Source organism: Mus musculus, chromosome 2 (assembly GCF_000001635.26).
Source record: "Mus musculus strain C57BL/6J chromosome 2, GRCm38.p6 C57BL/6J".
Taxonomy (NCBI): domain Eukaryota; kingdom Metazoa; phylum Chordata; class Mammalia; order Rodentia; family Muridae; genus Mus; species Mus musculus.
Window position 1 is genome coordinate 165,783,385 of NC_000068.7, and position 133,465 is coordinate 165,916,849.

Below are 133,465 nucleotides of genomic sequence, written 5' to 3' on the forward strand. Positions count from 1 at the left end.
ATCAAACTCTGGGCCTAGTACAGGCCAGGTAAGCACTCTTCAAACTGAGTCATATTCCCAGGCTAAAATTCACAGTTTTAAAAAACCCACCATTTTCCCTACCTATGAGTGGACAACCCAGTTCTTCAAGTCTCTGCCTTTGTGGAGAGCTTGGGGGATGGGGGCTCAGGACAGGATGGCCCAGGGGTGGCTTTCTGAGGGCGGCCCCTTAGTAACCCCTTTAACTCCTGAGGACACAGAAGGGGACAGGTCAACCCTTCCCATCACAACTAACACCCAACTGGGACCCACACCTCAGCATTTGCCCACACGGGTACCACCTATGCAGGCCTGAGCCCCAGACCAGAGATATGGGCATCTCTACCCAGAAGGCCACGGGAAACTTCAGCCTTTGAAGATGAACTTTCTGACCTAGAGCCAAAGATCGATGTACCAGTCACTTCAGGTGGCATTAGCACAGGTGAAGCGCTCATGAAGCCTGGCCTCAGAAGACTGCAGCTACCATGGGAGGTAAGAAAGTCCCAGTCCAGCCCACGTCCCGGGAGGGTGCCCGGGACCTCAGGAGACCTGTCTCTTGTGGCCATTCAAACCTGACACAGCCACACCCTGACCCACGGGAGATTGGCATGACCAAACCCTTTTGCCAAAACGGTTTAGTTTTTTTTTAAAAAGGGTTAAGAACCTGAAAAACTTGGGATGTCAAAGGGGGGAGAACCCAAAAGCTCATAACCGCGAGAGGACGCTGTTCAGCCATGAAGAAACGCCATCATCAAAAAAGATATTTAAGTTTAATACAAATTTTATACAAAGAAAATGTGAAAAAATACTCCCATATGCTAAAAGCAGTTACGCTTCCCAAATAAGGCCAGCTAGGCTAGATTGTTTTTTTTTGTTTGTTTTGTTTTGTTTTGACGACCGCAATTCACAAATTTTCTCTCTCTCCTGTTTTCTTCTAGCGTTTCTTCCTTTCTTCTCTAGTAGGGGTAAACTGCCTGAACAACGCGCAGCTTGGCATTCTCTTATCAACAATGAAGAGAAAGTAAACGGAGACTAAAATGTACAACGGAATGTACTGGAATGATATACAGTTAATTTCTTTTTTCTGATATACACACATCACCTTTTGCTTCGATCGATGCTCGCTTTACACAACATACAAAATGGAACTACAGCAGACGTAGCGTTAACGGACAGCATGTCGGGTCCTGGCTTTCTCTCACACTGCCTGTGTTTCATGCTTACATAAAAACGTAGAACTCCAGCAGATAAATAATACATACATGCTCCATCCCCGGGCTGGCGTGGGCTTCGTGGCCTCGCCGTGCACCTTTGCTTTTTGAGTCCTTGCTTCTGAGAAGCACGTCTTCACAAATCCATGTGGGTGTTATGGGAAAAAACTTGGCCGAGAGAAGGGGTCTCCTCGCACGCACAGATGCCCGCTGGCTGCGTTCGTTCCCGACACCCCTGCACAAACGCCGGGCGCTGGCTGCATTCGTAACGCCACGGGGATAGCTCGCGTGGACCTTCTGTAAACAGGAGGCTGCTTTGCCCCTTCGGGAGCCAGAGCTGGAAACACACCACACACACATACTTCTCTCTGTGTCCTTCAAGGCCAGCAAGCATGTGTTTCCTAACATCGTCTTGTAGGGTCTGTGAGGGGCGGATGGCTTGGTGTGGCGGGTCTAGGGCAGCACAGCCTGAGAGCCCCAATCCTGGTGTGCTGCGGCGACAGTGGCTCCCTCCCCTGGGTATCCAAGGACAAGGGCCTACGTGAAAATAGCAATCCCTGGGCCCAGCCCTGACACCCCAGTGAGGCCAGCGGGCTCACTAACCAGCCCCTGGATTATCAAAACATTCTTTTAATTGTAGATCTTTATATATATATGTATATATATAAAACTTGCTTTTCTTTTCTGTTTTTTTTATAAGTTAAGGTCAGTGTAGATATGAAAAGGAAAGGTACGCTAGGTCAGTGACGTCACAAGTGTACCTACTTACACCTAAAGTGTTTGGCTCACAGGGTAGTGCCATCCCAGCCAAGACCAGAGCTGGGATGGAGTCAAGTCTCTGTCCTGCAGCCAAGCCGACGGGCAGAGCCTGAGTGTTGGAAATTCTAAAGGTGGCGGTTCTCCAGTTTCTGTTGCTTCCTGTGGTTTGGGCTGTTTCTCCCGCCTATAGGGAGGTGTTCTGGCTCACAATGCACCCCTAGTCCCAGAAGGCATCTAGCCGAGACTCCCGGGACTCTTTGGGCATGAGGTTCTTCGTGCTGGTCCCTCCACTGTGCTCAGAGCGGGATGACGCTCGCTTCTCCTCGCTGCTGCTCCACAAACCTGCCTTGCTGCTCCGGGAATGGTCTGTGAAGGAAAGGCAGTGTGTTCAACTCCCCTCCCCACCTTCCTCAACTCATCTCCCAGCTGGAAGTTACCTTCCCTCCCTCCAGCCAGACCACGCCCACTCCAACCGGACCACGCCCACAGCTGCCCCTGAGATCCCAGGGCTGTGGCTGTAGAACACAGAGTGAGGGCAGCTGGCTTTGGGCTATAGCTAACTGAAAGGTCAAAAGGTGTCACACTAGCAGAGAGTGAGGTTAGCGAGTGATGGTGTCCAGTCGACGGGGAACCCCTGCCCTGTTAAGAGTCTGGACTATACCACGGGGGGCCCATGCACCTTGCCTCTGACCTCGGCTCTTAGAGAAAGACCCGCAGAATCTGACATCTGTGGTGACCTCACAGAACTCCTGATTCATTTATAAGACTCATATCCAAACCAGGAAGATATTGTAAGAGAAGAAATGAGGACCAGATGAGATGGCTAAGCCCACCTGGACACTGACTCCGTGGACTCCCAGTAAGGACCATGTTAGGGGTCAGTGACGGATACAGACCCCAACGGACACCTGGGATGGCTTTGAGGTCACACGGGCAGCAAGTTAGGTAGTGGCTGAGGAAGCAAAGAGGAAGCTAACAGAAGAGCCACAGACGCTATCACAGAAGAGGACAATGGCCCTACACTAAGGCCCTACACTTAATGGCTGGCCACTAAGACCCCTTTGCTGCTCCCAGATTCTCTAACTTTCCTGAGCTGTGGAGCATCAAGCTTAAGATGGAGCAGGGCTAGTGAGAAGGGACCACTGCTGCCCTTGGGGGACTGTCTTTCTTACTTCTTACTGCCTGTTCACAAAGCACATGCAAAAAAATAAAATAAAATAAAATAAAATAAAATAAAATAAAATAAAATAAAATAAAAATTTAAAAGTTCAGGCTGCTTTTATATTCAGCCAGAAGGGGGCAGTGTTCTAAAAGGACAATCAGAGTTCCAAATGGTCCTTTGAGAGCTCACATTCCTGGCAGTTAGGCTATATAATCTTCTAGAAGGTCTTTGAGGGGTGGCATGGATATAGTCGCACATCACCAAGTCCTTCCAGCTGTGGGGAAGAGCCAAGATCAGTGGGGATATGAAAGAAACAGAACTTGAGATTCCAAAGCCTGAGCCTCTAAAGGACTGGGCCCAGGATGCTGGCTAACATGGCAGACCACGGCAGGGGAGATGCAGTACCCAGCTAAGACAAAACAAAGGCTCTGAATGGCCCAACCTACAGCAGTTTGCAAAGGCAGCAATGGGGAACAAACAAGAAGACGACGGCGACGGCAAAGCAGAGGGAGACCAACACTCAAAGCACAGGACACGCCCACACGGACACACACAGACACACAAAACATGGCTTCTGCATGCCAGGAGTGACTCTCCCAGCAGCTCCCCTGAGACAGGGTCATACTTACACTTCTGGGCTGGGTAGTTGGGGTGCGGCTGGTGGTCTGTAGTGGTTGGGGTATAGGCAGGCTGCTTGTCACACCTCTTGCTAACTGAAGAGAGCACAGGTAGCCTTAGAATCCATCACAGCTGAAATTGCACACAACCCCAGGGGCCGACACCCATGGCTAGCTGTTCCTTCATGTAGGCCACTCGACTGGATGTGCTTACAGGTGACTGGGGCCTTTAAAAACTTGTGTAAACCACAAACAGGGTCGTTGGACACGGCGCCACATCACAGGGAGGAAGGTGAACATAGAAGGACACGCGGGGACATAAAAGCAGCCCCATACTTGGCAAGCCACAAATGCTCAGGATTTTGAAAGCAAAATGTTCCAAACCACAAGCTCTGCCAAAGCCTGGTTCTAGCAGGGAAACTGAGGCTGGGCTGAGGTGCACTAGGGTGTCAGGCACCACACAGCAGACGCACTGCGAGGAAGAGGAAGGCTAGCAAAGGGGCCACACTGAGGACGACAAGGGACAGCAACTGGGAGAGACCAGCTGACTAAACCCTAGGCCGCAATAAAGGGCCATCCACAAACTATATTCAAATCCTCAGAAAAGCCAAGTGTGCTCACCACCTGTCACCCCAGCCCTCGGGAGGCTGAGGCAGGAGGACCATGACTCTGAAGCCAGCCTTGGCTACGGAGCAAAAGTGCCTAAAACCCTAAAAATGTGAAGCGGAAGGAGTGCTTACGTTGAATATCCTGAAGAGTTTGGGGCTTGGGGGGGGACAGGATCAAGAGGAGGAAGAAAAGGAGACGGAAGTGTCACCTCAGTGGCCATGTGCCTAGGTGCTGAGTGGCATTACAGTTAGTGCAAATGAACCTTGGAATTACAACTTAGAAGAGACAGCGGACCACGCATGTCCTCAGTCTGGATGCCAGCAGGCCACAAGCAGAGACGGAGAACGAGGGCAAGCTGCCAAGACTCTTGACAGGCTGGGAGGGGGCAGGCTCACTCAGCCAAGTGTGGCCAGACCACAGAAAGCAATCAGAAACCAGGGAGGCGAAGGTCACTGATGCATTCTAAAGACGGGTCAGGAAGCAGGCCTGTGGAAGTCCCCGGAGGGCCACCATGGCAGTGGAGACAGGCGGAGGACAGACACCTTGCCGGCTATAGTCTAGCCTCTGTGCTTGTATGCAGAGACATCCTGTTTAAAGCCCTTAAAGGGCCGGGAGGTGGTGGCGCACACCTTTAATCCCAGCACTTGGGAGGCAGAGACAGGAGGATTTCTGAGTTCGAGGCCAGCCTGGTCTACAGAGTGAGTTCCAGGACAGCCAGGGCTACACAGAGAAACCCTGTCTTGAAAAACAAAAAACAGCAAAAAAAACCCAAAAACCCTTAAAGGACAAATTGATGCTAGTGACATGACTCCATCCGTGGGGAGCCCTTGCCCAGTGGGCATGTAGCCCCGAGATCAATCCTCAATACACAAAAGGCCTGGGGAAGTGTATGTGAGGGGTGTGTGTTTGTGTGTACATGTAATATGTGAGTGTGTGGGGTGTGTACACATGTAAGTGTGAGTGGGTGCACATGTAACATGTGTGAGGGTGTACCTGTCTGTGTACATGTAACATGTAAGTGTGAGTGTGTGGAGTCGGGAGGTCAATGAATGCTTTCCTCAATTATTTCTACTTTTTTTTGTTGGAGTCTGGGTCTCTTAAACCCGTGTCTCCTGGGATCACGGATGCACGCTGCCTCACCACGCTTCTTACACGGGCCTACATTCTAGGCCTTCCTGTTTGTCCCTCTGAGCCACCTTCTCTATCACCCTGGCCTCATTCTTTACCCCAGATTCAAGACAAGGCATGTTCTGAAAAATCCACCTGCCTGGGCACTGTCTGAGATAACATGTCAGAACATGTTGGAACATGTCGGCTGGACTGGGGCTCAGACTAAAGAACAGCACCCTAGCATATGCAAGGCTTCGGGTCTGTCCTGAGCATTGCACCCGTGCCCAGCACTCTAAGAAAAAAAAAATTATAGCAATAATAAACCTCACAACATTTAGACTTCTCTATGCCCTTGTCAATGGCTTCATCTCTCTCAAACTCTTTGTTGTTGTGTTTTGGTTTGGTTTTGTTTTGTTTTTGAGATGGGTCTCACTATGTAGCTCTAGATAGTCTGCAACTTACCACGTAGACCAGACTGACCTCAAATTCACAGAGATCCACCTGCCTCTGCCTCTGGAATTAAAGGTTACAGGTGTGCGTCACTACGCCCCATGGACGGCTCCATCTCTTAAGACATGGGTGACATGCCAACGCAGTAGCCAGATGGATGGGGAGAGCGAGGAGAGAGATGGAGGCAGGATGGGATGCCACAGAGGCTCTAACTGGGATGGGGAAGCGGAGTGGACAAGTGTCAGGTTGGGCTGCTCAATCCGGTAACCACAAACCAAAGTCACAATCTAAATGACCTGAAGGGAAAGGTCCAATCCCATCCCTCAGCTCTTAGTCACATGAGCCCAATGGTTTGACATCCACTTCCAGGACAACACAGACCTGACTGTCACTCTTGTCTATCAGTGATGAGAGGCATGGCATGGAGATGCAGGTGAATTTATCACCTCTCCTCAGAAAGATGGGGGTGGGGGGCAGCTTAGCAGCCAAGGACAGAACAGAGAGGCAGGCCAGGTGTGGAATGGCCTGGCTGAACAAGACAGATTGTTGGCACAGCACCCGCACCAGATGCTCACAGGGATGTGGGGACAGGGAGAGCCAGGGAGGTGCTCTGATAGGAACAGAGAATCTGAGATGCTGCTGTTATAGAGTAGAAAAGCAGAGGCCCATGGCAGGGACTTGGTAAGGTGACCGAGCAGGTGAGAAACTGTGCCCAGGGTGATCAAGACTTGTGTGTGTCGCCATGGGAGGAGTCTGTCCCCCTGGGTGATGTCCTCCCACTGAACTCTGGGGCTCAGGTGCAGCTTGAGGAAAACCTGGGAAGGGGAACCCAGGAGACTCCATTATCAGAGCTTCCGATGGGAAGAGTACCAGGGAGACACAGCTAGAGAAAGTGGCTAAGAAGAAGTTAAAGGCCACACGGTGCAGCCTGGACAACCATCTCTGGCTTCCACTGACAGCAACTTTGTGGAGCTCCGCACTGCGCCTGGCACACAAGGAAGGGACACCTGCACAGACACCCTGGCTCCGATGCCATCAGCTAAGCCACTGATTCCTTGGAACTCACGGCTTTCTCCCCCACACCCAGCCACTTCCTCCTGGACCTAAGGTCTCCTTCTACTCTTGCCTGTGACCCAAGATTCTCTAGGTCAGAGGGCAGCAAATGGAACCCATAGGCCCAAGCCGCACCGCCTCTTCTGCAGGCCAGGGTTTGCTGGGACATGGCCAGCTATGCGTCTGGCGGTTTGCTCTGTGACCCGAAATGGCCACCAGGTCAACCTGGACCTGCTAGGGGACACCTCAAGGTCATTCCTCAATATCACTCCTCAGCTTCACCTTCTCTGCAGCTCCCCAGAGTCCCAAACGGTATTTCCTAAGTTGGATACTGCCAGCTCCACTCTCTGAATTAAGACATCCCTAAGGTCAGAGCTCTTCTCCTAACTCAGTTCGGGGGCTTCTTTGCTTTTTGAGACTGAGTTTCACTCTGTAGACTAGGCTGCCCTAGAACTTGCCAGCCTCTGACTCCTGAGTGCTGGGGTTAAAAGCATGCACCACCATGCCTGTTTGTATTTTAAACTTATTTTTATCATCATCATCACTAAAAACTGGGAAATCCATTAAGGCATCTCTACAAACATGATTTCAAAAAAAAAAAAGTATTGTTCCATGCTAAGTGTATGAAACTGGTAGAATCCAGTCCACTCTGTCTTTGCGAAGAGCAGAATTCAAGCCAGGAGAGGTGGCACAGGCCCGTTACTCCAGTACTCAGGAGTCAGAGGAAGGAGGAGGAGGAGATCAAAGACCACAATTCAATCAAGAAAAGCCAAGATGCTAACAATGTCATGGAAAGACAGAGCACCCGGAGCCTAGCAACACACTGGAACTGCCAAGGACGTGGGGGAGGGGCTGAACGGCTGAGCACAGAGGGGGAGGGGCTGCTCTCTTCACCTGCAGTCTCCAATCATTACAATCTGAGTCTGTGAGGTTATCTCCTCCCTACCACTAGCCCCCTCCACTCCTGCGGACCATTCCTGTCTTCCTTCAGACAGTGGCAGTCCTCTGTGCACCCACTGTACACAAGAAAAGCCGTAGCTTTCAGTTTTCAGCCACAGTAAATCAAGGAGCAAAAAAGATCCTGGAGCTAAGAGAGAACGTCAAATTGGCCAAGGAAGCCATGGCTCTGAATTCTGGGAAAAAGTTCAGAAGAATGTAGGAAAAGACACCCAAGGCTCCCAGGACGGGAGAGGGAGGCTCAAATTCCACAGCACCTAGTACTGGACCCCAGAGAAGGCTCAACATAGAAGTTCTATTCATCACTAAAGGCTTTGAGGGTCTTCATCAATCAAATATGCCCTGAGGACCTCGGAGACCTGAGCGGATCACCCTGTGTCCCCGTGAAGGGTGCACTCATTAAACATGACACACGTGGGTGACCAATACAAGGAGGCACCTGTGTAACACCTCGCCTAGCCACACCTCCACCCAAATCCATCCAAGGTACGCCAAAAAATCCCAAACCTTTGACTTCCCCCAACATGACCAAGTGAAATACAAAACCCCATGTGGCCACCAGGGGGCGACATACCAGAGCTTTGATTGGAGCCTAAGAGCATAGAGGAGGGCGTCTCTCTGGAGCCGGAAAGATCCAGGGTCTAGAAATATAAACAAAAAGATGAAACCATAGAACCCCAGGGAATCACAGGATGGCTCACCACTCCTCCCACCCTTAGAGGTCTCTACCTGGTGATCAGACCAGAGCCAGGGCAGGTGGACGGCCACACACTGTATACCAGATCCGAAAGGCCAGAACAAAGCATTGGAATGGTCCCCCACTCATCCCTGTCGCCTTGGCTTCCCCTACATCCACTACATCCCCAGACCTACCCAGTACCCTGCTTTGCAAAGAAGGTATATACTGCTCAAAAATCTCTTTTTACTTCATGTTAAGTCTCTTCCGAGGCAATAGTATTTTACCGACCATCTAATGATTTGGGCTCTTGAGATACACAGCTACAAGTGCAGGCAAAGAGCAGTAACCATGACCCTTAAAATGGCCCAGGCATTCAACTGTTATCACATACCCCACAGGAAGCAAGCAGCTGCTCGAGCCCTATGGTCCATCGAAACAGCACTGGCCACACGTGGCCACTTCAATCCCAAGTTACTTTAAAATAAGCAGGTCCTTGGTCACATCAGCCACACTTCTAGTCAGTGACGTGTGGCTGGTGGCTTCCAGGGCCCCAGAAGAGACATTGTTTTACCTCCGCAGGGGGGCGCCCTTCTGAACTTTGAGGAACCCCACAGAACAACTGAAGGTCCCACATACACACCAGCCCGGCTCTCCGTGTTCTCGCATGGGGGGCACACTGGCCATAAAGAACCATTCCCCACCCAGATAAACCGGAACAGTGAAGGGCATCCAGTGGTGGCAGATACAGGAAAGGGTCCTTGGTACAAGGCGACTGTCAGCTTGGGGATTCTCACCGAGTTACTACTGTCCTTGCTCTTCTCCGCTGGCGCCTCTTTCTCTTTGGGGGCGCTGGCCGGTTCTGAAGGTGCTGACTGTGTGTTGGAGGAGTTGCCCTGCGATGACTTATTTCCTGTTTCTGTGCTTGCCTCGGCATCTGCTTCCTGCTGAGGGGCAGTCGCTGGGGACCAAAGAGAACGAGAAAGTCATGAGATGCTTCAAGCCGTGTGTGAACATCCAGGAGCCCAGCTTTCAAATGGCTACCCCTCGAGGCCCCCACAGCTCAGTCCCAATTCAACCTCGCCAGGCTCCATCTCTCCCAAACCCACTTAGAGATCTCGCATGGGCCTTCGACTCTGAAACCCAGAGCTCCAAACTTTATTTGCAAATAGACCTTTTCATACTTAGCAATTCAATTTTTACATCATTTTGCTGAGAACATGTTCTCCAATCAAAGGAAACTTGTGGGGAGCCAGGATGTGACCACCGTTCAAGGAAGCCTGCAACCTCCTCCACTAGGCCTAGATCCACCTCAGCCCAGCTGAGGCAGAGTGAGAGACTAGCATCCTTTGAGAGGGGCACAGAGCTTCTGGGTGAAGAAGAGTTAGAGACAGAGACGTCACCATACCACAAAGAAAGTCCAGCTTGTAATGTCAGAGACTAACCACAGCAGGTGTTTCCTGCTAGCATCTAAAAGGAGACAACCCCTGGATGTTCCTTGCTGTCTGGGGTTATCTGGGTGGGGAGTGGTTCCTTATGGTCTTGATAACCAACCAGTTAGTCTCCGGCAAACACACACCACCTGGGTGGTGTGGGGAATGTCTTTATGGTCAGTGTGCCCCACATTCGAGAATGTGGAGAGCCCGGGTGGTGTGTGTTTGCCGGAGACTAACTGGTTGGTTATCAAGACTGACTGGACAATCGTTGTTTGGTGATGTTCATTTGGGAGAGGCCTCCGTGTAGGTACTTCTGCAATATGGTTAGTCTCTGACATTACACATTCTCGAATGTGGGGCACACTGACCATAAAGAACCACTCCCCACCCAGATAACCCCAGACAGCAAGGAACATCCAGGGGTGGTCTCTTCCTTAACCTAAGGACTGGGATAGCATCCTGTTTGAGGCAGTGGACCATTATCATCTCAAAGAGGTTCTAGGGGCTGAGAGATGGCTCAGAGGTTAAGAGCGCTACACTGGCTGCTCTTTCAGAGGTCCTGAGTTCAATTCCCAGCTCACAACCATCTGTAATGAGATCTGGTGGCCTCTTCTGGCCTCCATGCAGACAAAACAGTGTAGACATGAGAGAGAGAGAGAGAGAGAGAGAGAGAGAGAGAGAGAGAGAGAGAGAGAGAGAGAGAGAGAGAGAGAACACGAACCACAGAACCACTCTCAGCACTAGATCAACCACTCAAAAGCTCCACTAATCTGGCTGCTGAAGGCTGTAGACACTGCCAGGTTTTGAGATTTAACTTCACATCTGCGTCTCTTGTATATCAGAGCAACAGTTGTTTATGAACAGAAGTGGCAAGAGCCTGGGCAAGTGTTTTTTAGCACCCTGGCTGGGAAGCCCCACCACGCAGCCCCTGAGGTGTGCGACCAGACATTACCCGACTGGGTACAGGACTTCATGTGCTCGGGCCAGTGGGCCTGCTGACAGGGGTAGTCACAGTAGCTGGTGTTCCAGCAGCAGTAGAAAATGGCCTCCTTCTTGCAGTTGGCACACCACTGCTTCTTCTTGGTCTCGTCCACCGCCTGCTGCTTCTCCAGCTCCAGTTGCTTTTTCACCTCGGCAATGAGCCGATCCCGCTCCTGTTCCAGGCTCTGCCGCATCTCGGCCATGGTCAACTCTGGTGGAGAAGGAGGACACTAGCTGCATCACAGACCCAGCACAGGACGCCGGGCATCAGACCCCTAGCTTCACACAGACCCAACCTAAGTCTTGACTTGGAAATGGCTCCCCTAGCTCGGTGGCCCTGGGACAGTAAGTAACCCAGCTGGGACATTCATCACTCGAGTCCCATAGCCAGCTGTGGTGTCAGTGACATGTCTAGCATATAGGTGACAGGAGACCCCAGTGACGTCATCCTGAGTAATCCCAAGTTGTAGGAATCCCACAAACCCTCCAAACGATTCCAACCAATACTCAGTCACTTTTGACTTTTTTTTCTGTCAAATACATACACAGCACCTACCGGGTGCGAACTTGGTCCTAAGCACTTTGTACCGACCATAAGCCCTGTTGTACTCTCAAGGGTAAGAGCTACCATCCTGTTTCACAGATGAGGGAACTGAAGCACACAGATACTAAAGGCACTCAGACAATTTTCTCAGAATCCTGTCTGGAGGGATAGGATAGGGGGTTTTCGGAGGAGAAACCAGGAAAGGGGATAACATTTGAAATGTAAATAAAGAAAAATATCTAATGAAAAATATATTAGAAAGAAAGAAAGAAAGAAAGAAAGAAAGAAAGAAAGAAAGAGGAAGGAAAGGAAAGGAAAGGAAAGGAAAGGAAAGGAAAGGAAAGGAAAGGAAAGGAAAGGAAAGGAAAGGAAAGGAAAGGAAAGGAAAGGAAAGGGCAAAAAGCTGGGGGGAAAAAATCCTGTCTTTTTTTTTTTTTTTTTTTTTTTGGTTTTTTCGAGACAGGGTTTCCCTGTGTAGCCCTGACTGTCCTGGAACTCACTTTGTAGACCAGGCTGGCCATGAACTCAGAAATCTGCCTGCCTCTGCCTCCTGAGTACTGGGATTAAAGGCGTGTGCCACCACTGCCCGGCAAGAATCCTGTCTTGAGACACTGAATGAAACATGAGGGGATGCTGTGGCCGGTTGTTATGGTAACGAGGGAACAATCAAACCACTGATTCCTAAAAAAATTCCAGGCAGTTTACACATTTACAAGTGAGCCTTACATTGAAACTAAATGTTTCCTGCAATCCTCACAAGCTCTTCTTGAATTAAAAAGACCAGCAAAAAGTCGGGCAGTGGTGGTGCAGAAACCTGTCTCAGAAAAAAAAAAAAAAAAGGCCAGCAAAGGGCTACAATGTGGCTCAGCAGGTAAAGGGACTTGTGGCCAAGCCTTAGATCCTGAGTTCAATCCCCAGGTCCCCCGTAAAGGTGGCAAGTGAGAACACAGTTATCTTGAGAGGGGAAAGAGGGTTTGCACCCCAAGCTCAGCTTCTCCAGGCTGGACCCTTGAGGACTGTGATTTCCCTGACTTCAGGTACAGCCTGGTTTCCACCTGGTCACCTCTGGGCCCAGCCTCAGAGCAGCCAGAGGCTCTCCCCGCCCTGAGCCTTACCCAGGTTGTGCTTCATCTCAGCGAGCTCCTGCTGGTGCAGCCACTGCAGTTTCTCAATCTCAATCCTCAGCCTTCGAATCTGCGGGGAGAGCACAGGAGCCTGAGACCCAGCGGACACAGGGGCCCGAGACACAGCGGACACAGGAGCCTGATACAGCGGACACAGGGGCCCGAGACACAGCGGACACAGGGGCCCGAGACACAGCGGACACAGGAGCCTGATACAGCGGACACAGGGGCCCGAGACACAGCGGACACAGGAGCCCGAGACACAGCGGACACAGGGGCCCGAGACACAGCGGACACAGGGGCCCGAGACACAGCGGACACAGGGGCCCGAGACACAGCGGACACAGGAGCCTGAGACCCAGCGGACACAGGGGCCCGAGACACAGCGGACACAGGGGCCTGAGACCCAGCGGACACAGGGGCCCGAGACAGCGGACACAGGGGCCTGATACAGCGGACACAGGGGCCCGAGACACAGCGGACACAGGGGCCTGTGACACAGCAGACACAGGGGCCCGAGACCCAGCGGACACAGGGGCCCGAGACACAGCGGACACAGGGGCCTGAGACGCCACCAGGGGTTCCCAGCAGAGCATCCGCCCACCCATAGCAGTGATAACACCTGCTGTCATTCTGTACAGCCCTGACTCCAGGGGTACAGACAACCCTCAGCCTGCACAGGATGCCCTGGAGCCAAGGGTCACCCGTGTCACAAGCCTGAGCAAATGAATGCCTACCTAAACACAGTGGAGTTTTACAGTGAGATCAGGGACCAGGGAAGCGGTGTAGGCAACCTAGCAAGGGCTGACCCAAGGTTTCCGCGGAGACGCAGAAACCAGAACTTCACCAAAAAAGCTTAAAATGAGCAAACGGGCTGAGTGTAGTGGTGCACGCCTTTTATTCACCCCCCCCCCCCCCCCCGGCAAGGAAAGAGGCAAGTTTCAAAAAAAAAAAAAAAAACCACACACACACACAAACACACACACAAAACCAGTCCAAGTGGGACAGAGAGATTTCTACTTGTTGACTGACACAGCGAGTGTAATCACAGAGGGGCACGTTTATAAAGCACACGGGGCACACACCCTCACAATGCTTGTGGGTTCTTAAATCTCCATTGATTTCTCCAGGGCCTCTCAGAAGCCTTTATCTTCACGCTGTCCTCTCTTTGTTGCCTTAAGAAAACCCTGTCTCAAAGACCAGGGATTCTCCTTGGGATTTATTGCCAGCCTGAGAGAAATCCTGCTCCCTGGGTGGTATTGCCTGGTGACTGACTGCAGGCCACCGCCAGCACCATATGATTCACACAGACACCAGCGTGTAGGTGGTCACTCTCTGAGTGGCCTCAGAGGGAAGTACAGGGGAGGAAGTGTGTGTGTATGTGTGTATCTGTCTGTCTGTCTGTCTTTGAATAAAAGAAAGCTTCATACCTTACTTACAAGAGGCAACTTTGTAAATAAATTGTTCCGTATTTTAACCACTGTCTTTACTCATAAAGCCATGGCGCCTCCGGTATACAAATTCTTACACCAGAAGTGCTTGTGTAAAAAGGCCAGGGGGATGGAGAAGACTATGGCTCTGACCACACCTAAATCAAAGGTATCCTGTCTCACTGTGATCTACCAGGATAGAAGCAGGCAGCAGGGCCAGTCTCCCCAGCCACCTACTTAATGAAACCCCACCCACTTGAAACTCTACCTAGGACCACAGCCTGAATCAGCCAGATGCCTGGAGCCAGGGCCCCCAGGGGCTTCCAGCCCAGCTTCCCACACCCCCCCTCCCCACCCCACAACCCCCCCCTCTCGAGCCCTGGACTTCTGGGGATTCCCCGGATCTGCTGACCTCAGCTATTGTGCTCCCAGTGGTGTTCTTGGAGAGGTCATTGTAGATTTCTGTCATCGTCCCCTTTATGGCATCCATCATCTGGAAAGATAAAAACACTTCAGTAGGTGATACAAACGATGCAAACATAACCAAACACAGCAAAGTGACAAACGGTGTTGGCGTCACTCTCAGACCCTGGGTGCTTCAGGCTGTGAGAAGGGGGACAGAGCAGGGAGGACCTGCTCCTAGTAACCAAGGGTAGAAGCCAGGGAGGCCAGGAAAGGATCTACCATGTACAGCCCAGCCCTCGATGAGCTGAGAAATCTGAGACCAAACTCTACCCACACGGGTCCTGTTGAGCCAACACAGCAGGTTTAAGGTAGGGATTATTTTGTCCTTGTGGCTTTTTGTTTTTTGGTTTTTTTTCAAGACAGGGTTTCTCTGTGTAGCCCTGGCTGTCCTGGAACTCACTCTGTAGACCAGGCTGGCCTCGAACTCAGAAATCTGCCTCTGCCTCCCGAGTGCTGGGATTAAAGACATGCGCCACCACTGCCCGGCCTGTGGCTTTCTTTTGAAAAAAACAAAACAAAACAAAACAAAACAAAACAAAACAACCAGGTGGTGGCGCACACCTTTAATCCCAGAACTCTGGAAGCAGAGGCAGGCGGATCTCTGAGTTCAAAGCCAGCCTGGTCTACAGAGCAAGTTCCAGGAAAGACGGGCTACAGAGAGAACCCCTGTCTCAAAACAAACAAACAAAACAAAAAGAAATAGTTTTGTTCATTTGTTGGATTTTTTGTTTTTGTTAAGTCCGGGCCTTGTGTCTCTACCTGGTTCTACCTCACCATGTAGCTGGTGACTGAGCTCCTAACCCCTGACCCCTGACCCCACCCAGGTGTTTTTTTGTTTGTTTTTGTGTTTGTTTTTCGAGACAGGGTTTCTCTGTGTAGCCCTGGCTGTCCTGGAACTCACTTTGTAGACCAGGCTGGCTTCGAACTCAGAAATCTGCCTGCCTCTGCCTCCCAAGTGCTGGGATTAAAGGCGTGCGCCACCACTGCCCGGCCCTCACCCAGGTTTTAAGTTCAGTGGCAGGGCTGGAGTCCAGACAGTCATTTGTGCTAAGCAAGCACTGTACCAACTAAGCTGCATCCCAGGCCATCAAAATAAATTGGGGGGGGGGTGCACATTTAGAGACAGGGTTTCTCCATGTAGCCTTGGCTATCCTGAAACTGCATCTGTAGATCAGGCTGGCCTTGAACTCAGAGAGCCTTCTGCCTCTGCCTCCGAAGCGCTGGAATTAAAGGCCTGTTAGGAATCATATATATGTAGGTATGCAAATGCCTTGTAGCTTGAGTGGAGGTCAGAGGACAACGCTATGGTGATGGCTTCCACCATTACATGTGTCCCAGGGAACAAACTTGGGTCCCTAGATTTGGTGTTTATGCTTGGCCCAGGGGGTGGCCTAGCTGGAGTTAGGTGTGGCCTTCTTAGAGGAAGTCTGTCACTGTGGAGTGGGCTTTGAGATCCTCCTCCTAGCCGCATAGAAAGAGAGTCTCCTGCTGCTGCCTTCGATCAAGATGTAGAACTCTCGGCTCCTTCTCCAGCATCAAGTCTTTCTGCATGCTGCCATGCTTCCCGCCATGATACTAGACTGACTAAACCTCTGAAACTGTAAGCCAGCCCCAATGAAATGTTGGCCTTGGTCACAAGTGTCTCGTCACAGCAGTAAAACCCTAATTAAGACACCAGATATGCACAACCTTTATCAACTGAGCCATCTTGCTGACCCAAAAGTGCATTTCAGTGAGAAAGAATGAGTGCATTACCCACTTCACCAGGTACAGTGCACACCCTGCTGGCTTCTGGGTGCTACACCTCAACAGCCGTGTGCTGACTGGCAAGCACACACATTCAGTGGATTTTAGCATGTCTGGAGTTACCCAGACAACAACAGCACAAGCAATTCTGGAACATTTTTTATCACACACACAACACACCCAAAACCAGGACCCACTTCCCCTGTCTTTACAGTCTTGGGATTTCTACTGTGATGAAACACCATGATCAAAGCAACTCGGGAGGAAAGGGTTTATTTGGCTTACACTTCCCACAGCATCATCAAAGGAAGTCAAGGCAAGAACTCAACCAGAGGAGGAACCTGGAGGCAGGAGCTGATGCAGAGGCCATGGAGGGCTGCTGCTTACTGGCTTGCTCTGCATTTCAGCCTGCTTTCTTTTTTTTTTTTTTTTAAGACAGGGTTTCTCTGTGCAGTCCTGGCTGTCCTGGACCTCACTCTGTAGACCAGGCTGGCCTGGAACTCAGAAATCCGCCTGCCTCTGCCTCCCAAATCCTGGGATTAAAGGCAAGCGCCACCACAGCCCAGCTCAGCCTGCTTTCTGATAGGACTCAGCATCACCAACCTAGGGAAGGCACCACCCACAATGGGCTGGGCCCTTTCCCAATCTGTTGAGAGTAGATCTGGTGCTGCTGTGCATTCAGATGCTAAATACAGATCTTCAGAAACACCAAGTGATGCTATGTAAACCTTGCCCCCCCTCCAATTTAAAATTATTGGCAGGGGCTGGTGAGATAGCTCAGTGGGTAAGAGCACCCAACTGCTCTTCCAAAGGTCGGAAGTTCAAATCCCAGCAACCACATGGTGGCTCACAACCATCTGTAACAAGATCTGACTCCCTCTTCTGGAGTGTCTGAGGACAGCTACAGTGTACTTAAATATAAATAAATCTTTAAAAAAATAAAAATAAAAAAATAAAATTATTGGCTAAATAAAACTGTCAACAGCCAACTACTGGGGGACAATAGAGGGAGGTGGAGTTCGAGTTACCGGGCTGGAAGTGTCTGGTAGGCACCATGAGGGAGGGAGGAGAGAAGGCAGACAGAACGGAGGTCTCTATTAGTCATGATGGGCCAGCAACACGGGCCAGAGTGAAATGCCTCCCCAGAACCCCATAAGCAGACATATCCCAGAAAATTCCCAACAGCAAGTATTTGGGGAGTACAGCTGAGGTAGTAGTCAGACCAGCGTTAGAGAATTAGACTAGGGGTAACCCTCCCCACCCCCATAACTGACAGAGCCTAACAAATAAATCATAGTTTGAGTCTCATTCATTTGAAGCTAAGCACAATTCGTATTAACTCACATTAAAATGCCATAGAGATTAATATACATTAAAATGCCTTAGAGGCTTGCCTACTACAGCCCAGTGTTAGTTATGGAGGAACTTTCCAAGTTGAGGTTGCTTCCTTTCAGACAACTTTAGCTTATATCAGGTTGACGTAAAACCAGCCAGCACAACCCCCAATAACCCCCTTACCCCCTACTACACCCCAAGTTCCTAAAAACCATCTATTCCCTCCCTTTCTGTTTCTATGAATTTGAATGCTCTGGAAGTGCATAGAAATGTCCATCACTCCACACTGGGGGCCTTAGGGGGCGTGGCCAAGGTTTCCTCGGTTCTACAGCGCATTCCAAACACTGCACCCTACCTTGCCCTAGCCCATCATGTACCTTCTAGGTTCCATGAAGCAGCCAAACTCAGACAGTTACCAACTGATGTATCTGCAAGTCCCTTCTGCCTCCTAGCTGAGGGCTGGCCGCCTCCCCAGCCACAGCCCCAAGACTAGAGGAAGGAGAACTGAGAACCCGTGGCCATTGGCTCTCTCCTGTGTTTCCCAAACACACAAAGTCACCTCAGAGACAGGCTGGTTCATCAGCTCCCTCAAATGTCACCGTGTTCAGTTTTTCAACGGGAAAGAAAATGTCTCCAAGAGGCCATTCTTCATTTTGGCTGTTAGGAGGGCACTGTGGAGTGACGGGATTTAAAGGGTCTCAGGAGCTGTGGCAGATTCACTCTGCAGACCTCAGTTTGCCCATTTGTGTATAAATTGCCTCCCCTTCTGTAGATAAACAGCTCAGTCCAATCAGGGGAGGGTGGAGATGGAGGGGGCGGGCAGTTTCGAGTCCAGAGCTACGGGCTCTGACACCTTCACCACAATCTCCCCTTTTCCAACTCTCATCTTTACCTGCAGTGCCATCTCCCTGCCCCCACGAGCATGTGTGTTGTGTGCATGTGTGACTGTGTGTGCTTGTGTGACTGTGTGTGCTTGGTGACTGTTGTGTGCATGTGTGACTGTGTGTGCATGTGTGACTGTTGTGTGCATGTGTGACTGTGTGTGCATGTGCGACTGTGTGTTCTTGTGTGACTGTGTGTGCTTGGTGACTGTGTGTGCTTGTGTGACTGTGTGTGCATGTGCAACTATGTGTGCTTGTCTGACTGTGTGTGCATGTGTGACTGTGTGTGCTTGTGTGACTGTGTGTGCCTGTGTGACTGTGTGTGCTTATGCGACTGTGTGTGCTTGTGTGACTGTGTGTGCATGTGTGACTGTGTGTGCTTGTGTGACTGTGTGTGCATGTGTGATTGTGTGTGCATGTGCGACTGTGTGTGCTTGTGTGACTGTGTGTGCTTGTGTGACTGTGTGTGCTTGTGTGACTGTGTGTACATTTGTGGATGCCAAGGCTTCACTTCCTCAGTCCCTCTCCAGCTTCTCCACTGAGGCCAGCATCTCTCTTCCAACTGAATTCACATCCGGCTGAGCCAGCTTGTTCAGGGATTCCACCTCTGGTCTAGGGTGCCAGGCTTAGAGACAGGGTCATGAGCCAGATCTTATGCTTGCATAGCAAGTACTTCATCCTGTGAGCCATCTCCCCTGGCCCTACAGTCCCTTCTTCTAAAGGACCTGGGTTCCATTCCCAGCACCCACATGGCAACTCACTATAACTCCAGTTTTAGAGATTCCCTCACCCTTATACATACAGGCAAAACACTAATGCACATGAAATAAAAGTAAATTAGGGGCTGGCGAGATGGCTCAGCGGGTAAGAGCACTGGTTGCTCTTCCAAAGGTCCTGAGTTCAAATCCCAGCAACCACATGGTGGCTCACAACCACCCGAAATGAGATCTGGCATTCTCTTCTAGTGTGTCAGATGACAGCTACAGTGTACTTATGTATAATAATAAATAAAGATTTGGGCCAGAACAAGCGGGGCTGACGGCGGAGAGCAGAAGTCCTAAAAATTCAATTCTCAGCAACCACATGAAGGCTCACAACCATCTGTACAGCTACAGTGTACTCACATACATAAAATGAATAAATAAGTTTAAAAAAAAAGTAAATTAAAAGAAAATTTTTAGTTTAAAAAAAGGTATTGATTCCAATCAGGAGGGCTAAGAAATGGCTCAGTGGTTAGAGCACTAGCTGCTTTTCCAGAGGTCCTGGGTTCAGTCCTGTGCACTGGCACAGTGGCTCACAACCATCCATAACTCAAATTACAGATCTGTCTCTGTCATATGGTATGATATGCTGGACCCTGACCCCGACTCTGTCTAACCCCAACTTTGTCTAAGCCCAACCCTGTCTAACCCCAACATTGACCCCATCTCCATCTAACCCCAACCCTGATCCTAACTCTGTCTAACCTGCACCCTGACCCAGACACTAACACTGACCCTGCATGCAGGAAAAATACCCATATTACCCATACATATAAAAATAAAGAGTGCCGGGCATGGTGGCGCATGCCTTTAATCCCAGCACTTGGGAGGCAGAGGCAGGTGGATTTCTGAGTTCGAGGCCAGCCTGGTCTACAAAGTGAGTTCCAGGATAGCCAGGGCTAAACAGAGAAACCCTGTCTCAAAAAAACAAACAAACAAACAAAAAAAAATAATAATAAAAATAAAAAATAAAGAGGAAATTCCAAAGCTGGGCGGAATGACTCACACCTATAACCCAGCACTCAGGAGAGGCCAGGGCGGGAGGATTAAAGACCAGGCTCAGGTACACAGCACTTTTTGACACAGAGTTAAGTAAACCAAAAAAGAAAAGGGGAGAAGGGGAGGGGGCAGGGGGGAGGGGGGGTAGGGGGGAGGGGAGAGAGAGAGAGAGAGAGAGAGAGAGAGAGAGAGGAAGGAAGGAAGGAAGGAAGGAAGGAAGGAAGGAAGGGAGAGAGAGAGAGAGAGAGAGAGAGAGAAAGAGAGAGAGAGAAAGAGAGAGAGAGAAAGAAAGAAAGAAAGAAAGAAAGAAAGAAAGAAAGAAAGAAAGAAAGAAAACAGAGCAGAGCAACCCTCTTCTTCACCCCTCTCTCGCCTGCACCCTCATAGCTTGAACTGCTGGTCTCTAATGAGTAAACACTCCTGATTGGCTCATTAGTAAAAGACAAATTGCTCTTGTTCACACAACCATTTACTAAATAGGAAAGTGTTTCTCATTAGCTATTAAATTACTGGCAGTGATAAACCCGATAAGCAGGCGACTAGCTGACCCACGCAAAGCTCACAGTGATGGACTCAGTACCTCCACCCAGCACCAAGCACCTACTACCCAGGCATCAGCCCCATCCTTAGGGACAAGCCAACAGCCAAAGGAGCCCCAGGGGTCACCACCATACCTCGACTACCACCGACTACCACCCTCAGGACACAGCAGCGGCCTCCACAACACCAAGGTGCGTGTTTTAGTCAACCGCGCTCATTCAAGGACTTGCCCAACTGAGAGAGTCTGCCAAGTTTACACATAGCAGGCCATCCTACATGCCAGGCCACCAGCAGGGACTGAACCCTGAGCCCGAGAGAGTGGATGACTTAAGGAGGGGACCCAGGAGCCCCTCTTAAGTCCCTGGCATGTCATCGTGCTGGTGTGACAATGGAGTCTCTCACTCTGGTTCAGCGTCCCTTCTCTGGGCAAGCCAAACAGACCAGTGTTCACCTCCCCAAGAGAAATCGGCGCACCACCAGTCCACAGTTTTCTATTAACTAACCTGCTGGGTGGCAGTGGCACAGGCCTTTAGTCCCCTCGCTCAGGAGGCAGAGGGGGGCGGATCTCTGTGAGTTCAAAGCCAGCTCTAGTCTACAGAGCCAAGTTCCAAGACAGCCAAGCCAGGTGGGGGATGGTAGCCACACACCTGCAATCTCAGATACTTAGGAGCTCTTCAAGGCCAGCCTAGACTCCAGAGGCAGACCCTGCCTCAAAATAAAACAGAATGGCGCTGGAGACACAATGCAGGGTTACAGCACTTGTGTAGCAGTATCCCAAACCCTGGTTTAGCCATGATAGATGAAACTATCTAACTCAAGACTCAAATGTAAATTGTCCTTGGAGACCCTTTGTTAAAGCCTGCAACTTAGCCTTTTTTACAAACTACCAAGCCAGGGCCCCAACAACCCCACCCCAGCCGCAGCACCAACCCACTTACTTTGCTGGTGTACTTGGCAATGTCTGCGGCCACGTCGGCCGAGGCGGTGGCAATGGGAAGGTCGGCATTGATTGCAGACGCCAGGGTGCTTGCTGAGCCCGAACTGCTGACCAGGGCTGCCGGCTGTGTGCTGGTCACCAGCGTGATGGTGGACGTGGATGGGCTCTGGGTGACCTCCTTCTGCTGGACAGCTAAGAAAGCAAAGGGTCGGGTCACTCCACCCATACAGAAAAGCACATCCCAGCAAACAGCCGGGGCGAGGGAGGGAAGTCTTCTTATAGCTTCCCCTAGCCAGCGTTTGAACTACGAATGCCAGTGTCTCACCTTGCCCAAGCTCGAGCCTGGCTCCTCTGAGCTCTCTTCTCCACTAGGCGCCAACCTTGCACTACAAAGACCTAAGCAATCATCTTCAGGAGCTAACTCAAGGCTGTTCAGTTTAGGGGACTTAATCGAGCCTTGAAGCACCAGGCTACCAGAAGGACTTAACAGCTGGATGCAGCCAACATCTGAAGACGTGAAACCTCTGTCTTTCCATCTCTATGAGAAGGTAAGAACTTTGGCCATTCATTGGCAAACCCGGACAGCTTCACAAACAGACCCTCTGGCTTTCATTACAAGGCCTGAGCCCTTTCTACCTTTGAAAGTGCCAGCCACCCCTGCACCAGTCACCCTGGACCCCTTCCTCAGGTATGACAGACCCAGTGTCCTACTAATTAAAATCACTTCCTGCCTGAAGGGAGTAAGAGTCTGTCACTCATTAAAATCTCAGCCCTTGACATCTTTGGTGTTTGCAGTGTTGGGAACTTAACCCGGAGCTCTGTGCATGCTGGGTGAGCATTCTACGCAACTATACCCGTGACCCAATAACTTTACCGATCCGTCAGCACAGCGCTCATTAAAATCAACGCCTTTCGTTTTAATTGGTGGCAAAACAGTACCACGCTCATTGAAGTCAGTCCTTGCCACAGCGGCTAAAAAGGCAATGTGGTATGAAGAGAGTAAAGCCACTACTTGGCCATTTTAATCACTGGTGGTTACAGGAGCCTCTGCTGATCAAAGTCTGACCCAGCAGGCTATATATAAGGCGTGTTGAGGGAGTAACCACTGCGTCAAGTCTGTCTCCGCTGCTTTACTGATTAAAACTGGCCCTTCCCAGTTGCAATAAGCCTTACAACCTGACACAGGACTATCTGGAAGCTGAGGACCCTACTGCCACCAGGTCCTGGCATTGCAGCCACCTACCCTATCTGCAGGAGACAGCCTTAGATAGAAACAGAATCCAACAAGGGGTTGCCCTAATCCCATGTCCACTGCAGTACTTGAGAGCTCACTCTAGACCTGTCCAGCTTTTCAGGCCTTCTCCAGCCACCTGGCCTTGAGTCCCTGAAAGTGTCCCTGTGACTGACCTGTTACCTCACTGGGATGAGCTCTGGGAGCATGGGGGAAGGACAGAGCGAGTGTGAAGGAAGCTCCTTTGCCCCAAGAAACCAGACCCACATTAGTGCTCCTGAAGCTGGGTTCAGACAATTGAGCGGAGCCATCAGCTGCAGGACAGAGACTGGCCTCCAGCACTGAGTTCTCAGAGGCCGGCTCACCTTGGCAGGGGTTTGGAAGGAAACTGTCCCCCCTACCGATTCCTCACACTCTAAAGACTTTCCCACAAAACGCCTGGAGATTCCCAGATGCTCACAAGACATAGTCATTGCAGCATATCTTACAATGGGAAAAACTAAAAGCATCCTCAATGCCCACCAGCAGGTGAACACCTTAAATGAACTAGGGAATACTATGCAGCAGTCCAAAAGGATAAGACACAGACAGACCTCTAAAACATGCTGATGGGTGGGAGGGAAGGGGGAAAAAAAAAATCAAGAATGGTACCATTTTTGCTTTAAAAAAAAAGAAAGAAAGAAAGAAAAAAGACAATATTTTATGGTATAATATTATATGGTATAAAAACAAACGTATAGGCATGCACTGGGAGAGGCATAAGGACAACAAATGATTGTCACAGAAGGGTGGACAATGACAGGGACAGCGAATGGGCCCACATTGAGCATTCTGAATTCTACACACATATCCTGTCCCCTCTGTAAAGAGGAAACACGTATCACTTATAAAACAGAATAAAAAAAAATCTTTAAAAAAAAAAATCAGGCAAATAGTGCTAGCAAGCCAGTTTTTAAAAAAATAATTCCATATGGGATGATAAGGCCTGCGGTGACCATGACACATAGGGATGTAGGGGAAAAATTCAACAAGGGTGGCCTTTCTCCTGTTAGTGTGGCAAAAAGGGGGTGGGCGCCACAGAGAACAGAAGGGGGCGCGGTACCTTTCACAGCCTGTCTGGTCTGATATCTCGTCCCCTGGGAAGACTGAGGCTGCTGCTGCTGGCTCTGCTGTTGGCTCTGCTGTTGTTGTTGCTGCTGCTGCTGCTGGCGCTGTATCTTCTGCATGTGCCACTTTTGGGAGGACGTTTGAAACTTACTTGATGCGTTCCACACGACCCGCTGCACAGCTGGGACAGTCTCCTTCGGTAAGAGCGGCCTCTGCTTCTTCACCGGGCTTCCCGTGACGGCGGTGGCCGGTGCCGTGACTGTGACGGTAGACATCGTGCTGGTGGTGGCGGCGGCCACGGTGACCCCAGCCGCGGGTGCTTGGGTGGCTGAGCGGGTGAGTACCGGTGTCTCTGGGGGAGACTGGTTGCCCGCCGAAGTGGACGACGGTGGCGGTTTACCTATAGCTACAGCCAGGCAGGGTGGAAACAAGCAGAAACTGGATTGGCTTCCTGAGCTGGGACTTCACATGGCAGGCCAAGTTCTAGGTCAAACCCAGCAGAGGCAGACTGCCTGAAGGAATTTAGAGGGCCCCTGGAGCCCCAAGGACAAGCATGGTCTCTGCAACAGCTATGAATTATGCCTTACTGAGCACAAACTAATATCCCAGATGGAGAAGTCACAAGCCTTCTGGGGGAAGAAGAGAGCAAGACCCAGCCCCCATGCTGAGCAGTAATTAACTAGTGGCCCAGGCTGTGGGTAATGGAGACTGCCTAACTGCAGCCCTTCTTCCCCAGGAGGAGCTCTTGGCAAAAGCAACTGGCTGTCAAAAGGTGTGCACACCAAATCTACTTTCCCCTTTGACAAAGCCACTGGGAGGGGCGACCTAGACATTTAACAAAGGAATTCAGCCCCAGGCCAGAGAACCTTCTGTTAACACCTTCGGCCCAGCCTAGCCTGCATTCTGGATGTGTCTGCGCAGCCCTTCATGGATAGCAAACAATGCTGAATTTCCTATCCTACAATGGTCAAGTCTAAGCCCCCTTTTTCCCTAGACAGGCTTTCTCTGTGTAGCCCTGGCTGTCCTGGAACTTGCTCTGTAGACCAGGCTGGCCTTGAACTCAGAGATCCGCCTGCCTCTGCCTCCCATGTGCTGGGATTAAAGGCATGCGCCACCATACCTGGCTTTTTAAAGTTTTCTTAAAAGCGTTAAGTTGGGGGCTGGGGATGTAGCTCAGGGGCACTATTCGACTGCAATGACCTGGGCTTAAGTTTGGAGGGCTGTGGGCGGGACGGGAAGTCAGTGGAGAAGCTGCACAGTATACTGAACTTACTTATAAAGAGGAGATTGGGGGTGTGGGGGGAGCCTGGAGAGATGGCTCAGTACTTAAGAGCACACTGACTGTTCTTCCGAAGGTCCCGAGTTCAAATCCCAGCAAACACGTGGTGGCTCACAACCATCATCATGATCAGATCATGAGATCTGATGCCCTCTTCTGGTGCATTAGTGTACTTAGATTAAATAAATCTTTAAAAAATAAAATGAAAAAGGGAAGATGGTAGCAGCTGCAGAGGTGCCAGCTTGTACTATACCCCATTCAGGGTACTTAGAAAACACACACCAAACATGGTGGGGGGGGGGTGGCTTTGCCACCAATGGCCACATTCCTTGGTATCCTCTTAGATCCAGATCACCCAGAGAAACACCTGGAAATTCCAGATCTTGAGCAAGCTTCGGGTTACAAGAAGCCAAGGAGAATGAAGAGAAGAGTTGCCATCTCCTCTGAGGCGAAGGTCTACAGCTTAGTGAGCACCTCGCTCCTCTGAAGACTAGAGCTCCAGAGTGAGAGAGCTACAGGGAAGCGGGGCTGGCTAGTCCCTTGGCTGGCCTGACTGACATACATCAGACCCTGGCTGCCCTGGGTATAGAAGCAACTCTGAACTTGTCCATGCTAGGCAGATGTGCCTAGCAGGGTTCTAACAGGAAGCAGCTGCAGGGTGGCTTGTGCTGCTGCCGGTGACACAAATGTCATCAGGGCCTCAAGAAGGTCAGTTCCCGCCGGGCAGTGGTGGTGCATGCCTTTAATCCCAGCACTTGGGAGGCAGAGGCAGGAGGATTTCTGAGTTTGAGGCCAGCCTGGTCTACAAAGTGAGTTCCAGGACAGCCAGGGCTACACAGAGAAACCCTGTCTCGAAAAAAAGGTCGGTTCCGCTCTACTCTCCTTACTAGCTTTGTGAGGTATGCCTACTTGTTGGTGATTTTTTTGTTGTTTTTGTTTTTTTGAGACAGGGTTTCTCTGTGTAGCCCTGGCTGTCCTGGAACTTACTCTGTAGACCAGGCTGGCCTCGAACTCAGAAATCCGCCTGCCTCTGCCTCCCAAGTGCTGGGATTAAAGGCGTGCGCCACCACTGCCCGGCTGTAGATCTTTTTCCAATAGACAACAGTATCAGAAACAAGCTCTCCAGTTGTGCCAGGTAGGGCTTGTTAACCACAAGAATATGGAAATTTCTTCAGTAGGGTGAATTCCAGAAATTTCTTCGCTGATTTCTTCAATGGGGAGAATTCTGGGGTTTGGGGCGGGGTGAGTAGAAAGCTCTGGGCAGTTCAATTGTCTTAGAAAACTCTGAGGGTGTAACCAATCACTCTAAAGAAATGCAGATTACCTACCAGCCCCAGTAAATTGCTAAACTGGCCTGCAGAACTTTGCATTTGTAAAACCTAACAAACAGCCCCCCCCTCCATGGGAACACCCACAGTGAAGGGCAGTCATAAGGCTTTGTCTACATCTGCTCCTGAGCTGGGTAGCTGCACTCCACAACCCTCTTCACTTCAGGATGGACCAGAGGGAGCATGGCTGTAGAGAAGCTAGGAGCATCGCCTAGCCACCTCGGAGAAAGACCATCCACCCACCACCAAGGAGCTTCACAGGGACACCGGTTTACAGAAGTAAGTTTTGCCTCAGACCTTGGGAAATTGCTCTCTGATTGTGTTTAGTTCTAGAATCATCTTTCACTCAACCTACCACCAACTCGGGGTTTGCGGGAGATCCTGGCTGTTTCCTTCAGACATCACATCCAGAAACAGCTCTGCCAGAATGCTAACACTTCTTAAAATCATAACCTCCAATTTCCGTGGATCTTTCTGCTCTCACTGATAGGAAGCTCACGACCAAAGTGAAAGCTCCTGCTCACGATCCCCCGAAGTTGGGAGGGCACGCTTTGCTTGGTCTGTTTTGTTTGAGACAGGGTCTGATGTAGCCGAAGCTGGCCTTGAATTCTCTACTCCTCTACCTCCAAATGCTGGGGTTAGAAGTTTGGGTTACCACACCTACCTATGCTAGTACCTATCTGTAATATAAAAAATTTCCCCTAAGCCAGGGCAGAAGGCAAATCAATCGAAAGGTTCGTTTCAAGGCTGGCAAGGTCCCTCGGTGGCAGAGAATCTTGTCACTGAGGAAGCTGCCCTAAGTTTAATTCTCAGGATGCATGTGGTGGAGAGACCTGACTCGTGAGTAGTCCTTTGACCTACACACACACATAGACACACATACACACAAACCATTTAAAAAAAAAAAAAGCTTGTTTCGGAAAGAATAGGAGGTTCTGAGTGTCATGGGAGAAGGGGAGTCCCACAGTCCTGCATGGAGGAAAGGTCAGGCCTAACAAGCAGGCTCTCTACCCTAGGCAGATTTCCGAGGCCTTCAACAGGCCTTGGTGGAAGCTCAGGCGCCCTTACCCCCCCCACCACCACAGCACCACAGGGATCCCGTTCCTTTTTCTCTGCCACAGGGTAAGAACTGAGATTCTTGACCACCCGCTTAGGCATCTCACAGGGAGAAAGGTTCTCAAAGCCCAGCAAGGGCTTGCTGTAAGTCTCCCTACAGCAATGCAGGCGCCAATTCCCACCTTATTCCTGGTTACGATGAGAGATTAGCTCCTATCAGAAACAAGACACTCAAACAAAACAAAACAAAAAAACCTGGCTATCCATCACCAAACACACGCCGCACCTAAGTGATGCCGCCCCTCCACCCTCAATGGACCACTCAGGATCTTGGATGTTGTTGGATGTTACTGGCATCCTCCAGCCACCCATTTTCCCAGCCAAAATCTTGCTATGACTCTGTTAGGGGAAGGACACTCTTCACCCAGCCCTTTCAGCCTAGTTTCCAGAATGCTCACTGCTGCACATAGTCACCTCCTCCTAATAGGCACCAAGCCTCCAGCAATTCAGGCTGTGGTCCTCAGCCTGGTAGGTTCTGCCCACTAGGAGGAGACATGTTTGGTGGACGGATGCTCTCACCATCTAGTGGCTAGAGGCCAGAGTTGCACCTACACCACCTCCACTGTAAGGAGCAAAGAAATCCAGGGAATCCCAGGGCTCAGATACCTCAACGCACATAGGACAGACAGACAGACAGTCATGTCCGGTAGGTACTCAATGAGGTCTCTTACGTTTTCAGCGGTAGGGCAATTCCTAAGGGATGGTGCTTGCCTGGTTGTGAGGCCATGGGTTCAATCACCAGCACTTTTAAATCTGGTATGATGGTAAATACCTCTAATCCTATCACACTGGAGGTAGAGGCAGGGGGAATCTGAGCTCAAGGATTTGTAATTCGAGGCCAAACGGAACCATGTGAAACCTTAAGCAAGCAGACTTAAGGCTAAAGTGAACTCACAGGAAACAGGTTCAAGTCCCGTGGGATATATTTTTCTGGTTCACTGTGTTGAGGATAAGGTAGGGTCATATGCAGATCATGGCCGTCTGTACCAATCTGGGACCCTGAGACATTCCCTGTCATAGTGGGTTGGTGGTAGGGTGCAGGGCCTGACTCGTGCCAACATCAAACAACAGTCAGAGCCCGTGTGACTTCTGTGTGACTTACCGTCTTGCTTAGGCGACGGCACCTTGGGATCTTTCTTGTTTTTTCGACCCTCCCTCCCAGAAGGATCCTCTCCTAAGTCTATGACAAGTTCGCTCTCCGAGTCCGAATCCAAGCCCAAGTGCACTGTGGGAGAATCCGTTTCATCCTTTCCTTTCAGTTTGTCCTTTGTGGGATGAGGTGATGGCTTTGCTTTCTCTACAAAGTCCTTCTCAGGCTCTGGGCTGGCCTTGTCCTTGGCGGGTGTGGGGTCCGGCTTCTCGCTGACAGGAGAGTTGCTCTTCGCTTCCTCTTTGACCTCTACCTGGTTTGTGGGTTTGGGCTTCCTTTTGATGGCAGGGGCCTCTTTGTCCACCCGACTCCCCTCTTTGTCCTCGGGGTCCTCGGGCTCATTCTTGGGCTTCTGTTCCTCATCGCTGACGTACTCGCTGTCGCTGCTCTCCGACTTTTCGGAGTCCTCGGAATCGCTGTGCTCCACGGCTGTATAAACATCCTCTGAGATCTCATTTATGCCTGAGGTCAAAGAGGAAAAAACATCAGCACAGCTCAGCCACGCACACCGTCTCCGGTGGGAACAGCAAGGCAGAGGACTTTAGGGTCCAAAGAAGGCAGAAGACCTGCAGACTGTCGGGTTTTACACAGAGCTAACTCTGAGGCTGATGATGGATGGGGGTTGGGAGATGGGGCGGTTAAAACAGAGGCCCGGAGAAGCCAAGTATCTAGGCAGAAACCAGATGGGACCCAAACAAGAAGGCTGGGGCTTCCCCAAGTGTAAAGAGGCAAGTCCAGAAGGCCAGAGCCTTGGGGAGTGCACACGTTTGGGGGTGGGGGGTGCGGCTCAGCCCTAATTGCATCTGCATCTTCATCCTTCCTGGGCAATGCTGGCAGCTTTACCTGAACACATTGTCTTTTTGCCCTTTTTTTAAAACTAATTTATTTTAAAGATTTATTTATTATTATTATTCATTAGTACACTGTAGCTGTCTTCAGATGCACCAGAAGAGGGTGTCAGATCTCATTTTGGGTGGTTGTGAGCCACCATTGTGGTTGCTGGGATTTGAACTCAGGACCTTTGGAAGAGCAGTCAGTGCTCTTAACCACTGAGCCATCTTGCCAGTGCCCCCCCCCCCCTTTAAAAAAAAAAAAAGCTGAGAATTCTCTACTGAATTCACAAGTGAAGAACTTCAACCTAGGAATCAAGGCAGGGGCGTCTATTCAAAGAACAGAGGAGATGGCCAAACTGGGGTGCTAGTCTCTAAGTAGCAAACAGCGGTTGGGTAATGGGGGGAACTGCCAGACCCCCTTTAGTGGAGGCAGGTCTCTAAGTAACCTGGTACAAAGCTGAATCCCCCGTGCTGCTCAAGTGCTCATGGGAATGCACTGTCCTTCTCACGAAGGGGACAAGATGAAGCCACATCTGTATACGTCCCTTAAAGGATGCAGGCATAGGATAGCAGATGTCACGCACACATATAAGCCATTCCCCCAAAAGAATGGTAAAGAACCAAATGGCCAAGTCTCAGCCATGATCAGAGGGAAACTCCTGGAGGACAAGAGCCAGGCAGAGCCAAGGCACAAGCAGTTGTCAGCACGGTTGCTAGGGAACTGCATCTGCCTCCCCCAGGGCCCCACAAACATGAGGTCTTTAATGATGGCCCAGTCAGAGCTTCGTCCTACTGGAAGGTGAGCATGAGGACAGAGGCAAGAACTGTTATCTAGGGGACATTGGGCAAGTGGCCGGCTCAGCAAGCTTCATAGTTTTAATCTGTAAAGATGGAGCTAGGGTTATTCTATGACACCCTGAATAACACAGACACAGGGCTCGGCAGAACGTGGTGGGTCCAGGAGGGGGCAAACAAAGAAAGAAAATTTTAATGAGCAATGGAAAGACCCAAGAGAGACCCCAGAATAGCCCTGCAATCCCTGCCTCTCAATGTCCTGGTGGGACAGGGGCCCTATCAAGGACACCCTTGTATCATCTCAGGATTGAAACAAAGGTCCCCATTCCTCTAAGAATATCATGAAGGCTGATGCCTGGTACCAACCTGGGGACCTTGTCTGTGGGGAAGGCATGTCGTGCAAGAGAGACAGACCTGAAGCAATGGTGGGCCACTGACAGACAGGACAGGACCACATCTTGATCAGGATGGCTTAGCTATGCAACCTCCACCCTCTCTAAATTCCACTGAACACACTTTCCTCCTCTGCTTGTCACTAGTGCCCATTTCTTTAATTGGCCTGTGGGAGACAGCTGGCTATGGCTGTCAGAGCCTGAGCTTTGACCCTAGAAATCTATCTTAGAATCCAATGAGACCCCACTGGTCTCACACACACACACACCCATCCCCAGAAAACCCCTAATTATAACTCCCTTCTCACTTAAGGATCCAGGGTACCGACCAACACCAGAGACCTCTCAGGATGACCCTCACTCCTGGATCCCTTACTGTTCAGACCCCCTGAGTTAATTAACTCCCCAACCCAGTATTCCAGAACATTAGCTATATGCATTAGAGCAGCTGCCATGGAGGAGGCGAAGCCCTGTGAGGTCGGCTCCCTATTTGTAAAGATCCCTTAGAGGGCAGGGCCCACCACCCAAGGACCCCTCATGCTTTGGGGCAAGAAAGGAATACAGGATGACAGCCAACAGAAAATTAAAGAGACTTCCAGAAGGTGAAGTATGTGTGGGGTGTGGGTGGGTGGGCACACCTGTAGGGTTGGTCTTTATAAAACCCACTCAAGAGCAATGCTACGACCCCTGAGTTTGGAGGTCGTAGCACTCCCACGCCTGATGTTCTCGGGCTAGGAAAAACCCGAAACAGCAAATGTGAAATAACTCTGGCTGCAGCACATTCTAACTATCCACAGAGATGGAGGTCCCGGCAGCTGGTGAGGTCCCAGCGAGCCACGCCTTCTCTCCAGGTGCATCTCCAGAGACTAGCACCCCCCAGTGCCAGCAGCCGGGACGCACCTAGCTGTGCTTTGCAACTCTCTATGGTCTTGTCCAGGTTGAGCTGGAACCGGCTTCGAATCTGCCGCTTGGGAGAGATGAGAGGGACGGGGGCTGACTGCTGCTGGACCGACTCGCTCAGCTCCTTCAGGTCCATCTCGGCCTTGCTTCGATCTGGAAGACACCAGTATAGCCTCAATCAGACCAGGTTCTCACACTCCACCACCCACCACTCAGGTGAGCAGGGTGCTAATTACGTTTTTATATTCAGCCACAGCAGCATCCAGCTGCCCAGAGAAAACAGCATGCCCGCTGTGGCGTGGCGGAGAGCAACAGGAAACACGTGGCGGGCAGGCTAACTCCCCCCCCCCCCCCCCCCCCCCGGCCCCGGCCCCGAAAGGATTGAGTATAGAAAATGCTTATCCCAGCTGCTGGTAACATTCGCGGGCTCAGCTGCATTGAGAGAGCTGCCAATAATCTATCCAACCTCAATTAACAGGAGGGAAACACCTGCCTGGCTGGGGTCTAAAGACAGCTTCCTTCTGGCATGAGACATGGTACCCCCAAGAGGACAGACACCCTGAGCATGTCCCTGCAGTCTCCAGAGCTTAACTTCCATTTCCCTGTCTGTCCTGGCTAAGGACTTAACAACAAAGATAGGAATTAGGGAACCTGTCCTTTCTAGCTTGGGCGTCAGCACCCAAGGCAGGTTGGGAGAGAGGCAGGGGACAACTCCTGTGGTACTGACCTGGGCTGAAAAGTCTTCTCAGGCGAGCCAGGTCAGCCTGACACTCAGGTCTCCGGTTCCCTGGCTACCTCTGGCAAGATGCTGGCTGCCAGACCAGCTAGACCAGATTTCCAAAGACTAGTGAGTTCCCTGAATTGTATGTAGCTCAGTGCCCAAAGAGGAGAGGAGGCGGTGGTGCAGAAGGGAGCTTTGCTGGGGCTTTGAAAGCCCTTTGGTTGATCTGTTCTCCGCAACATCACCTCCAAACCACCCCAGCTGACCCCAGATTCTATCAGTGACAGAAACACCCCTTCCAAGCCCATTCCCTCTGGATCTGAGCTGCCTTTCTGTTACCACAAACCCTGGGCCTCCCTCCACTGCTGTCAGAGAGGCCACTCAGCAATCTGAGAGCCGGACAGGAGGAGCTGTTCCTGATTTTGATCCCAGCCAGGCCCCTTCCCGTGACACAGCATCCCCCAACATCATTCAGCTCCTGGCAGCCCCTGCCAGCCCACACATACACAGTCAGACAGAAAGCCCCAAAGAGCTGTGACCCATTCGTTACCACAATGATGGCCCCCACTGGGAGAGAATCCGCCCCCAACACGAGACCACGGACACACAAATGTATGTAGCAAATGTTCACAGCAAGTGGAGACACGACACGTGAACACATGCACACATATGTGTTCTTGTGTGCATCTAGGATCCGCTGGAATAGTATGTCTGTGATCCAGAGGGAAGCAAGTCCCACCTGCAGGTCTGCTCTTGCTTTCTGGACCTAACACCCATCTTGATGGCCTCCACTCCATGTGTTCCGTGAGCACACTCAAGCATGCTTCCGGGGGCTTTCAGAGATGAGGAGAGAGCATTAAGTCTTCCAGAGAAAGAGATGGAAGCTATTCTCCTTCGTCCACCTTTGTCCCCAAGCACCTGAAGCCCATACCTCAGCCGGTCTGGAGGACCCGGGTTGGGAAATCAGGACCAGGGGACAGTTTGCCTTAACCACTATAAGCCCACATCACAGGAAGACAGCTGGACCTGGCCTGCCGATGGGGCTGTGGACAGGTGTGTAAGAGCACACACTCTCCTTAGCATTCCCTTAAGGTGGGCGGGTGATTGCCAGGAGTTCAAGGACAGCTTGACCTACACAGCAAACAGGGAGCCTCTGCCTCTGCCTACTGTGTGTGCCTATGTCTCAAAGGCTAAACTCTTAATAGGAGAATCCAAAGTACCCATTTTACAAAGCAAGGCATCCCTTGGCCAGTAAGCTATTTTATCCTGTAAGAAGAAAGCGACCAAGGCATGAGGGCTGGGATCAAGACTAAGGCCAAGGCTTTTGGAGACGTAATGACCCATCCTGGAGTGCTGGCTGGGGCATGCCTCTCCTCCTGCAGGAGAGAGCATCAGCTCTTCTCACACTGTCCTTCTAGGCTGGGGTGGGCTCCAGCTCCCCTAGGCTACCAGCATTTTGAATGCTTCAGCTCCTGCTATAAATGGAAGCCAGAGAGAACAAATAGCCATGCTAGATAAAGGCTCCTCCATTTCTGTGAGGGAGAACAGAGCTGAACAGCGACATCACGGGGGCAACTTGGCAGCATCTCTAAATGCGCACGAAGCCCGTGAGGCCTCCTGCCCTCCCTTCCCCTTCTATGGATTTGCCTCCTATGTGGGCAGAAATGCCTACACTGTAGCTATGTCGGAATGGACAACTACGTCATGCCCATAGGGATGAAGGCTCCAGATTACCCTCAAATGGCACCGGGATAAACAGGAGTGCCGAAAACACAGCGGGGGAAAGATTCCTAGGTTGGCATCAAACGGCAACCCATTCTAGGAAAAGGAAACCAGGGGCATAGCCAAGGTTGGGGTGGGCAGAAAGAGACAGGACGGGAATATGATTACAGGTGTTCCTGAGGTGCTCAGCATCAGTGCTGACGGCAGGGGACATGGGGACATGGGGCTAAGGCCGTCTTAGTCCTAGTGGTGGGGAGTGCTGTCCCACCGGTGCAGTGGTGTAAAACCCCACTGTCTGCTCGCTCCAGCCAGGGGCAGCCACATCCTAGAGAACAAACACTGCCAGGGATGAGACTCAGACCTCAGACACAGAGGAGAGGGAGGGCAGGTGGCAATGTCACCTGGGAGACAGGGATGGAGATGGAGGCTCTCTCTGACCTACAGTGATGCTCTTCCCGAGGCTGGCAGGACCATTGCCGGAGGACAAGGACACACTGGCATTGTCCAGAGTGCCAACTTCCTCGGCTTCCCCTGTCCATGGGTGAGATAAGCAGGAGGGCCAAAAGTTCAAGGCCTGCCTTGACTTGAGGTCGGTATAGCTATATGACAACCAGTCTCAAAAAAAAAAAACCCAAAAAAACAAAAAACAAAATCAGAAAAGGCCCATCAAAGGGGATTGGCCATGAAAGGCATCACACTGACAAACCTACCAGCCTGGGTCTGGCCCTGGGACCTGGGAGGAAAGAACAGCTCCCCACGCTGCCCTTTGACCCCTACAGATTCATGCAAAATGTGTGTGAGAGAGAAAGATAGAGGGAGGGAGGGGCCTTTAATCCAAGCACTCAAGAGACAAGGGCAGGCAGATTGCCAAGTTCAAGGCCGGCCAAGGCTACATAGTGAGCCCCTACTTTATGGGGAAGTGATTTGCCCCATGTCTCCAGTTTGGCCCTGCTTAGCTGGACAGTGGTTTCTCACCATCAGTCTCCAGGACTCTCTCACCGCACATGAGTGGATACAGAATCACGCACACTCCCCTCCTCCCTCCAACCTTCCCCCCCCCACCACCACCACGCACAGCATTCTCCAGGGTCCCCAGTGGAGCCCCTACCTATGAGGCTGAAACCCCACCCTAGGAACCCACCCACGTGTCTGACGCTTTCAACCTGACTGAATGAAATGAGACATGTACTCTAGAAGGAATTATGGGGGTTGGAGGGGTCACAGGACAAAAATCATGGATTCCCCAGAGCCACCTTTGAGCCACCACTGCTGTACCTCAAGCTTCAAAGACCCAGGATACCACAAGGATGCCCAGTGGGCTCCGTGGTTTACGGAATAAGCTATTCCTGCCAGGCGTGATTGGCAGAAAGGAAGTGTCACCACGAGAACGCCTCTGTTCCACAGAGCTTCTGTTCAGAGTGTGAAGGTGGGAGGAGGCCCTGAGAAAAGAAACCACATTTCTAGAACAAATGTCCCAAGGCAGCAATCGGGTCCCTTCTGAATCAATCGAGGAACCAGCTGGTGGCTCTGGATGGAGTCCTAGCAAGGACCCTGGCTGTCCAGCTGCAGCCATAAGGCAAGGTAGGAAACTGGACTACACCTGGTGGCCGCTAGTCCTGTTGCCCTGGGAACAAGTGGTGTGGCCTGGATGGTGCTGTGAACTCAATACCATATACAGGTGGCCTCCCTCCCCCCAAGGTGTCTGGAATATCACAACCCCTTGGCAGTGGCTTTCTCTGTGGCCTCCTGCCCCTGCTCTTCCCTCCACTGATCCCTACCTGCTCCAGTGGCCCAGGGCCCCTGCTCCTTCCGAACATTCTAAGGCTAGCTCTCAACCTCAGGGGATCCACTGGGGCTGGGTGGATCTCTGCGCTGAGGTCATCATCAGCACCAGACACTAAGCTGCACCTCCAGTCTGTAGCCACTAGGTGGCAGCATTCAATTACTCAGAAATATGGAAACTACAGGCCTATAGCAGCCAACCTGTACAGATCCCAGAAATTCTAACCTTCTGCCCCTTGCTCCCTGCTATGCAGGCCACTCTAGGCTGCATAGAAATTTAACTGCAAACTAGAACTATATGCATAGACCTTGTCTCAAACACATACACACACACACCCCATACCAAGTGGAGCCAGGCCTGGTGGCACATGCCAATAACTACACTTGGAAGGTAAAGACAGGATCATGTGATCCTGAGCTACAAGGCAAGCTCAATCCAGATGAAAGAATTCACATTTTATAAAATGAGAAATGGTTACAGAGATGCCTCCTCAGTTAAACCGCACTGGCTGTAACTTTGGAGGCTCAGGACTGAGTCCCAGCACTGCCATGGTGACTTAGAGCCATCTGCAACTCCGGTTCTGCAGAACCTCATGCCTTCTGGCCTCCACAGGCAAGAGACAGGCATGTGGCACACAGACACTCATACAGGCAGCACACCCATATTCATAAGAGAATTGAAACTGTATCAGAACACCCAGCCCAAAACAGTAAGACTTGTAAAACTTGCTTCAGTCACATGGATCTGCACAGGGTGGGACTAGCTTCCAAGAATTACTTGTAAAGACTGGCCCAGGATACTGTGGTAAAACACCTTTGCAAGCCAAGGCTCTGCCCAAGGAAGCCCCTCCTCACCCTGTTCCCCGATTTCCCCTTGCCTCCCTCTACCCACCAACGCCTTTACATTTTCTGCAGAGAGAAAGGAGAAGTTCAAGGACAAAGGGTCATTGCTGCCAGACACACACACTCACATACACACACTTCTTGAAACGCCACTGACCCAAGTTCAGGTTCAGGATGCTCCCGGTGGTGGAGGTGGAAGTCTTGTCGGGTTTTGTCATGATGGGTGTCGGCGCTTGCGGAGAGAAAGGCTTTGGGCTGCCAGACAAGCTCCCGGCTTGCCCCGTCTTGGTGGAGGCTGGAGAAGCTAGAAAAGTATGTCAGGGTTAGAAAGCTGGCTTTACAGATCAGTAAACCAATAAAGCTCCCAGGGTCGGTCGGTCGGTCGGGGCTGAGGACAGGAGAGAAGGGGTGTGGCGTGCTTCACTGCACAAGTGCTGTTCAGGGTCCTGGGTGGGACTGGGAAGATGGGCAGCCATGAACTGCCAACAAAGGGCTGTCACCAAACACAGGCTCTGAGCCAAATGGCTAGGCTGCCACTGAAATTGCATTGGCCCGTTTATGGGTTTAAGCCATAAGCAAAACCCCCCTCATATGCTGTATGCACGGGTCAGGAGCATGTAGGCATGACAGCCATTGGTAAGAGTCTGGGGACAGCTCAGAGCCTTCCCCACCTGTCTCTGACCAGCCCTGGGGAGGGCTACAGGAAAGCAAGCTGGGCATCGGGTGAAGGGGTAGAGATGTTGGCAAATTATCTCATTTCTCAGTGAGGTTCAGACTCCTGCAAGAAGGACAGACCATGTTGCCATGCCTTAGGTGTTTAAACAGGGAGAACAAAGAGGGACCACGAGCTTCCTAAAGACCCACCCAGTCCTGACCGGTTACCCTCACGCACTGCCCAGCATCGTTTCTGAGCCCTGACAAGGCAGCACCCGAAGATAGGAGATGCGAAGGAGATCTGTTCCTGACAGGAATTCCTAAATGGCCCAGGAGGGCAGTAAACAAGACACCATCAGAGACTACAGAAATGTAGGCTTGCTGTGGCGCTGTCCTGTAATCCTGGTAGTGAGGCAGCAGGTCGGGAAGACGAGTTCAAGGTTAACCTCGGCTACATAGCGGGTGGCCAGCCAGCCAGCCCTGCAGAGAGAGCCATTCTGAGGAAGAAGGCTCATGCGTTTGGCTGGGTGGGTATGACTGGTTCTGTGTTGTCTGTGTGTGTACTGAGGGTGCCTGTGAGTCCAGGTGCCCACTGAGTTCGCAAGGATCCCTCGGAACCAAAGAGATGGGAGATCTGGGAAGCAATCCTGCATCCTCAGTAAGTGCCGGGTACACCCGTGATCCCGAGCGACTTTCCTCCAGTCTTGCGATTTGATTCTTAGTATAAGGGGAAGACTCAAAACTAGAGAGACCTAGGCTCAATCAATGGTGGACACTTAACGGTTGGCCGGGACTTTTGGTAAGGTGCCTCTGTCTGCAGCTCCCTTGGGAAGAGGGATAACCTGACAGGGCCGACAAAAACATCTACATACATCGGTGACAGTGACACTGACTCAACAGTTGATGGCGTCAAGAGCACCGAGCAGTCTGTGTCAGTGTGTGTGCTTGCTCTTGTCGCCAACTTCCATTTCCTTACTAGAGTTCCTCCATGGAGACCAGTTGTGTGTGTGCCAGCCTTACCAGCACATACTGAGCAACGCACACAGTCCATTCTACTAGCCATGGCCAGGGATTCGGGCAGAGTCAGCAGTCATCTAATGCCACAGAGCCAGATGTTATGAAATAAGGGATGGGAAAATCCCCGCCATGAAGAATTATCATCTGGGGACTGGAGAGGTGGCTCAGGGGTTGAGAATGGCTGCTGCTCTTACTGAGGACCTGGGTTCAGGCGCCGGCACCCACATGTCAGATCACAACCATTTTTAATTCTAGTTCCAGGGAATCTAACACACTCCTGGTCTCTGCAGGCATGGTTTGCACATGTTACAGAGACATATATGTGAGCGAGAACTAATCCACACAAAATTATTTTTGTTTTTCTGAGGCAGGGTTTCTCTGTGGAGCCCTGGCTACACTGGAACTCACTCTGTAGACCAGGCTGGCTTCAGACTCAGATACGTGTCTGCCTCTGCCTTCTGAGAGCTGGGATTAAAGGCCTGTGCCACCACCACCCAGTTCACATGAAATTTAAACGCGTCCGCCCGTAACTCTAGTTCTGGGCAATCTGACATCCTCTTCTGGCTTCCGTGGGCAACGCATGCACGTGGTGTGCCTATCCACGCATTGGATCTAGATGTTCGTGTGCATAAATGCCTTTAAAAATAAGCTTTACACATAAATAAGAGCGGAGGAGTTTGCGCCTGGCCTCAAATGCTGCTCCTGACGAGAAGCACCTGACTCCTGGAGTAAACATGGATTCAGTCCTGGAGTGGACGCCCCTTCCCTCTGGAAATGGACCCGGAGCAGCAATTAGCTACCTATCTGCTAGGTCAGCACACAACACACAAATAAAGGAAAAAAAACCTGAGAGCTCCATTTGGTAAATATTAAAATCCATTTTACCATAGGGATTAGCAGACTGCTTGACCTAGTAAACAGGCAGCCTTCCCTTCCCCGAGGGCTGTTGCTGTGTGTGTGTGTGTGTGTGTGTGTGTGTGTGTGTGTGTGTGTGTGTGTTACTGTTATTTCCACACTACTTGCTAGAAACAGAAGCGGGACAGAGTGCTTGTCACACCAAGGGATGAGAATGAGCGAGCCGCCGTGTGAGTGTATATGCCTGCTTGTGCAGAAGAGTACGTGTGCATATTTGTACACAGGACATGGGGTGGCCTGAGGTATCCCTCCTTACCGGTTGCTTGTTTCAGTTTTGAGCCAAGGCCTCTCATTCGTCTGGAGCTACCCCCAGAGCAGGCTAGGCTAGCTGGTAGGAAGCCCGAGGGACCCAGTTGCCTCCTGCCCAGCACTGGGGTCGCAAACACACACCCCCATGCCTCACGCCTCCAATTCTTACATGGCTCCCGGGCAGCAAATCAGGTCCCCAGGTTCCTAAGACAAGTACTTTATTGAGACGTCAAGCCCCAAATGAGGCATCTTTCCGTAGAATCACTACTACAAGAACATTTTAAATAATTCATTCACTGCTGTTTGTGATAGTTAAAGACGATTCGGGGAACGGACTTTCCCCGGGGATAAAAACCAAGGCTTCTCTAGCTGCGCAGTCAGTCACATAAACAAGGAGGTTGAAACAGGGCTCCACTTGGGCCTTTAGAGATGTGATGAGGAGGTCAGACATGAAAGGTGACAGGATCCCAAACACAGAAAGCAAAGGTGTCACCACACAAAAAGTCAACCAGCGCACCATGTTTCCTTGAAAGTCAAGTTCAAAATTAAAAAGGTGGGCCAGCTATATGGCTCAGTGAATGAAGGTGCTTGCCACCAAGTCTTAGGACCAGAGATGTCTTCCATTTCTGGGACCCACATGATGGAAGGGAGGACTGGTTCTCATAGGTTTGTTCTCTGACCACCTTACATGTCAATGACAAATTTGCACAATGCATGCATATACAGGCACAGATGAATCAAAGTATAGTGGGGGAAAAAATAGGTCAGATGTGGCACACACCTTTAATCCCAGCACTCTGGTGGCAGACACAGATCTCTGTGAGTTCAAATCTTGCCTAAGGGATTGTAGAGACAGCTCAGCAGTAAACAGCACTTGTCACTCTTACAGAGGACCTGGGCTTGCTTCCCAGCACCCACGTGGTGGCTCACAACCATCAGTAACTCCAGTGCCAGGGCATCCTGATGCCTTGCTCTGGCCTCTGCAGGCAAAAAAGCATGCATGGGTGCAGGCAAAACACTCAGACGCATAAAAGCAAACACAAATAAATCTTTAATTATTTTTAAAGCCGGTCTGGTCTTTATGGTGTGTTCTAGGCCAGTCAGGGCTAGAGTGAGACCTCCCCGTTGCTGTCTCAAAAAACAAACAAACAAACAAAAAAGAGTGAATTGCAAACAGAAGCTGCACACAGCCCAAGCCCAGAGGACTCCACTCCTGAAGAAAAAAAAAAAAAAAAAACCAAGGGCAAGGCCATTGTTTGCTCTGTGTGTGTGTGTGTGTGTGTGTGTGTATGTAATGGTGTTTCATCACAACAGAAGCATACTAGATAGAGGACAGGGACACACACAATAAGCCAATACATAAAGGCTGGACAGTTGGCACATGTCTGTGTGTGTATGTATATTTGGGGCTTCCCTGTAGCAGCAATTGGACCACACTGTGTCAGAGCCAAATAACAAAAAGCCCCATACCATACCACAGTAGTTCAGGCCTTGGGGGACTTTAACAAAACAGACCAGTAGTGCTAATCAAGGGTCACCTGGGGCCACCAAGGTGGCTCAGCTGCTAAAGGCACTTGCCAGCAAGCCTGATGACCCGAGTTTAAAGCCTGAGACGAACATGGTGAAAACTGACAACGGCAAGATGTCCTCTGACCTGCACACAAGTGCTGGAGCGTGTACGTACACACACACACACACACACACACACACACACACACACAAAGTGTGAATGCCACCCAGAGAAGCACGACACCAGTGCACGTGAGCAGAAAGCTCAGAGCAGGTCAAGGCCACAACAGGTTCTCTGCTGTCCCTTGACCCTATCACCTGTCAATCACAGTCCACTCCCTCCGTGACTGTGGGTAAGTGCCTGAGGTTTAATAGCACGCCATGCAATTCCTCAGGAGAGCTGGCCATGGGAGGGAGGGTTCGTTAGTGACTTAGTATTTGTCATGGACAGCCATTTTATGACAACTATTGATTTCACAGTAAAGCGGAGTCTGTGAAAACACTCTCCTGCCTCCCTGACAGCAGCCCCATAGCGGGAAGCCAAGACCAAAGCGCCATTAGCTCAGAGGGGTCTGTAGGCTCAGGCCGGTGCCATACTACACATTAGCATTCTCAATGGGGTCTCTAGGAAAGAGTTAGCAAAGGCCGAAGGCTGATGAAACCCGCCTGCCCAAGTGGTCCATATGTGGGGGCAGGGGTCCAGGGCTGTGGCAGCTACAGGCCAGGCCCCCTGCGGGACAGGCAGCTGCTTAGGGAGTTGAATCTGCTCGTAGGGACAACAGACCCAGGATGAGCTACTACTGAGTAGTCTAAAGAAAAGGACGGTCTTGGGGCCAGGGAAATGGTCCAGCGGGTAAGGCACCAGCCATGAACTTGATGGCCTGCGTTCAGTCCCCTGGAACACACACGGAAGAAGCAGAGTCCTGACCTCTGTAAACTGTCTTCTGACCTTCATATGAATGCACACGTGTGCCCGAACACACATGCGCACAGACTACACACCTTTAACCCCAGCACCAGGGAGACAGGCCGGCAGCTCTCTATTGGTTTAAGGACAGTGAGACCCTGTTAGAAAGAGAGGGAGGGAGAGAGAAGGAAAGGAAAAGGAGGGAGGGAAATAAGGGTCTAAATTCTCACACTTGCACATGCTCGCTCACGTATGCACACACTCACACACGTATGCACACACTCACATACGTATACAATAAAGGGCCACTCTGGATTCTGGAAGCTGCTTGTGTGGTCTTTCTATTTTACAGCATGATGAAGTTTTCTAACATTCCGGAGGGACCCCAGCCTGATCCCAACTGTGCTATCCCTGCCTGTGGAGGTGTCTGAGTATGGACAGCCTCCTCACCCTGGGCTGACTAGCAGCTGTCATCAATGCTAACAGCAGAGGGCGGGAGGGAGCAGCAGGAGGAAACAGGCCAGGCCTCAGGGCTGGGCTGGGAGGATTTGCCAAGTGACAGTCCTTTCTGGACTTTGTGGACTATAGTGAGAGCTGGCAATGCTGAACCCAGGGCCCAATCTGTTCCCTGTCCCTGTGTGGCCTGCTGTTTAAGAAGGGTATAGAACATTGGGGTTGGGACACAAAAAAATTCAATAGTTCTTTTTCTCTTTTTTTTCCCTGTATGAGTGTTTTGCTTGCATCTACGTCTGCGCACCATGTGTATGCCTGGTGCCCAAGAAGGTCAGATGAGGACATCAAATCCCCTGGAAATGGAGTTACAGATGGCGAGGAGCTGTGTGGGTGACGGGAATTGAAGCCAGCTCCCGTGCAAGAGCAACCAGTGCTCTCAACCACTGAGCTGTCTCCCCAGCCCAACTCAATAGTGCTTAAAGCATGCACTTAGAGAACTTCAAGCTTCATTACCCACCAACCAACACCAGTTAAGCTTTATTGGAACTCAGCTTTCAATGTCCAGAGCTGCAGCCACGACCGAAACACAGAACTACCACCTACGGTGTCTACTGTGGGCCCACTCAGCAAGGGACGCAATTTGTTGAGAGTATAACAATCTGAGTGTCACCCTCTTTCTTTGTTGAGGGTTTGGGTTTTTTGGTTGTTATTTTAGTATTTTTGAGACAGGATCTCATGTAGTCAAGGCCTCGAACTCCTAATCCCCCTGCCCCTACCTCCCAAATGCTGGGGTGACCACACTGGCATGTGCTGTCACAGTAGCGTCTTCTATGGCCACCTTATGACGGAATTAGCAAGTGTCAAGCAAGGTGGGCTGAGTAGGTTGTGTAGTTTTAGAATAGGGTCTTTGAAGTCTAAGTTCTCATCTTTAAAAAGAAGAAAAACTCTGCCAGTGAGTAAGGAATTTTGCCGCAAAGCTCGATGCCACGGATCCCACCCAAGGGAAGACAAACACTAAATTAAACACAACCATTCTTAGATTCCTATAAAGCTCTATTTTTTTTTTTTGAAATGCGGAACAAGAGAGCAAAGGGGAGTTTGCACACGAACACACTTTATTTTACGATGTGCTAACTTCAAGCAGGTTTTAATGGGGCAGCTGTGGTGGGGTACACCTGTAAGCCCAGCCCGTGGAAGAGGGAGATGGGAGGATCTTCCTGCCAAGAACATTCCTTAAGTCACCCCTCCATTGCATCTCTTCTCAGATCCTCGCAGCCAGCACTTTAGAGATCACCAGGAAAAAGAATTCCATGGTCAACACTGCCCCAGTGCTCCTGTCCTACTGTGGGTCCTGACTCCTTGTGCTCTCAACAGAGCTTACACATAGGGGAGGCTCGGCGTAGCCAGTTACGGTCGCCATGGTAGAGGTGGGAAGGCTAAGGCATAAAGACATTAAATATGTCCCCAAAGCCACATCAACTGATGGGGAGTCCTGCAATTAGAGACCAGTTGTTGTCTCCAAACTACGACACATAGCTGGAAAAGCCAGCCCTGAAGGAGGCAAGGGGGATCAATTTTCACCTCAGTCTCCTCACGTCTAAGTCAACCCTAACACAAAGGTATCAAAAACTAAGCTTTCGGGGGCTGGTGAGATGGCTCAGTGGGTAAGAGCACCCGACTGCTCTTCCGAAGGTCCAGAGTTCAAATCCCAGCAACCACATGGTGGCTCACAACCATCCGTAACAAGATCTGACTCCCTCTTCTGGTGTGTCTGAAGACAGCTACAGTGTACTTACATATAATAATAAATAAATCTTTAAAAAAAAAAAAAAAAAAAAAAAAACTAAGCTTTCAACTACACCGTGATGAGAAGAAAAGAGTCAAGGGCACTGCTGCGAACAGCCATGAGGCTCTGACAGTGGCCTCGAGCCCTGCAGGGTTTGTGGCCGGCCATTGCCATCCGCTTCTAAGAATGGCCCCACCTGGCCTTCCTTGGGGACTATCTCCCTCATCTGTGGGATCTGGTGGTGCCTGCCGGCTCGCACCTATGAGGGAGGCATCCAGGGACGCCAGAATGCACCAAGTGGCCTCCTACCCAACTCTCCCAACTGGGGCTGACCTGTGCTCTTATCAAGGAAGTCCATGGACTCCTCGCTTGCGCTGAAGTGGCTGGACGGGGCCTTCTTCTCGGGGTCCTGCTCCACATCGGAGCCCGTGTGCACGGAAGAGTTCGTACTGGTGGGGGAGCGAGGCATGTCGGACAGGGAGATCCTGCGGCCGGCACCCCCGCTCAGAAGGGGCTTGCTCAGAAGGATCTTGGGGGACGCTGTCATGTCAAAATTAAGCTTCACCTTCTCCTGTTTGTCTGTCTTGGCTGTGCCCGCGCTGGGGTTGCTGGGATCCAGCAGCATTTGGTACTGGTTGTTGGGCGTGTAGGGCGTCCTGAACGGGGAGTAATTAAAAACCCCAAACTTCCTCCGTATGTTCTCCACGTAAACTTCCATCTCTTGCATGGCGCTGTTGAAGATACTTTTAGTCTTTTTCACAGAAAAGGGGATTTCTTTAGACATGAGGTAGCAATTATTGACTGGAACCCAGGCTCTAGGATGGCAAAAGAGAGAGAGAGACTCTGAGTCAGCTTCAGCCATTTCCAAGGTAGTTTACTTTTTTTTTTTTAATTTTCTTAATGCAAACCAAATTAGCCTGGCAGGCGCCTGCCAAGATTCTTAAATATGGGGCCTCCTTTTTAAATAATTGACTTGTTTTGAATGGTTAATGAATGATCCACTTCACAGAGGTATTAAGGATAGAACTCGAACTAACAACAAAACTTAGCCAGAGACGTGAAAGGGTTCCGCACACTCAGCCATCTTAATCGCTTAGAAATAAAATGGATGGCTCAGCGGGTGGAGCTGCAGCTGCCAAGCCTGACGACCCGCTCCTGCAAAGCCCGGGTGGGGAGAGCCACCTCCCTCAGGTTGTCCTTTGGCCTCTACACATGCGCGGTGGCACTCCCATGCACACACACGGATGAATAACAAAATGAGTATTAAAAAACCTAAATAAATACATACATACATACATACATAAATAAATACACAAATAAATACGAAAGGTAATCCCATAATCCCTTTGGTTTGCTGCTGTTTCCAGGGAAGGAAAACAGAGTCCTCCACAGACACGTCTAAAGAGGGTCCCGTTTCCTGGATCTTCCTGGGCTGCACACGCAGGTGTACCTTTCAGTTTTACTGGAGACACAAATTTCACTATGTTGTCTAGGTTAGCTTGCAACTCAGGATGCTTCCGTGTCAGCCTCCTCACTGCCTAGCCACACCCGTGTAACACTTGGGAAGAGAACCACCCAGAACGAACACTTGCTGCTAAGTAGCTTTTGGCTGTGGGGTGGACACTCTCCACAGAGCTTGCTACCTCAGGGACCTCCTCCATCAACCGCCAGGACATTTTGCAGAGGACCCAGAAACCAAAAGAAACTTGGTACTTTCCCCCAGGACCTCGGGAAGGTCTGAGAACAGCCCAACCACCACTCCTGCGGAGAACGGACAGCAGAACACCTCGCCAATTGTGCACTCCAGCCTCTACAGCCTCAACCTAGTTTGTAACTTTCCTGTGGAGACCTTTAAGGGTTTCCTGGACCTCCAACAGAAGCCTTCCATAAAGCCATGGGATGTGGTGGGAGCCAGGGGAGAGAAGATTCTTGCTCCGAGAAGAGAACCATCTATGCAGCTATGTCTGAAGTGCCCACTTACAACACTGGATCCAGCCCTGCCCAGCCTTCCTGACCTTTGAAGAGAACAGAGGGATACTTCTACAGCATTTTTTTTTTCTGTTTGTTTTTTTGTTTGTTTGTTTGGTTTTTTGGTTTTTTCAAGACAGGGTTTCTCTGTGTAGCCCTGGCTGTCCTGGAACTCACTTTATAAACCAGGCTGGCCTCAAACTCAGAAATCCACCTGCCTCTGCCTCCCAAGTGCTGGGATTAAAGGTGTGCGCCGCCACCACCCGGCGTCTACAACATTTTACACCATGTCAACAGCTAGCATTGAACCCCTACATCTGAGGAAGAAATGAAGAGGCAAAGCTCGGCACACAGCCTGGCTGCACGTGAGAACCCCCAAGCACGCAGCTGGCCTTGGAGAGCGGTCCCCCTCCCTGTGTGTGCTAGGGATACCTCTCTGCTGGGACCTGAAGACCGTTAGATCCAGTCAGGTGGACCCTACCGAGGTTGAACAGAAACAAAATACCTACAAGAGACAGGGCTCCAGGCTAGGGAAGGGAGAGGTCAGAATCACTAGGGTCCCCAGCCCGGGGACATTTCCTACCTAGGAGAACACCAAGACAGCAAATGCCACAATTGTGAGTCAACACCAGGACCCTCCCCTCAGCCAGGGGCCACAGGCCCAAATTCCTTGTCCCACTCTACACTGGTATGGTTTCAAGGTCATAACTGTCCAGCCACCCCCCAGGTTCCCAAGTCACCTAAGGGGCCTAGACAAGAATAAGCTCTTTGTCCTTAAAAAGAAATGAGAATTTATTCACACAGAAAGCCTGAGGGAGGAGCCCCAGCAGCCTCGGGGCCAGGCTCTTTCCCAGAGGGACCTTGGGCAAGCCATTGTACTCTGGGCCCAGTTTTCTCATCAGTTAGACTGACATTAAAAGCAGGCACTTCACAAAGGGTGACAAAGTGACTGTAACCCCAGGTATTTTCCTTAAGCCTTGCACTCATTCGGCATAAGAGTTCCTATATTTTTAGATCACGGCACATAGATCTAAAACCAAGCGGCAATTCTTTGAAGGGGGAGCCTACAGAGCCTCCCATGACCGCTGCTGGAGGCCCTATGGGTTCAAACTCAGACCGATCACCTTGACCTCCCAGTAGAGGGCTCTGGGCTGTCACTTAGCCTGACCCGCCTCACTTTGGGGCCCCCAATCGAAGAGTCTATTGTCGGGCACTCTCGGGTCCCCATATCACCGTTTTTCCTCACATCTCTGCGAAGGAGGCTGCAGATGAGGCCGCCTGGAGTGACTAAGACTGTCTAGGGACAGGTGTGGTGGCGCACACCCTTGGTCCAGCACAGGGGGTGGGGCAGAGGCAGGCGAATTTCTGAGTGTTTGAGGCCAGGCTGGTCTATATAGGAATTCCACAGATTAGCCAGGGCCACACAGAGAGATCCTGTCCCAAACAACCAAGCAAACAAACATAAGTCTACCATAACCAAGGCTATCACAAACAACAACAACAACAAAAAAAAACCCTGTCTGGGGAGAGATGGGGGCTCACCCAGAACCAAGAATTCTCCTGGGAAGAGTGTGCACCCCAGTTCCTTCAGATGGGGATACCTTAGGCCTCCAAAGTGTTGGCATTAAGGTACTGTTCACACAACCACAGTGGGGCCACCGTGCCTAAAAGCAACCCACCAGATTAGCACAGGAGAGTCTTAACCCATTAAGATGGCGAACACCTCAAATGCTCTTCGAGGAGCCGGCTAAGGCACAGCCAGCCGCCAGCTCCTCCTGCTCTAAAAACAGAAAGCAAATTCTTACTTGCCTCTCCCCAGAGCACCCAGTTCAAACCACTAATTACAGCCCAGGCTCCAGACACAGCCCTTCACTGGGCGCTGCCCATCTAGCCAGGTCCACCAGGGCCTTCATACCAAGCATTTCCTACAGATGGGAGACAGGGAGCCTAGCTTGGACAAGTGTCTGCCTGCGTGCTGAAGCAATGCACCATGGGAGAGAGCCCGAGGGAGCACATTCCTTTAACTGAAGGAATGCTGACATTCGGGATGAATTCTACCAGGACAGGGTGGGGAGAGGGCTTGCCTAGCCTACAGGAAGCCTGGGATCCATCCCCAACAACACACTACCAGGTGTCTAGGTGTACGCCTGGAATTTCTGCACTCAGGATGTGGGCAAAGAAGATCAGGAGTCCAACATAAAACAAGTTGAGACCAGTTGAAGCTACATGAGCCCCTCCCCCCACAGACGGGGGAGTGGTGGTGGGAAAATTAAACTGTGCTGCACCCCGCCAAAGCCAGTATTACCTCAAGAACTCACCTATTCTCCTGACAGGGGGAACCACTGGAATTTCTGTAAGAAACTCAATCTCTCTAATATTGAGATTTTTCATTTCTTTTTTGCTTTGATTCATCAGCCAAGCACGTGACAGAGTGAGCATGCTAATTCAGATGCCGATTATCACAAAAAAAAAATCTATTTTCTGTGCGGCACATGAGTTTAACCCCTACTGCATTCCTACATCTTCTCAAGATGCGGGGGTGGGGCCATACTCCCAAGGAACCTTTGCTTCATTTAATCCCGAGGGAATTTGCATGGTAAGTGGTGTCTCTGACTACCTGGTGTTCACAGGCAGACGGGGCGCCAAGCAAAGGGAGCTACTGGAGCGACTCCATAACTCCACTCAGCCTGTGCAGGAAGGAAAGGGGAGGCTGGGGAGGCTGGGAGGGAGGGTTTGAGTCTGTCAAAACATCATCCCCTCTGTCACTTCCCAGTTTAGATACACAGGAAGGCGGATGAGGAGGGGAGGTACTCCATCTTATGCTAGGAGCTTCGTTTAGTGGCAAACTGGGAAACGACCTCAGGGTCCTGAAAGCATTACTTTTAAAAGCGGTTTGCACAGAGGTGTTCATTTACTCCAGGAAGACAGAAGGGATAAATAAGTCTACATCAAACAGCAGGCCACAGAGCCACGGAACTCCTTCTGAAGCCAGATCCAACCAAGAGAACCAGGGAGGCGAGGTTCTTTCCCAACACGCCTGAAGCTAACCCTCCAAAACACCTGGACGAAGCCCCCCCTCACCAAGCTTGGCAGACAACCAGAAAACATTTTGCAATAACAAGGTCACAGGCTGCTAAGACAATATATAAAAACAATAGCCGTAGTCACTAGTGATAAAAGGTAGAGTTCGGGCTGGTGAGATGGCTCAGTGGTTAAGAGCGCTGACTGCTCTTCCAAAGGTCCTGAGTTCAAATCCCAGCGACCACATGGTGGCTCACCACCACCCGTAATGAAACCTGATGCTCTCTTCTGGAGTGGCTGAAGACAGCTACAGCGTACTTACATATAATAAATAAATAAATAAAGGTAGAGTTCGCTTTTAAGAACAACACAGTACCCCTCCGCCACCTTCACTCTGTGATGGCATTCTCCAAAGTTCCACGCACAGCCTGTTTTAAGCTCCCACCTGTCATGTTGTCCAAAGAAACGGGCGTCAACCTGCCCGTCTTTGTCCCTCAGAGCTTTCGCTGGCCAGAATGGAAATCCTTTCAGTTTTGCCCAGACCAAAGGGTGCGGATTGCTCTAGAAGAACAACAAAAGGCAGGGTTGGCGTTATATTTGGCAGCAAGACACACATTCAAGTCTGAAAGGTAACCTGAACGCAGGGAGGCAGGGAGGGCACAGCCCTGTGCTGATTAATTAGGCTTCCGTCAACCTGGCACAAGCAGAGTCATCTGGGAAGAGGGAACCTCAAGTAAGAAACAGCCTCCGTCGGACAGGCCTGTAGACAGAGCTGGAGGGCGTTTCCTTGATTGACATCTGTTGTGGGCGGGTCCAAGCCGCTGCTGGGCAGGTGGTCCTGGGTGTATTTACAAAGCAAGCTATGCAGGCCCTGAGAAGCAAGGCGGAGTGAGCCGATCTCCTCCAGGTCCTGTCTTAAGTTCCCTGGATAAAGGACTATATAAGCTAGAAGATGAAATTTACCCATGCCTCCCCAAGCTGCTGCAGGCCTGGGTGTTTATCACAGTAATTAGAAAGCAAAATAGGACATGAGCCAGGCAAGCAAGGGGACCCCCGGCAGGCGTGTAGCCTGAACAGCGCCTGCGCGAAGCTGAAAGCTAAAAGAGTGAATAAGGCTTGGGTCCTGGCTGACCCAAAAAGTCCACCTCCTTAGGCACCGCAGAAACAGTCACCACCTACTCTGTGCTAAGTTTGTACAAAATGTGGAGTTACACAAAAGTAAGAAGCTGCAGGAGCCATACTGTGTGCTGGGGCTCCCCCAAGCTTTAGCTCCACTGGTGTTTATCTCCAGAGGCAAGGAGAGGCCTGAGCCATCCTTTACTTAGCCGGTCTTGCCTGTTCGAACCCTCCACGCCACCGCTCTCTCCACCTCACCATGCCCAACTCTGGAGACCAGTGGTTCTCAACCTGTGGGTCTCGGCTCCCCTAAGGTCAATGGAAAATATAATTTTACTCTATGATCCATAACGGCAGCAAAATTACAGTTAGGAGATAGCAGCAAAACGTTTTTACGGCTAAAGGAACTGTACCAAAGGCTCACAGCATTGGGAAGGCTGGAAACCATTGCTTAAAACGTACTGGATTTGGTCAACGCCCAACACTGTCGAAGAAGAGTTTACCACATAGCTTTGCACTTCCATAAACCAACGATCTCTCTGGAGAGACAGACAGTCCCCCAGGGATGTGTATCTAGGGTCTTAAAACAGGAACTAACCAGACTTTATTTCAAATGACACAGCAAGCTGCAGCTGCGGTTCTGACACATCCTATGGTCTGCACCCCAATTGTCACAGTCCCCCTCGACAGTCAACCCAGTTACCAGGACACTTAATTCTGGAACAAAACGGTTCCGCCCAAGAGGCCGCCAAAGCCTGCTCAGTTCCCCTCCGCCCTGACTTTTTCAGAACAACTTCCATTAGAGCTTCCCAGTCTCGTCTCGTAAGTCCCCGGAGAGGGTCATCTCGGTGTAGCCACCAAAGGCACCAGAGTTTCCAAAAGTGAAACCAAAGAACGGGATCCAACTTACACAGGGCTCACAGAACCAGTTGTCTCGTTTTTGGCAAGCTGCAAGATAACATTCTGGACAGACTTCGATTTCATTCATCTGTAAAGAGAAAGATACATTAGAGTGTGGGGTCCCCGGGGCCTCCCATCTGGAAGCCCTACTAAGAGTGTGGGGCTCCCGGGGGTCCCCCATCTGGAAGCCCTACTAAATCCCCGACCCCTTTCCGTGCTTGGACTTTCATTTCAAGATCAGATTTTCTTCTTTTAGTTCTTCTTCTGTTTTTTTGGTTTTTGGTTTTTCAAGACAGGGTTTCTCTGTATAGCTCTGGCTGTCCTAGAACTCACTTTGTAGACCAGGCTGGCCTCGAACTCAGAAATCCACCTGCCTCTGCCTCCCGAGTGCTGGGATTAAAGGCGTGCACCACCACGCCCGGCTAGTTCTTCTTTTGTATTACAGGGCAGGCAGAGAGCGGCAGAATCTTGCCAGGTAGCTCAGGCTGGCCTCAAAGTGACCAAGAGAGTCTCCTGCCTCCGCCTCCCAAGTGCTGAGACCATAGGTTCACAACAGTACACACTCAGTTTGCTGACTGACTAATAACAACCAGGACATCAGCCACACCATGGCTGTCCTGCCCACCTTTAAGATGATATTCAAACAGGTGGACAGCACAGCTTAGAACCCACCAATGGTCTCACCTAAAGTCAAAGTTTACCCCGGACAAGCCCAGAGGCTTCAGAAAACAAGCCGCACATGACTCTGGGCCTGCACCACTTCATAGGTGGTCCAGGATGATGCACCACACACACAGAATCCACACAGCAGCTAACTCCACAGACTGAGCCCTACTGAGATATCCTGTGGTATCTACGGTCACGACACCTTAACACAACCAAGCCTACGTCTTCCACGCCTGAGTGTCTATTTACTTCTCACAGTGGGACAAGGTCAGACCACGATCATCTCATTTTAACTGCAGAAAGGGATGAAGCCCTAAAAATTCAAATATCCTACTGAGGGTCCCCTGTGGCAGAGAGAGGTAGGGCAGGGAATTGAACCCGGGCAGTGGATCTCTAAAGCCTGTGTCTCCTCAACATACTTAGCAGCTATTATTTTCCCGGTATTGGCGCTCTCACATTGCTCCTTGCCTCCTGATGCCATGCAGGGCCCATGTATGTAGCAGGTGATCTGCTACATCGTCATTCCTCAGCCCACATCCGTCCGCCTGAGCTAGTGTAACTAGGGACTGAAGTGGGAGGGAGCACTGTACCCCTCCTTCCAAAGGATAAGAGTGAGGGGTGCGTCAAGGCTTGCTGCCAACGCAATACAACCAGAAAGGACAGTGAAATGTTACTGTCTGCTGATCACCTGCAGGAAATACACACAGACGTATACTTTTTAAATTTACATAGATGGGCTGGAGAGGTGGCTCAGAGGTTAAAGGCACCTGATGTTCTTGCAGACAACATGGGTTCAGTTCCCAGCACCCACCTCAGGAAGCTTGAAAGCACAGGTAACTCCATTTCTAAGAGCATGGCCTCTGGTCCCTTCAGGCATCTGGATACTCATGATGGACATAAATACAAAGGTACCCATAAACACAATGAAGGAATGAAGGAATGAATGAATGAGCGAGTAAATGAATGAGTGAATGAATCTTTTACAAAGATAGGCCCTTCCTGTGCTGAAAGAACACACAGTTTCACACACTTGCACCCAGGTAGGTGTCCACACTGACATAGCTATCCTGGAAGCAGTCAGAAAATTGCCACCAACTAGTAGAAAGGCCCCATCTCTTGACATCATTGACATGCTGTTATCTGGGAATTTCATGCCTGAGAACCACACAATCAAGTTAGATGAGGGGGGGTGGAAACCCACCACGGCCGAGCAATGTGGCAGGAATGGTGGCATAGTGGTTACACCTCTACTCCCGGCACTACAGAGGCAGAGGCCAGCCCAACCTATGCAGCAAGTTCAAGGCTAGTCAGGATGTATAATGAGACCCCATTGAAAGAAAGAAAGAAAGAAAGAAAGAAAGAAAGAAGGGAGGGAGGGAGGGAGGGAGGGAGGGAGGGAGGGAGGGAGGGAGGGAGGGAAAGAGGAAAAAGGAGGAAGGGCTGGAGCCTTCCTTTGTGAATGATGTCATCGGCTACCTAACTCAATCCCAACTGTAGACGCCAAGGTCACACCAGACAAACTGACAAAGACTGGATTCCCTGCACAATTTCCTAAAGATTATTCCCATCTTCACTGCTGAACTAAGGGGCTCCTCCTGTAACACTGGGGTTCCCTCTTTCCTGCTCTGATGTTGCTTGAAGAGACATGATGCCATGCATGATACAGTGCACACAAAAGTCACTGCAGCCACCCACTGGGGTGCCCTGCCTCTAGGAGAGCCCCCAAACCGCGTACCTCGTGCTCACAGATTTTGATGACGACTTTTGCTATTTGCGTCAACTTGTGATTTCCTAAGGGAATAAGAAAAGAGGATTACTTCACAGGCAACCAGTAACCAGGAAACAGCCTGCCTCAGGGTTACACACTCACATTAGCGATATTTTAATTTGTTCCCCTCCCCGTAAGATTCACCATTTAAAGGCTGAAACTTATCTATCAAGGACCAAGCTTTGCCAGCATCTTGCAACTGAGTAGCTGGTGTGGAATTCCGTAGATAAATTACCTCAAGTACTCTGACATTCTAAAGGCTAGAATTAGCAGAAAGCCTTTACTTAACCCTGTAATTTCAGTACACCATGGCCAGGAAGGATGGCTGGTGCCTCCCTAAGATTCCACCTGAAACTATAGAAAAACAGGTGAGATGGTTCTCATTTACTTAATGACTATTGAGTCAAAATCCAGAGTCCCTGCCTCTACCAGAACTCTTAGCTAACGAGCTGGGCATCAGGCAAAGATGTGACGCCGAGCCTCTCTCCCCTGCACCAATGCAGAGAGATCAGGATGGCCAAAGGGCTATGGTCTATCTGATCCTGATAGCCATTTTCAGAAGCTGTCAATTTGTTGGGCTGAGGAGATGGTCTCATCAGTATAGTGCTAGCCTTGAAAGGCTAAGGACTCAATGGCCAGTCACTCTAGCCTAACAGGCCAGCTCCAAGCCTGAGCGACACGGTCCCACAAGACAACCAGAGACCAAGGTGGAGGGTTTCTGAGGTTGACCTCAAGCCTCACACACACATACAGGCGTGTGCACACACACACAGGTGCATGCCCCCTCCCCTGGCAGGCACATACAGGAATGTGCACTCATTGAGTATGCATGTATCCATACCTACACATAACACATTGCCATGGCAAGTAAACAAACAATGCACAGGAAGGGGCCTTTAACGGTGGCCTCCGCAGACCTGCAGGGATCTCCCATCCTCCATCCAGCCCACACCACACTGGCCATCCTGGCTGGAGTTAAGTGTTGTGTTCCTCCACCTGAGCCCATTTCCATTTGTATGACGTAATAAACAACTCTCCATCAGGTGTGTCCCCTCAGTTCACTCTCTAAGTGTTTTTCGGCAGAGCCTGCAGCTCACTCATCCAAGAGCATTGGACACTTCCCTGCCTCTACATTGTCTGGGGTGACAGACGGGTGCCGTGACTCCTAGGTTTTTTACACAGGCTTGGTTAAGGGCAACTCAGCTCTTCCCAGCCACCTAAGCCTGATTTTATTATTAAGGCTCTTTTCAACTATATGTACGGGAGAGACGAAATGAAGCGGCAGAGGACAGAAGAGCTGGATCAGCCCCAGGGAATCTTGGAGTTACAGGCAGTTCTGAAAGGCCCAACATGGGTCCTGGGAAACCAATCCCGTATTGTCTGGAAGAGCGGCAGGTGCTGCCATGGCAGGACCCATCAAACCTGCATCTTAGCAAAAGGCAGGAGATGGCCGGGCTAGCGGCACACCCTCCGCCTTGGGAACCTCCGGGCCACTCACCCCCATTATAAATAATGCAGTTGTGCAGGATCCACTTGGCATCGGCCAGGAAGGCTTCTGTGCAGCCGTACATCTTCTTTTTTGCATTCTGGGAGGAGAAGCCAGAGAACATTATGACCGTCGAAGTCTATACAGGCGGCAGTGCTAACACCTGGGTCCCCGCGCCTTTCATAGCCATCTGCCGAATTAATCGGCGCTCTCGGACTCGTCTCCCAGGATGCTATTAGGTTCAAGATCTATAGCCCTATAAAAGGCGCCCAGAGTCATCACAGGGATTTGAGCATTCTCATTTTGAAAACGCTGTCATCCATTCAGCAACCTCATCCAATCAAGGGCACCATCTCGTACAGTGGGATATCACACGTACCTCACAAAAGCCAGTGAGGTTTGACAGGAGAAACTGAGGTGGGAGACTGTGAAGACACCCCCTCCTTCCCCAGCCTGAAGCTAGGATCCTGCCCCGCTGTTTATTTAATGCCTTCTATTTCCTGCATATCAAAAAGTCTGGGCAATTTTCCAAAGTCGATGTGATCTACTGCTTTTGGGGTGGGAGGTGGGGGGTGGGGGATGGGGGTGGGGGTTAGCAATGCAGACATTATGCCATTGTGTCCCCTCTTTATGGAGGCTTTTGTTTTCTTCCCTGAACAGGCCAGGCCAGTCCCAGCCCCTCACAGATGTATTTCCAACACATACTTAGCTCCTACATTGGGAAATCTGCACAAAAAGATGTGCTCAATCGAAGTCTTTAAAGTGTGATTTTTCACTCCAGAATTTTAGCACAGACTCTTAAAACCACCTAAGGGCATTCAAGAAACAGCCTGATGGGCAGGTCTGAGAAGCCCCTTTCCTGCTCATCTGAAGGTTTCCAAACATGTCATCTTCTCGACCTCCTTCCTCATGATCTCATTCTCACCTCAGGAGGAAGTTAAGATGCCAATCAATCAAATCACTAATTCTCAAAAGCGAGGCTATCCCTCAAGAACACCGCTTAGGATTTCAACATCCCCTGAGACGCCACCCCGACCGGGAGAAGGTCACAGAGAAAGGGCATGGAAGACGGAAAGCTCTATCTGACGATGTCCAGATTAATCCACTTGGAGTTAGGGCAGGGAGAAGGAACGGGAGAGCCTGAGCTATCTCAACACCTGTGCTACTACTATGGCCAGGCTCGGTGGTAGAGGCCAACCTTTTCCAATGTACAAAGGTCCATGGGGTGGAAAATATATTCTGCATAGTCAGGGTGTTGCTCCAATGGAACAGGCTTCTGGAATGCATCCGTCTGTAAGAGAGAGACACACACAGGCAAAAAGCCATCACTACCCTGAAGACCAGGCATGGGCAGCAGAGGATGCTGAGAAGCAGACATGTTCATGGTCCAGAGATAACCACACAGGACGACCTCGAGATGCTCAAGCCTCTGCCTTCTTCCATTAAGACAAACAATTACCACACTGCTGACCACTCTGGACCTCTAAAGGACGGTGACCGTGTACCAACTGACTGGAGGGGAAAATGATGCTGATAAGGTAACTCAAAACACTTTCCCAAAGTGTGAGCACTGGGTGTGAAATCCACGGCGTGAGATTCTGTTCCTCCCTCAAGAAGCCAGGCTCACTGAATTTTGATCTTGATCCACTTGAGGCATCAGCTCAAGGGGCAACTACTGGTTGGTGTGGGTGGCAGGTATTTACTCTTTAATTTTAAAATGCTAGAAGGAGGTGCTGGATGGGCATGGCGGCACACGCCTTTAACCCCAGCACTCAGGAAGCAGAGGCAGGTAGAACCTAATTCAAGGCCAGCCTGATCTACAGGGCTAGTTCCAGGACAGCCAGGGCTTCACGAAGAAGCCCTGCATTGGGATAGATGGATGGATGGATGGAAGAAAGAGATCCTAGATAGATAGCTCGGTGGTTAAGCTTACTTGCTCCTTCACCAGAGGACTCGAATTTGGTTCTCAGCATCCACACTGGGTAACTCACAACCATCTGCAAGTATAGCTCCAGGGAATGTGGTGCCCTTGTCTGGCTGCTTGCATGAGTGTGCGTGCATGTGCATGCGTGTGCGAGTGTGTGTGTGTGTGTGTGTGTCTGGGCATCCAGCACCCACAGAGTGGATTCTAAGCACCTGTAACTCTAGTTCCAGAGGCGTCAATGCTCCTCTGAGCTCTTAGAGCACCAGGCAAGCACATGGTACATGCACAGGCAAATCACCCACGCACATAAAAAAATAAATCTCTTTCAAATATATCATGCATAAAGAATGAATGCCTTCAGCTTTTCTTTTAGGTCTAGAATCCTACCAAGTCAGACTGGGAGGCGGGGCATGGCAGTGCCTTTGGTCTCCGCACTCAGAGGAGGTAGAAGCAGATTCCTCTCTGTGAGTTCAGGGACAGTGTGGTCTACAGAGCAAGTTCCAGGACAGCCAGGGCTACACAGAGAAACCCTGTTTTGTTGCTCCTTGTACCACATTCTAGCTATATACTTTACTCGCAATGACTGGGATTCAAGAGAAAAATAGTTTCCTGGTTTAACAAGAGCCAACTGGAAGGAGCTGAATTTTTTTTTTCCCTTGTGTAACAACAGATTTCAGAATACATCTCAAAGTCAAAGCCTGCTTTTGGTTTTGCTTTTATTTTCTGCATTATCACATTTATCTCTTTAGTGTATGTGTAGGGGTGCAAGCATGTGAGGGGGTGAGGGTGGGGGTACAGGCATGTTAGGGTGTAGGGATGCAGGCATGTGAGGGTGTAGGGATGCAGGCATGTGAGGGGGTGGAGGTACAGGAATTTGGGGGTGGGGGAGTTACAGGCATGTGATGGTGTGGGTGTAGGGATGCAGGCATATGAAGGTCTAAGTGTGGGAGCGCAGGCATGTGAGGGTGTGGAGGCCAGGGGCCTGGGGATCAGTCTGATCAGCCGACTTTTCGGCAAGCATGTTATCTCCTGGGACATGTTGCTGGCCATACTTCTGTGCTTTTGTAGTAGCTTTAAAGGCTGAGCCCCAACAGCAGCACTGAGAGCCTCGGTGACCTCTTTCCTTAAACCATAGGGTGACTGTGTGCACACAGAAGAGGGAGCCCCACCCAAAATGTTCCTTGAATTCATCTGTAGGAAAAATGACTAAGTAATGAATTATGTCTTTAAGCAATGTGTGTGTGTGTGTGTGTGTGTGTGTGTGTGTGTGTGTGTGTAGCCGGCTCCTCTGCCAGTGCCTAGCCACGTGACCATGGCTAAACCAAAACCTGTCAAGGAGATCAAGGTAGCCTTGAACTCTGCCTCCCTCGTGCCGGGATTATAGGCATGTACCTACCACCAAGCCTGGGTTTAAATATTCCGTTTTCAAACATGACATGTCTTGGGGCTGGAGATAAGAAGAGCTCAAGAAGAGAACACTCACCTAGTGTTCACAGGGCCCTAGGTTCCATACCAGTACCACAAGAAACAGTTTTCAAAAAGCATTTTTCTGACACTTTCCCAAAACGATTAAACGTACCAAACACAGCAGTGCTGGCATGGTGGAGCCTCTCAGGAGGGCACTGCTGTGAGGCACATCCCTTGACAGGCAAATATGGCAGGCAGCCCACCTTCCTTCCTACACAGATCTCAAGCCCCATCCCCGTAACAACAGTCTCACCCACAGAGAGCTCCCTGCCTCAGTCTTAACTAACTTGGGCTGCCGCTCTGTTCTCACAGAATTTCACACAGGCCCCAAGGAAGAGCACGGAGTCCCTCCTCCAATGGTGGGGTTTGGACCTCGTTGGGTCTGATCGCACTTGTCTTCGGAATCTCGACACCCCACCCACACCTCACTCCCACCGTCTCCCCACTAGACTGTTTCAGTTCGGACTATCATATCTCCTGTCTGTACATGCAGGAAGGGCCCCAAGAGCGTGTCTGTGTGCCACGAGGGAACCTGTAGGTCATCCGGCTCCCAGCAGGGAACAGGCCTCTTACCCCTGGCTGCTTCATTTTCTGAATGGCAAACTTGAGCAGGTAGGACAGTTGTTCAATGGTCAGCATGGTCATGGCTTTGCTCTGCGTCTCGATGCATTCTGCTACTGTAATCTTCTACAAGTCAAAAAACCACACACACACAGGGCCGTTAGGGGAAAGACACATTACCGCCAGTTAGTCTCCTTCTATCTCTGCACTCACAGGTAAGAGTCATTCCCACCTACACGGGAAGAAAGGACTCCAAACCACAAGACCAACGCGTATGAGATCTGTGGGCAAAGACTTCAGTCATCAATCCACACATACACTGTGCCGGGAGGTGACACAGGCCGATGAAGGCATCGTGGTTGGAGCTGGGACCTGGGACCGTGCAGGACCACAACCCTTGGGTCTTAAGAACTGAGTGTGAGTCAGGCGGAGGTGGCGCACACCTTTGATCCCAGAATTTGGGAGGCAGAGGCAGGAGGATCTCTGTGAGTTCGAGGCTAGCCTGGTCTACCAGGTGAGTTCCAAGACAGTCAGGGAGAAACCCTGACTCAGGCAAAGAGAAACCCTGTCTCAGAAAACAACAAAAACTGAACCAGCAAACCAGTGGATGGAGTGGGCCTGTGAGCTCGACAACCATCCACAACTTCCTGGGCCCTGGGCTATGGCTGAGGAGTCCGGCACAGCCATTCTCAAAAATGTGGCTGGCACAGAGGGCTGGGAAGAATTAGAGGAGGGGATCAGCCAACAAGAACACAACTCCACTGGTCCACGCCCAAGGACGCTCTGCAAGAGGAAACCTCTCCCTTTTCCTTTCCTTGTTATAAAACCTGTCACTAGGCTGGCCCAGGCTGGCCTGGAACTCTCGGAGAACCACTTCCTCTGCCTCCCTAGTGTCAAGGCTAAAGGTGTGCGCCTCCATATCCAGTTGCCCTTTTCTTCCCTTTTCCATCCCTTACCTTTTTTCTTCACCTTTCCCTTCCTTCCTCTCTTCTCTTTGGAGACAGACTCTATTGTAGCCCAGGCTGGCCTCAAACTCCCAATGCCCCTGACTCAGCCTCCACAGTGAGTTTACCAATGTGTGCCATCACACCAGGCTCAAAATCTTCATTTCATAAGAGACATCCTTATCAAAGGGAAGACCCAGATAATCAACTGTAGCCAGACTGCTTTGAAAGCACCCCCACACCCACCGTACCAGATCTCGGGGACTCTGAGGTTTATGTGGCAACAAACGAAAAAAATAGCAAATCCTAAGGTGTAGAGGACTCTTCCGGTCGGGCTATGAAGGAGAGATGCAACATTTTCTCCATTAATTTGGAATCAGTTTCCATCTGTCACATCTCCGGGGCCTTCCAACAAGCTCCCACTGTGGTTGGTTGTCAAGAGAAGGACCACAAAGAGTCACTCAAAAATCTGACAAGAGTGCAGAGCACACTATCAGACTCCATTTCGTCTTCTCGGCTGTCTTTACAACTCACCCGAGGGAAAAACTGAGGGCCCTGAATCTGAACACACAGCAAGTACACCTGCTTGCTTGAATGCAGTGTCTTTCAGCATGCCACAGATCCTGAGTCACCTGCCCGCCTGTCGCTCCACCTCCTACCTCTACTCCTCTTTCTCTCTGGCCGGGACCGGTCAACAGAACAAAAAAGTGTCCCCGGTCAACTTTTTAACAGGGAAATTCATGAGCAGCACTAACCAAGGAGCCCAAAGGCCAATTAGCTGGAGGATCCTGGGAAATATCTCTTAATACAAGAGAAGTATAGAGATGTGCCGTTCTCTTAGGGAAAACATTGCCTATCCACACAGGATACCTGAGCCCTCCGGCAGCAGCCGTGGGGACAGAAAGGAGCCATGATTGTGCTGGTGAGAGACACAAGCTTGGCTCTGAACCAAGTGGCTGGCCCTTCCCCTACAGGCTGCTTCCCACATAGAAGGGTCACAAACTCTGGGGTCTCAGACACCTCCCTCTACAACCGTCACTTGTAGAGAAGGCTGGAGAACCCACAACACTCTGGGGAAGCAAACCCAGCTCTGAACAGAGTGGGAAGTCTGTCAATATAGTGCAAGTCTGTCTGGAGCAAGCCCAGCAGGGCCAGCAGCTAGCTTTGCCATGACAGAGGCAGAAGACCCCTTAGACATCACCATCATTTGTTTTAAAGTCTAATTTCTTTTCGAGAATTTCATTTTTCTCCTTTCCCCACCCAAAAGCGGCATCGTGGACATCTTCCTATATTGAGATCCACCGCTCCCCCCCACCACCCTGCACGCATGCACACACATACATGCACGCACACACACACATCTGGGTGGCGCTTCCCTCTCACACAGGAAGCTCCCTCACGATCTAATCCAGTGCCCGCCGGAATCCCAGAGATGTTCTACATGAAGTGACGTGTGTGAGCGACACTCTGGTTTTCAGCAGAGAACGTCACAGTGGGAGACACGCAGACTCAAGAGCTCGAGCAGTCGGCTCACTGATGGTTGAGCTGCTGAGGAGACTCGGGATGCCTCACACAGAGGCAGCCCTGAACCTGCCACTTTCTCTGCCCAGATGTCCTGCCCTTCGGATCCTCCTTAAACCTCAGTGTGTCCTTCCCAGGCCTGGACTCTTAAAGTGGGGGAGACATCGCACCTCAATTTCCTCTTCCCGTCTTCCGTCCCCACTTTCCTACTTTTCTTCTACTTTCTGCTATAAGAAACTTTCAGATTCTGTCCGTCTTTGCCCAAAATAACAATAAATAATAAGAAAAGGTTATCCACTCTGTCCAATGTGTTGTTGAATCCCCGGTACCTAACAGGCACTGGAGAAATGCAGGTCGCATGATAGAAAACGTGAGCCGGTCACCTCGTGGAACACACACTACAGCGGTCTTCCCAGCAGGCTACTGGCGAGGAGTCAAGGCCGAAGAATGGGAGGAAACACAGCGCGGGATCTTTTCAAAAGGCGTCAACCATTACAGATCTACAAGGTCCCTTCCAAGGCACTCACGGCAGAAGCAGCAGACGCACAACGCGGCAGGTCTCAAAGCGCTCGCTCCCAAGGCTCGGGGACAGGCAAGGCGACATGTCTTTCCAAGAGCTGCCCCACTGCAGCCAGCGCAGAGGCGGGTCCCCAGAGGGGGCGGCCAGGGTAGAGCAGGCAGGAGGCAAGACATTTCTCTTTCCCTCTATTTGGATTATTTTGAAATTTTTTAAAAAATAAAAAGGAAGAAAAGAGAAAGGAGAGGAATTGAGGCAGGTAATGAATTCATTCATCGGGAACTAACCTCACATTCAGGACAAAACCAGTCCCCCTCTGGCTCCGATGTCAGTCTCAGACACTTAGCGTGATAAACCCGGGGACAGAGCTCACAGCAAAGGACTTGTCCTTCCCGGTGACAAACCCAGCAATAGAAGTCATTCCGTCCGTCCTGCGGTACAACATCAACAGGGTCTGTGGTGAGTGGCTGCTTCATATAGTAAAACGGACCATGTCTTAGCTCTGACTGAAATGTAGGCAAGAAAGACAGGTGGGGTTTCAAAACACAGGTGGTTTCTGAGCAGTCATTTGCACAAGTACATCAAGAACACACACCGACAACATCACACCCCTCACAACCCCGCTACACAGCCAGGCCATTTCCACCTCCCAACTCAACACAGCAGTGGCTGGTCCACAGCTATGCAGCCACTTGCCTCTACGTTAAAAGGCCAGGCACTGAAAGCCAGCACCTGAGAGTTAGTGGCTAGGCAGCCTGAGTGCACACTTTAAATCCCTCCCATCCATTAAGCAGCTATGTGACCTGTACCATGTCTCTCTCTACCTCCCCGCCTCAATTTTCTCATCTGTAAAATGGAGCTGAGAGTCCCAACACGTTGGTATTAAATGGCAACACAGCCACTCACTACTCTCAAAAACTGTGAATGGTCCACCCAATTTGCATTAGCCCAAATTTACAGAGCCCACACAGGTTTGGCAATCTGCTCTGGTGAGCTTTAAATAGTAGTATTTGGAGGGTAAAAACAATTAGATTTGGCTGGCACAAGATTATCCTCCGTTTGCTTAAGTCTGTCTCCAAGGTAGAAAATATCTCGAATAGGCTCCCCCAAAGCCCTGATCCTCGAACAGGGTGCTCCTATCCACCAGGAAGCCTGGCCACTGCATCAGAACCAACAACGACATACAGAAGAAAGGGCCAGCCAGTTCCTGGGAACCAGACATCTTCCTGTATGGGCAGCATCAGGAAGCCTCTAGACATGTGACAGCGTGGCAGAGCCAAACACGCCTGGGAAGTCCACCCTGAGTTGTCCAGTGGTGACTGTCAACGGGCCTAGGGAGAGCTCTGTAATCTTCAGAAATCACAAGGAAACAAGATGCCTTCCAAAGAACCAAGGAGCCTGTGCAGGGGTCACATTTACACGACACAAGCCCCCTGCCAATAAACCACCATTTCTTCCAGCAAGACCTCATACTAGCTACACACAGCACAAATCCTGATAATATGGGTAAGCAAAGAGGACCGTGCTTGTAATCCCAGGGCCTGGGAACCAAGGCAGAGAGACTGGGAGATGCCAGCCTCAGAGAATGACAGGAGGCCACAGCAGGTAAAGGCCAGCCTAAGTAACCCCATGGAAAGGAAGGAGAGAAGCCCAACATTCATTCATTCATTCATTCATTCATACACACGCACAACACACTCTCACATACACTCTCTTCCCCCATTACATACACACACACCCTCTGTGTCTCGCATACCACCAACTCTTACACATACTTTGTTTTTAATTTTAAAAAAGTGTGTGTTGTGTGTGTGTGTGTGTGTGTGTGTGTGTGTGTGTGCACGTGTATGTGTGTAATGAACAGGGTTTCCCAGGACATTCTCTAAGTGACTCTACTTACACAGACATGCTTCAACATTTTAAAAACTGACCTAATATGAAAACGACTGTAACATTTTGTTGACTGAAAATCTGACTTCCATTAGGACCAGGCTCCTGAGTTCGTGTCTACTGCTGCTTTTTGCCCTCAGGACCGGGGACTGAGCCCAGGACAAACGCTAAGGAAAGGCTTAACCAGAGAGCCAGGCCGCATGTCTGTATTAGAATGGCCAGAGCCTGAAGGACGAATCACCAGGAGGGGTTTGGGAGACTGGTCTGCTCCATTTCCAGGAAGGAATATCCTTGTTGGGAATAGTCTCTAAACGGTACATTGTTTTTCAATGTACCGTACCGCACAAGTTTGAGGCAACCTTATAATTTAACAACACCCATCTCACTAACAAAAGAGTCAGGCCAAAACTCAGGGATCAAATAGCCCAACCTGACACCGCAGCCCAACTGGGAATTTCTGATACTGCTTTTATTTCTTTGATGGCCCAGAAGTTTCCCCCCAAGGCTCCATCTCTGCCTCACCCCAAGTGGGTGTCTTCAGGACCAAAGGGACAACCAGGTGACTCTGTTCTCTTCAGGGACCTTCCACTCCAGGAACTTCAGTGACCACAGAGGACGGCAGCCCTGTCAATCACATATTTCCCTTATGGCCTCTGTTTTCCTACTCCACAAAAAGAACCTGATAACAAATGTGGAGGTTTTTAAAGGCAAAGCCAACCAGCTCAGGTAAAATGGATTCTGAATGCCCTCTCCCACGTGTCTCAAGTATGTGAGCGGCCCTACAGCGAGGCAGACAGGCTGCAGCCCGTGCGTGCGACAAGGGGATAATTGCAGGTTACAGAGTAAATGTTTTTATTCCCTGGCTCCTGCCCCAGGTCAGCTTAACAAGAAAATGGAAAAGACCTATCCACTCACTCCAGGGATGTTTTCATCAGCACTGGAGCCGGCAGACGTTTGCAATTCAGGATTTCTGTGAGAATAATAAGTGAAGGGCTGGAGAGATGGCTCACTGGTTAAGAGCCCTGACTACGCTTTCAGAGGGCCTGGGTTCAGTTCCCAGTACCCACAGCTCACAATTTTTAATTCTAGTTCATCCAGGGGATCCCACACCTTCTGGTCTCTGTGGGCACTACACTGCATACAAATGGAGCATAAACGTGCATGCACACAGTCACACAGTTTCCAACACCTACACAGCAACCTTGTGTAACTCCAATTCCACCAAATCTGGCCTCCAAGGGCTCTCTGCATGCACACGACATACAGAAACTCATGCAAGCAAACACACATAATGTAACTTAAAAAAAAGAATAAATCCCCTTTTTAAAATGCTGGTATGGTGGCACACACCTCTAATCCTAGCATTTGAGACAGAGGCTGGATCTCTGTGAACATGAAGTCAGCCTGGTCTACATAATACGTTCCAAGCCAGCCAGGGTCATACAGTGAGTCTATCTCAGAATGCATTAACTATTTGTGATCCCCCTTGATAGAGTGCATGAGAACCGTCCCTTTCTGCAAATGTCATATACTAGAAATAACCAAGGGGCAAGACTCTCTCGCCTTTGCCTAGTGAGGCTAATCTACCTGTCAATCAACCTTAGACAGTGCTTAGCCAAAGCCCTCTTGACGATCTAACTGAAGCTCTAAGAGAAAGCCACTAACCCGCTCACACAGTGAGTGTCCCAGATGCTAGGAGTGAGGTCATGTGACCTGGTAGAGCTGGCCGCCTTCCAGGTCTTCTGCAATGGCTGCTCAGAGCAGGTCCCCAGAGGCAAGCTCAGGCCCTGTGTCTCTTCAACCTCACCCTGCTGTCCCCATGCCCTAAATGTTTTCTGAAGCCATGGCATCCCACCCTCTGTCAAACCCCAAGCAACAGCTATGCAGGGGAACACTGACATTTATCTGAGACCATCAGTAAGACAGGTGACTGACACGGAGTGATGGCTTACAGGCAACCGTCATGAGCAGGAGGCTGACATGTTACTGAAATGGGTGAGTTTAGAGACTGGTCAAGATCACTGACTGCTTTTGCTATTTGTTTGTATAAGACTAGGCCTTGCTAGGTAGGTAGCCCAGGCTAGCCACTAACTCACTGTGAAGCCTAGGCTGGCCTCTAATTTATGGAGCCTTGAACTCTGATACTCTAGCCTCAGCTTCCCAAGTATTGGGACGGGAGGTGTAGACAGTCACAACCTCGCTCAGAAACTCCTTTAACATAAGGTTACATATGGGAAGAAAGAGAACAGAAAGACAGCCAGTTCTCAGATGCTCCTGGACATGCACGTGTGAGCTCACATCCCTGTGGAGGTCAGAGGAGACAATGACAATCTCAGGTCATCCTTAGGAGGGCCCTCCACGTCCTCTGAGACAGGCTTTCACTGGCCTGGAACTCACTCCGTAGGCTAGCCTGGCTGACCAGTGAGCCCCTGGAAACCTCCTGTGGCCGGCCACCTCCCCAGGGCTGGCAATGCAAGTAGACACTTTGAGCATTGTCACATAGGTACAAGGGTTTCTTAAACTCAGGTCAGGCCCTCATACTTGCAAAGCAATCGCTTCACAAACAGAGCCACACCCACAGCAGTGTGTTTCTTTTTGAGTCTTTCTTTCTTTGTTTTGGTTTTTCCAGACAGGGTTTTTCTGTGTAGCCCTGGCTGTTCTGGAACTCACTTTGTAGACCAGGCTGGCCTCGAACTCAGAAATCCTCCTGCCTCTGCCTCCCAAGTGCTAGGATTAAAGGCATGCGCCACCACTGCCCGGAGTCTTTCATTCTTACTAGCTAGGATGGCCCCCAGGTGGTAGGGGCCAGATGTCAACAGCAAGACGAGCAAAGCTAACCCCACTTGCCCTGAGACCCTGAGGAGGCAACACCTCTGTGCTTCCCTTTACCAGAAACAGTTTCTACCCCTCCCAAACGACTAGATCTGTGCCATCTAACAGGAGACCACAGTCATCCATTTAACTTTAAATTAGATGAAATGAAAAACCTGGTTCCTGGGGGCTGGCGAGATGGCTCAGTGGGTAAGAGCACTGACTGCTCTTCCCAAGGTCCTGAGTTCAAATCCCAGCAACCATATGGAGGCTCACAACTGCCTGTAATGAGATCTGACGCCCTCTTCTGGAGCGTCTGAAGTACAGCTACAGTGTACTTACATATAATAATAAATAGATCCTATAAAGAAATAAAAAAGAAAAAGAAAAACCCAGTTCCAAGTGATTCTCACCCAAGAAAGCCATGCATGGCTGTGACTACCACGCCAGACAGTGTGGATCTATAATGCTTTTTCAGAGACTGGGGGATTTGATTGTGTGCAGAGGCTAAGATTACTAAAGCCAGAGTCCAAGGCCACCCAGAGTTATACATGAGTCTCTGACTCAAAAGGAAAAGATTGCTACAGCCCAGCTTCCTTTCCAAATTCTGTCAACGTTGTTTGCATCATCCTATATGAATGGCACTCAGTTAACGCTCACAACAGCCCTGTGGACCGGATGGTACCACAATCCTCATCTTGTGAATGAGAAAGCTCACGGCACACAAGAGGTTAACATGCCCAAAGCCAGAGCCAAGACGGAGCTGGCTACTCACTATATAATTTCAAGAATGAAAACAGATTTGTGTTCAGAAACATATACGCGAGGCGGTAGGCATTTAACCACTGTGAGGCCTCTGCCCATAAAAGCAGCAACCTCGCTTCAATCAACGCTTGCTCCCTAGAGCTCACTCAGGCACTTGATAAAAGCTCAGAATAGATGAAGGAACCGTCACCAAAAACGAGGCCCAAACTCACAGTCACACAGAGAACAGACATCCTCCCCAGTCCATCTACGGGTCCCTAGTCAGCTCACATCCGAAGACTACCTAGCCTGCATCAGAGAGTGTAAAGCTAGAATATTCTTTAGGGGGGGGGAAATCCTTTTCCATATTTCTGACAGCAGCATCGGCTGCCAGGTAGGTGGGTCTGTGTGCGGAGAGAAGAAACAGTGGCCCATGACCAAAGCTGGACTCAGATGGTTTCTTTCCCCATTGACCTTCATTTTACAGATGAGAAAATGGTCTCAGCCACACAATTCCCACCCCCTCAGGCAGCTGTCTTAGCCCAGAGGAGAAGAAAACCCTGAGACCACCAAAAACTAACCCAAAGACTATCCCACCACCACCCCCGGTATCTGGCATATAGCTCTGTCCTCTGTCCTCAAAATAGATCTAAAACCCCACTGAACACGTTTGCACAGGCCCCTTCTGAACTGCCCTTTATGTAAATGGCAGCGAGTGCCAGGCAGCCTCCTACAGCAAAGCCAAGAACCCAAGCTGCATCACTGCCGCCTGGCCCCCATCCCACCACCGGTACAGAGGCCGCTCACAGCGGCTCCTTTACCTGTTCCTTATTGCTACTGTTGAGTAAGCCGGGTTTCTTTTTCTTTTTAATGGGGCTCGTGGATGAGTCTTGGGGCGAATGGCCATTGGAGGAATGTGGAGGGCTGGGGAACCTCCGTTTCGGGGCCGTTTTCTCTGTAGAGACAGGATCTGAAAGAGACACAGAGGACCATGTTTGAAATGCTCTCAAGGAGGCCTGGGTCATTTGGTGAGGGTGTGCAGGTGACACAGTCACTGTGGCTCTGTTCCCAAACCCTGAGTGACAGGTCTGTACTTTCTCTTCCTAGAATCTACCTGTCTCTTCCTTCGGGACACTGAGTCTTTCTTCTTATCTAGGTGCCAAGGACACAACAAGAGAACCCTCAAACCACCTAGATTTTTGCCTTCCCTTTTAAAACAAACAAAAATAAAAACAACCCAAGGCCCACAGGCCCCGACTGACTTGGCACATCTGTGGGGCAATCACCTATCTTTACATGGGAAGCTGTCACCAACTTTTTAAAACAAAACAGCCCTTTCCACGACCTTGGCGACAAGGCCATGACCACGATTTGAATGTGAGAAACACACACACACACAGAGGCTCATATACTTCAACTTGCAGCCACCAGCTGGTGACGCTGTCGTGGGAGCTGTGGTATTGAGGAGAAGGAGCCTCTCTGGAGGAAACGGGTCACTAGGGGTGGACTGTGACATTTTTGAGCCAGGCCCAAGCCATGCTTCCTGTTCTGTTTCTACCTCCTGTGCAAGAGCTGTGGTCATGAGGAGCCCGACTGCCCACTCCCGCTGCCACGGATAGCACCGCCGACCACCACCTCCTAAGATGGCAGCCTGCATCCCCTCAAGATGAAAGCCAAAATAAACCTTACCTTCCTTAGGTTCTTGTCATGGATTTGGTCACAGCAACAAAAAAAAATAACACATCAAGTTACTAGAAGTGGTCACACAAGCAGGGGTGTTGCTCTGACACCCAAGAAACACATCTCCACACCCTGCCCAACAGCAAAATCAAGACACCCCCGAGACACTTCAAGGAGGCAGTGCGCCCCATTCAGTTGGCTAAGAGTAGGGCAAGCCCCTCCCCCAGGAAAGTTCTCATGCCACACCCACTCCCTGTCTGAGACCCTTGTCTAAAGGCATCAAACAAAGAACTCGCACTGACTCTCTCCTTAAAAAGCCCCACCCACCCCGGTCAATTTGCCCTTGGTTTTATACTCTTGCCACTCCACTACCAATCCACCTGTTCACCTGTAAGACCCACAATTCGTTCATGCCCGATGGTGGGCTCATTAACTTAGGGACAAAGGTATGCCCTGGTGCACCTCACACCCTGAGAAACTGAAGTGAGAGAAGCAGAAAAGGATACCAGGAGCCTAGAGGGTATCAGCAGGTGCTCTCTGCTTCAACTTGACACTTTACCACCATGACTAGACACAAACTTCAGTGACCACAAACAGGAGTGGCTTAATGCGTGGCAGCCATACAACAAAACATTCTCTGGCCACTAAGAACGCTAAGTGCAAACTGCAGAGATGGCTCAGCGGTTGAGAGCCCTGGCTGCTCTTCCAGGGGACCTGGGTTCAATTCACAGCAATCACATGGTGGCTCACAACCATCTGTAACACCAGTTCCAGGGCACCCAATGCCACCTTCCAGCCTCTGCACGCACATGGTGCACCTACACACACACAGGCAAAACCCTTGTACACATTTTAAAAATCAAGAAGAAGGCTGAACATAGCCAGGAGACAGAGACAGAGACAGAGAAACCTCCATGACTTTGCGAACAGCTTGGTTGACAGAGTGAATTCCGGGCCGGTGAAACCCTGTCTCAAGATGAAGAACGTAGTGGTTAGTTCAAGGATAGATCCGTTATGTGCTTCTGTGCAAGCGAAAGGACCCGAGCCCAGACATCGTGTAAAGTTAGCCATGGTTGCCTGAATCTGTAATCCCTGCACTCCTTTAGCGAGATGTGAGGTGGACAAGAGACTCTCCGGAAGCTTATGGGCCAGGTAGACTGCTGTATGCATGGCAAACAAGGGGGAGATAACTGACATCCAGGCGCTCTCTCTCTCTCTCTCTCTCTCTCTCTCTCTCTCTCTCTCTCTCTCACACACACACACACACACACACACACACACACACACACATACACATACACACACACAAACACACAAATCATGGGTAAGAAAGACATCTGTATTCACGGGCACTTGTAACCCCAGCACTTCGGAGGCTGAGGCAGATGGATTGCTGTGAGTTCCAGGTCAGGCTAGTTAACAGAGTGCCACACACTCTCCACCCCTCCCGCACTGAAAGAGTGATGAGGTAATACAGAGGGTGCCATTTGGTGGCAGAGCACTTGCCCAGCAGGCACAAGGCTCCCGGTCCCATCCCCCAGCACCAAGAGGGACAGTATCTCTCCAGGGACTCCTGTATGGCAATCTCCAGCCTGGGTCCAGTTACAAAACAACACGTCTAGCGCCTCCAGGAGGCGACACGCCCCATCCCCAAAAGGATGCGATCCTGCATATAAACACCTGGAATACTCCAGGGGGGACCCCAAAGTCCAGCCAGGTTCCTGGGGGAGCAGGTGGGCGTCTCAGGAGGCGGGCCTGCAGAAGGGATTATATATCAGCATATACCCTGGTGTACTACAGACAGTGTGACTTTATCAAAGTAAGGGAAATGAAAGGGATTTAGAAGGCTCAATTGCGCATGAAAGGCAGCAGGTGCAGGCAAAAGGCAATAACGAGTAAAGGAGGGCGGGGCCCCTGAGTGATGTCACAGGCAGATAAAGTGGGGGCTGGGCTGCTGTGGGCCGCAAGGCCTCTGGAAGGAGCTGGGGGTTTGTTCTCCGTGCAGCTAATACAACCCATCAACTCTGCCCATGTCAGAGCCTAAGTACTTACTGCAGGTGACCTGGCAGGGTGGTGGTGGCACACGCCTTTAATCCCAGCACTTGGGAGGCAGAGACAGGCGGATTTCTGAGTTCAAGGCCAGCCTGGTCTACAAAGTGAGTTCCAGGACAGCCAGGGCTATACAGAGAAACCCTGTCTCGAAAAAAACCAAAACAAACAAACAAACTGCAGGTGGCCTGGGGTTCACATGAGCACGTCTCAAAAGAAACAATACTCTGGCCAGTCCAAACCAGGAACTGACCAGGCAAATATTTGCTGTACTTACAAACTCCAGGCTAGTGGTTAGGTTTAGAGAAGATTCCCCCATGGGAGACAAGGGTCTGTTTCTAGGTTGTCTCAAGATTTCTTAGCTGGCTTTGGAAGTACTTCGGTTCTCAAACTCAATTCCATTATGTAAGACCCCTAAGGACGGTGACACGAAGGACCAGCCCATCAGGAAGGGGATGGGGCACTGTGGACCAGAGCGGTACAGCCTCAGAGCCAAGCCTAGACCTTGACAGTCTGAATCTTTCCTCTGTGAGTTCCAGACTACCTTGGTCTACATAGCACAAAGCATCAGGGGGCTACATAGAACTTGTCTCAGATCACCTCAACTCTATCTGCCGCTACGAGCACAAGGACTGCCCCCAGAGCTTATGGAAGTCTAACTGCTGTATCCAAGCTAAACACCGGTAGCATCTTAGGAGCTGCGGCTGGAATTATCGTTTTCAGAATACTAAAGGGCAGGTCAGCCCTACTGCCTAAACGCCTCCCTGTCCCACTGGGAGCCCTATGGCCCTGTGGCTTAAACACCTCCCTGATCCATCAGGAACCCAACATCCGGTGACTGTACTGTACACTGATGGGAAGAAACCCAGCTGTCGTCATGGTAATGAAATCACCATAAGGACCGCTTCCAGAAAGCTGAGTCAGACTTTTACTTCTCTAATGATCTGATTCTGAGGAGGGTACATTGCTAAGCGCGTCTCATGTATAAATGTGGGATGATGACAAACAGCCACCACCAGCTGTCTCACAGAGGAATGAATGGTTCACCTTGCATCCAAGAAGTACTTTTTTTTTTCCTCTTCCACCTTCTCTGGACTAGCAGGACACCATTTGCTGGCCCTTCACCAACTTCCTGCCTCCAATCCACCCCCTCAAAATGAGTCTGACTCTGACTGTGTTAACTTGGGTGAGGGAGCAGGCCTGCTTTGTGGAGGAGATGGCACAGTGACTCAGGAACACAGCCTGGACTGGGGCAGGCAACAGAAGCTTCTCCTCTTGGTGACATTTCCCTGAAGTTAGTAAGAGGCCTCCTGGGTATTAAGAGCTAAGAGTGTGATGTAATCCTTCCAGAGCCTGTGTCTTAGGAACCATCAGAAATGATCAGGCTCAGCACTTCCTGCGTGTCCTTTGACTTAAGGGACAGTTCACTTCAGATAACGCAGCTATAAGCAAAGACCTGTTCAAACTACTTCAAATGTATTTCCAACACGATACAGCTATAACCAAGAATTAGGGCCAGGATACGAACCCAGAAAGTAGAGTGGTTCCAAAGCAGACATTCCTAAGTACTGCGGGACAAGGCCTTTGCACCAGATTGGAGTCCGTGCCTCTAGCATACACCCATTTGCTTTCCAACTGCAGGCGGAGGGATGCGAGCACGGACCGCCCAAACTGAGCCTCCAATATGATGCTATCTCAAAGGTGGTCTCTGGGAATGCCACACACCTCCTCACCTTATCAGGCTGTGTCAGATCCTAACTTATGAGACTAGAGACTCCTGAACCCTACCCTACAACTGTCCTTCCCATCTCCAACTAAGCCTAAGAAACCACGATGTGCCAGGCACCACCCACGCTCACATCCACACCCTGAGCCTGAGTCAGGGCACCCCCAATGCCCCAGGGTCTATACAGCGACACACTTCACAGGGAGCTGGGTTTCCCAGGGGGAAAGGGACTGCGGCTTAAAAACTGGGTGCTTTGTGTGTTTTTGTGGGTGTCAAATTTCCATAATGATGCAGATAGTAAGCCCACTGGCACCCAGGAGCAAAGACCAGTGGGACAGAGGTTGACAACACATGGCTGGCCCCATGCCAATAAACAACTTTCTGAAAAAAAGTCCTTTGGTGTTTTGTTGTCTTGTCGTTGTTTTTGGAAAAGGAGCCGAGGAGATGGCTCAGTGGTTAAGCGCCTTTTGCTCTTGCAGAGGACCCAGGTTCAATTTCTAGCACCCACTCTTATCTGATGTGTCAGCTCTAGAGCCCCAATGTCTTTTTTAAGAAACAAGACCTCCCCCTTCTTCCTCTTCTCCCTCCTCCTCTTGTCCCTCCTCCTCTCCCTTCACTACCCAGTCTAAAAGGAGCTAGCTTTCTTCCAAAGAGCGTCCTAAATCAATCCCACGAGTTCAAAGTAATGAAAAATGTCGGCCTCCATCAAGTGGAAAGCAAAATGGATCCTGTACGTGACTCCAATCACTCTGCACACGCTGGAGAGATCCTGGATACCGCAGAGGCCTCTGGGTCTAAAGCAGCTGGGGCACAGCAAGTGCCCACATAGGCAGAACTCCCAGAAACTACCAGCCACAATGCTGCCTACTTCAAAAGGGGGACCACCCGCGGCCAGCTCTCCCAGAAGTGGCAAGGCTGAGCCCCTGGTTAATCATTTCCAAAGCTATTCCAGAAGACACAGAGCAGGTACCCAAAAGGGCCTCCCTCCCCAGGAATCTCTGGCACTCCCCAATGGGTAATTACATCATAAAGACACAAAAAGCCCAGAACTTCCTCCTGGCAAAAAGCAGATGCAAAGATGGGGGCTGGGGTAAAACTGTCCCTCTAGCAAAGACTGTGGTGGGAAGGTGGACCCAGAGCACTGCAAGAGCTCTTTAAATGACCCCATCTCTCACAAAAGAACACGGCTTAGGCCCTCAGAGACCCCAGGATCAGGCTGTACCAGCGCAGGCCTTCCAGGGCTGGAGCCAGAGGCAAGCAGCCTCTGCAGGAAGCAGGCCCAGCAGCTTCTCACCCAGAACCAGGAAGTGCGTGGAAGGAGGAGAGAGGTCACACTCAGCTTGGGAGAAAAATGTCCCTTCACCTGGCGGCTTCCACACCAGCAAGTGAGGATCAGATGGCTCAGGGGGGTGGGCACTTACCCGCCATAGAGGCAGCTTGGCCGCTTAGAGAGCCTGGCTCCTCTGTTCCAAAAGAGGACAGTAGCAAGCTCCCGGCGGCAGACATTCCTGCTTCCGGCGGCTGCTCGGCGGCCTCTCCCAGGGGGAGGAGGAAGCCGAGAGCACAAGCTGAGAGTCACCACTTACCAGGCCAGCTCTGGTCTTAAGACTCATTAGATAGCCCGGCAACACAAGGACACCTTTGCAATAGGCCAGGAAGAGCCGGGCCGGCCTCGTATCCACAGGCCTTAGATCTATCTAATTCATCACCCTCGGCTGCCGTGTGGCTGTGCAGGACGTCATCCGTGCACGGCGCCCAAGAGCCATTTATTATGGGAGACTGGAATAAATACACACAACCGCTGTGGTTCTGAGGACATGGTGGCTGTGGGAGAAGGGAGGTGATTTGCATTTTGAACATGTTCTTAATTTTTTTTTTTTTTTGGTTAGGGGTTTCCGACTCCCTTTAGTTGTGACGCTCTTTCAGCCATGAAGAAAGCCTGCGGATCTGTCTCTACAGTGCCCCCCACCCTCTCCAGGCATCGAATCAATATGTGAAATGCCAACCACCAAAAAGACCAAGCAGGACAGAAATGGCTATCAGCCAAGAAAAGAGGCTGACAAATTGTGTTTAACCCTCAACCACCAGACTAGTGGCTATAGCTTGGGCCTTCCTCATATTCAGCTTTGGGGGGGAGGGAAGTGTCCCAGGCTAGAGAGAGACAGAGTCAGTACTGCACACCTCCCAGTCCTAAGACTTCCTCCAGCATGGGTACCTAGCTAGGTCCTTCCTTTGGTGCCCACCAAACATTGCTGGCTCTGAAACAGGTTCTGGGATTGATACCAAACACATTCATCCCACCCCAGAGCTAGGCCCCGGGGCCTGTGGCTTGTAAACTACAGAGGGGGGAGGGGTGGCAGCAAGAGAGGGCCTACTGATTCATAGGGTCAGACGAAGAAGGAAGAAGGGCTGCTGGGAGCCAGGCCATGCTCGCCACAAGCACAGAAGGGTTCAGGCTCCAAAAGTCGCCCTAATGAGGACAAGGAAAATGCCAGAAAACAAGGAAGAAGGGACAGGCCCTGCAGGCAGCTTGCCGTGCTCATCTGGGCAAGCTATCTTAGTCGCAGAATGTGGCCCAGATTATCCCGGTGAGAGGGATGTTTTGGGTCCCTAGAGCTTGGGTGTGAGAGTGGCCCTGCAGCAAAGCTTGGAGCAGCCAAACACAGGAAGCAGCAGGGAGATGCAGCCAGACAATGGAATCCCGTGGGCTAGGGCATGCAGAAAGGCCCTACAGAAAGGCCAGGAACTAAGCAGAGTGCACAACAAGGGATCACAGGAACCCGAGTTTGCAGCCTGGAAGAAAACTTAAGAAACCAAGAAACAGATTCCTTTTCCTAATCCCATTCACTCATTTAGCTATCTGTGTGTCTGTGTATGTCTGTGTGTGTGTGTGTGTGTGTGTGTGTGTGTGTGTGTGTATCTCCTGTTTGTTGCTGTGTATGCCAAAGCTTCGGGGTTTTCCTCTTCCCAGCCCCCACTCCCCTCCTCCCACTGGGGTCACAACCCCCACATGTCCCACTGGGGTCACAACCCCCACATGGAACATGATGTAACAACAGCTCCAGCATTATAGGAGATCCAGGGAATCCAAGCTCAGGTATTTGGACAACCAGGAAAGGAAGGCTCTGCTATCTCAGGACTACAGCCAAAGATGGCAGCAACAGCACTGGACACCTCTCACCTGGGAGCTCCTTCTGCCAGGAGGTAGGCTGAGTATGCCCATTTTGTGAATATGGTAACTGAGGCCTAGAGGACAAACTAACTAGTAAACCCAGATGCCTCAGAGACTGACAGAGGAAGGATTTTAAAAAGGGTAGACAGGAGAAAGACCAGGGCTTGTGGATACAGGCTGGAGAGAGGGCAGGACCAAAGAGTAATTTCTCTATTTCTCACCCAGAATGAGCTCATTTTAGGCCAAGGCTATTTTTAAAAATAATTTGTTTATATTATGTTGGGGGGGGTGCATATACCACATGGACTATGGCCAGGAGAAGCTATCAGATCCCTTGGAACTGGAGTTGCCAGTGGTTGTAAACCACTATGTGGTTGCTGGGAATCAAACCCAGGTCCTCTGTAGGAGCAGCCAGTGCTCTAATCCACTGAGCCATCTCTTCAGGCTCCCAATATCACAGCTATTATTTACGAAAGACTACTTTCAGAATTCCCCCAGAACCAGGACATAATTCAGTGGTAGGGCTCACATAGTTCAATCCAGGGAAGGAAGGGAGGGGACACAAGAATCTCATGAGGATGGGACTACAGCTGATCCCAGCAGGCACCGTGGCCAGGTGGCACTCTAAACCCTTCCTGCCCAGGCAGAGCCTGGCTATCTCAGTTCTGTGTACCACCAGTTAATGCTCCATGAGGAAAACCATGCTTAGAACACACACACACAGACACGCACACGCACACACAGCCGTAGCTCTGGGTGTGCAGGCTACGCCATCTAGTTCAGCACTGAATCCAAAGTTACTTGGTCTCTTTGTCCCTGTGGGTTCCCTTACAACTATTAAGAGTCTTTCTTGAAAGCCCAGCATGGTGGCGCATGCCTTTAATTCCAGCACTCAGGAGGCAGAGGCAGGCGGATTTCTAAGTTTAAGGCCAGCCTGGTCTACAAGGTAGGTTCCAGGACATCCAGGGCTATACAGAGAAACCCTGTCTCAAAAACCCAAAAGAGTCTTGAGGGCTGGAGAGATGGCTCAGCAGTTAAGAGCACTGACTGCTCTTCCAAAGGTCCCGAGTTCAATTCTCAGCAACCACATTGTAGCTCACAACCATCTGTAATGAGATCTGATGCCCTCTTCTGGTGTGTCTGAAGACAGCTACAGTGTACTCAAATAAATAAATAAATCTTAAAAGAGAGTTGAGAGAGAGAGAGAGCCTTTCTACACGGAGAAGACCATGAGTCACTGCTGTCACTCCCCCCGCCCCCCACCCCCGTAGACAGGGGAAACCTCAAACCAGTTTCCCCAAAACTTGCTGTGTCCCGACCATGGCTTGCAAGAGCAAGCCCGTCTGGTAAAACCTCACAGGCCGGTTCGGTTCACCAAAGCCCCTGCATGCTCAGGACTCGATTCCTGACCTGATTGAACCGCTTCTATGCCCCATCATCCCAGCCCACCCTTCCCACTCTTCCCCAGATGGAGGTCTCTGAATGCGTGCTCCTCTCAAGGCACAGGAGGCTCCTGATGAGAGAACAAACTAAAAAGAGGCAGCTACTCTCTGCGCTCCAGACTTCTAATTACCCATTCAGAATGCTAAACCTAAATCCTGAGTGGTGGCTCACACCTGTGATCCCAGCATTCAAGAGGCTGAGGCAGGGGGATCTTCGTTAAAGTAAGGCCACCCCGGGCTACAGAAAGTTCTAGGCTACCTAAGGGCTACAGAGTCAGAGTCGTCATCCCTACCCCATGCCATGATGAGATATTCTCAGCTCTGCTTGTCCAATCCCCTCACAGTCCTCGTGCCACAATGAGGTAAGATCAATTCCGCTCCGCTCGTCCAATCCCCGCACAGCACCCCCACCCAACCCCGTGCCACAATGAGGTAAGATCAATTCCGCTCCGCTCGTCCAATCCCCGCACAGCACCCTCACCCTACCCGTGCCACAATGAGGTAAGATCAATTCCGCTCCGCTCATCCAATCCCCGCATAGCAGCCTCACCCCACCCGTGCCACAATGAGGTAAGATCTATTCCACTCCGCTCGTCCAATCCCCGCACAGTCCCATGCAGTGATGCGCCAAACTCACGCTGCTCCTCCAATCCCCTCACAGCCCATGCCATGACGAAGTATGCTTGGCTCTAGTTGTCCAATCCCCTCACAGCCCCAGGCCGTGGATAAAGTAATCCGGCTCCGTTCATCCAATGCCCTCATAAACTCCTTCTTCTGGGTAAATCAGTCATGCTTTCTTTACATCTAGCTCGCCCCTCCCTCCATGTTCTGTAGCCAGTCTCCTCCGCAGTCGTTAACATCAATCAGCCTTTGGCTCAAATGTCACCTCCCAGTGGGCCTTCCCCGACACCCCAGCCTGCAGGCTCCTCATCCCATACCCTGAAGTTGTGGGCTCTTCATTCTCCACGACTCTCCTTCCTGAGGACTGTCAGACACCCTCTGTGGCGGCTCACATGCGCAGCCTCGGTGTGTCTCCTCCAGAACATGATGAGCTTGGTCTCAGCTGCCTTGCAGGGCACACAGCCTGGCTGACAGGGGCCTGAAAGATGGATGTCTGACTGACTGGGCACAGTGACAAGTGGAGGTGGGTAAAGAAACTCTGAGATGGGCTATAAAGATAGTTCAGTGGCTAGAGCACTGGCTGCTCTCCCAGAAGACCTAAGTTCAGGTCCTATCACCAAGACTGCAGTTCACAAACCCCTGTAACTCCAGCTCCAGGGGGTTTGACTCCTCTGGCCTCTATAGCACCCCCACTCATGTGTACATACCCTCACACAGACACCCCACACATGCACACATAATTTAAATTATAAAAATAAATCTTGAGGGGCTGGAGAGATGGCTCAATGAGTAAGAGCACTGACTGCTCTTCCAGAGGTCCTGAGTTCAATTCCCAGCAAACCACATGGTGGCTCACAACCATCTATAATGAGATCTGATGCCTTCTTCTGGGGTGTCTGAAGACAGCTACACTGTACTTACATGAAATAAATAAATAAATCTTTTTATAAAATAAATCTTGAGAAAAATTATTTTGGGGTTGTTTTTTTGTTTTCTGAGACAGATTCTCACAACTCAGCCAGTGCAGTTCTGGCTGGCCTGAAACTTGTTTTATTATGTTATCTGTAACAACATATGTTGTCTTGCCAGGCTAACCTCAAACTCATAGAAATCCACCTGCCTCTGCCTCCCAAGCACTAGAATATAAAGCCTGGCTTGGGAGGAAATTTTTTAATAAAGGCGGGGTTTCTACAATTATGCAGCCCAGGTTTGCTTTCAACTCATGATCCTCCTGTCTCAGCATTCATAATGCTGGAGTGGCCCTGTGTCAATATGGTTTGAAAGGCAATCCCCAGACTGCAGAGGACGAGGGGCTCCTGCTGGGTCAATAACAAGTCGAATAATAAATAATGGAGCTCAGAGCTGCTGAGAGAGAGAGACCCACAAACCAGAGGGGATCAGGCCATGTCAGGGAGAAAGGAGCCTGAGAGGATCTGCCTAACCCATTCCATCCATAGCTGGGTACTACTTTTAAATTTTTAGAAAAGCATCAAGCCCTGCCCACTTGGAAAGACGAGGAAAAAGACTTCAAATAAGAGGAGTCACAAGGACATCTGACCAAGAAACCAGAAGCTTCCTCCATTCCCTGCAGTACCTGCCCAGGTGTCCCCACCTGTACCCCAGCACAGTGCTCCCTGGAGACCCCAGCATGGCAATATAGCCTTCAACAGCGACAGTGGGGTGTCCCGTACACTGTCTGTACCTCCTGGACGTCACTGAAGTCTGCCGTGTTTAGCCCCCACACACTAGACATGGGGCTGGAGCTACTGAGAAAAGAAAGGTGGCTGTCCTTAGGCAACTCTGAACAATCACACAGAACTAGCAGCTGCCATTCCAGAGGGCCTGGCAGGCAGACAGGCCACTGGAGAAAGTACCCACTCATCCTATGTGCCTGAGAGACTCTATGACCTTATCCAAGTCAGTGAGAGGCCTTGGACATTCTCAAGTCTGTAGTATGTACACAAATTCAGATCGAAGCTAATTCCTTTCAGGATCCTTTGAGGGAAGCATTGACTTTGGAGCCTACGGGAGTCTGCAAGTTCATTTGGATTTGTTTATGTTTTGGGGTGTTTTTAGTTAGGGCTGTTTCTACCATGCTGGGGATTGAATCCTGGAACACCTACTTTCCCACCATGCCACATTTCCTCCTGATCACAAGACAGGTATAGGTGTAAACAAAAGGCTAGAGAAGCACTCATTAGACACACACACATACACACACACCACAGGGACAGAGGGGACACGCCTAGGTATCTGGAGATACAAGAAAGGGAAGAAGAAGGTGGTCCTCAGAGACCAGCATGGCAGGGTCACAAAGACAAGAGCAGGTAACAGGACCTGCAGGCAGCCAGAGGAGGGCCAAGTGCTCAGGAACACTGTGATTTGAACAGGGAAGTGGGGGGTTAGCAACACAGGGAAAGACCTTAAGTCCCTGCTCCAAAGCCCATCTTCAGGGAAGAGAGAGTTGGCAGAGCACCGGTGATCACTGGGAAAAAGGAGGGGCCATGTCCCAGAGAACAGTGACTCTGGAGGGACAGAGAGGCTGACCATTTCAGGGACAAATTATCGGGGCCTACTAATTACTCACAGGCACTAGATTTTGCTAGAGAAGAAGCCACCTCCCCAGCCAAAAGGCTGCTTTGCCTTTGCCTTCATGATCTAGGGTAGAAGTTCCAACCATCGGACAAAGTCAGGCTCAGTGTGCCTATTGTGTGTGCACGGAAAGAGAGCCACAAAAGGGTGCAGTCTCAACTGAGGCCTTAAACCTGGAGGGGGAGTCAAAGAGATGCAGGGGGAAAGGGGGGACAACTAGGATGGCTCAGCAGGTAAGGCGCATGCCACCAAGCCTCATCAACCTGGGTTCAATCCGTGACCCACCTGGTGGAAGGCAGAACTGCCTACCAGCTCCCACAAGCAGGCCGCCTGACTTTCCCATGTCTGCACACACAAAATAAACAATCAAATGTAACCCTTAAAAGAAAAACTAAACCTGGAAAGGAGAGAGGTTGATAACACCTGAGAGCCAGAAATGGCTCTCAAGGGAATTTGAAAGGTCAGTTGTGAATCGGGCACAGAGGGGAGCAGGAGAGCAGTGAGCCCAGCAGGCCAGGGCCAGCGATGAGGGTTGCAGCAATGGGCCCATCAATAGTAACCAGGGAGGTTTGCCAGTACACAAGGCCATGGGCCAATCTCTCTCTCTCTCTCTCTCTCTCACACACACACACACACACACACATACACACACACACACATACACACACACACACACACACACACACACACACACACACACACACACATAGAGGAATGCTCCAGAATGTTCCAGGCAACATCATAAGCAGATATGACTCTGTCTTTCAACCAAGAGATGAGCTCAGCCTTTCACAGACAGCAGAGGCCTGGTACAATGGGTTTGCTCTATAGTTTCAGCTCTCTGGAGGCTGGGGCAAGAGGATCACATGAGCCCACAAGTTGGTCTGGGATGTAGCTCAGTAATAATATTTGCCTAACACGTAGAAGGCCTCAGTACCACCACCACCACCCCACCCCCAAGTACCTCAGGCTCTCTTGCCCAGCCTCAGAGCACAATCCCGTAATCATAGATACTCTGGAGGCTAAGACAGTAGGATTCCAAGTCAAAGCGCACCTGGCATTCAAATGTTTAGGTTACAGATCCCACAAACCTCGAGAGTCCAACCTGAGCAACAAGACTCACTCCCAGAGCCGGGCATGGTGGTGCACGCCTTTAATCCCAGCACTCAGGAGACAGAGGCAGGCGGATTGCTGAGTTCGAGGCCAGCCAGGTCTACAAAGTGAATTCCTGGACAGCCAGGGCTACACAGAGAAACCCTGTCTCAAAAAACCAAAAGAGTCTTTCTTGAGGGCTGGAGAGATAGCTCAGTGGTTAAGAGCACTGACTGCTCTTCCAGAGGTCCCGAGTTCAATTCCCAGCAACCACATGGTGGCTCACAACCATCTGTAATGGGATCTGATGTCCTCTTCTGGTGTGTCTGAAGACAGTGACAGTGTACTCACATACATGAAATAAATATGGCTGGAGCAGGGGCCAGAGTGAGTGAGGCCGGAAAAAAAAACAAAACAAAAAAAAAAAAAAAAAAAACAAAAAAAACGATTACTTGAATGTCTGGTTGGTAAGAGAGGCCCAGATGCTGAGACAGGCCCTCCACTTGGTACATTTGTTCTAAGACCTTTGGAGGAAGAAAAAGGACATTCTTTTTAGGGTGGAAACACTTTGGGATGACAGTCTTCTCCATTAATAAATAAACTTCGGGGACTTAAAAGCACTAACTCCTCTTCTAGAGGTCCTGAGTTCAATTCCCAGCAACCACACAGGGTGGCTCACAACCAACCATCTGCAATGGGATCCGATGCTCTCTTCTGCGGTGTGTCTGAAGACAGCTGCAGTGTACTCATATAAAAACAAACAAACAAACAAACTGGACATTACTATGAGCGGGGCTTCAAAAATGGGGCAGGTGAAGTTTCCCTGTGTCAACCACAGAGCTCAACTGCATCAGCCGGGCAATTTTAGTGAGTAAAATCCTTGCTAAACAACGAGGATGGGAATCCAGATCAGCACCGCCCCTGTAAAGAGCAGGTTGTAATCTCCATGCTCCTGAGACAAGGACACAGCAGGGTCGCTCTTGCCAAGAGGAGGCCGCCAATCTCTAGTCTGAAAGCCATGATCAGAGCTTCAGCATTTTGGGATAATTTAGACCTGATTAGGGAGGAGAGTTCTCTCACACAGACTTGCCACTAAACACTGCAGGGCTGGCACTTCCTGGGATCTCAGAGATGTCAGAGTCAGGACAGTTTAAACTACCAACGTTTCTTGAAAGGAAACCTCACAGCGGCGCTTCTGCGCCATGGCTTAAAAGCACTGATGGTTGTTTTCTTAGAGATCCCTTGAAAATGACAGAAGGACTCTTATCTCACAGCCTTGCTCACATTCAATCCCTTTGTGAAAGTCTTAATTTACACACAACAGAGAAAGATAGAGGGTCCTGTGCTAATCAAGGTCTGGGACTATTTAACAAATTGTTCTAACTGTACTTCTCTAGCATCCTGGCTCTGTAAACACATCCACCCGCAGGCAAGTCTCACAAAGAATGACAGTGTTTGGGATTTTAATATGTTGGGCTTCCGCTACATCTGCGCCCGGTTTCCGAGGGGACCGTTCCCCTGCGTTGGTGACACAATGCAGACACCATACAGCTGCACACCAGCACTCTGCCCACAAAATGTACACGCAGCAGGATCAAGATGCAAGCGGCCTAAAGAACAGGGAGCCTCCATCCAGGGAGTACACCAGGCTGCGGCAGACTCCGGGTTTCTGGCCTCTGAGGCAGGGCCTTGTCTGACTCACACAGTTATGGCCAAACTCCTGCAAGGAAGTGTGCTGTGACCAGTCTTGCACAGAGAATGCAAAATGACAGCCCTGGGCCATTTCCGTCCCCTTGATGTGACTTTCTGGGTTCATGAACAATCTTTGAGAAACTGGTCTACACAGAGAAACATCTCTGCATCTAAATGAGCTACTGTTGCAAGAAAATGGCAGGTTCATCCCAGCAAAGAGACAGTGAGCCCAATTCCTGGCGCTGAGCAGTGAGGTAGATCCCCCACCCAACCATCAAAGCCCCCTATTTTCCCTATGCTGGCAGCCATTATGGGTATCCCTGCTGGCCCTGAAGGGATGTGACTCAGATGTTTAAAGCAAAAGACAAAACCTGATACCACACCACCCCCCAGCCCTACTTGGCCACTTCATTCATCCTCACGAGCCTCAGTGTCCTAGACTGTGAAATGGGAATACACTCGTCACAGCAGTGAGCTAAGAATCATTGAGGTGAGAAGGAAACACTGCCCGGCGCCTGGGGAGACCTCAGGAGCCGCTCACTGTGCCAGCACTCCTGGTAGATGGTGCTTCTGATTTATGCACGAATGGCTTACAGCAGACTGTCACCCTCGGTCACAAATGTCACCCTGGCATCTTGAAAGCCTGAAGGCTTTGTCTCCTGAGAAGTGCGCGCTCTGGAAAATGCCAAGGATGATATAAAGGAAGCAATAGACTCGGGAACTACCCTATTAATAATAAGTGATCACATAGGAAGAGAGCTGCTGATTGATATTCAGAGAACCTAAAAGCCCTGCAGACGAGATGCGGGAATAGGATTTGAGAATTCAGAGCTAGGTCAGCTAAGATGGCTCCGAGGGCATCTTCTCCCACCACCCAACCTGAGTTCCCAAGTCCTGAGACCCACAGACCACAGAGTAGAAGGAGAAAAAGTTGTCCGAGTAAGTAAACACACCAGGGTTGGTGGTATTTGCCTTCCATCCAACCCCTCCAGAGACCAAGTCGGGAGGACCTCACTGACCAGCCTGCTCCACATATTGAGTTCCATGCCCAGAAGGGCTGCACGGTAGGAGCCTACCTCTGAACAAAAATATAAACAAAGAATTCCAAAGTATGTTGACACACTGTCCCTACTCCCTTTAAGCATGTAAGTTCAAGACCAGCCTGGGCAACATAAAAACATCTCAGCTCAAAGAAAGAAAAGAAAGCATTAACTCTTGGAGATCTGTGGCAGGCTTGAGGAAAGCCTATGCTAGCTCTTATGTTCTTGGGCTGTGGAAATGGCTCAGGAGATAAAGATGTTTGCTGCCAAGCCTAAGGACTGAGTTCTTTCTATCTTTGGGGCCTACATAGTTGAAGAAGCAGATCTCACAAAGTCTCCTCTGGCTTTCGGTACGTACAATGTGGCACAAAGACATTCACACACATACACCAAAATCAATGCAAGAAGCCAAACTCTCAGCTGGGGGCTGAAGAGGGAGGGGGTTAGGAAATCTGAGCACCTGCCTAGAAAGCACAAGGCCCTGGGCTCAACCAGTCGCCTCTCTACCAATTCCTACCAATTCTCTACCAATTCGACTCTGAGGTCCCAGTGCCAGCTGGACTTCACACAGCATCAGGCCCTGAATAAAAGACCTGAGCTTCTCCAGATGGCCCACCTCATCTCCGGAGGAATTTGTTCTTACTTGTGGAGCCAGCCAGGGTGGGTCGGAGTGTCTAGACAGCAGCCAAAGGGCAGCCACAGGACACATGGCCTGTACCCTATTGTTCCCGAGGAGGCTGGTGAGCCAGCCAGCCACACCCAACCAACAGCCTTCCTGCCATGAGACAACTGACCACTTCTGCTGCACATAACAGAAAGAGAGAACCCACACAGGACACACACACACTTAGCAGTGGTGGTACAGGGGTTGGGAGGCGATTGGGGGGGGGGGATATGGCACACGTGTGCCCCTCTTCCTCTCTCTTCAAGTTAATTAATTACTTATCTTTTGGGGACTGAAATACTGAACATGGAGAACCACACGAAAAGTGGCCTAAAGGGACAATTAGTGTTCATAGCCTGGATCACCACACTGGGGACCTCTGAGATAACCAGGATTGGAAGAGGGATAAGCCTTGTCCCCAACACATCACAAATGTCATAGCTTGGCCACAACAGACTTCAACTCTATGAACCTCAGTGCCCCAGGTCAAAGCTCAGGCTGTAAAATCCAAATGACACTCAGGTGACTGAGAAAGAGGAGTGTCCAGATACATACTGATGTGGATGCAGAGGTGTTGTAATCCCAGCCCTTGGGAACAGAAGTCAGGAAGATCCAGAGTTCAAGGCCACCCTCCACTACAAAGCACTACAAAGTAAATTCAAGGTTAGCTTGGGTTATAGGAAACTGGGTCTCAGAAAGGCAAACTGAGGCCTCGTGTGGGAGCACACGCCTTTAATACCAACACTTAGGAGGTAATTCAAGACCGGTCTGACCTCCAGAGGACCTGACTCAAAATAATAACAATAGTAATTAATAATGAGATGGCTCCGCAGTTAAGAGCACATACCGCTCTCGCTGAGAAGCTAGGTTTAATCTGTAATACCTACAATTCATAACGGTCCCCCAAGTCCAGAGCCAGGGATCTGAAGCCCTCTCCTGGCCTTCCCAGCACACACATTTATTTGCTCATACCAAACAGACATCCACATAATTGAAAAGAAATGAATATCTTAAGAGAAAGATGCCCTTAAAACAGCAGCAACCAGAACAGGCCCCTCTCCACAAAGGAGGACCACCAAAGGGCTGGCACAAAGTCCCTTAGAAACAAGAGGGCCTCTCCCTCAGATTCTGAGCAGTGCCGGGACGAGGCCAGCAGGTCAACAGGCTGAACCACTGTAATGGAGGAACAACACTCCGTCCTTGGAGTTGTGTCCGCATGCACACACAGACAGACATTTCCCGGTTCCCAGGTAACTAACCCTGGGCAGCCCCACACAGCTTACCAAGCTGGATGGACACATCTACCTCCACAGCCTCTTCTTAGAGCAAGAACAAAAATATAGCCAGGAAGATCTCCCTGTTCTCCGTCTATCTGATCGTGGCTGGGATTTGGGGGCGCTCTCCTGTTCACATACCATTCTGAGCACCCTATGCGAGCAAAGCTCACCTGAACTTTCCCATCCCACTTAGGGAAAACTAAGCCATAAAATATAGCTCTGCTCTGGCAGGGGCAAGCAGGAACCAAGGAGTCTGGCTCTCTGGCCTGGGGTAAAAACTCTATGTAGTTGGCAGCTCCACATTCTAAGGTATGGTGCAGTGATAGGAAAACTTGAGATCCCAGCACTTGAGAGGTAGAGGCAGGAGGATAATCAGACGTTCAAGGTCACGTTCACTTTCATAACAAGTTGGAAGGCAACCTGGGATCTGTGAGACCCCACCAAAATTAAATAAATAAATAAATAAATAAATAAATAAATAAATAAAATCAAAGTTCTGAGGTCAGTGGACAAAGTACTCACAGCAAAAGCTAGGCAACCCGTAAAAAGTGCCATGTGAAAAGCCAGACCCAGGAAGGTGGATATATAACCCCAGATCATGGGGGAGAGTGAAAACAGGCAGACACTAACCAGGAGCATGATGGTCAGACAGTCTAGCCAAAATGGCCAGCTCCAGGTTCGGTCATCCCATGTCACCAAAAGTAAGATGGAGAACAAGAGAAAGATCTCCAAAGCTACCTCAACAAGCCATACTTAGTCACAGACAAGTGCACGGGCACATACAGCGCGCACACACACACACACACACACACACACACACACACATGCGCGCGCGCGCGCCACATTATCTTGCTCTTAGATGCACTTGGAGGTCAAGGTCCTTCTGGAGAAAATGGTGTGCTCTTGAATAGCAATAGGCAGAAGAGCCCAGGATAGCAATAGGAATAATGACAGAGAGCCCTAGAGAGCTGGAGATAGTCAAGTATCTTTCTTAAATGTAGGTGTGTGTATGTGTGTATCTGAGTGTGTATATGACACATGTATATGCCCCACCAGAAAGGTATTGGATCCCAAGCAGCTAAAGTCATAGGCAGTTGTGAGCCATGGGTTCTCTGGAAGAGTAGCAACCACATACCTTGACCACTGAGCCATCTCTCCATCTCCCCATGCCCCCATTGATTTGAGTGGGTCAGGGTCTACTGAGTGTACACTTGAGTTAGCAGTCTTCACTGTCCACTGCAGGTCAGCCTAAAAATACTCCAAAGCAGCTCACAAAAGGCAAACCTGAGGAGCCAGCTTCCCCAGTGCTGAGATGGCCACACTAAGGAAGGCAAGTGGCCCACACACTAACAGAAAGGAGCTAAGGGCCGGTGAACTGGCTCATTGGGTAAAAAAGTGCTTGCCGCCAAAACTGAAGATCCGAGTTTGATCCCCAGGGTACCACGTGGTATAAAGAACCAACTCCAGCAAGCTGTCTTCTGGTCTCTACATATGTATAACAGAACGTGCATGTGTATGTGTACACATGCGCGCAAAACTGCAAAATAGATAGATTTTTTTTTTGAGACAAAGCACATGAACTCATGGCTAGCCACCACAGACACAAAAAGGCATGTGCAAAATATAAAAATAAAAAAACCCACACAGACAGGAGCAGCAACTGTGAGAACACACAGCTTCTGTTAACCTAGAAGCAGACAGCCCAGCATCTACACACGTACCCAGCACACCAGGATCTTGGTTTCTAAGATCACTGTCTCAAAAAGGGCCCAAAGCAGACCATAAAGATGACGAAACCAGAACATAAATGGTCATAAATAGACAGAGACCGTGAAGACAAGCTGGCCCAGGGATACCCGGAACCAACCCAGAGCGCTCCCAGCAGCCCAGTGAAAGCAATCAGTAGTAAGCAGCAATGGATGAACCCCAAGAGCTCATGCATGATCCTTGGGTCTGCAATTACACAGAAGAACGATGAAGCACCTAGGGAGGGGTCTGCAGGGAAGGCTCAGCAATTAAGAGCACTGGTTCTTCCAGAGAGGACCTGGGTTCGATTCCTATATGACTCACAACCACCTATAACCCCAGTTCCAGGGTATCCAACACCCTCTTCTGGTCTCTGTGAGCACCAGACATACACAAGGTACACAGGCATACCCATACAAGCAGGCAAAACACCCAGACACAGAAAATTAAACAAACAAATAAAATAAATAAATAAGGGCTGGTGAGATGGCTCAGTGGGTAAGAGCACCCGACTGCTCTTCCAAAGGTCCAGAGTTCAAATCCCAGCAACCACATGGTGGCTCACAACCATCTGTAATGAGATCTGATACCCTCTTCTGGTGTGTCTGAAGACAGCTACACTGTACTTACATGTAATAAATAAATAAATCTTTAAAAATAAATAAATAAATAACCCTTTTTTGGGGTGGGTGGGAGGGGAGAGACAGACATAAGGGAACATCATGTCCACTGTACAGAATTCTAACGCCGTCACACGCTGTCCTGGAGGAGGGGTGCAACCCCCATGCTCATGGGATGTGGCTCAGTGATTTCCTTGTAAAGAATATTCTGTGGGGAGCACTCACTGTCATTAACAAGCTCCAGGTCTCGTCCCCAGCACCACATAACCTTCACATGGTGGCACACACCTGTAAGCCCAGCACTCAGGCAAATCACCCCTGACTACATGGCAAGTTTAAGGCTGGCATGAGCTACCATGAGCCTCTGTTCACACAGGCAGGCAGGCAGGCAGGCAGACACACACACCTTTTTTTTTTTTTTTTTTTTTTTTTAGTACAATTTGGAAAATGTCAAGGTCAACAAAAACAAAGGTCTGAGAAACTGAGGAGACAGTCAGTGTCACAGAGCGTCACAAGAGCATTCCAGAAGAGAAAGGGGGCCTTTGCCAGGAAAACTGAGGAAGTCCGAATCCAGTGTGGGCTTTATAAATCCAGGACATTTAGATGTGCCAAGTCGGACAGAAGCAGGCAGCCTAGAGAGGGGTGAAGGGGGGTGGGGTGAAGTAGGGCTGCATAAGGATTCTTGAAATCTAAAACTCTTAAAATGAGCTTACTCTAAAACCAGGACTCAAAAGGGGAGAACGGCTCCCTCAGAATGGACAGCCACCGAAAGCCTTTCTAGCAACATCTGTGTTGAATCTGTGTGATCCGGAGCAGGCTGCCAGAACCCAGGACAGCATGTTCCAGAAAGACAGAGACACAAACTCCCAAGGACAAACAGAAGGACACAGGGAACAAAGCTGGGAAGAGATGGTACAGGTGAACGGGTGTCACAGGGAAATGGAGAGGCAGGTCCTGGTGACATTGGAGACGACAAGCAGAAGGATACGAGAAGGTGGGTGGAGGGAAGATAACCTGAGTGAGGACAGGTGCCTGTGTACACGTGCACACACGGATGGAGTCTCGAGGTCAACCTCAGGCCTTACTCAGGTGCTGTCTGTCTGTCCACCCACTGTATTTCCCCAGAGGCCTCACACTGAGACCAGAGACTCAAGGCAGGATTTTTACATAAGTTCTGGACATGACCTCAGGGCCTCAGCAAGCACTTTCCCACTTGAGCCATCCCCTCAGCCCTACAGAACGGTCCTCAGTGCCCTGGGGAAGTCATCCAGAGCTGGCAAGCAGACAGAGGGAAAACAGCATTTCATTACGAACCAGGCACTTCTTGGTGTGTAATGACAGAAAAGGTCTCCACAGTGGGCAAGACAGGCAGGTCCCTGGGGACTTTTCCCAAGTTGGTGGCCTATGACTGTGGTCCTTCTGGAGGTTTTACTCTGCCTCCTGAGGAGAGTCCAGGAATGAGGAAGTCTCGACACAGCCTCCCTGACTGAACACCCATTAGAGACTCTGGTGTTCTCACCTGCAGGGTGGGGTACCACTCACCCCAGAAGGGGATTAGACAGGCCAAACACTAGAAGGCTCCTGTGTTGTCCCACAAGCCTTCAAACATACCAGTACCTTTATCCTAGACAGCCTTAGGTAGGAGGCACCTGAAATAGCAAGTACACACCTTTAACTCCAGCACTCAGGAGGCAGAGGCAGAGGCAGAGGCAGGTGGATTTCTGTGAGTTCAAAACCAACAGGATCTACAGAGTGAGTTCTAAGCCAGCCAGAGCTGTGTCGTGAGACCCTGCCTCCAAAAAGAAAAAGAAAGGGAAGTAAACAGAAGACAGATGGACAGACAGACAAAGATGAAGACCCAACACCACCCGGCCCCCCTCTTTATGGATTCTCTCTCCCTCATCCTCTCTTCTCTGTCCCGTGTCATCAGAACACGTCTCATAGGCCAATCCTGATCACAGCAGCAGGCCTTCAAGGGGCTGCCTCAGTCAGTCCTGACCGACTGTCTGCAAAGGCTCTGGTGGGAAGCCACACCCTGCCCCAGCTCCCTGGGTTCCTCGCCACTTGGAACAATGAAACTCAGATGACCTATACATGCTGGGACAGCTGAGGCAGGGGACAAGCCAATGAGCCTCGCCTCTTCCTCCTCCTCCTCCTCTTCCTCTTTCCTCCTCCTCTTCCTCTTCCTCCTCCTCCCATTCCCTCCTCCCAGCCAGCTCTGTGTGACCACCTGACCCCTAGTTTGACCCAAATAATAGACCGCCTTTTCTTTTCTTTTTTTTAAAGCTCTAGGATGCTCTCTTTTCTTTCAGGCGCCTCTAGGAAGTGCTATTTTATGACTTCCTGGCCAGATGAGAGCCTCCTCCTGGAAGGATCTGTAACAACCCTCCCCGCAGCCCCTCCCACCTCCCAGACACAGCCTGGAGCTGCAGCAGAGGGAACAGACCAGCTCAGCACAGCCGCTAGGCTATTGTGGCAAACCCGTGACAGTCCTCCAAAGGGCTGCTGGTCAGAGCGCCCAAGGCACAAGCAAATACCCCCCTTGGGGTGCCCCACAAACTCTCACTGAGCAGCAAGGCAGGCCCAGGCCACTACAGGCTCCCCCTCTCAGCAAACAGAATAAACAGAGAAGAGACCAAGGTTTGCTCCCAACACAGGCACTGGCCTCCTCATTCCCTTGTAATTGCCAACCAAGGCCACCATTTTCCAATGAAGCTGGTCCACTCCACCCCACCGATTGCCCAGAGGCCTGCTGTTACCATCAGGAAGCCTGCCACAGCTGCAGACCTCAGTGGCGTCTGCAGAAAGCACATTTAGACTCCTGTGAGAATCGCTCTGGGAAAGAGACTGGCGGGCAGGCACCCACAGCCCCAGACACACACCCAAAATTTACCACAGGGCAATGCCGGGCAAGTCGGCACACCTACACAGGCAGGGCAGGGAAGGACGTTAGACTGAACCATGTCTCCAGAAATTAGGTCCATCCATCAAAAGACCCTACAGTGTCTCGGCCGGCTGGCGGCTCAGAGAGCCATGTGTCACCTCTCTCCAACAACAAAAGAAATCCCCCTCTCCTGGAGGTCGCAGTAGATAATCTGAGATTTTTGACTCACCTTTGGAGCGAGTAGAGATATCCATTCCCTCCACCACCTCCTGCTCGGTTTTTATTTCCTCTTCAGCCAAGCTGAAATAGAATAGATTATGTATGTTAGGGTAGGCTGCAAATGGTCTCTGTGGGGGCAGCTGCTGCGAAGCCAGAGAGCAAAACCGCCTTCTCTCAGGGCCATCCTTCCTTATGGAAAGGGGGTGGGGGGTGGGGGAGGGGACACACCTGACTTCAACCAAGTGCAAAGATGCCAAAGGACTTCTTTAAAATACCAGAATACTAAAAATACGTTCTTAAAAAGTCAAATTAATATTTCAGTCGTCGTACCTAATTCATTAAGAGGTTGTAAGGGACGTGGTTTTTAGTTTAGAAACTCAAGTACCACCTACCAGCTTCAATCCTAAAGAGCCCAGCCTTCAAATTAGCAAGTCTCTCATTGCTAACACCAGGGAGCCACTGAAGGTAGGTTAGAGAAACCTTTCGGAGGCACCTAGAATTCTACCAGTGGTTCCCTGCCTCCCCCATCCTGAACCGAACAGCTCCCCAGTGAGTCAGGAACATGGGGTGAAAAAAAAAGAAAGACATACCGGTTAAATTACAAAGTAGAAAAACATGGCCAGATTCTAGCAGCCTTTATCACAGGCATCAGGACCCTAGGGTCTCTGGGCAGTCTCAATCCCACCAGGCATGGCTTCCTTCTGAACTGTGACTAATTACACTTCAGCACAGAGAGTGGAATGAGGAAGGATTATTTAAAGGACGCAGGCTGAGTGGAAAGCTGGGCTAAGAAAGGAGAAAGGCAGGCCCCCCTTAGCTAGGAAGGTCTGTCACCCAGAACCTTCTCTGCCTCCCCGTTGGAACACAGGTTCAACAGAGCAGGCCCTGTCAACCTAACACTTCACAAGCCAAGCAGAAGGAAAAGCAGATAGAGCTGCTGTTATAGGCAAGTGCTAGAATGTCTCAGGCATTCCAAGATGCTGCTTTAGGGAGATGCTAAGCAACCGCTCTAGGTGCCATCCCAGCAGAGCAGGGTTCAGCAAGAAGAAAATAGGCGCATCACCAATGGACATGGCTGGAATTTTCCATTGGGAAGGCAAGAGAGGAAAACAGCTGAGAAGGCTGTGCTGTCTGCGTCCCGTGCTCTGTGTCAGAAAGGCAGCCTCCAGCCTGGAAGCTTGGGGTAAGATGGAGTCCTGTTTGGGAGAGCTCCAGGTGTGTAGGGGAGGACAAAACTCAAGACAGGAACTAGGCAGAAAAAGAAAAGATTATTGCACACGACAGGAGCTGAGAGTCCCCTGACTTTAACTAGTCCCAAGAGAGAAGAGAGAGAAAGGTAGTTTGGGTCTAAATTTGAAAATTAACACACTTAGCATTCTGATACAGAGCCTAGGTAACAATTTCATTTAGTCTGCATCTATCTGTAGAGAGACCAATGTCCCAAATCACCAAGGAGATAATGACACATTGTTCACAGGTGATCCTTCTCAAAAGAAGCCTGATTGCCAGACCTGAGCATGTCACCAACATGGAACAATCCAGGGGACATGGACAAGATGCACCTTCTACTCCAGCTTCAGGAGAACACCTGCAACTCAGAAACACTGCCTGAACCACACTGGTCATCTGCCTGGGTGCTGCTGAAAGGGCGGTTCTTGCAGCCAGAGGTGAGGTAGATGGTTAACTTTAAAAGCACAGCCCATAACCTTGATCTTCCTAGCAACTGGCATTCTGTTGCCCTCTCTAGCATGAGGCATGAAAAATGGATCCCGCCCATATTTTGAACGAGCGATGAGGTACAACACTAATTTGTGCTCCAACTGAAAAGTACCAGTGGGGAAAGAAACAATTATGAATCTCAGAGCTAACATACAACACACACACACACACACACAAAAGACTGGAGACCCACTTGAAGGATTTCTGCTATGATGGAAACAGTCAAAGGTGTATTGATCAAGGAAGAGGACCCGCACTGAAGAGAACAATTACGTGGCTGAATACTTCAGGCAGGAATGCAGCTGAGAAGCAAGGAAAATGCAAAGCAGTTTCGTGGTGGCTGCTGAGTTTAAGATAATCAATTCTGAAACAGAAGTGGGGGGTAAGCTGTTTCATCTCCCCAAGCATCACAAGTGACCGCCACAGCCACCTGACTTAGCAACAGCACCATCAATTTTTGAGCCTAGAATCTTCCAGCACTACTGAGGAAAACCATCTTTTTCCCACAACTGCAAGCCATCCCTTCAAAGGCAACCCCCATCTGTGCGAGTACATGTGTGCACACACACACACACATCACACATGCACGCACAAGTGCACAACTTGTATTTGACTACATTGACGATTGCAGTGTCTGAATTTAAAGGGGGTGGGGGAAGAGAAAGAAAGAATACTTGGTTTACAAAAGCAAAGACCAAAATTCAAAACTAGTCATTTTGAACAGCCACATCTGAGGGCCTACCCTTTGCCCACACCACAATCTCGGCTTTCTTTCTCTTTTGCTTTTTCTTTCTGTTGTTGTTGTTGTTGCTCAGGGTTAAGCCCGGGTGTGTTACTGGAAAGGAAGAACTATAAATAATCATATCAAAAGTGCTGATGAGAAAGAGTCGTATCTTTCCAAATGCCCCCACAGATCTTGGGCAATTTAGTTTAAGAGCTGTTTAGAGATTGTGGGGTGGAAGTAGGGGGCGGGCAGCCAAATAACAATCTTTAGAAAGAAAACTGCAGCTGGAGAAAATACTTTGAACTTTTGCCATTAACACATTAAAAGTCTTAGCATATGCAGCCGCTCCCCTCCCACCCCCACCCCCACCCCCCACCCCCCCACCCCCCACCCCCGCCCGCCCGCACCCCTGTTTGCCACACAGCCTGCCCTCTGCCCCGACTGCTAGAATCCAACAACCCTGATCATTTCCATCCACAAAGACACAAGTCCCATTTCCAAACTGACATTTCTATTTTGTAAAGGTCTGGTAAAGGGTGAATGGACACATAGAGAACAGAGCGAAATAAGCCAAGAAGAAGGAAAAAAAAAAATTATCAACTAGTTGCATACATTGTATAGGCACGAGCATCAGGACTAAGCTCATATTTACCCAACGCACTTGCTGGGGGGATCCACAAACTGCTACATTTCAGGCACCGGAAAGAAGAACCAAAACCTGCCAACACGGTCAAGTCCATCTCGTCCCCTTGCCCAAAAAGAAGACTCCCACATAACTCCTTCCCTGAGCAAGAAATCTGGGCTTCTAAACCTACACGCACTGGGGAGGGAGAAAGAAGCAATTAAAAGTTGCATATGCGCTACTCTGCACTCCTGTCCTTCCAGGAACCCTTAGCCCTTCTGATTCTTCATTCTGAGGACTCAGGGATGGTCCGGGTTTCCCAGGCATCTCACCCCTTCAACACTTGGTTCCAAAAGGGTAAGAGAGAAGGAAAAGCCTCGCTATGTGACAGGGTGTTAGGGGAGATCCTGGATGGAGATACAATAGGCAGATCCTGCTTCTCCCAAGTGTCCTTACGGCTTGACTTTATAACAATCTGTAAGGCAGCAAGAACACAGAACCAGCATGCACAAGACCTCGCTGCCCTAGTCAGAAGAATATCACACAGCAATTCAGGAAATCATGCAACCAGTCCCAAGCGCTTCCCCTAGGTTTTACGTTCATTCAAAAAGACCAAAAGGGTCCAGACTGTAAGAAATAGTTGATACCCAAGCCACAGCATCCTCCCCCCATGTCACCACCGTCAGCATCGAGATGTAAAGGGGGGGGGGGAAGGAACAAAAACAAAACCAAACCAAGCATGCTCCTCTCAATCTGCAAAGAAATTCCTTTAATTGGGGGAGGGGGGACGGTTAGCAAATCTGCAATCACTCACCTAAAACGGGCAGTCATCGGAGCTAAGCTATTTATGCAGGATTCTTAAAATGGCGGCTGGCAACAGTGCCTCATTCCTGTATTGAACTAAAATGGTAGCAGTGTGTTCAATAGCTGAGCTCATGTTTAAGGAGCCCTGCTAGCTCCAAAGCCGCCTTCATAAACATCAGAACTAGGAAACGCTCCACCAAAGGACACCAACAATCCAACGTTTGAAGAATAAAAAAAGAAGGAAGGGGGGAAAAAAAAAACAACAAACTGCAGTCAGTGGCAGGGAGACTTAGTGAAGTCACAGGTTCCTAAGGAAAAGCCTTCCCTTTCAGGCGTCCAGCCTTCCTCGGGAGACTGTGCTGGGGCCCCCTTACCCTGCACTGAGGTGAGTGGAAGGTTAGGAATTACGCGGTCCCCTGGCATAATGTGAAGACAGACAGGTGTCTCTGCAAGGCTGATCTGTCCTAGAGAGCAGGCTGCAGCGGGAGGAAGCTCGTGTGCCCTTCTGAGTCCAGAGCAGCACAGCTCCACATCACTTCTCCAGGTGAATAAGAAATCTCCCAGAACAGCAGGCATCTAAGACGCCAAAGCTACAGGGCTGCACCTCTGTCTGAGGCCAGGGTAAAAATGTAGAAAGTCTGTGAGCCTAAAATCTGCCACCACCAAATAACAGCAGCCACTCCTGAAGCCGGGGATCAGCAAGGACAGACAGCCCTCAAATCTACAGAGGACTGACCCAAGTCCACGGAAGACTCTCACAAAAGAGGTTTCTGTCCACCTCCCCCACACACACACACACAGAGTCGGGGGGCAGGGGTAACAATGCATCTTGTAAAAGCCCCCTTCACAGGCCGAACTATTAATAATAGCCTCATGGTGGCCAATGTTATTGACTGCTAAGGTCTGAGAGTTTCAGAATCCCTCTAGCACTAGGAGCAAGGAGCTTCAAGGTGACACCTTTTCAGCACCTAGGAGAAAGAAGGGCGCCATGCCCAAGGCTGAGCCGGGCGAGGCCTGGCCGCTGGCTGGGAGCCGGCCTGCAGGTAGGTGATCCGGGTAGGAAGGCCGGCCTGGCAGCCTGCGAGCTGCAGCGTTGGCAGGGCCTCCCTGTTTGTCTGGAAGGGAGAGCTGAAGCCGAGGAGGGGGAAGGGCAGCCCGACTGAGCCCAGCAACCTGAGGCCAAGGGTAACTCCTGAGTTGCTTTTGCATTTGAAGAACAACCATGAAGGCTTCTAAACCCACCACTGCCTTTCGCATCTGAGCCATGGAGAGGGGGCCCCTTGAATGTGTCTTTCTTCTCAGGGTCAACCAGAGGCAAAGAGATCCAGGGACTGGCAACCGGGTGCCTCGGTCAGAGGAGCCAGGAGGGGAAAGAAAGCAAACAGAAACAAAAGAGATCACACATTTGAGTAGGTTGGACTTCCCAAACATAGCCTGCCTCCAGGGTTACCACCAGCACCCAGCCTTCTAAAATATGGCACCACACACACACACACACACACACACACACACACACACACACACCTTTTACTTAGGACCGGATGCTGCACAGGCTCTGGAAGAAAGAGGAAGGCCATTCTTTTTATCTCTAATTTATAATCCAAGGGAACTCAGTGCTTTCTTTCTGACTCAAATCTTTGTCGTCGATTATTAAAGTAGCTAGACTTGGCTGCAACATTTCTGCAATGTTCTTGCTCTACAATTAGGGGAAGGGAGAAAAAAAAAAAACCCTGAAGAAAGTTTAGTGAGTGATTATATGTAATTAATTCCTAGTTAAGACGGAGCACTGACCATTTTCTGGAGCTAATAAAAGCAGTTGCTCCCCTCCCCCCACATGAATGCCACTTCATCTCCCAAAGCAGAATGGCGTACCCATCTCAGAAGGTCTTAAACGGGGGAAAGAGGGTGGGGAGAAGGCTGAGAGGTGAGAGGGAGGGAGTCACTGAAGGGAAAGGGGGGGGGGAGAGAAGAGAGGGAGAGGAAGGGGGTAGAGGGAGAGAAGGAGATGGGGGTGGGGGTGGGGAGAGAGTTGAGTAGGGGAGCTGGAGGGAGAGTGGGATGGAGGGGGAGGGGGAGAGGGGGGGAGAGAGAGAGAGAGAGAGAGCGAGCGTGCATCAGTGTCTGTATCTGTCCCTTTGCAGCTGTGCATCCTCTTTGGGGACCAAGAAGGCAGGAGGAAAAAGGAAAACAGCCCATCCGTTTGGTTTTCGCCTCGGCAATCTGCACAAGTGTTGAACCCTCCACCTGGATGAGGGAAAGCGAAGTGGGGGATGGGGGAGTCCTAAGGATGGAATGCAAGAGACTCCTCAGCTTGGCCACCTGCTTTTCCTAAAAGGAACAACAACAACAAATGGTAGAAATTTCCAGAAGTCCTTACTCAGGCCACTGCAAATGCCAATCTTTAACCTTTCCCCTAAATCTGCTGGCTTAAGAGAACAGGAAGAAAGGGGAACCCCGTTGGGCTAATCTGTGGGCCTGCACTAAGATCCCACCCGGTCCAACTGCAATGCAGACTTTTTTTTTTAGTTCCCCCTTTAGTAACTGGAAAAGAATGCTACTTCGAAAGCAATTAACTTTTTACCAACCCCAGGCACTGTGGTGGCCACGAGGAAAAGCAGCCAGCTTGAGTCAGGGCTGGGAAATTGGCTGAGGTTCACACTCACAAACAGATCCTGGCTTCCCAAACCTGTAGGAGCCATTTTAATGCGTGCTCTTAGAGGACAAACGCTTTGCCCTCAAGTTTCCTTTCAGCCCAAGAAGTTACGCAAAGGCTGAGAGAGGCAAACCAGGAGGTTGGTGACTAGCCACTGGATCTGCAGAGGCCTCAAGAAACTCAGTTTGTAATTTCCACTTACAGCAAGGAGATAAGAATAAAGAGAGTAACAGAACTTGTGTGCGGCTAAGGCACTGCTTAAAGAACATTATACCCCACCTGTGTTTGACTCGGCGACACCGGCCTGCCCCACACAGACTGCCCAGTTGATAATTTAGTCCGTCTCTCTTTACTAAGTGAACCTTTTTCAACTGATGTCAAAGCTTCAGCTGCCTGAACACTAGAAGAAAAAAAGTCAAGAGTCTGTGCCGTTGGCCTAGGATAACCACTGCTCAGAGACAGCCCTTCCATGCAGCCTGACTGGGTCTCAAAGCAGGAACTAGATGTGGTGAGTTTCCAGGTGGACCCTGAAGGTGAGGACTTTAAGATTCTAGCTGCAGCCTCAAAAGTAGGGCAAATGCAAAGCCAACATGTACAGGGGTGTGTGGCCCAGACTTTCAGGGAGGTGAAGGCTGTATCTAGTGGTCAGTGGGTTCTAAGCCAAACCTAGTTTGGGAGTGGCTAGGCTTCTGTTCTAGATGTAAACACCATAAAACTTACATATGAAAACACAAGGCGCACATGCAGGCACATGCCCTGTGTGTGTGTGGGGGGGGGGGGCTCTGGAACCCTGGAAGGACAAAACAGCTTTGCTCACATTTCACATTTCACAAGCAGATCACCTACCCAGAGTTCAGAAGAGCCAAGCACAATCCAAGGTCTAGCTGCGAGTCACAAGGAACCCAGTAATTCCTGCCCCCAGCGGAGAGTAAGCAGGAAGTGAGAGCTGCAGCCCTAACTGCAGATTAGCAGGAACAACAGTGGATTCCAGCCATCACCTAAACTCAAAGACACTCTCTGGAAGCCACCCTCTCCCCACCCCCATTACCACAGACCCCAGAGGTTCACCAAACTCTTGATCCACGTTCGCAGAGGAGGCAGGTTTACTTACCCAACACACGTTCAAGCAACCGTCTCACTTTTCCCCAGTTAGGAGGAGAGGACAGGCTGGCAGATTTGGGACTTGATCAAAAAGGAAATTTTTTTTTTTTTTTGGTAAACAGTTACATGGTATTATTAAAAACACACACCACCACCACCACCACCACCACTACAACAACCACAACAACACAACCCAGCAACTGGATATGGGATGCTGTCATGAGCCTCAGGTATGTATGAGCCATGTCCCCTGCACTGTATCACAGAAGACAGAAGATGATAGAATGTTTGAAAAGGGGGGAGGGAGACAAGGATAAAAGAGACATTAGCCCATGGAAAAATCATGCAAGAAGTATAAAACTAAAGGAGTCAGAGTCTTCACAGATCTCTTTTTTTCCCCCCTTCAGGATGTTATTCAAAATCTCTCCCCATCCCCACTCCCACCCCACCCACCCCCAACCCCCCAGGCACCAAGCCTACTCCAAAAACTCCCTCAGAGGCTAGGAAACACTTTCAGAACCATTTGCTGGCTGTAGGCTGACTTGAAGAACATTCTGTACCAAGCTAAGTCGGGGGGAGGAAAAAAAAACCCTGAACAATGTTGCTGCGAGTGCGAAGCTCTGGAGAGGAAGAGATGACAGTCCACACGCCACCACCCACCTAGGCCCAGGAACCAGCCTGGGTCCCTGAGTACTGTTCTTGTTCAGGCCTGACTTCTGGTGCAAACACGCATCCTCTCTTGTCAGAACTTAGCCCAGCCTTTCCCAGAACCGCTCTGGAGAAGCAAGCTGGCTTGCTCTGCTCTCTGCCACAGGCAGTCCTGAACTGTGCTGGGAGAAGACCTTCTGGCTTCTGGCTTACCTTCCATTTTCTTCCCCCAGCAGGCATGTGACACACAGCGGCCGACAGTGCAGGGGGAGGACTGTTCAGAGAGAGAGGGAGAGGGGGGAGAGGAAGGGAGGGAAAAATAAAATAAAAGAAGGGGGGATAATAGCTTCTCTTTTGGCATACCAGGATCTAGCTTCAAACTAGTCCAGAAATTCTTTGTCCTGGTCAAAATAAAGGTATTCCAAGCCCTCACCAGTCTGTAAAATCAAGCTATGGCTAATGGCTACTTAGCCATGTGACCCAAAAAGGAAAAAAAAAATCTCTCTAAACAGTCCCAAGTTACCCTAAGTGCTCTGGGGGGGGAAGTGTGGCAGAGCCAGGCTACAGAGAAATCACACTGCTAGTCCACGACTCGATGACTCGGAGGGAGGGGGGAAAAGATGGTTAAAAAGCCGAGCTTACCTCTGTGGATGCATTGTTAACTGTGTAATGTCAATACTTATAAAACATGGAGGACAGGCTCCTAGTTCTCACAGAAAAAGGGTTTGGCACTTCGGCTGATGATCTGGCCGCCTAATAAAAGCTCATCCCCGATTGGCTGCCCCGGCCAATCGGAGTGTAAAGCCGCCGCCGATTGGCTGAAACACTTCCTGAGCGATTATCTTTGTGAGGCTCGGGTGAGCAAGAGCCATCCTGTGCATAGAAAAAGACAGGCTAAGCTAGGCCTTCTGCAGGAGGGAAAACTTGGGACAGGGGCCTCCACAAGCACTTCTCCCACCCCCTGGCTCGATCCCCCAGGCCAGGCAAACCCGTGCAGCCAGCCTGACCTGCTCCAGCAAAGCCTGAAGCCAGCGCGCCACTGGGAAGGGCCCTTTTGGGGTGGGCTGGCTGACCCATCCACGCCTGCCCCCACACACAAGTCCTTCTCTAAGAAGGCGAGCAGGCCGTTTTATAGAACAAGCCAGCTTGAGTGGGTCTCAAAGGACAAAGTCGAGCTTAGGGGTGGAGAGAGCCCCAGGGAGGCAGAAGCAATAGGGACAAGGCCAGACGCAGGCCTCTGAGGGGGGCGGGGGGGGGGGGCGCGCGCGGGGAGTGAGACAGGCAGCCCGAGGGAGCCCCAACAAATCAGCAAGGGGCACCCAGGTTCCAGGGAGCTGAGAGGTGCAGCTTGCTGTGAGGTGGAGCGATCAAGTTTGCCTAGTCATGGTCAAAGTGGCTCTTGGAAAAAAGGCAGGCCCACAGAGCCATTTGCAAAACTGGGAGACCTCTAACCTCTCACCGCCACCCCTCAGCCGATCCTCAAAGACAAACCAAAAAGGGCTCTGTCAGGATGGCAAGGGAGATACCCTCTCCAGGCTTACCCTAAGAAAAGCCAAATGCGTTGCTAGCAGGCCACATGCCTCCATTTAAGTCTTCCCTCCCTCTGCTCCCTCCCCCCACCGATGAGGCCTGCTAAACCTGTCAGTTAAACAAAAATCTGACTTCCGTCTTAGTCTGTGATGCCTTCAGCTTCCTGCCTGTTAACCCTCTCTGGGACTCTGGGCCTCGCTGGGAAAAACTAGGCCCTGAGATTGTAGAAAAGGGCCTGTGGAAAAATACCAGCTGCAGCTCTCCGGGCAGATGCAGAGAGAGAGAGAGAGGGAGCTAGCTAGCTGCTGTCTCGCTTCTGCTTCCCAAGGAGGCGTGGACCTTGTGAATCCAGGGCATACAGGCAGTGCCTCTCAGTCAGAGAAGCCATTTAAATCCAGAGGGACAGAGAAAGATGTCAAACCGGGCCAGGAAACAAGCCCGTCCATTATAGTCAGGCCTACACACCCACAGGTTGGCCCTTTCTGCCACAATCGCCCCTGTATGTGTGTTCTGGGGGGAAACTGGGCCCTGTTTGGTGGGCAGACAAATCCCCTGGGCTTCGTAAGGCTTCTTGCTTCAATTTATTTCCACAGAGAACTGCTTCTTTTCGTCCCCTAAGGCAGATGGAAGGGCAATTTCACACACACAGCCTCACATTGGCAGTCCCCCTACTCCCCCCATCTCTGGCTCTGCTCCCCAGTAAAATATTAACTAGTTCCTCAGACCTGCTTAGAATTCTCCCCGATGGTGCTGGGTGGGAGACCAGTGCCTGATTCTTTCCTAAAAACTGTCATTTGTAGAAAAGGCACAGAGGAGAATCAAAAACTGTCCAAGGCTCTCTCCTATTCTTAGCTATTTTTTTAAAAACAACAACATCCTTAATTAACAAGATTCTTAAAAAAAAAAAAAAGACGCTAAATAAACACCTTTCTTCAGGGGCCGGCAGTTGATGCAGCCAGACACCAGGAGGTGGACCCAGAAAGCAATAAAGTCCCCCTCAGCTACTGAAACTAGGACTCATTCCTGCCTCCCCAGGCGTTTCCTCAAAGGAATTGAAGGGCTGAGCTGATGGCTTGCTCTCCCTGCCCCCCAAGGACAACAGATGCCCAGCAGGCCAGTGTGCACTCTCCCTGGCTGGGGAATCTGCTCTCAGGCTCCAGACCCAGCCAGGAATCTAAACACACAGTACTGCAGGACAAAACCCTGGCTTTGGAAAGGAGACAGGATTTTGTTTGAACCAGCTGAGGTCGATAGCAGCAGGGGACAACTCCAGAGCCACTAGGCCTGACAAAGGCACTCAGGACAACAGGCCTGGCTTCACCCAAAGGGAAGGGTCGGCTCTTACTGGGGAGGGAAACCTTACTGGGACCAAACAGGGAACCTGAGGCCTGATCCGGGCACCCTCCCCTTCATGTGGCTTCGGACTCTACTATCAGCCATATGAAGTATGGCTTGGGGGGTGAGGGGAGGCGACAACACACGGAGTTGCTGATAGGTCTTGGGGACACCTAACTTCCCAATTGGAAAAGAGAATACATACACAGCAGGGGAGCGCATGGATTAAAGCTTGTTGTGTAAGCGGGAGCGCGCGCGCGCGCGCGCGCACACACACACACACACACACACACACACACACACACACACACACACGTACTCCCGTGCTCTCCCTCTCCCTTTTCCCTCCCTCCCTCCCTCTCTCCCAGGCTCTGATCACTTGAACTGTTTTCTAGGGCAAAGAGCAGGAAGCTGCCGGCATATGCTGGTGACCTATTGGGGCAGCTTTGTTTGAGGAATGCTGCTGCCATTCAGGCTTGTCTGAGGTTATCTGGGAAATGTAACTGGGCTGGAGACAAGAGACAAAGGTAAGGCTGCAGACGGGATTCTGGGAAGAACACCGATGGAGGAGGAAGCCGGGAGGTCCGCCTACCAACCAAGGCTGATCCAGTGCCTAATGGAATGTGGCTGACAGGCGAGAAGCAAGGCTACTTCTCCAAGCCTGGGCTCAGGGGCCGCATCTGGGTTGCTCAGAGGCTAAGTTCATCGGGGCAGGGATTGCTTACACCTTGAACAGGGCCCAGAGAAGTGACACTGTGCACCACTCAAGGTCACACAGCTAGCAGATGCCTGTGATCTGACATGTACACTAGTAGTAACCCTGGATCGCTGAGCCTCTGGAGAAAGCCACGGGAGTGAGGCCAGGCTGAGGCCCATTTTTCCCAGGAGCAATGTTGAGCCTTATCTTCCTCTTAGCAATCCACCCTTAGGTGGGCTTTGCTTTGAGGCACAGAGCTGAGAGACATCGGATTCAACTGATGCAACCTCCCATCACAGACGAGAAGCCGGGGAAGCCCCCTGTCCTGTCCAAGCCTCCTGTTAGATTGCCACCTCAAATGATGCTTTTTATAATTCTTAAAATCTGTCCCCGTCGTCCCCCCAATGGAAGTGACAAATGGAGACTTCTGGGCTGTCACAGACAGAGAAGAACTGGCTGCTGACACCCAGAGAATAGAAACCAAAGATACAATAAAAACACTGCAGGAGTACCCACCCCCACGTACCCCACCCCCGCCAGCACTGCCAGGAATTTTGAGACCCAGAATGTACACTGTACTGAGGTTGGGAGTCCGAGGCAATGGGAACGACAGAAAAAAAGAAACCTAACCAGAATGCTTTGCACAGAAAAGCGACACAGGCCTAAACAAGCAGGCTCCTCAGTGATATTAATAAATAATGAGCTAATGAAATTACATTAAAACTTGTCTCTTTTGCTAGGCATGGTGGTGCAGGCCTGCAATCCCAGCTACTGGGTGGACGATGGAGTGAGGGACTGTCTTAGGAGGCTGGAAAGTCCAAGGCTGGCTTTAAGCTTCTTGGAGGGCGAGATCAAGGCCAGCCTGGCCGATGCAGCGAGACCGTGTCTCAGAATAAAGCCATAAGCAGCAGCTTATGCACGGAGCTCAGTTCTGTGGCTCTCACAAGGTCAGAACCTGGTGTTCCGGGAGCCTCGCTGGGTCAAGACAGCCTCGGAGGAGAGGAGAGACTGGTCCAGCTTGCCTCCCCTGCGCCTCACTTAGCAGAGGCCAGGCCTCCCTGAGATGGTTCTCAAAGCCTCTGGCAGGCAGCCAGGCGGCGGCAGCAGCAGCAGCAGGAGCGGCCTCTGCAAGCTGCATCCCCAGATAGCTTAGGCAGCAACTAGGAAGCAGGCACTCTGGACTTATCTGCCTCGGGCAAGCAGGCAAGCAGCGGGCTTCTTGTCTGCGTTGAAATGAGGGGGAACTGAGGCAGGGATGGGGTTTAAAATATCCTGGTTTTGTGTCGTTTCTGTTTGGCTAACTGGAACCAGAGCCAACCTAGGGGACAGTGACAGCAGGGCCCACCTTTAAGGACGAAACTGACAGCATCCTGTTACAGCCAGAGGCAGACAAAACTTGTGCCTCCTCCTTAAGACAAGATGTCTGCCTTGGGAGGAGTGTGTGCATGTGTGTGTGTGTGTGTGTGTGTGTGTGTGTGTGTGTGTGTGTGAGAGAGAGAGAGAGAGAGAGCATGGTTTTACTTCCTTCTAGAAAGGGTTGGCAGAATTAGATCAGTGGCAAGAGGGAGAATAGGAAGGGTGGGGGCAAAGGGCAGGTGGTAAGACGAACAGCCTGTGCCCCATCAGGCAGATGGCCGACAGCACAGGGTGTGTGTGTGTGTGTGTGTGTGTGTGTGTGTGTGTGTGTGTGTGTGTGAGAGAGAGAGAGAGAGAGAGAGAGAGAGAGACAGTGTGACAGAGGGTCAAAACAAAGTCAGAAGGAAGACAGTTCAGTATTACCCAGAGCTGCTTTGCTGCCGTCCCTGTTGCTTTGCTGTTTGCCTCTCCCTCCCATTAGACCATTGGCTCTCAATGGAGGAAAGCGTTCACCTCCCAAATGACATGTGGTAACCTCTGAAGAGGTTCTGGATTGCCACAGCTAGGAGCTGAGGGTGCAGATGCTCCAGGTATGGAATAAGGAGAGGCTAGGGACACTGGGTTGCAGCCCATACTGCACGGGACAGCGAAGCAGCCAGAAACGAAGCCCGGGTCCAATGTTTATCCTGAAGATCTCTGAGAGCCCATCACCACAGTGCCCAAAACAGAACCCAGCGCCAGTCCTGGATTATTAAACTGTAAACCATCTATCCACAGGTTTAACAGGCATACCACAAAATAGGGCCAGGAATATAAACATATACCTTTAACCCCAGCACTTGGGAGAGGCAAAACTTTGTGAGTTCTAGGCTAGACGGGTCTAAATAGCAAGTTCCAGGACAGCCAGGGGGAAGGAAGGAAGGAAGGAAGGAAGGAAGGAAGGAAGGAAGGAAGGAAGGAAAGAAAACCATGGTCTTCTACCAAAGCCTCTATTCCTGTCCTTGCAGATGCTGAGAACACACCACACACAACCCAGGACATCAGCAATCCTTGCCCTGGTTCTGTCCCTCCTCAACACCCATCCAGGACTGCCACCTCTCTAAGAGCACAAGCTCACGTCTTATGGCTGACCACCCGTCCCCACCAGCTCCGTGCCCGCCCCTAGCTCGGTGCCTCGTTTCGCTCTGCATGCCCATCTGTTCTGTCCACCTGCTAGCACATCCGGCCCCTCGTCTGGCCTTTGCACTTGGCCTCCAGCTCTGCTTTCCACCTCCCCACCCCAATCCTCCACCCCACACCCCCAGCCCATCTCTCTGCTTCCCCAACCCTAAGACGAGGTCATCTCCTCCTCTGGCTCTCAACATGTCTAGCTGTTCTGTCCAGCTTCAGAAAGGACTCCTCCAAACCCTGGTGTGGTGGTAATTCCGTCCTTTGGGAGGCTGAACTCAAGGCCAGCCTGGGCTACATAGCAAGTTCCTGTCTCCCAAACCCAAAGGCTGAAGATGCAGCTCTGTGGTTGGAAGGTCATGGGCTCCATCCTCAGCACATCAAGAATAAAAAGAATGGATTCCCTGCAGACCGACCGAGGTCTGCCTCTGCGCCCCAGTGCAGCCAGGGCCCCCATTTCTCTTGTGTTGTTCACCTTTTCCTCTCTTCCCCACATCAAGAGGCGCAGTGGTTGGGCGTGCGGCTGCCAGCATCAGACTGACTGACGGCTGTGAATCGCAGGCGCTCCACTCACCACCAGCTGCAAGGTCTAGGCAAGGTCTCCAATCCTGCCGGCCCACACTTCCTCACCTACACACCCACCTAAACCAACAAAGCCAGCCCATGGCCAGTTTCCTAGCCTGTTGGGCTCAATCTCTTTTCTTTTCCCCTTTTTCTTTCTTTTCTGACAGGGTTTCTCTCTGTGTAGCCCTGGCTGTCCTGGACCTCACTCTGTAGACCAGGCTGGCCTTGAACTCAAGAGGTCCACCTATGAGATTAATGGTGTGCCCCGCCCCCAATCAGTCTCAAAGCTTCCCTCCAGGCCTGCAAGAGGGCTCAGTAGGTAAAGGTTCTTGCAGTAAACCTAACAACCTTCCCATTCCCTGGATCACTTGATGGAAGGAGAATACAAAGTATAAAAGCTGACCTCTGGGGCTGGTGAGATGGCTTAGCCTTTAAGAGCACTGACTGCTCTTCCAAAGCTCCTGAGTTCAAATCCCAGCAACCACATGGTAGCTCACAACCACCCTTAACAAGATCTGATGCCCTCTTCTGGTGTGTCTGAGGACAGCTACAGTGTACTTATGAATAATAATAAATAAATCTTTTTTTAAAAAAAGGCTGACCTCTGCACACACGTGTGCACGTGCATAAACACACACACTTAAAAAAATAATAAAATCAGGGCTGAAGAGAAGGCTCAGCAGTTAAGAGCACTGGTTGCTTTTCCAAAGGACCCAGGTTCAATTCCCAGCACCCACACAGAAGCTCAAAACCATCTGTAACTCCAATACCAGGGCATCCGACATCCTCACATAGCATTCAGTCAGGTAAAATGCAAATGCACATAAAATAAATAAAATTTGAAAAAGAATAAAACCCACATACAAAAACAAAAAACAAACAAACAAAAAAAAAAACAAAACACTTTTATTATGCCCCAAGAGATGTGCAGCACTTAAAGGTGTTCTCCTGCCAAGGCAGGAGTCCTGAATTTGATTCCCAGGACGCATCCGGTGTAAGGAGAAAAGCTCACTAGCTCCTTTAGGCTGTGTCTGACCTCTAGATGTAAGCCTTGGCACATACAGCCCCACATACATTCACACAAAAATAAGTAATAAAAATACAGCTATTATAATAAAATACAGTTCTAATTTACTGAAAGCTGACGAGGTGGGTCAGTGGGTAAAGTCACCTGCTATCAAGCCTGCCTCGCTGAGTTCAATCCTCAGGACCTACGTGGTGGAAAGCAGGAATGGATTCCTGTAAGCTGTCCTGTTCTCTCCGATGCACACACAAAGGCTCTCACACACACAATGTAAAGAAAGATGCAGCCGGGCAGTGGTGGCGCACGCCTTTAATCCCAGCACTTGAGAGGCAGAGGCAGGCGGATCTCTGAATTCAAGGCCAGCATGATCTACAGAGTGAGTTCCAGGACAGCCAGGGCTACACAGAGAAACCCTGTCTCAGAAAACCAAAAAAAGAAAAAGAAAAGGAAAGGAAAGGAAAGGAAAGGAAAGGAAAGGAAAGGAAAGGAAAGGAAAGAAAAGAAAGATGCAGTTTGAAATTTGCTATGGGGGGCTGGAGAGATGGCTCAGCAGTTAAGAGCGCCGACTGCTCTTCTGAAGGTCATGAGTTCAAATCCCAGCAACCACATGATGGTTCACAACCATCCATAATGAGATCTGATGCCCTCTTCTGGGGTGTCTGAAGACAGCTACAGTGTATTTACATATAATAAATAAACAAATCTTTAAAAAAAAAAAAAAAGAAAGAAATTTGCTATGGGAGGAGGGAAAGAATCAAAAGGGCCAGTTTTAGAGGTTGAGACAGTAGGCTCACAAGTTCAAGACTAGCCAGAACTTAATGAATAAATGATTCAATTTATGTAACATTGGAGCAGTTTATGAAATCGGCAGAAGGGACAACCGTTCAATGTTTACACACACCAGAGTCTCCCTACTACTAGGGATAAACCTGGCCCTTTCTGAGCCAGAACTCTACCGTGTGTGTGTGTGTGTGTGTGTGTGTGTGTGTGTGTGTGTGTGTGTGTGAGAGAGAGAGAGAGAGAGAGAGAGAGAGAGAGCACCCAGTGTAGCCCACCATGTGTTTTCTGATTCCTAAGAGGGGCTCACTTTGTAACCCAAGACATTCATGAATCCTCCAGGCTCTTGCTTTCACCTCACACCTGCAGGCTGAAGCAGCCACAGGGGCGGCGGCAGCCTTCAGTTGTTTTTGAGGAAGTTGTGGGAAACAGAATAATGAGAAAGAGCCTCGACCAACAGAGACACAGACTTCAGCCCCTCAGGATATTGAAGATGAGAGTTCTGCATCTACTTATCAATTCAGCATCCCACGAGAGCCAAGCTTTGGACCAGAAGTACAACCTCCCAGACTTCCTCAACATTATTTTGGATTTGACACACGGTCTCTCTCCATGGCCCTGGTTGTCCTGGAACTTCCTACGCAAACTCAGCTGGCCTTGAACCCGCAGAGCTCGAGCTCTGTGTGCCTCTGCCTCCTGAGTGCAGAGTGCTGGGACTGAAGGCGAGTCACCAAGCCCGGCTCTCATTCATATTCTTGAACTTCAACATCCAAAGTCGCACTGACCCCAGGAATCAACCTCACCAGATCTCTACAGGTCCCAGATACTGGACCCTGGGAGCTTCCCTCCAGAAGGCCAGCCCTGAAGCTCTACAGCCTTACCCCAACCTCTATCTACCCATGAGCTATCCCCCTCTTCCTGCTATCTCTCTGGACTCATGTAGGCAGGCCACGGAGTCAGCCTTGCTAGGGAAGGAGTAGGCCCAGGTCCCCTCCTTACTGCCTATGAGAGCCAATGGGAAGGCTAGCCTGGGCTCCACAGTGAGATAAGGGTTACAGATCCTGCCCAGTTACTGGCATGTGAGTCTCCTTAGACTTGAGACTTGTTTTTCTCTCTCCTTAAAAACCTGGGCCAGGGGCTGGTGAGATGGCTCAGTGGGTAAGAGCACCCGACTGCTCTTCCGAAGGTCTGAAGTTCAAATCCCAGCAACCACATGGTGGCTCACAACCATCCGTAACAAGATCTGACGCCCTCTTCTGGAGTGTCTGAAGACAGTTACAGTGTACTTACATATAATAAATAAATCTTAAAAAAAAAAAAAAAAAAACCTGGGCCAGAGCTGGGCGTGGTGGCGCACGCCTTTAATCCCAGCACTCGGGAGGCAGAGGCAGGCAGATTTCTGAGTTCGAGGCCAGCCTGGTCTACAGAGTGAGTTCCAGGACAGCCAGGGCTACACAGAGAAACCCTGTCTCAAAAAACCAAAAAAACAAAAACAAAAAAAAAAAAACAAACAAACAAACAAACAAAAAAACCCTTTCTATGGGGACTGGAGAGATGGCTCAGCGGGTAAGAGCACTGACTGCTCTTCCGAAGGTCCTGAGTTCAAATCCCAGCAATCTCATGGTGGCTCACAACCACCCATAATGAGATCTGACGTCCTCCTCCGGTGTGTCTAAAGACAGCTACAGTGTACTTACATATAATAATAAGTAAATCTTTTGGGTTGGAGCAAGTGGAGCCAGAGCAAGCAGAGGTCCTGAGTTCAATTCCCAGCAACTATCTATACAGCTACAGTGTATTCATATGCATAAAATAAATAAATCTTTAAAAAAACAAAACAAAACAAGCCGGACCCGTGGTGGCACACGCCTTTAATCCCAGCACTTGGGAGGTAGAGGCAGGCGGATTTCTGAGTTCAAGGCCAGCCTGGTCTACAGAGTGAACTCCAGGGGGGCCAGGGCTACACAGAGAAACCCTATCTTGGAAAACAAAAAACAAACAAACAAAAACAAAAAGCAAAACAAACAAACAAAACCCTTTCTATGTAGCCTGGCAGGTGGTGGTGCAAACCTTTAATCCCAGCACTTGGGAGGCCGAGGCAGGTGGGTGAATTTGAGGCCAGCCTGGTCTACAGAGTGAGTTCCAGGATAGCCAGGGCTATGCAGAGAAACTCTATCTCAATAACAAAACAAAACAAAACAAAACAAACCTATTCATGTAACAATTTCACCCCTTAGCCAGAGAAGATTCTAACAGCCCAGGTCTCTAACCTCACCCCTGCTGGGGCCCCTCAGGGGCTCCTGAGTTATGCACAGCAGAGGATAGACATGCCCCAGCGTGCTTAGCTGCTTAGCTCCAGGCCTGCTGCTACACGCTATTCCTTTCACTTGCAAGAAGAAATCTACACACAAGCTAAAACTTCGAAAGGAGGCAGACCACAGTACAGAGGAGCAGGAGCGGGGGGGGGGGGGGGGGGGGGGGGGGGGGGGTCTGCTCCAGAAAGGTAGGACTGTGTCTAAGCTCAGGGACACTGGAGCTGAAAATGGTCACAAAAACACATACAAAAGCCTAAGCCAGGCCTGAGCTTAGCAGCTTCTCTGTCAGTCGGTGAGTTGCTGTCTAAGGGCATCTTGATCACTATGTGGACCATCCGCATCCGTGACTCAAAGCATCCCAGAACATTCCTTCCTTCCCTCCCCACGCTCCTCCACGTCCAGTCTAAATCATCCCTGATTCCACTGCCAACGGAAATCCCACAAAAGATAAATAAAAGGGATGGGACCGAGAATGGGAGAGCTACCCTGCCCGGCACGTGCAAAGGTCCTACCCACAGCACTACAGAAACCAGATGTGGTGTTAAAGGCTTGTGATCCCAGCACTTAGGAGATGGATTCGGGGCGGGGGTGGGGGGGAATCGGGTGTTCAAAGTCATCCTGGCTACACTGTGAGTTCAAGGCTAGCCTGGGACATGTGAGACCCTGCGAAAGAAGGAAGAAAAAGAGGGAGGGGGAAAAGGGAGAGAGAGAGATGGCGATGCCGACCCAGGAACTAAGCTCCTTCTCAGGCCAGGCTCCGGCTCTTCCTGCCCAGCTGCAGGACCCCAGATAATGTCCATGTCCACGATTCATACGCACAAGGATCATAGAGTTTTCAGGAGAATGAGACAGACACCAGAAAGCAAACATCTCTCTGCCCCAAGCCAAGCATGGAGAAGTGCTCCAACATGGCCACTGCCTTGCTGTCCTCTGGGGACCCCCACAGCTCCCTGTGCTCCTGAGAACAGATGACCCTCAGTGAGGCCCCCTGCCTCTGATCCCTTTTCTGCTTCTCAGCTTCCAGGGAGCCGGATGGTTCTTCTACGCTGAGATGCTACCAGGCTGGGTTCCCCAGTCCTCACAGGGTCCTTCTGATGAACAAGAACTCAGAGCTCCAATCCTGAGAGCCCTTCCTACCTGTTTCCCACCAGGAAAGACTTCCTGGTTCCAGAAACCTATGGCGTGAAACACATGGCCTTGGCCACTGCTATTTCTCAGAGTGCCTAGTTATTATTGGGACCTGAGGTTGAGCAAGGCATACCAGTTTCTTCCTGGCTGGCAGGCAGCAGCTCTGGTTCAATATCCCCCCTAACTGACTGCGCCAAACTCTACCCTGCTACTTTAACCCTCAGTCTTCAAGGCAGCAGTAGGCAAGCCTCAGGCTCCCGTGTTCCACCACCTGCATGGCTTCAGTAGGCCCGGGTGCCTTGCTCCCCCGGGGAACCATTTGTCCCTTCTACCAGCTCTGCCCCCTCACTCTCCCTTAGGGAACCTGGGAGCAGCAGATCCCAGGAAGAAAACATGGCAGTCATCGGGATCCTACCCACAAGGTGACAGATCACCTGCTTGCTCAAAACTCCTAGGCAACCAGCGGGCTGGATGGTGCTTCCGGTTCCTCAGGAGAATTAAGCAAGAGGGCGACGGCTGGAAGGCCTGGGCTACAGAGCGAGATCCCCTCTCAGCAGAGAACCAGGGCTCAGAGTGAGGTGAGGCCGAGCGCACCTGCGCTCCCTTCACTCTGATTGGAGGAAGGAGGAGCCGGTCAAGTTGACCCAAGGTTAAGCGAGTTCAAGGCCAGCCTGGGCTGTGTGAAAAACGGTCTCAGGGCTGGAGAAACGCATCCCACTTGTAATAATTTTGGGCTGCTGGCGTGTGTCCATAGGAGGTCAGGGACCTGCAGGGTCAAATGACCCCACAGCATCTAAGACATTTCCCTGAGCTCGGCAGTTGAAATACTTGCTGCTCGCACATTACGCTGTTTTAGATTTTACCCACACTCCCCACCCCACCCCAGCTCTATGTTCAGCTCTATGCCAGCACCTTCCGGTCTCCTTACTCAGCTCAGGCTTCTCAGGAGGACCCCCACCTTAGGCCTGAGTAGTCCCCTCAGGACCACACTCACATGACTTGGGTTCCGGCTTCCTGAGACAACTCATTTACCTCCAGAACCCAGCATTCTCTCCGCACTTACTTTGAATCTATACAAAAGCAAGGACTTTGTATCTCTGGCTGCCTTTCTTCCCAGTGCTGGCACAGGCCTGGGGCGTAGTAACTAATCAATCAATCAATCAATACTTGTCCATGAACAGCCTCTTTTCTTCTTCAATAAAGTTTTCATGCAAGATGTCTGTCCGGTGGGTCAGACATGGCACCCTCTGGCTCAGAGACAACTGTGAACCATATAATCTCTCACGTATGCCCACTACCTCTCCCTGAACTGTTTGTCAATGCAAGTCACTCCCGTCACTTGGGGCTTTTTTGAGGTCCTCCAAACAGATCTACAGCCTACTACAGCAAATAGTTCCCATCACATCCAAAGCTTTCATCTGAAGCTCCTGCTTCAGCTCCGGAGGCCAAATGCCACCTCCTCCTGGGAGCCCTCTGGGATCACACCACAGACAGTTCTATTTTCTTCCCAGTGCAACTTTTCTCCCCTTAGCAACTTTTAAATTTTCCCGCTGGGTTTGCTTTCTGGGGCAGGAACTTGGTCATTCATAAACACTACTATAGACCTGGAGTATCCCACACACCAAGAGTTTCAAGGTCTGTAGATCCAAGTAAAAACTCGAAAACCTCTTAAGTGCTCTCTTGTCAGTGAATATGGTGACTTCATGTGGCTTGCTGGGGATTGAGGCAAGCGCCTTGCCGTGACAACGACGCTACCATCTTCCTTTCCTTTAAGGACAGCTTGTCTTTACTGAAGGCGTTACCAAGTACCAATCACCTTTTTTTGTTTGTTTTGTTTTTTGTTTTTGTTGAGCCAGGGTTTCTCTTTGTAGCCCTGTCCATCCTGGAACTCACTCTGTAGACCAGGCTGGCCTAAAATCAGAGATTCATCTGCCTCTGCCTCTGGAGGCTTAAAGGTATGTGTCAGCACACCTGTTGTGAGGTGGTTTTTTTTTTTAACTATGTATCTAAAACAAGTCTAGATCCACAATTCCTTCTCCCTTAAGGGTTGGAATTTCACCACAAATGGTTTATTTATTTACATTTTGTCTTTTGTTGTGTACACGTGTTTTGTGTTTGTGAGTGCATGCATGCTCATATATATATATATATATATATATATATATATATATATACATATATATATGTGTGTGTGTGTCTGTGTGTCTGTGTGTGTGTGTTTGTGTGTGTGTGCACGCGTGCGCACGTGAGTGAGCCCACACATGTGCCTGTGCCTATGCGCTCTCCCTTATGAGAAAACCAAAGGACAATTTGTGGTAGTCAGTGCTCTCCTACCATGGGAGCCCTGGGATTGAACTCAGGCTACCAAGCTTGGCAGCAAGCACCTTTACCCACAAAGCCATCTCAGCAACCTCTCTCTCTCTCTCTCTCTCTTTCTATATATATATATATATATATATATATACTTTTTTTTTAAAACAGTGTAGCCCAGGCTGTTACCATCTCTCACCTACGGTCTTCCACCCTAAACCTCCTAAAAACTGGGATTAACTCTTGCACATTTTGCATATGAATGGTCCTAACCGGCCTAAGAGGCTGATTTTACTATCTCTGATCGAGAGCAGGTGGGTGACAGCAGGAACCAAAATTAAGAACCTCTTCTACCTGCAAAAGGAAGGCACTTCACCGAGTGGAGCGCTTGCCTAGCGTGCTCCAGGGTCTGCGTTCCATCACTACTAGCACCAGGGTGTGAAAAAGACATTTATAAGAAAAAAAATGCACAGAAAACCCTCTCCTTCTCTAAAACTCCAAGAAACAGATCCTATGGGAAGAGGACCCAAAGTCACGTGCGAGAGGCCATCAGAAAACCAAGCAACACCAAACACACACCGACAAAATGGAGACCACGGCGAGCAACTTGATCACAAAATCAGAGCCTCTCCCACCCAGGTCCCCGCAGAACACATCCATGTCCCCTACACCCAGTTATGCAAGCCCCTAAACATGACCCTTGATCTCAGCTCCACAACCGTCAGTCCCCAGTCCTGTGACACGTACCTTCCCGACATCTTCCACCCCTGGCTCCTGCGACTGCGTAGCTCCATGGGCAGAGGAACACCCGCCCTAAGGCCTCAGCTATCTGTTCTCTGGGTAGGAGGGAGCAGTCTCCCATCAGCCTCCAGGCCCTGACTCTTCCCATCCCCCACACCCTCCAGCTACTGGGAGCTTTTGAAATTTCAATTCTGACCAGGTCACTTCCCCGTCCCCACCCCCCATCTCCAAAACCCCTAAAAGGTCTCCCTTTGTTCTCGGGCGTCCGTCTCAAATTCTTCTTCCAGACTTTGGAGGCCTGCAAGATTCCCTCTTCCACTCTAGCGCCTAGCTCTGGGCTCAGGGCAACCCAGAAGGCTCTGGAGCTGGGCTGTCTGGATTCAGATCTCTCTCCTGGAACTAACTTCTCTGGCCTTGTGAGTTAGTGGGGCAAGAGCACCTCCCAGACCACTGACTGGATTACATTTCTTCTTGTCAAGGTGCTTACATAGCGCCATTATGCAGCCTTCAAAAACCAACACAATTTCATGACTTGAGGGAAGTCCCCCTCAGTCAATCTGATGACTGGACTGCTAACTGTCCCCTTGGCATTAATGATAATCATAAATTAACACTTGGTGATGTCTAACAGCTAAGATGAAGTTCTGGGCTGGGATACAGCTCAGGGTATCCCCAATACAACCCAAGGGATTTGAGTGCCAGCACTCACAAAACTGCTCACAGCTGTCTGTAACTGCAGATGCAGGGGATCCAACGCCCTCTAATGGCCTCTACAGGCACCAGGCACACAAAGTGGTCCACAGACACTTTTGCAAGGCAGGCAAAACACCCGTTCATTCAAAATAAAACGTGGAAAAGAAAAGGAAAAAAAGAGCCAGGCGATGGTGGCATACGCCTTAAATCCCAGCACTCAAGAGGCAGAGGCAGGAGAGTATCTGTGAGTTCGAGGCCAGCCAGGTCTAAAGAGCAAGTTCCAGGATAGCCAGGGCTACACAGAGAAACTCTGTCTCCGGGAAAAAAAGGAAGGAAAAAAACTTATAAATTCTTACAACTGGTTTCTCATTTAATGCCTGGCTCAATGTTGTATCTCTCTGGCACATAGAAGGTCCTTTAAAAAGTCGGGGTGGAGCATGCGCTACAAACCTGGTGTCTGGGACCACGTGGTGAAAGGGGAGGAGTTTATCTCTAACCTCTCCAAATATGCTGTGGCCACCACTCCTGACATACAAAGAAATACAGTAAAAAGTCTGATAAACCAATTGGGTGGCACACATCCAGGAAAAAGAGAAGCTAGCAGGGGCTGCCTAGGGAATTCCAGGCTATCCAGTGCCACAGGGTGATATCTCAAAAGACAAAACAAACAAACAAATAAAATCTTGTGAATGGCAATGACTGAATGAACAAACTTTAGGATTCCCAATTCCTTGGCTTCTCTGTTCAAAAGAAGCAGAAGTGAGTCGTATGGAAGGAGGGAGAACGCGGAGGGTGGGGGTGGGGGTGGGGCGCCAGTGTTACCAAAGGCAGCTGCTGCCCTCTGTATACAAAACAAGACCGGGAATGCTTAGAGAGCTGGGATCAGAGGCGCTAGGATGTGGGCCACCGGAGAACTGGCTGCAACTCAAAGGAGCGACTGCGGAGCCCAGAGAAACCCCCGGATAACATGCACAAAACTGACAGAAACGTGAAAGTACCCGCAGGGATGGAGGGGCCGGTCTGTAGACTCTAGGCCTCTCTGTCCTTGTCCCTTTCCACTGTTGAGCAGCCTCAGGAGCAGTGGCACACCGTGACGCCTCTGGTCCCAGCCCAGGCCTCCTCCCTCCTGAAATCAGACACCAGGGAATCTCAGATAAAAAGGCTAGTTGGGCCAGTCCACCCCACATTTACTGCAGCTCTACTTCCTCTCTGGGCCCATCAAACCCTACCCTGCAATGAAGCCTTCTGCTTACCAGAGTTGCTTGTCTCCTCTGCTTCCGAGAGGGCGAGACATTCAAGAAAATGACCCACACCACTCTATACACTAACCATCCTTCCCTCCTGGTCCTGGATTTGCATTTCCTGGGTACCGTCTCGCTTAGGGTTTTTATTGCTGCAACAAACACCATGACCAAAACGCAAGTTGTGGAGGAAAGGGTTTATTCGGCTTACACTTTAGGACAGGAAATCAAGCCGGGTAGGAGCCTGGAGGCAAGAGCTGCCGTGGGAGCCATGGATGGTGCTGCTTTTTGGTTTACCTTCTCACGCCTTGCTCAGCCTGCTCAGTCACCTAGGATCACCAGCCCGGGGATGGCACCACCCACAATGGGCTGGCCCTCTCCAATTGATTACTAATTGAGAAAACGCCTTACAGCTGGGTCTCATAGAGGCATTTCCTCAAATGAGGCTCCTTTTTCTCTGATGACTCTAGCCTGGGTCAAGTTGACACAAAAGACAGGGTTTCCTCTGTGAGACCCTGGCTGTCTTGGAACTCACTCTGTAGACCAGGCTGGCCTGGAACTCAGAGATCTGCCTTTGCCTCCAGAATGCTAGGATTAAAGTGGAGCACCACCACAGCCTGGCATCTTCTCCTGAATTCTGCTGAACCCATCTTACAGAAGAGGAAAACTGAGGACTTGCCATTCCACTGGAAGATCTAGAAATAAACTATCTGAATCGTGTCTGGGTCTCTCCTGATGACATGCTTCCAGTCTATACGAGATGTGACTATAAAATAAGTAGTCCCCTACAAACTGTTGTGTGACAAAACTTTTCCTGGGGAGTTACAACACATCTACTCACTCCAGACAGGAAACCCATGACAGACCAAAATACCAAGTCCCACTTGGTCAACCCATGGGCTTTATTGGGGTTACATACAGGAGTAGAAATAACTTTTAAAAAGTCTCATGACAGGGCGGTAGTTTGCCTCTCATCCCAGCACTCAGAGGCAGAGGCAGGTGGATCTCTGCATCACCAAGTGTCCACCCCAGCACAGGTGACAGCTGATCACAAGCTGGGAACCTAGGGTACAGAGCACAGCCTGCAGACAGCTTTAGGAGAACTTCCTTCTAGCAACTGGGTACAGTCAATTAGATGACAGCCTTACGACTGATTTTTGTAGGCAGTAAGCTATAGCCTGCTCTTGGAGATGATGGTCAAAGACTTAGGGAAACCTAGTGCCTACTTCAGAGTCACCTCGACTATGCTGGCTGACTTTGTGTCTCCCCCTCCCCCCCCCCGCCTTTGTTTTTTTTCGAGACAGAGTTTCTCTGTATAGCCCTGGATGTCCTGGAACTCACTTTGTAGACCAGGCTGGCCTCGAACTCAGAAATCCACCTGCCTCTACCTCCCGAGTGCTGGGATTAAAGGCGTGCACCACCACGCCCAGCTTGTGTCTTATCTTTATTGTTCTTGTTTTGGTTGGCTGTGACAGGGTGTGAATAGGTTTGGCACTCCCCAATAGTCAAATGTGTTTTGAGTGCTTGGCCCAAAGGAAGTGGCACTTTTAGGAGGTGTGGCCTTGTTGGAGAAATTGTGACCTCCTTGGAGGAAGTGTGTACTGTGGGGGCCGGCTTTGAGGTCTCCAATGCTCAAGCTACACCCTTCTGCTACCTTCTGCTACCTACAGATCAAGAGGGATGTAGAACCGGGCGTGGTGGCGCATGCCTTTAATCCCAGCACTCGGGAGGCAGAGGCAGGCAGATTTCTAAGTTTGAGGCCAGCCTGGTCTACAGAGTGAGTTCCAGGACAGCCAGGGCTATACAGAGAAACTCTATCTCAAAAGAAAAAAAAAAAAAGGATGTAGAAGGCCTCAAACTCACAGAGTCAGCATCTGCTCCTAAGTCAAGTGCTGGCTTTAAAGTTTTTGAAACAGGGTCTCACTATGGAGCTCAGGGTGATGTGGAATTTGCTTACAGTACTGTCTCAGTTTGGGTTTTACTGCTGTGAACAGACACCATGACCAAGGCAACTCTTATAAGGACAACATTTAACTGGGGCTGGCTTACAGGTTCAGAGGTTCGGTCCATTATCATGGCAGCATCCAGGCAGGCATGGTGCAGGAGGAGCTGAGAGTTCTACATCTTCATCTGAAGGCTGCTAGCAGAATATTGCCTTTGCAGAGCATTGGCTTCCAGGCAGCTAGGATGAGGGTCTTAAAGCCCATGCCCACAGTGACACACACACCTACTCCAACAGGGCCACACCTTCTAATAGTGCCACTTCCTGGGCCAAATATATACAAACCATCACAGCAGCCATAGCCAAGGATAACTTTGAACTTCAACCCTTTCACTTCCACCTCCCAAGTGCTAAGATGATGGAAACTCTCCATCAAACCCAGTGCATTCAAAACTGGACCTGGGGCTGGTGAGATGGCTCAGTGGGTAAGAGCACCCGACTGCTCTTCCGAAGGTCCGAAGTTCAAATCCCAGCAACCACATGGTGGCTCACAACCATCCGTAACGAGATCTGACGCCCTCTTCTGGAGTGTCTGAAGACAGCTACAGTGTACTTACATATAATAAATAAATAAATCTTTAAAAAAAAAAAAACAAAAAAAAAAACTGGACCTGGACACCCAGAGCTGTGCCCATGCTAGGCAAACACTCTACCAACTGGGCCACACCCCAGCTCTTGGCTGTCCTGGGCCTCCCAGGCTCCTAAGGTAGCTATAGATACCTTGCAGAAAGAATCCCACCTATCCATGTTCATTATGGCTCATCAGCCCACAGTAGGTCTACCAGGCCTCAGCCCACAGTAGATCTACCAGGCTTCCCTTATAAGCTATGAGTCAGAGCTCTGTTCTTTTTTTTTTTTTCTTGATTTCTTTGTTGTTTTGTTTTGTTTTAATTTTTTTTTTGTTTATTTAATGTATGAATACTCTGCTGCATATACATCTGCCTGCCTGAAGAGGGCATCAGATCCCCCCTACAGAAGGTTGTGAGCCACCATGTGGTTGCTGGGAATTGAACTCAGGACCTCTGGAAAAGCAGTCAGTGCTCATAACCACTGAGCCATCTCACCAGTCCCCCATTTTGTTTTGTTTGGTTTGGTTTGGTTTTGTGGTTTTGTTTTGTTTTGTTTTGTTGAGACAGGGTTTCTCTGTGTAGCCCTCATTGTCCTGGAACTCACTTTGTAGACCAGGCTGGCCTCGAACTTATCTGCACCTGCCTACACTCATTTTTAATTAAAAAAAAAAAAACTAACTTGTTTTTGTTTGTTTGTTTGTTTAGATCTATCTATGTGTCTATGCCACCCGGGTGGGTGCCCAGAGGCAGTGCCAAATCCCCTGCAGTTACTGATCCTTCTGCTCCTACTCGAACGTGCTAGGATGAAAATCAGAGCTGAGGCTACAATAGCTAAGGACTCTACCAAGCAAGCTACATCCCTAGCATTGGGGGCCTGTTTTCTTTTTTAAGATTTATCAAAAGAATGTACATCACCAGGTCTAGCTAAAAGATTTTTGCGAGTGTATATCTATATGAAGTGAGTGCAGATGCCTGTGGAGGCCAGAAGAGGGCGTCAGATTCCCCAGAGCTGGCATCACGAGCAGTTGTGAGCTACCTGAGTGGATGGTGGGAGTCGAACTCAGGACCTCTGCGAGAACAGTAGGTCCTTTCCTGGAGGCATCTCTTCAGCTTCCAAAGGCTTAGTGGGTTTGTATATTTGTTTCCTTTTGTGGGACAAGAGCTCATGTAGCCCAGGCTGGCCTCTGACTTGCTGTGTAGCTGAGGATGAGCTTGACCTGACCCTCCCACCTGCCTTCATTTGCAGGGATTGCAGGCATGTGCCGCAGCACAGGGCTAGCATGGAGCTCTGGAAACTGGCCTGAGCTGGTCTCCTGTTTTCCTCTCTGTGACACTCTGTGGCCTTATTCCAGTTTCCTTTCAGGGCACAGTCCCAGTACTGGGCCCTCCCCATCCCCACAGTTCCAAGGAGAGTCATACAAAGGCTGGGGGGTAGGGGTGGAGTGGGGTGAGGTCTCCCCTTCTCTCTATAGCTGAGGGGTACATATCCCAAGGACCCTAAGTGTGGGGCTGCTCTATGGCTGAAGACACCCTAGACATGGTGTTGAGGGGCACTCTTTGCCACAGTTTGAGTTGAAAGCAAAGTCCACTCCCAGGCTCTCTAGACACTGCCACAGACCCCAGGAGGTACCCACCCAACCCCTGCCCAGGTTGAATGCAGTTCCCCAGGCACCTCCAAACCTCCCTGCGTGTCTCATCCCGGTCTGGGCTCAGCTGTCCCCTCTGAGAGGCCCCCACTCCCATCATTGTCACTGCCTCCTGCTCAGCAGCAGTTGACAGCTAGCAGGCCATTGCCACTCGCCAGAACGCAGGCTTCTGAAAGGCAACAGCTTGGTCCAGCTTCTATAGCTTTCATCTCATCTAGAGACACATGACCAACTAAGGAGCTTGCAGCTCTTCCTGTCTGCATTCAGTTCCCAGAACCCACAGCAGCTCCTGGGGATCCGATGCTAGGCACCTACAGGTAAACATTACCTAATGCCACACACACAACACAATGAATGTGTCTGATCTTGTCAGCTAAGTAGGGTCAGGCCTGGTTAGCACTCGGATGGGAGATGTGCCCATCCACACTCAATCCCACACGAGTAAAAGTAAATACTACAAATAAATATACAAAAGAGGTGTTTCCATCGGGTAGGACCCATCCAGTCCCATTTTAACTTAATTACTTCTATAAAGACTCTATTTCCACACAAGGCCATTCCTGTGCAGCAGAGGGTTAGGATGTTGGTGCTAGGAATCGAACCTATGTCCTCTGAGTGACCAGCGAATGCTTTAGCTGCTGAGCCCTCTCTACAGCCCTGTATCTGTTGCTCTTGCAGAAGATCCAGATTTGATTTTCAGCAGACAGGGAAGGCTTACAACTCTCTGTAACTCCAGTTCTGGGGGATCTGAGGTCTTCCTCTGATTTCCTTAGACACCAGGATTGTGTGTCATACACATCCATACATATATGCAGGCGAAACACTCACATACATTAAACCAACAAACACAAACAAACAAACAAACAAACAAAAAGGTAAGGTCTGGGGGCTGCCTGCTTGTTAAACCACACTTACAGCTTAGCATCTTTAACTCCAGCTCAGGAGGATCTGATGACCTCGGTTAGCCTCCAAGGGCGCATGCGCACACATACACATACCTGGCACACATGCACACACATAGTACACACTCACGCATGCACATAGATAAAAGTAAATCATAAATACGGGGAAAAAAAAAAGAGGGCTGGAGAGATAGCTTAGTGGGTCATGTGCGTACTGCACTAACAACACATTAACAACATGGACTTAAGTGCAGCCCTCAGAAATCCTGTTAAAATCTGCCCTGGGGAATTAAAGGCAAGAGGTTGTCTGGGAGTTCAAGGCCAGCTTGGTCTACACAGTGAGGTAGCCAGGGCTACACAATGAGCCTTACACACACACAAACACACACACACACACAAAGTGGGGCCGGGCGGGGCAGAGCAGGGCGTCCAGACGTTTGTGTGACTGACTTCCAGCTGGCCAGCCTCTATATGCAGATGCACAGACTGCACACATGCACTCAAGAATGTTTGTTTGTAATCTGGATGAGACCAGAAATCGCTGGAGGCTCTCCGCGGAGGAGACAGGGAGGAAACGCTTAGCTGTCTTAGAGGCTGAATCTGGACTAAAAGAAGCCAGAGCAGGTCGCAGGGAGCAGTGGGGGAGGGGCGCCCAGCTGGAACATTCCAGGCCCGAGATGGACATACCTCAGGCTAGGGTGGAAAATACGAAGATGGCCAGAACTGACAAGCTCTGGATCATTTAGAAATCAGACTGACAGGGCTGGGGGAGGGAGAGAGGCAGAGGAGACAAGATGCCTTCTGAGATCCTCTGCTCTCTGGGAGTCAGCTGATGGGAACTTGCGTTGGTGCCAGCTGACACAGGAACGGTGGTGGGGTCGGGTGGCACTAGCATCTAGTGGATATAGGAGCTGTGGTTGGAGGTGACATCACCCCCAACTGGCATCATGGAGAGACTCAGTTCAGATGTCAGACCATGAAGCTCTCTGGGGCTGTGATGAAATACACAGTTAGAACCCGGCATGGTGGCACATGCCTTTAATCCCACCAGAGGCAGGCAGATCTGTGAGTTTGGGGCCAGCCTAGTCTACAAGCAAGTTCCAGGACAGCCAGGGCTACACAGAGAAACCCCGTTTAGGAGTGTGGGGAGAGATGAGACAGAGGCGGGAAAGGGATGGCTGGGAATTTCCAGAGAAGAAAAGTAAGCAGAGGACTAGCCAGATGGACACCTCAATACTCTGTGGGGGGGCGGGGGGGGGGGGAGAAAGGGTTTGGAGGAAGGAGTTATTAGCCAAATCAAGGCTCCAGAAAGATCACATGGGCTAAAGCCTGAGAACTGACCAGTTTGCCATGATGGTCACAGGCGAGTGCCCAGCTGTAACCTCAGAAGATGGCCACTTCGGGTCACCGCAGGAAGGTCCTAGGGGAAGAGTCTGTGCCTAGCTGGGGCATCTTCTGATGGGACTTTGAGCAGGTTCCTGTCCGCCCGCCCTCCCACACTATTCAGAGCGGATGAGCTCAGGGGAGATGAACTGTGAAGTGCTTTTTAAGGACCCTGGTGACAGTTGTTCCCTGAGCATTTATGTAAAAACCGCCTCCAGTGACATATGGGTCTCAAGGCCTTGAAGCTTCTGCTAGAACTTGCCTCTGAACAGAGGGAGGGCTTCTAATTTCTGGAGCCCTGCTGGGGGGGGGGGGGGGGCGGGGAGGAGGGCTGAGGGTGGGAGGGAGAGGGAGTGCTCTAGGAATTGACCACTTCCCGACAAAGACAGGCAGATGTCCTAATAGCCAGAAACCATCTAGGCAAATACTGGAGTCAAAGAGAGGGAGACTGGGAGAGATGGTTCAGCCCCAGCGGAGGGGCTGATGTTGGCACAAGCCTCGAACCCCAGCCTTTGGGTAACTGAGATGTGAGAAGCAAAATCGGCTCCATGGAGAGTCAGAGTGTAGCCTGGGCTACAGGAGACAAATGAGTCAATGTGTCTTTCCTCCCTTCCTTCCTTCCTTCCTTTTCTTTTTTCTTTTCTTTTCTTTCCTTTTCTTTTCCTTTCTTTTCTTTTTTTTTTTTCCTTCTTAAGAAAGTGCTGCCGGGCATGGTGGCGCATGCCTTTAATCCCAGCACTTGGGAGGCAGAGGCAGGTGAATTTCTGAGTTCGAGGCCAGCCTGGTCTACAGAGTGAGTTCCAGGACAGCCAGGGCTACACAGAGAAACCCTGTCTCGAAAAAAAAAAAAAAAAAAAAAAAAAAAAGAAAGTGCTGCTGCCAGGCAATGTTGGCGAACGCCTTTAATCCCAGGATTTGGGAAACAGGGGCAGGCAGATTTCTGAGTTCGAGGCCAGCCTGGTCTACAGAGTGAGTTCCAGGACAGCCAGGGCTACACAGAGAAACCCTGTCTCAAACAAAACAAAACAAAACAAATGAATAAATAATTTAAATAAATAAAGGAAGAACAAAGTGCTGAGCCGAGTGGTGTTGGGCCCGAGGGAGTGACAGAGTGATACAGAGGAATTTTGTTTAAGGTGATGTACACCCTTGTGCTCCCCGGCAACCTTTCCAACACAAAGCTAGACAGAGTCCCTGCGTGGCAGCTAAACCAGACAGGCTGACACAGGGGAGCAGCCGGGCCCAACCCAACGCCTAATGGTTCTGCCTTCTCAAGAGACCACCACTTCTGCTGCCAGGAGGACCCGGGCACTCCCTGAAATGAACACAAACATCCTGGTAACCAACAAACACAGGGTGACATGAGAAGGCCTCACCCACGTTTGTGAACCCACCACTCCAGAGGCTGAGACAGGTTCCACATATGACAGAACCAAAAAAAACCTGTCTTTTCTATGCAGCACTGGGGAACGAAACGAACCCAGAGTCTCGATGCCCAGGAAGTATTGAGCTACATTTTCAGCCCACCCAAAACAAACAAGCAAACATACACACAAACAAACATTTTCGGGGTCAGTGAGGTAGCACATGACTGCCCTGGCTTGCTGCAAAGTCCACGGCCCTGCATTGTATGGCTTTGACTCATGGTAGAAGCAGAGATGGGACTTCTAAAATTCTCCTCTGCCCTTCACACATATACATAGAAAAAATATTTAAAACAAACAGTTTTAAAGCTGCAGATCCACAGAAACCAGGCATGGTGGCACACCTGTATGCCAACACTTAAGTGGAGGCAGTAGGTTCAGGAGTTCGAGGCTATCCTCAGCTACTTGGTGAGTTTGAGGCCAGTCTGGATGTGAGACCCTGCCTCAAGATAAAAGAAAAAAGAAAAAGGTCGGGCTGGTGAGATGGCTCAGTGTGTAAGAGCACCCGACTGCTCTTCCGAAGGTCAGGAGTTCAAATCCCAGCAACCACATGGTGGCTCACAACCATCCGTAACGAGATCTGATTCTCTCTTCTGGAGTGTCTGAAGACAGCTACAGTGTACTTTACACGTAATAAAGAAATAAATAAAATTAAAAAAAAAAAAAAAAAGAAAGAAAAAGGTCTCCTCTCAGGGGTTGAGAAGCTAGCTAGGTGGTAGACCATTCTGCCTCAAAAGCATCAGCCCTGGGTTCAGTCCCAAATACGGTTAAGAAAGATTCACTTTAAGACCGTTGCCTTGCCAGGCGTGGTGGCCTATGCCTTTAATCCCAGCATTCAGGAGGCAGAGGCAGGCGAATTTCTGAGTTTGAGGCCAGCCTGGTCTACAGAGTGAGTTCCAGGACAACTAGGGCTACACAGAGAAACCCTGTCTCAAAAAACCCAAAAAACCAAAAAACCAAAAAAAAAAAAAAAACCAAAAAAAAAAAAAAAAAAAAAAGACTGTTGTCTTTTTGTGTCTACCCAGCCAAAGCTATTGTGTCTTAAAGCTGTCTGCCAACTCCAACCAGTTCCCTACCTGGACAGACTGGTTTGATAGCTACCCACTTAAAGTCCTAAGTCTGGTGAGGACAGGTGTTTACAGTCTGGTTCACAGCTGGGGTGACACTGGCTATGCCAGCAGATGTTTCTGCTTGAATAACAGGTTTTTCTGGTGACAATTCTGGGCAGTCTAAAGCTGAGCTGGCCTCTCCCTGCTCCCCTCTCTCTTTAAATAGCAATTTCACTTTTATTTCATTAGGATGAGTCTACTGCCAGATATAGTAAAAAGAGCATATGGGTGGATTTCTTTTGTACTCATATTAAACACAAATCACTCACTGCAGGCGTGTGTGTGTGTGTGTGTGTGTGTGTGTGTATGCCCACCTGTACCTGGGAGGAGGGATCAAGAGATGAATTCCATACTTGATACATCGTGACTAGGCGGTCAGTCTGGGTTCCATGAGACCTGTTTGAGAAATTCACAATAAACAAGCTGGGTGGTGGTGGCAAAGGCCTTTAGTCTCAGCACTTAGGAGGCAGAGGCATGTGGATCTCTGAGTTCCAGGCCACCTTAGTCTACAGAATATACTCTGGGACAGCTAGGGGTACACAGAGAAACCACTGCAGGAGGCTTTTGGTTATTATTATTTTTTTTTAAGATTTATTTATTATTATATGTAAGTACACTGTAGCTGTCTTCAGACACTCCAGAAGAGGGAGTCAGATCTTGTTACGGATGGTTGTGAGCCACCATGTGGTTGCTGGGATTTGAACTCTGGACCTTCAGAAGAGCAGTCGGGTGCTCTTACCCACTGAGCCATCTCACCAGCCCCCTATTATTATTATTATTATTACTATTGACCTGACACAGTAGCTCAGCTCTTGTAGAGGACTGGAGACTGGCTCTCCGCAACCACTTTGAGAGATTTATAAGAGCCTGTAACTTCGGTTCCCTGTGTGTGTGTGTGTGTGTGTGTGTGTGTGTGTGTGTGTGTGTGAGAGAGAGAGAGAGAGAGAGAGAGAGAGAGAGATCTGGTGCCTTCCTCTGGCCCCTTTGAGCAATGCATTCATAGGAACATGGCTTTCCGTGTATAGGGCAGGGCCTCCTGAATGAGTTCTTGGGCCAGAGACTTCTTCCATGACCTATGTTATAGTAACTTTTATTCTCCTGAGGTAATTGATGTCTCAGAGGGTTTACTGCCTCAGCTTGCTAACCTAGGCCTAGTCCTGGAAGCTGCTGGCCTCCATACAATCTAATCCAGGCCTAGAATGCTTTCAGCCTCTGAGACTTGCTGCTGAGTAAGCGCACCCTTTCTAGTTCTTTCTGAGCTCTGGCTGACTGGTTCAACTCAGCTGTTCTGGCTCAAACTCCTCTTCAAGATGACTGTTTCAATCTGGGTTCTCTCTCAGCCTCTCCTGAATGGTTCTGTTGGCCCATTCTGTTGTCACCTGTGTCTAGCTTGTCTCCTCTCTATATAACTGTCCTAGTAAAACTGCCTCTTTTTTTTTTCTTTCTCTGCCTGCTCTCTCTTCAGTAGCCTCTCTTTCCTCTCTTCTCATCAGAGTTGGGCAGATCCTATCCTACCACCTTGTCTGGCTCTCAATAAGATATCACTTTCAAACACGGGTGCTTCCTTCTACAAACTAACGCTACCTTCATTGTTTGGGGTTAAAGGCACGTGCTAAGGACTGAGCCACACCACAAGTAAGTAGAAACAGGTATTTTCAGTAAGTAACACAATCCTGAGGTTCACAGTATGATCAGATATCCTGCAACAGACCTGCCTCAAAGTCAGACGCCGAGGAGAGGACAGAACCCACCAGCTCTTCTGTACTTCTCCCAATGTCCTTCAAGTCATGAGGCTCAGTATTGGATTGGAGAGTTGGCTCAGCATTGCCAGACATGGTAGCCCATGCCTTTAATCCCAGCACTCAGGAGGTAAAGGCAGACAGGCAGGTGGATCTCTAAGCTACACAGAGAAACCCTGTCTTGGGGGGAGGGGGGGAGCACTGTTCTTGCAGAGGACCTGGGTTCAGATCCCAGCACCTACCTGAGCACCTGAGGCTCACAGCCATCCATAACTCATGTTTCAGGGTATACTACACCCTCTGCTGACCTCCACAAGTACTAGGAAATCATGTGATGCCCTGACATACATGCAGACAAAACACACCCAAAGAGAAAGAAAGAGAGAGAGAGAGAAAGAGAGAGAGAGAGAAAACGAATGAACGAACGAGCCGGGCAGTAGTGGTGCACGCCTTTAATCCCAGCACTTGGGAGGCAGAGGCAGGCGGATTTCTGAGTTCGAGGCCAGCCTGGTCTATAGAGTGAGTTCCAGGACAGCCAGGGCTATATAGAGAAACCCTGTCTCGAAAAACCAAAGAAAGAAAGAAAGAAAGAAAGAAAGAAAGAAAGAAAGAAAGAAAGAAAGAAAGAAAGAAAGGAAAGAAAGAAAGAAAGGAAAGGAAGAAAGGAAAGGAAGAAAGGAAAGGAAGAAAGGAAAGGAAGAAAGGAAAGGAAAGAAAGGAAAGAAAGGAAAGAAAGGAAAGAAAGGAAAGAAAGGAAAGAAAGGAAAGAAAGGAAAGAAAGGAAAGAAAGGAAAGGAAGAAAGGAAAGGAAGAAAGGAAAGGAAGAAAGGAAAGGAAGAAAGGAAAGGAAGAAAGGAAAGGAAGAAAGGAAAGAAAGAAAGAAAGAAAGAGAAAAAGAAAGAGAAAAAGAAAAAGGAAAAGAAAAAGAAAAAGAGAGAAAGGAAGAAAGAAACGAAATGAAATGGCTCTTTAAGCTCACTTGCCTCATTGTGGGGAGTCACTTTTAGGGGCCCCTGCAGTGGAACCGCTGCACCCCACTCTAGGCAGATTCACACTCCTGTCTGAGTCAAGTAAAAGGCTTGTTGCACCTTCCTGAGAAAAAGGGTGCCCCAGCCTTTCCCTCAGGTTTCTCAGTCAAAAGAAGGGCAGTCTTGAAACATGAGATGCAGAAGGCTAAGAGAGGAGTGGGGCCAGGTCAGAGGTCGGTCCAGCTGACATAACACAGGTTCTAGACCAGCCTGGGCTACATAGCAAAACCCTGCCCCACCAAAACAAAACAAAACAAACAAGCAAACAAAAACAAACAAACGAAAAGGTACGAAGAGATGGAGTGGTCAGTATGAGGCTTGCTGTGCAAGCATGAGGCTCCGCATTGGGAGTCTTAGGTTCCGTGAGAGACTCTTAAAACACAAGAGGTCAGGCCAGGGCAATGGCTTAGTGGGTGAGGCTGGGCAAGGCTGATGATCTGAGGTCAGAATCGCAGTTAAATGCAGTAGTACATGTGTCTGTAATCTCAGTGTCTCTACAGAGGTTGCCCTGCAAACTTGCCCACTGGCTGTGACTGTGTCTTAGCTGACCTTGCTCCCAGTGGCTGGTAAGAACTGGCTCTGAGGGCCGTCCTGTGACCTCCACGTGCACACCCGTAGCATGCGCATGTCCCCATCCCTGTACATAAACACACTAAACAAATAAAAGGGGGATGTGAGCAATTCAGGAAGACGCTGGATGCTGACCTCTGACCTCCACGTGTGTGTGCACACACATCAAGTATATACACACATAAAACAAAGGACACTAAGACCAAGGCAGGACTGGTGGCCCAGGCCTGTAAACTCATCTACTGTGAGAAGAAAGCCCAAACATCTGGGCTGCATGGTCATTGGGTGAAGTCATTTGCCTCCACATCTGACGACCTGAATGCTATACCGGAGACCTACATGGTGGAAAGAGAGGAGAGCCAACTCCAGCAAATTGTCCTCTGACACTAGCTATGGGACACGACACATGTACACACACAAACACTAGATAGATAGATAGATAGATAGATAGATAGATAGATAGATAGATAGATAGATAGATAGATAGATAGATAGATAAATGTAAAAAATAAAAAAGCCAAGTGTGGTAGCGTATATCTTTAACCCCAGCACCCAGGAGGCAGAGAGAGGCAGATAGAACTCTGTGAGTTCAAGGCCAATCTGTTCTATATAGTAAGTATTCTATATAGAACTTACCAGGTCAGCCAGGACTATGTAGAGAGGCCCTGTCTCAAAAAAAAGAGTGGGTGGGTGGGGAGTGGGGGGCTGGGGTGGGGCTGGGCTGGATTCGGCTGTAGAACACTTGCCTAGCACGGGCTAAGTCTTGGCTTTGATGCATGGTGTGTCTGGATGCCTAGGGTATAGTTGAAAGTTTCTTTCCAGCAAGCTCTGCTGGGACTTAGCTGAGTGCCACTGCTCCAAGTTAATTACTGTAGCAATCAAAAGCCCCTGATATGATCAGCCCTTGCTTCCTGCAAGTTTCTGCTTGATTACATACTCAACAACAATCCAGTGATCCAATGGAGTTGTTACTTATATCACTTACTACTAATAATGGATAACACAGGTTCCGAGGGCTGAGTGAATCATATAGGCAAAGTAGCCAGAATTTAGGTTTCATCGTTGATCTTCTATAAGTAAAAGGGAGCCTGTGCAATGTATTTCCTTCTGGGCCCCAAATGTTGAAAGTATCCAGCCAGGATCAACCAACTCGCCTCAGACCAGAAAGCAGGGACTACGGACCCATGGCACCCCCTGGTGGCCGATCAGCGTTCTGCTCCTGACAGGTCTGGCTGGGTCTTGCCTGAGTCATGCCCATTCTTGTGTCTCATTGAGAACATGGAAAATATTATTCAGCCCATTCCATCCTCGGACAGAACGCAGGGTGTTGAAAGGAGGCGGGAACCACAGAGCTGTGGAATGCAGAGGAAGGGTGTGGACAGGCCTTGGGGACTTCAGGGTCGAGGACGAGAAAGGCTAGGCTGACCGGGCTCTCACTTTCGACCTTCCTTAGGAGTTTGCTGGGGAAGTCTGGCCCAAAGCTCTCCAGGTGTTCTGACAGGTTTAGAAGTCTCCTAAACGCTGTTGCTGCTTTGAAAGCTGGGCCTTCTTAACCAGTTCATTGTGCAAATGTTCTTTGTGAGCCTAAGGTATGCTGGGTGCTAGACCCGCTCCTGGGTACATAGAAATAAACAAAACAGACTCCCCACTTTGGACCCCCTGGCTTCCTGCCTCTCACATTATCCCTTATGAACATACTCCTGCCGTGATGCCATTTGCCACCAGGCTCCAGAAATGGAACCGATGTCCATCCGCCTGATCTTGGATTTTTGGCTCGGAAGATGGTGAGATAAAAACTTTCCCTACACATTTAAAAGGAGAAGAAAACCTGGGCCAGGCTGTGGTGGTGCATGCATGCCTTTAATCCCAGCACTTGGGAGGCAGGTGGATCTCTATGAGTTCAAGGTCAGCCTGGTCTACAGAGTAAGTTCCAGAACAGCCAGGGCTACATAAGGAACCCCTGTCTCAAACAAAACAAAACAAAACAAAAACAAAAACAAAAAACCAAAAACACAAGGAGAAGAAAATTCACCAGTCACGCTACTTAACACCTGTGATCCCAACACTCAGGAGACTAAGACAGAAGGACTTCAGAGTCTAAGGCTAGCCTGGGCTACATAGCAAGTCCCTGTCTAAAAAGACCAGTAAGAGAGAAGTGGGGGGAGCCGGGTGTGGTGATGCACGTTTTTAATCCCAGCACTCGGGAGGCAGAGGCAGGAAGATTTCTGAGTTCGAGACCAGCCTGGTCTACAGAGTGAGTTCCAGGACAGCCAGGGCTACACAGAGAAACCCTGTTTTGAAAAACCAAAACAGAGAGAGAGAGAGAGAGAGAGAGAGAAGTGGGGGAGAGGAGGAAAGCAAATCTTTTGGGGCTGGAGGTCCATGTCTCTCCTGTGGGAAGACTCTGAGTAGGCTCTTTTTAAAAAAATTATTATTTATAATGTATGTGAATGTTTTGCCTATGTGTGTGCTTACCATGTACTACATATGTGCCTGGTGCCCAAGGAAGTGAGAAAGGGGCTCTGAATCTCATAGCAGGAGAATTATGGATAGCCGTGAGCCACCATTTGCCTGCTGGGAATTGAACCCTACCTATGCAAGAACAAGAACGTTTAACTGCTGAGCCAGTTCTTTTTTTTTTTTTTTTTTTTTTTTTAAAGATTTATTTATTTATTATATGTAAGTACACTGTAGTTGTCTTCAGATACACCAGAAGAGGGCACCAGATCTCATTATGGGTGGTTGTGAGCCACCATGTGGTTGCTGGGATTTGAACTTCGGACCTTCGGAAGAGCAGTCGGGTGCCCTTACCCACTGAGCCATCTCACCAGCCCTGCTAAGCCAGTTCTTGATGGTGAAGTGGGATCAAGTTTTTCAGATTCGGGAAGCAATTGTCCTATTGTCAATTGAAAAGATTTTACTACATCAGGTGAGACAATTCAATGTTTGAAAGTGCCTGCTGCCAAGTCTGAGGCTCTGAGTTCAATCCCTGGGACCTACTGATAGAAGGAGAGACCCAACTACCACGGTTTGTCTTTCTTTTTTTTTTTTTTTTTTTTTTTTTTTTTTTTAAAGATTTATTTATTTATTATATGTAAGTACACTGTAGCTGTCCTCAGACACTCCAGAAGAAGGCGCCAGATCTTGTTACGGATGGTTGTGAGCCACCATATGGTTGCTGGGAATTGAACTCATGACCTTCAGAAGAGCAGTCAGTGTTCTTAACCGCTGAGCCATCTCTCCAGCCCCACGGTTTGTCTTTCTACCTAAACATACACACACACACACACACACACACACACACACACACACACACACAATTGAAAAAAATTTTTATGGGCTGGAGAGATGGCTTATCAGTTAAAAGCTCTGGCTGCTCTTCCAGAGGTCCCAAGTTCAATTCCCAGCAACCACATGGTGACTCACAAACATCTGTAACGGGATCTGATGCCCTCTTCTGGTATGTAGGTGTACATGCAGATAGAACACACACACACACACACACACACACACACACACACACACACACACACATATATATAATCTTAATTTTTTTTTCTTTTACTGCACTGAGTCACTTTTAAATTTTAAAATAAGGCCAGGAGTGGTGATTGCTTGGGCCCAGTTTTTTATG

The 133,465-nt window shown here is 50.1% G+C and overlaps 1 protein-coding gene and 2 long non-coding RNA genes across 54 annotated transcripts; 2 read left to right on the forward strand and 1 right to left on the reverse strand.

Annotated features, from left to right (window-relative positions):
- Positions 1 to 767: 767 nt before the first annotated feature.
- Zmynd8 (zinc finger, MYND-type containing 8) lies at positions 768 to 115,597 on the reverse strand. Of its 52 annotated transcripts, none has more exons than XM_030250710.1 (25): positions 101,224 to 101,313; positions 100,795 to 100,855; positions 92,321 to 92,391; positions 69,484 to 69,495; positions 68,616 to 68,764; positions 62,637 to 62,780; positions 59,380 to 59,493; positions 56,614 to 56,706; positions 55,428 to 55,515; positions 53,897 to 53,952; positions 51,506 to 51,583; positions 49,925 to 50,040; positions 44,824 to 45,305; positions 37,158 to 37,304; positions 31,933 to 32,085; positions 28,965 to 29,474; positions 24,135 to 24,545; positions 21,803 to 21,993; positions 14,550 to 14,630; positions 12,699 to 12,777; positions 11,011 to 11,250; positions 9,420 to 9,583; positions 8,521 to 8,587; positions 3,780 to 3,863; positions 770 to 2,354 (listed from the first exon to the last, which is right to left on the reverse strand). In XM_030250710.1, exons 3-25 carry the CDS (start codon positions 92,343 to 92,345, stop codon positions 2,206 to 2,208), a joined length of 3,633 nt encoding a protein of 1,210 aa, XP_030106570.1. In that variant the 5' UTR covers positions 92,346 to 92,391; positions 100,795 to 100,855; positions 101,224 to 101,313; the 3' UTR covers positions 770 to 2,205. The 52 variants fall into 52 exon arrangements, with proteins under 52 accessions (NP_081506.3, NP_001349947.1, NP_001349948.1 ...); XM_030250685.1 differs by having other exon boundaries at positions 62,637 to 62,855; XM_030250717.1 differs by lacking the exons at positions 100,795 to 100,855; positions 101,224 to 101,313 and adding exons at positions 95,406 to 95,573; positions 95,708 to 96,004.
- Positions 98,024 to 99,067, forward strand: Gm11465. Its single transcript, XR_003953963.1, has 2 exons — positions 98,024 to 98,103; positions 98,321 to 99,067. It is a non-coding gene; the product is annotated as a predicted gene 11465 (long non-coding RNA).
- Positions 102,345 to 107,684, forward strand: 1810021M19Rik. Its single transcript, XR_866948.2, has 3 exons — positions 102,345 to 103,973; positions 104,884 to 105,090; positions 106,507 to 107,684. It is a non-coding gene; the product is annotated as an RIKEN cDNA 1810021M19 gene (long non-coding RNA).
- Positions 115,598 to 133,465: the final 17,868 nt, after the last annotated feature.

What these genes read in the sequence shown, in the direction of transcription:
- Zmynd8 (XM_006499378.3), bottom strand. Translation starts at nt 115,578, where the DNA reads ATGGAGCTACGCAGTCGCAGGAGCCAGGGGTGGAAGATGTCGGGAAG. An exon ending in GGGTGGAAGATGTCGGGAAG is followed by an intron (nt 92,392 to 115,531) that starts GTACGTGTCACA and finishes ATTCTATTTCAG; the next exon opens with CTTGGCTGAAGAGGAAATAA. An exon ending in CTTCCTTGATAAGAGCACAG is followed by an intron (nt 37,305 to 44,823) that starts GTCAGCCCCAGT and finishes ATACTTTTCTAG; the next exon opens with CTTCTCCAGCCTCCACCAAG.